At 38.6% G+C, this 144,179-nt stretch overlaps 5 protein-coding genes across 10 annotated transcripts; 2 read left to right on the top strand and 3 right to left on the bottom strand.

The window, feature by feature from the left end:
* Nucleotides 1-13,112: 13,112 nt before the first annotated feature.
* On the bottom strand, nt 13,113-23,548 carry LOC111908092 (trans-Golgi network-localized SYP41-interacting protein 1). Of its 6 annotated transcripts, none has more exons than XM_023903930.3 (10): nt 23,371-23,548; nt 23,144-23,267; nt 22,011-22,467; nt 15,827-21,891; nt 14,966-15,743; nt 14,237-14,886; nt 14,016-14,154; nt 13,847-13,928; nt 13,665-13,770; nt 13,113-13,585 (listed from the first exon to the last, which is right to left on the bottom strand). In XM_023903930.3, the coding sequence occupies exons 2-9, from the start codon at nt 23,192-23,194 to the stop codon at nt 13,668-13,670; spliced, it is 8,325 nt and encodes a 2,774-aa protein (XP_023759698.2). In that variant the 5' UTR covers nt 23,195-23,267; nt 23,371-23,548; the 3' UTR covers nt 13,113-13,585; nt 13,665-13,667. The 6 variants fall into 6 exon arrangements, with proteins under 6 accessions (XP_023759698.2, XP_023759699.2, XP_023759700.2 ...); XM_023903931.3 differs by having other exon boundaries at nt 15,827-21,880; nt 22,015-22,467; XM_023903932.3 differs by having other exon boundaries at nt 15,827-21,880; nt 22,024-22,467.
* A 52,394-nt stretch (nt 23,549-75,942) lies between these two features.
* Nucleotides 75,943-77,721, bottom strand: LOC111908091 (probable plastid-lipid-associated protein 8, chloroplastic). The gene is made up of 4 exons (XM_023903929.3): nt 77,348-77,721; nt 76,672-76,795; nt 76,406-76,585; nt 75,943-76,277 (listed from the first exon to the last, which is right to left on the bottom strand). The coding sequence occupies exons 1-4, from the start codon at nt 77,594-77,596 to the stop codon at nt 76,084-76,086; spliced, it is 747 nt and encodes a 248-aa protein (XP_023759697.2). The 5' UTR covers nt 77,597-77,721; the 3' UTR covers nt 75,943-76,083.
* A 2,535-nt stretch (nt 77,722-80,256) lies between these two features.
* Nucleotides 80,257-84,190, top strand: LOC111908089 (protein ACTIVITY OF BC1 COMPLEX KINASE 1, chloroplastic). Its single transcript, XM_023903928.3, has 14 exons — nt 80,257-80,871; nt 80,963-81,169; nt 81,245-81,334; nt 81,429-81,575; nt 81,658-81,822; nt 82,090-82,230; nt 82,339-82,518; nt 82,628-82,823; nt 82,900-83,027; nt 83,093-83,164; nt 83,247-83,359; nt 83,450-83,597; nt 83,688-83,757; nt 83,860-84,190. Exons 1-14 carry the CDS (start codon nt 80,542-80,544, stop codon nt 83,922-83,924), a joined length of 2,052 nt encoding a protein of 683 aa, XP_023759696.1. The 5' UTR covers nt 80,257-80,541; the 3' UTR covers nt 83,925-84,190.
* Nucleotides 84,191-85,327: 1,137 nt separating this feature from the next.
* On the bottom strand, nt 85,328-88,151 carry LOC111908088 (protein KAKU4). Its single transcript, XM_023903926.3, has 8 exons — nt 87,761-88,151; nt 87,348-87,412; nt 87,162-87,238; nt 86,976-87,049; nt 86,748-86,881; nt 86,435-86,654; nt 86,247-86,320; nt 85,328-85,898 (listed from the first exon to the last, which is right to left on the bottom strand). The coding sequence occupies exons 1-8, from the start codon at nt 88,023-88,025 to the stop codon at nt 85,722-85,724; spliced, it is 1,086 nt and encodes a 361-aa protein (XP_023759694.1). The 5' UTR covers nt 88,026-88,151; the 3' UTR covers nt 85,328-85,721.
* Nucleotides 88,152-111,506: 23,355 nt separating this feature from the next.
* On the top strand, nt 111,507-112,423 carry LOC111908076 (uncharacterized mitochondrial protein AtMg00810-like). The gene is made up of 2 exons (XM_023903913.1): nt 111,507-111,564; nt 111,633-112,423. Exons 1-2 carry the CDS (start codon nt 111,507-111,509, stop codon nt 112,421-112,423), a joined length of 849 nt encoding a protein of 282 aa, XP_023759681.1.
* The last annotated feature ends 31,756 nt before the right edge of the window (nt 112,424-144,179 follow it).

The following is a 144,179-nucleotide window of genomic DNA, read 5'->3' as shown; positions in this document are numbered from 1 at the left end:
GGGGGTTATTGACTCTCCATTAGAGGGTGTAGATTCCTTATTAGGGTGGTACGCGTCAGCTTCTGATGGAGTAGGCACATAAATTGAGATTCTCCATTCATCTCGGGGCAATGAAGATGTATATAGATCTTCATCCTGGGTATTGGTGGCTCTATATGAAGCGGGATGTAGCTTGGTATGTGGAGAGGTGCTTCACTTGCAGGAAAGTCAAGGCCGAGCATCAACGGCTTCATGGCAAGATGAAGACATTAGACATTCCTGTTTAGAAATGGGAGGAGATCACCATGGATTCCATTACGAAGTTACCTTGGATAGCACGCATAGTGGATTCGATTTGGGTCATCGTGGATCGATTGACCAAGGTGCATTTTATTCCGATTCAGGAGAGTATCTCTATGAGGAAATTGGACGACATAACATCAGGGAGGTTGTGGCACGACATGGGGTACTGGTTTTGTGGTTTTAGATAGGGACGTCCGTTTTACTTCCTGATTTTGGAAGAGGTTCCATGATGATTTGGGTACTCGTCTGCATTTCAGCATGGCCTTCCACCCGCAGACCGACGAACTGAGCAAGCGAACTATCCAAACCTTAGAGGATATGCTTTAGGTGTGTGTATTAGATTTCGATGGGAGTTGGGATATGTATCTTCTGTTAGTAAAATTTTTATATAACAACAGTTATCATGCCAGTATTGATCAACCTTCTTTTGAGATGCTCTACGGGAGGAAGTGCAGGACCTCGATATGTTGGGGTGGGGTTGGTTAGTGAGTTATGGGGAGTACTGGAGTGATAATCAACACTACCAAGTTGATTCAGCAGGTTCGGGGTAGACTCCATACATCTCAGATTCGGCATAAGAGCTATGTCGATAAGCGTAGGTCAGAGCTAGAGTTCCAGGTTGGGGATATGGTTCTCCTGAAGTTGTCACCTTGGAAAGGTGTCATTCGATTCAGGAAGAGGGGCAAGTTGGGCCCTAGGTACATCGGTCCTTTCAGGGTTTTGGTTGGGATGGATCGCGTTTCTTATCGCTTGTATCTTCCCGTGGAGCTTAGTCGGATCCATAGCACGTTTTACGTCTCTCGGTTGCGAAAATGTTTAGTGTATGATTTCACAGTGGTTCCATTGGAGGATATTCAGGTGGATGAACGCCTGAATTATATCGAGAGGATAGTGGTGATTCATGACAGAGAGATGAAAACCTTGAGGAACAAGGTTATTGAGTTGGTGAAAGTTCAGTAGGAGCACCGCAAGGGTTTAGAATCGACGTGGGAACCGGAGGACGAGATAAGGGAGCACTACCCAGAGTTATTTGGGACAGCGGACTTCAAGGGCGAAGTCTGACTCAAGTGGGGGGAATTGTAACATTCTAGATTTAGTGGTATGTTTTTTAACCCTTAATGTTAAATTTCTATCATTTTAGTCACTAACTAGTAGCGTACTAGTTGAATATGGTCCCCATTTATTCTAGTTGAATATGGTCTAAAGTCATTATCAACAAATACACTACGAATCTAACTTGGGATCCCATATGACTAAACCCATTGTTTTATGATTAAAGTACAATGTCATTACATGGGTAATATAATACCCCTAATAATTTCCATAAAAAGCAAATAAACAACTGCTAAGTATTACAACTTGTAAACAATTATGCCAAAGAAAACAATCCAACTTAGAAGTAAAGACATCTTCAGCTTCCAAATCTTTTCTTCAAGCTTCTTTTTTGACCTAGCCAAACCTGCAATCATAATTGCTTCAACACTCATATTCTTAGTGTCTGCTTTATCTACCCAACAAATAAAACCATTACGAGGTCCCTAACAAAATCAATTTTCGAGTAAGAAGTTGAGGATGAAACAAACAAATAATTAGGACTACTGGCTACAGGCGCCTAATAAACAAACTAACACAAACCTTAGTGGGACAAGCATAGAAGGGTCTTCCAGGGTTGGAGGGAGTGGAAGACATTCTTATTATGGCGACACATCCACAAGAGCATTTCACCATTTTCGCTTTGTTAATTCCGAGAGCTCTTTACTTCAGAATGCAAACAATCACAGGGAAAAAGAAAGCTACTGCGGAGTAAGGCAGTAAAGTACTTATAAAGAAGAAATGACGAAAATACCCTTTTTGTTTGACCTCAAGCACATCTGTCATAGTTGGTGCATCAAACACAATTAATTATCATTAAGTAAGGCAACCAAATGTCCAAATCATTACCCTTAATCAACAACAATAACCCATTCAATCTCTTTCATAAAGAAAATATCTAAACGCCTGTTACAGGTAAGCAGAACTTCAAAATACATCCACAAATTACCTTTACAACCACCACTTAAGTACCACTACCTACACAAACTAGATTACCACTAAGACAAACGAACACACATAATCCTAATAACATATATGACAATAAAAACCATTAAACCTAACAAAAGATTACGACCACTATAGTATCATACCACTACAAACCACTTCCATGAGATTCACTTGCTGATTATCAAGTGAATGATGAAAATCATTAGCAGGAGCATCACGACGACAAGACCCTCAACCAATAGTGCAATCACTTTAATCTGCTTCTCAACCTTCTCGAACCTTTGCTGCATGTTGAGGACATCAACCCTGGAATGAAGGTAATCGCGACCCATCTCCTCCTTTATACGCTCCACCTCACCTTTTTGCTCAGCTATCTTTTCACCACATTCACAGAAGACCATGTGCAAATCACTCAAGTTAAGCCCATCTATTGAGCTTATAAAGTTATTGGAGTTTATAGTATCTGGTGATGGTGGTGGGGTAGGCTCCATGGAAGACATTGAAAGGCAAAGTGGGTATTCTATTATCGGTTATCGGTTAGTGTTTGGCCGGAAGTGGTAACAAAATTTTAGGGTTTTGTCCAGCAGACCCTTCAATTATATAGTAGGGGACCACTGAACCCTTAGGGCCCAAGCAAGCCAACTCGGTGGGTGAGTCATTGACGTGTAAACCGAGTCGTGTGAGTTGACTCGCTAGCTTAGTTGGATGATAAGTAGGAAATGAAACCAGTTGAATTGGGTCAAAATCCTAAATTAGCCGGTTAAATGTTAATTCATGCCCTTATAAAGCCAAAAAATAACATGAGGGACCTTTTAAACCAAAACGTGTAAGTTCGTGGGGCTACAATGACATTTTCCCTTTATAAAAATCTACCAAACCCTCAGTTTGAGTTCATACATACCCAAGAGTATGCCCGAATCCCTCAAACCAAGGCTCTGATACAAACTTGTAACATTCCAAAATTTAAGACAAAAATTTCATTCTAATAATAATAAAATCATCATCCAAACATTTTCATAAAACTGTAACGGAAAATCATAGTAAGTCAATCAATCATCTCAATACATCAAAGTCATATAAAATGGAAGTCATGATGTGTGTGTGTGCAATGTGATCAACCCGATCTCTTCCCTTTTGATCCAGAAGTACCTGGAATATAAACTAATAACTATAAGCACGTAGCTTAGTGAGTTTCCCAAAACCTCATACCATACATATCAAACATACAATGGGTCATTCCCCGCAATATTGGGCTCCGCCTGGCATCGAGCCCCACTTGGAACAGATTTATCATACCATGAGATGGACCCCGCCCTACATTTATACAGACACATAAACACATGCAAGAATTACTAAGATAAATAGCATACAATACACCCACCAAGACACACTTGGCATCGGACCCCACCCGGTATACATATCATATACTACACAAGTAAGAGTCACACAAACAACTTGCATCCTAATCATAATAAATCATTGGCCGGCATTGGTGCCTTCAACCGATCAAGCACAGTGAGGAGACTCACCTCAAACCGCTGAAAATCAGATAAACGCTTGGATTGTTGATCCGGATAATCCCCGCGCTAATCAATCAAATAAAACCCCAATTAATAATTGGGCCATAAACCATAACTAGGAATCTGATTCATTTGTCCAACTCCCAGGGTAAAAGACCATTTTACCCTTTCCTCACTTGGCCCAATAACCAAAGCCCAACCCAATGGCTCCAAAATCCCAATATGGCCTAAATTCCGAAATGACACCAAAGCCCATTATGGGTCCAAATCCAAGAAGGCCCAAACCCTAATAATGACCCAAAGTCAAAAATACTAGTGGCCCAACAAGACCCAAAACCCTAGTAGTCCAAATATGGCCAAAACCTAAAAGTCAACAAAAGTCAATGGCAGTTGAGTATGCCCGCGTACTCAGACTTACGCCCAGCGTACGCCTTCTTTGTCCAGTACGCACAGCGTACGAGTGGGTACACCCAGCATACTCCACAGCCAACCCAAAACACCATTAAGTGCTTAATTGGTTAAGCCACTATGTCTAATTCTCATATTTGATCTTAAATGATGTCTTAACACGTAAAGTTGGCAACTTTACTCCTTTTCATGTCTTAATGGGACCCAATACTCAATAAAATCCATAATAAGCACCCAAACTCATGTATGGTCCAATATAACTCATCAATATTGCATTTGTATGAACAAGGGACCTCAAAAATGCTAAGATTTATCATCCTTATCTTCTGGAGTTGCTCATACTCTCATGCATGACATAAAGGACCATAAAAAGCACAAAAAAAGCCCTAAATAGATCTAACAAAATGAACCATCAAGTTAAGAGCTTTATGCCTCAAAGAGCTTTCCAAGTTGATGATGATTCTAGATCCACAAGCTCTAATCACACCAATGAAACTTCTAAGAGTTCCTCTTCCTTCAAAATTACCAAAAACACCCTCAAAGTTCACTTCTAAGCTCAAAACTCTCAAAGGAAAATTAGGGTTTCGTTCTTAGGGTTTGGAGAGGTGGAGGCTGGTCATAAGAGAGTCTACGAGCAACTTAAGGTGTTTAAATATGGCACAAACCCTAAAAATTAGGGTTTACCCCTGCTGGTCGTACGCCCCACATACCTACATGTACGCTCCATATATGTGGGTTTCCTCCACGACCAACTTCGACCCAGTACGCCCAGCGTACTCATAGAGTACGCCCTGCATACTCGGCTATGGACTAAAACCACCAATCTTCTAAAGGCCCTGACTTCTTCGTTCTAAGTTTGATTTCGACGTTCTTTATATCCACGGAAAGGTAATGAGAAGCTCTTGAATTCTATCAACTCTCCTTTGCCTTAAAACTTCCCGAGCTTAAATACAAATTTCCTAAAATTCCCGAACTATCACTTTACGATTATGCCCTTGGGCTCCAAAACACAAACTGAACTCTCGGATCACCTAATCTACATTACCCACATCCAACGGGTCTAAATCTCTCTTTCCACAACGCCAATAGCCTTATGATAACTGATCTTTGGGTCACAGCCCCGAATTAGGAAACGATTCGAAACATGGTGTTACATTATCATTATCATCAACATTAGTAGTACCATTACCATCAACATTAGCATTATCATTAGCATCAAGATTAGTTCCATTAACGGTTTGTTTTTCATTTTCTGGAAAATTTGGTGTTTGTTTTGTTATAAACTTATCTATAGATCCTGCTTGAGTTTTATTAAATTCTTCAACTTTTTGTTTCTTCTTACGTTTTTCATATCCAAGTTCATATATATTTTTTAATATAGAAGGAATCTTAAATTATAGAAAGGAATTAAATGACCTTATATACAATTTGTAGATTTCTTCTTGGTCCTGTAGGTTGAAACTCAAGAAATAAAGGGTATGAAAACTGTAAGAGAAAAAAAAAATTAAAACAAAACAAATAAAAAAACTAGAAATCAAATCAGATCGGATAAAAAACCACTTAGATATGATTCTAATAAAAAAAAATCAGAAAAGTATCTTCTAATTTTCGTCACTTCAAATCATCAAGAAAGAGTCAAAAATTGATTTCCTCAATGCTTGTTCTTATTAGAATCATAAATCAACAAGAAAGAGTACCAAAAATTAGCTAGAAAGAGTATCAACAATCAACAAAAGAGTACCAGAAGCGAACCAAATAAACTTATCAAGATTCTTAGTTGTTACAAAAATTGACTTCCTCAATTCCTCAATTTAAAAAAATCTGATTTGCTTGTACCTTCAAAATTCAGAAATCGATTTTCTCAATGTTTTGTTTTGATTTTCGAAACTGGTGTGCTCCACATTCCTCTGATTTTCAAACCTCAATTCCTTGTTCCTTCATAAATTAGAAATAAAAAAACTAAGCAGAAGAAAAAGAAGTAAGGAACCAGGAAAAAAAATGGAAATACCTTAATCCTTATCTTCTCCTTCTGATTTCGAAACCTCAGCATTAATTTGAAGCTTCTAAAATCTTATTTCCGAGAAGAAAGAAGTGAAGAACGTTTTCTGATTTTTGAGACAAATTGTAGGATGTTTGTTTTATAATTTCATGAAGAAAGAAGTAAGATTGCTAATTGCTTCATTTCCTCTAAAATCATTGATATTAAGCAAACAATATACATAACCAAAGAAGAAATAGAATCGTTTTTTGTATTTCCTCTGGCCAATTTTTGCATCAAAATTTCATATCTTTTAGGAGTTGTTTTTCGTCACACGCCTTCAGCTTTACCTCTCATGCCTTTTCTTTTTGTGGCCAATTTTTCTTTTTTAAGTGTCAAACGTTCGGTGAAATTAAAATTATATTGTTCAACGCTTATTATCATTTTTTGTATTTCCTCTGTTTCACTAAATCCGGATGCATTATTGTTATTTTCTGTATTTTTCGTTTTGTCCCTACCCATCGAGCGGACAATTTCTTCTAACTCGAGCTTGTCATTTTCATTTAAGTCTAACTCGACACGAACATCGGAAGAAGTTGTGTAACTGGTCGATGACGTTTTTTTCTTGCAGCGGCTTCAGCCTGTTTCTTTTGTATATCTTTCCATTTCGGAGTAAATGCTAAAACTTTCCACTAGTCATTATATTTAAGTGGTGTGCATTGTTTCCCTCGCAAAATAATTGATACGCCTCTTGGATAATTTCTTTATCACTTTCTTCATTTTTCCTTTGGCTTTTTAGGTTGTTATTCAACTCGTACATCTTTGTAACATTCTTGTTAATATCTCCAAAGTTTGTATTTAATTGGTGTTTATTACGGTTGTCACCATGCCCATTTCTTCAAGAAATCATTTGGTAATACATAGAAAAAAATGATCAATCGATTATGCATTTCCTTCATTTACATCCCCAGATATGTTGACCCATGCTTTGATATGTTGACCCATGCTTTCGTCAACACCAATTATTCCCAAGAAGTCCACCCTTAAGGGGCTTCCTTTACTATAGTAGTCATCGCTTCTTTCCTTTGCCGCATGGAGGGTTTGTTTTTCGAAGATGTCTTCAGATGAGGGGGTTGACTTTCCTGTATGGAGTCGTCATCCGACTCGTTGGGGGGGGGGGGGGGGGGGGGGGTTGTGTTTGTGGCTCATAGGGGGGTTAGTTATGTGGCGCGAGATGAGGTTAGGTTGGCGAGATATGGTCGGAAAAATCACGAAGTTGTTGATCATGTTTGGTGTAATATTTGGCATTAACATGAGATAATATGATTGACATTTTGATATTGAAATTGTAGGAATGGGTGAATAAGAGTGTCTAATAAGGGACAATAAATCAAAATCAACAATTCTAAAGGTAAAAAAATTTAGTCTATATGCTTGGACTAGAAGCACAAGATTTTTTTCAACTAGTTTTTAGGGCGGGGTTATTAGAATCCATTTTGTTGTAAAAACGATGGAAAAAGAGAAGATGCGTGAGATTGAAGGTTAAAAAAAATTGATATATATATATATATATATATATATATATATATATATATATATATATATATATATATATATATATATATATATATATATAGGGGAGAGAGAGAGAGAGAGACAGAGAGAGAGCTAGGTTCAAATGTTTTCAACAAGTTTTGTATGCCTCTAACAACCAATCAGAATTAAGCAAAAATAAAGGGAAATCTCCAATATAGTCCTAAAATTTTGGCCCGGTTTACGTTTTAGTCCTAAACTAATTTTTGTTTACGAAAAAGTCCTAAAAACTGGCAAAAACTTGCATTTTTACCCTTTTTGACCGGTTGGAACCGATAACAAATTAATTTGGGACTATTTCATAAACTAAACCAAAATATTGGGACTTCTCCGCAAAAAAAAAGAATAGGAATTTTCTGCAAACAAAAACTTTATTATTATTATTATTATATTAAAAATATAAACAAGTGTACTAATTTTTAAATTCGTTATTATTAATATTTTTAATAATACATATAAATACATTTAAAAAAATATTAAAGAAATTTTTTAAAGGTGAAAATGGTGGTGGTGGTAATGTTTTAAGAATTGAAATCATGAATATATGATTGTATGTTCTCATTTTGTATATAATCATTTGGCATTTTTTATTATTGTTTTCATTCAGAATATGAACACTTAACAATTTAAAAGAAGTTGTCTATTTGTAAAATTGTTTATAAATAGTTTAAGATAAAAGAATTTCTCACTTTGTATATAAAATTTTTTAAGGTAGAAAGATTTCTTTTCAAATCCAACAGATTCACTATAAATATTTACATTGGTTGTCAATATCAAATTTCAAAAGTATTAATTACAATATCTTATTTAATAAAAATTAATATGACTTGTTTTTCTTTATCACATTATATTTGCTATTTTTCCAATAAAACCACATGAATAAAATAATGAAAAAGAGCAACACACATGTTGGTAATTCAAATATTTACACATAAGACATACACGCATAGCACACGCTCACTATTTATTAACAATTTGAAAAATCGCTAACTTCTTTTAAATTGTTAAGGGTTAATATTTTGAATTAAAAACAATAATAACAAACGTGGAATGACCATATACAAAGTTAGAATATACAAACAAACATTCATGAATTCAATGTTTAAAGAATTATCATCCGCTCCACCTTCACCCTTAAACAATGTTTTTAATATTTGTTTTATTTAAATGTATTTATATATATTATTAACAATATTAATAATAACAAATTAAAAAAGTAGTATACTTATTTATATTTTTAATAAAATAATAATACTAATAATGATGATAATGATAATGATAATAATAATAATAATAATAATAATAATAATAATAATAATAATAATAATAATAAGGTTTTTGTTTGCAGAAAAACTCTAATAATAATAATAATAATAAAGTTTTTGTTTGTAAGAAAGTCCTAATATTTTGTTTTTTTGTAGAGAAGTCCAAATATTTTGGGTCAGTTTATGAAATAGTTCCAAATTAATTTTTTACTGGTTCCAACCGGTCAGAATGGGTCAAAATGAAAGCTTTTATTGGTTTTTAGGACTTTTTCGTAAACAAAAATTAGTTTAAGACTAAAACGTAAACCGAGCCAAAATTTTAGGATTTTATTGGAGATTTCCCCAAAAATAAATCCAATAATAAATTAGAAAAGGGTATAATAGTAATCTTGGGTACATTTAATTTTGGTAAATATTTAAAATATTTAATGTCCAGGGAAATTAGTTTGTTAACCCTAGAAAAACACTCACCATTCATCCTTAAATTGCTTCGTTAATCTTCACCAACGACTCCTTCATGATACCAGGAGAAGAAACCCGCCATGTCGACCATAATCACCTGACACACAATACAAACATGAACCCTAATGGTGCCCAATTCCAATTCACATTGAGCCCTAAACTCTCCACGGTTCGAGCCCTAAAATCTCCACTATCAATCATCAAGTTTCCAGAACCATTACCACGGATAAATTTCTTCTCCAACCAGCCTGTAAGTTTCTTTTTCTTCTAATGAACTTATTTTTTTATTTAATCGATCTTATGTATTTGGTTTTGGATAAATGATTTTGTGAACGTCATTTCTGAAAAATCGATGAGAAATCTGTTTGGATGTATTTCTTTGCATTTTATTTGAACGAAGTTGGTAAGTTCTTTCCAATTAAGATCTCCTATTTCTAAAAATTCACTAGTGGAATCGGATATACGCTCTCTTAATTCAAGTTTGGTATGGCTATATTTGATTTCTGATTATCTCAACATCTGTAATCGATTTCTATCAATTTTCCATGATATCATGAATCTTTCTCCTACTTTCAGTTCAATTTCTAGTGTTATGAAGGTGTTTGGTGTTTAATACAACTTGTTGAAGTTGTTTGACATTGTATTTCAAGGTAAAGTTAGGACAATTGAATAATGCACAGAAGGTGTTTGATAAAATGCATAAGAGATGTTTCAAGCCAAATTCTCAGTAATTGACTAATTCCATATTTAAAACATAGTTTCTAGTAATCTTAGACATGGATTTTGTTATATTCTATGTATTCTGCCATATTCTATGTATTTTATGTATTTTGTCAAAATATGTTCTATGTTCTATGTATTATGCCATATTTTGTGAGAATGTTTCTGTCATATAACATGTATTATGTCAGAATTACTAATAACATATATTTTATGTAATATGTATTCTGTCATATAACATGTATTTTGACATCTAAATGTTCGATGAAATGTCTATATATAAGACTCCATCTTTTTTCATTGCAGTTTTGGGATTACATGATTGTATTTCATATGTTATACGTATATTGGTTTTTACATTTTTTTTGATGATTTCTTTGTCTATTTATAAGGATCATGGTCTTTGTTGATACACACCTAGCACCCACATTATTATTCTAACTTCATTAATTGTTTTAGATGAATTTTGGTTTGTTTGATGATAATGCCTAACAAGTGTTTGTTAAAATGCCTGAAAGAGAATCTAACAAATTTAACATTGTGGTATGCATTCTGTCAGAATTACTAGCAACACATGTTTTATGTAATTGTTTAAAAAGGTAGTTAATTTGTTTGTGTATTATTTTGGTTCAATTTGTGATTTTGAATTCCAATTTCTATTATCCCTCGTTATTGTATATTAATATTAGCAGTAAATATGATACTTTTGAATGTATTTTTTGTATTCTGTCAGAATGTATTCAGCCAGAATAAAATCTATGTATTCTGTCAGAATGTATTCTATGTATTTTATCATATTATATGTATTCTACCAGAATATATAAAGTGATAGTAATTGCAAGTAACATGTTTTTAACCATTATTAGTTTTTGTTGTATTTGTGATAGGAATGGCTGGAAGAATGCGTTGAAAACTTAATAAGAATAACTTGAAGAATGAATAAAGTTTGATCATACTCACAATTTAAGATTGTTGTTATTTTATAAGAATTTTATTATTTTTGTTGATCTTCTTTTAGAATATGTATAATTATATTAAAATGTATAAGACATTTAGTCTGTAAGAATATGTATGAATTTGTATTTAACTTCGGATGTATAAGAATATATTAGAATGTTGTTATTTTTCAACCTCGAATTTAAGATTTTTGTTATTCTTCAATAATATTCTAATAGAATAAAATTTTGAAAGAACATCATTCTAACAAAAGAAAATATTTTGACATAATAAAATCGGTTATGTTTACAAATTACGTTAGAATTAAAATTGAATTAATTAAAAAAATTCAAAATTTTTAAATTAGGAGAATTAATTATCCCTAAAAATCCGAAAATTTCCTTTATAAATGTAGTTAATTGTCCAAAATACCATTTTGTTAAAAATTATGTGATTATAGGGTACATGTTATCCCATTGTAGTATCATACACTCTAAAATCATGTCAATTGATTAATTTCATCCGTTGGTCCAGATCTGTACATTCTGACACACAATAATTAGTAAAAACAAAATAACCTAAGCTTATATATATATATATATATATATATACACACACACTGGGTGTGAGACCCATATGTTATACGGGTTTGATAAATCAAAAAATTAAATATGAAAGTTTAAACAAAATTTTATTTAAATTTAAAATTTAAAATTTAAAAGGAAACATATTAAATACTATATGAGTACTGATATTGTAATTTATTGGTTATTTTCAATTAAGGCAATTGTTAATTGATGTGTAAATATGATGCGTTAATTAAAAAAATATAAAAAGAATTAGAAAATGACAAATGGAAAAAATAATTATTCAAAAATACCAAAAAATGACATTTGTTCAAGTTAATAAGAGAATGACATGTGTCAGAATTATTTTCATTTATTAGGGAGGATATATATATATATATATATATATATATATATATATATATATATATATATATATATATAATTTAATAATTATTTGAATATTATTATGTATTAATCAAAGTATTATTATTGTTATCTATGTTTAATAAAATTCAATCCTAATTTTCATACTTTTTTTAGCGCTGATAATACCGGTTACTTTCCAAAATCATTGTGAAACGAAACATTTTTTATGTTATTTGAACAATTTATTTGTATTAATGAATTAGGATTGTACTTTTGCCATAATTATGAAGCTTTATTTATGTTTTATAATTTAAGTGGTATAACTTTTAATTATATAATTACTTAATTGATTTTAAATGGGTTAACCCATTTATGTAATAGGTTGGGTCGAAAACTACAGGTCAATGCAGTGACAACCCATTTATCTAAAAAGTTAGATTCGGTTGAAATTTTGAACCCAATTATCAAATAGGTTGAACCCGAACTCAACCCAATTCGACCCATTGTCACATCTATTTATAAATAGTGTTTGCTCATGCAGTGGAACTAACAAATCACCCCACCCCACCGCACCGGTGTAGGTACACATTGCAGCCTAACTAATTAGATATCAATAATAGTTATATTAATGTTCAAATCTATTTCTTATTTATGAAATTAAAAGTACATTGCTACATAAATTATTTGACTTTGTGGAAAATGCATGTATTATGAAAATTATGCATAACATGTGAAAAATGCATAATACATTATTATTTGAAAAATGCATAATACATATGTATTAGTAAAGATTGATTTATTACAAATCACATGGAATAGCGGGTTGAAAGTTAAGATGATGTTTCTCTTTGACTTAAATAACCTCAACAAGAACATAACTTAATCCAGTAAACTATAAGTTAATATTTCTTTTTCATTACACGGTAAAAATAAAAAACTACTAGTAAAAGCCGAGAAATAAGGGGTATAAGTATAAAAAAACAAGTCAAAATCTGTGTTTCATTGCTTAAACAATCTTTGCAAACATTGATTATAAGTAAATGTAATGTAAAAGCCCAGAAATATGGGGTGGGGTATAACAAAACTACACATATATGCACTTGCCTTCCCTAAACAAACAATATATTTAAAAGGGCCATTCACCTCCACATGAGAGTGACAGAGATGAATTAGGGTTGTTGATTGTGAGGCAAAACTGTAAAACTTCAAATAGATGCCCAAATTATTGGTAAACTCTTTTGTATATCACTGAACAAGATATAAAGATATATATATATATATATATATATATATATATATATATATATATATATATATATATATATATATCTGTGATTTTCTGATAAAATATGGAGAAATCACAGCCACTTCACTTGTGCACATCTTCACCTAAATTGTGAAAACAACCGAATCTAGGTTTCTTTTCTTTCATCCACAAATCAGAAACTGCATATCACAAAGAAAATTATTAAACTGCATAATCATCTTCATAAGAAAAATAAAAATATCAAAGGAAGAATCTAACCACTCAAACTACAAAAGCTGCAAGAAGTGCATGCATCAAGGCCCAGTAAAGAATTAGACTCAATCGCAGAACAGGCTGTCTCTGTAATGCCCTATCACATGAAACCCTAAAAAACACCATTTTCATAAATCAGAAATCATAAATTTCATAGAAAAAATCACACACAGAATGAAAGAATATACCATAAGCCATCAATGAAGTTTGTAACAGGCCTAGTGAACTTTGGGACAAGTTTTGATGTTGTAAGAGACTTGAAACCATGAGCTGAAAGAACAAAAAACAATTAAAATAAAATAAGAATCTATATTAATTTCATAATAAAAGTAAAAGAAAAGAGGAAAAAGATAATACATTTATCATCATCTTCATCTTCTAACTTATCCTTTTCATCTGAGTCCACATCATCTATGGAAATGGCAAGTTGATCATTATTTACTTTTCGCAAGCTTCTAACTTGAGATGTTGTCCCTTTTGGTTGCCATGTATTAATCTTCATCAATTAAAAAAAACAAATAAACATTATTAGTAAATAAATGAAAGTACATTGCTATTAAAAAAAAGTTTAACTTTACCACAGGTTCAACTTCCACAATTTCTGATGTCATGGATGTTGCTCCTCTAGCAGATTCATCATTATCTTGATGCAAACTCAATCTTGATTCTTGTTCTCTCATGGAACTTTCAAGAATCTCTCTTTTACTCCTTTCAACATGCAATAGCTCATCTTTACTTTGTGCCACCTGGCGTAATTCTTTCAATTCAGAAACAATAGTTGTGATTTGGTTCTTGAGTGTTTCTTTATATTCATGAACTTGATTGGATTCGCCATTGTTGTCATCAAGATGCAGATCTTGTGTTTGTAACCAAGTTAAAATGTCTTGGATGGAATCCAATCCTTTTTTGTCAGATTCCAATGCTTGTAAGGAATCACCTGTGCATCTTGTGATTTCATCTCTCAAGAAAGAGATTTCAGAATCGCGTTCTTGAAGCTGGGATTGAAGGTTATCGATTTCAGAAACTAGGGTTTCTGAGAGATGATGAAGTTCATCGAATTTGTTGACTGTGATTGAAAGTTTCTTTAATGCTTTTCCACGTGCAGCTTCGGTGTTTTCCAAATCATGATCTTTTTGTTTCATAAGTTTTTCTAATTCTGTGATTTTGTTTGTTAAATCTTCCATTTGGGCTTCTTCTTCATCAAGCGCTTGTAATAAAGCTTCAGCTTCTGCAACAACAGAAAATCAAAACATGTTTAAAAAACTACTATCTTGATAAAGATTTTTATAAATTTAATAATCAGTCACCTTGTTCTTTTGATGTTAAAGCATGTGTAAGTGATTTTACTTTTTCTTCTTGACTTTCTTCTACCTCTTTTACCCTTTGTTGTAATGCTTTACACTCAGCATTCACAGCTTCCAATTGCCCTTTTAAGTCATTTACTTGAGTTTTGGAAGATTCGAGTTGTTGTAAGTTGCTCATGGCAGATGCTTCAGCTCGTTTGATCTGATTGACCAAGTCAACACAGATTCTATCCTTCTGAACATCTTTTTCAGTCAGCTCTTTCTGTAAACTAGAAATTCTTTCCTTCATTTCCTTTAGGTTCGCTTCCATATTTTCAGTCTGAAAACTGTGAAAATCCTTCACATGTGACAACAATCTGTTCACCATATTCATGATTTGTTCTTCAGAAACAGAAAGTGTGTCTCCTTCAATGAACAACAAGGATTCATCATCTGAAACCATTTGGCCTTTGACTTTTTCCATTTCAAAAACTGAATTCTTGCAAGCTTCATACAGCATTGAAATGTGTTTACATAGGGCTAAATTTTCTTTCTCTTTCTGTTTATTAATGGATTCAAGGGAGGATTTACTGGAAGTCATTTCCTTATGAAGAGTCGACACTGTCTCAGATAAAACAATAGCTTCTTCATGTAAGGATTTTGAATGGGCTTCCAGTTTTTCTTCAAAAAGACTGATGTTAGATATTAAATCCTCCATGTGGGTCCCAACAAATCTCCATAAATCAACGATTTCATCATCACTGTGTTCCTCTTCTCTTTTGGTGTCCAAGAAAAGGTTATCCTGAGAAGAGAATCTAATTAGAAACATAAAAGTGTATTTCTATAACATGTAATTTTACTGAAAATCAGTATTGATTAGTTTACCTTGGAATCCTTTCTGAGAGAGGTGTTTGAAGCATCACTTGATTCCAACAATGATTTAACACTGGATTCAAGATTGTATAAATGATCCAAATCTTTGGGCAAAACATCATTCACAAGATTGTAGATGTTTCTTAATTCTGGCTTTAATTGTTCAAAATCAGATTTCAAATTCATCAGTTCTTCAAACTGGCTACTTCTTTCATCCAAATGAAGAGCTGACAACTGTTCAAGATGTGAGAGAGAATCCCGCATGGCAGCCTCTGCTGAATCTTTTTCCCTTGATAGCTTTGAAATCTCATCAACAAGATCTTCATTTCTTTCCTGTACTTCATTCAGCTCTTCAAGAAGTAATTCAGCAGCCCTTTTTGATTTTCTTGAATCTTGTTCAGCAGACAAGATTCCATCATGCAAATCGCGACATTTTTTCTCAATTTGTTCAAGTTTTTCAATCGGGTCATTATTTTTCGATTCAACCCCAACATCAATCTTTCCCAAAGCACTTAAAATCTCTTCCACACGATTTTTCAAGAACCGGATTTCAGAATCTTTATTTTCCACCAAATCTTGGAGGGTAAACAAGTCTTTCATCTTTTCTTGATGTCCCAAAAGTGTATTTTCACGAACTTTAATCTCGGAAGTCAAACGTGCCACCTCAGCGGTCAACTCATTGATGGTTTTGAACGATTCCTTCATCTTTTCTTGATTGTCCGAAAGTGTGTTCTCGCGAACTCTGATCTCGGAAGTCAATCGTGCCACCTCAGCGGTCAACTCATTGATGTTTTGCTTCATGGTGTCTCGTTGTTGGACTAAAGATTTCCCTTTTCTAACTGCAACATTTAACTTCTCTCTAACTACACCAGTCTTCTGCTCTTCTTGAACAAGTAACTTCTGTAATTCTTGATTCTTTACCTCTAATGCTTCAACTTCATTGACCAAAGACTGACTTTTTTCCATGTGTTTATCCCTTTCATCCTTCACTTGCACTAAATCACCTTCAATCTCCTCTAGCTTTTTCTCCAAGACCTCTAACTGTTCAATGCTTCTTTCTCCCGAAGGGTATTTTGGATATTTTTCTTCTAGCTTCCCCAGCAAACCTTCGAGACACTGAATATCATTCATACTTGAATCAAAATCTTCCATTTCTGGATCTTGAAGCATGTTCTTCACTAAATCCTGCAACCGCTTTATTTCACCATTAACATGTTGTATCTGCTCTTCATCCACATGCTTCTCATCTAATTTTAATTGCAATGCATCGATTTCATTTTTTAATTTAACATTCTCGATTTCATACGATGAAACTTCCTCATTGATTTTATTATAATCTTGACTCTGAGCCTCAAAATGAGCTAAAATCTGGTCTCGTTCATCTGCAATTGACTTAAGATTTGCCTCAACATCAAGTAATCTTCTATTAGACTCTTCAAGATCAGCAGAAAGTGACCCACGAATCTCTTCCAAATCTTGCTGAAGAAGGGCACAACGGTCATTTGCCTCCGAAAGAACAACACATAACCAACCGATCTTATGTTCTAGCTCTGATGATTGCAATTGCGGGGGCATATTTGTCTTTTCCAAAACTTCTTCACAACGCTGCACAATCCTACTTTTCTCCATTAACGATTGTTCAAGGAGGGCACAACGGTCATTTGCCTCCGAATAAACATCACGTAACCAATCGATCTTATGTTCTAGGTCTGATGATTGCATATGCGGGGGCATATTTGTCTTTTCCAAAACTTCTTCACAACGCTGCACAAGACTGTTTCTCTCCATTAACGATTCTTCAAGGAGGGCACAAAGGTCATTTGCCTCCGAATGACCAACACGTAACCAATCGATCTTATGTTCTAGCTCTGATGATTGCAAATGCAGGGGCATATTTGTCTTTGCCAAAACTTCTTCACAACGCTGCACAAGACTATCTCTCTCCATTAACGATTCTTCAAGGTGGGCACAACGGTCATTTGCCTCAGCAAGAACAACACGTAACCAGTCGATTTTATCTTCTGGTTCCAATGATCTCAAATGCAAGGGCATATTTGTCTTTTCCAAAACTTCTTCACACCGCTGTACAAGATTATTTCTCTCCATTAATGATTGTTCCAGCATCTCATTTTGCTCAGCCAACTCATAAAACTTATTCTGAAGATCCTCATAGTTTCTTCTTAATTCATCTGAAACCGGTTCCAAATCTTCTTTCCATCCTTCTAAAGGACCAGAACCAGGATACGAATGAGCTCGCTCAATTACACCCGTTTGACTCGGTTCATGGGAAACCGATTTTGCTAACCAATCAATCTTGTCAATAATGTCTCTGTCATGGAAGTGTTCCGGAAGGTCCAAATCTTCTAGAATCTCTTCGATTCTCTGAAGAACAGAATCTTTTAACAGAAAAGATTCTCGTAATGCAGTAGCTGAATTCCGAATGTAGGAGAGCTCAGATTCAAGAGCTTCCATTCTCTCACCAGCTTCAGAGTATGATTTAAGCTTTGTTTCAAGCTCTTGAAGTGCAGCATCTTTCATTGTAAGATTCTGCTTCAGGGTGTCACGTTGTTGAATTAAACCTTTCCCTTTTGTAACAGCAATATGAAGCTTTTCTCTCAAAGCAGAAACACGATTCTCAGATTGATGAAGTTCTGTTTCTTTTATCTTTGTTTCAGATTGAATGACAGCAATCTGTTCAATTGCAGACCTCAAACTTTCCTTATAAATGGAGCTTTCGATTTCATATGGGATGATTGAAGAGGTTAACTGGTTTACTTTGGTCTGTAACTCCATCAATTTCAAATCCTTGGCTGGATTATTAAGCTTTCTGTTTGATTCTTCCAAATCTTTTATTCTTCTCAACAAATCCAAATTGTATTCTCTGTTTTTTGCTTCGAGTTGTGCACGTTCACGAAGAATCATTATTAATCGTTCGATGAACACATCATAGTTGCTGATTTCTAGATGATCCAGCTGTTCATTTCTTGTATCATCTTCACTTTCTTCTGTAGAACCATTCACAATTTTCTGAAGGTTATCAAAGACTTTATGTATTACATAGGCAGCAAGCTCATTCGTCTGTTCTAAATCTTTGATTTTTTCACTCATTTCTTTGTAAGAATCTGAAAGTGAGTTACGGGTTTTGAGAGAATCTTCAAGCTTTTCTTGCAAATCTTGGATTACTTCAATGGCTGCATCAACAGAAGTAGTTACACGAGCAAAGATATTGTCACCCACAATTGCTTCACTTGAATGAATGACGGAAATGCCCTCAATAGATGCATCAAGCTTTCTGTGAAGCAGCTCCAGCTGGTTACTAAAAGAAGCCATGTCATCCACTTGTAACTGCAATTCATGGATTCTTGATTCAGAGTTGTGAAGCTTTTCTGTAAGCTCTGAGTTTTGTGTTTTAGTGATGATCACTTCTTGCCTCAAGTCTTCACACAAATTTACAAGATCACCCTTTTTGGATTCAACCGTGTGCACATATTGCTTCATAACCTCATCCAAGATCACATTTTTCAAGAATATTTCCTCAAAACTATTACTCTGCTCTTTCATGGCTTCCATGAGCTCTTCTAGTTTCCCATGAGAGGCTCTTTCTTCAGACTTCATTTTCCAATCATCCAATTCTGTAACCTTAGCTTTGTACATGCCCAGATTACTAGTAAGAGTAACATTTTCCTCAGTGAGTTTTTCAAGCCTTAGGGCACTGTCTCTTGATTCATTCATGGACTCCTCATATTCCACCTGAAGATTCTTCAATAAAGTTTTGCAGCTTGTTAACTCTGTCAAACACTCCTCCTTTTCGAATCTTAAATGGTCCAAATCTTCTCCAAGTTTGGTTCTTTCCTTTGTTACCAGATCAAGATTCTCACTTAAGTTAGCAATTTCTGACTCTAAACTTTCCATTAACTTCTTGGATTCCAATAACTCCATGGAAACTTTGTTATTCTCCTGGATAAAGTGATCATTTGCTTCATTATTTTTACTTCTTTCCTCCCTCTCTGAAGCAAGAACCTCTTCTAATTTCTTCCAGTCACTTAGCAGTTTGTCCTTTTCAGAAACATACTTTTGTTTTGCCTCTTCCAGTTTCTTCATTTCATCCATTACAAGAGCAAGAGTTTCTTTAACATTGACTTTTTCAACATGTGCTGATTGCAGTAAAGATTTGCACTCCATCAAATCTTTACTCAACTTTTCATTCTCCAGAATCACATCTCCTTTCTCCTTCTCAAGTTTATCTTTCTCCTCTGTCAATGAAGCAACATTGACATTCAGGGTTTCATTTTTCACCTGCAAATCTGAAACCAAACCCTTACTATCAACCAACTCAGATGACACATTCAACAGTTCAGTTTCCAATTCCTGGATGCGAGAAGAAGACCAGTCTAATTCTGTTTTTGAGAAAGAAACACTCATATCAAGCTCCTCCATTTTGTTTGCAAATGTGTTCAGTTCAGATCTACATTCGGCAATCTCTTCAGAAAGGGTTCTGTTCTTGCCTTCAAGATCAGCAATGGAAGTAATAAAAGATGATTTCTCATTCTCCCATTGAAGATGGTGCTGTTCAAACTCCTTTCTTACATCCCTTTCTTCACATAGCTGCAAGTGAACCAATTCTTTTTCAAAATTGTTGATATATAACTGCTCTTTGAGTTTCTCTGGGAACTCAGCAGAGCCAGACTTCGTATGAATGTCTACCACTACATCTTCATTAGTATCACCGGAATCAGCGATTGCAACTTCATGATCAGAAGATGGAAGAAGCACAGAAGCAGAATGTACATCTGCATCAGTGTCACCGGAATCACCAATTGCAGGTCCAAGATCAGAATATAAGAGCCCAGAAAGAGAATGTTCATCTGCATTACTAACACCGGAATCACCAACTGTAACAGAATGTACATCTGCATTAGAATCACTGGAATCACCAATTGCAGGTCCATGATCAGAATATAGGAGACCAGAAAGAGAATGTTCATCTGCATTACTAACACCAGAATCACCAACTGTAACAGAATGTACATCTGCATTAGAATCACTGGAATCACCAATTGCAGGTCCCTGATCAGAATATAGGAGCCCAGAAAGAGAATGTTCATCTGCATTACTAACGCCAGAATCACCAACTGTAACAGAATGTACATCTGCATTAGAATCGTTGGAATCACCAACTGCAGGTCCCTGATCAGAATATAGGAGCCCAGAAAGAGAATGTCCATGTGCATTACTAACACCGGAATCACCAATTGTAAGTTCATGATCAGAAGATGGGAGCCCAGAAACAGAATGTACATCCACATTAGAAACACCGGAATCACCAATTACAGGTCCATGATCAGAATATAAGAGCCCAGAAAGAGAATGTTCATCTGCATTACTAACACCAGAATCACCAATTGTAAGTTCACGCTCAGAATATGGGAGCCCAGAAACAGAATATACATCCACATTAGTTTCACTGGAATCACCAATTGCAGGTCCATGATCAGAATATAGGAGCCCAGAAAGAGACTGTTCATCTGCATTACTAACACCGGAATCACCAATTGTAAGTTCACGATCAGAAGATGGCGGAAGCACAGAAGCAGAGTGTACATCTGCATTAGTATCACCGGAATCACCAATTGCAGGTCCATGATCAGAATATAAGAGCCCAGAAAGGGAATGTTCATCTGCATTACTAACACCGGAATCACCAATTGTAGGTTCATGATCAGAAGATGAGGGAAGCACAGAAGCATATTGTGCATCTGCATTAGTATCACCGGAATCATCAATTGCAGGTTCATGATCAGAAGAAGGGAGCGCAGAAGCAGAATGTACATCTGCACTAGCATCACCGGAATCACCAATTAAACGTTCTTGATCAGAAGACGAGGGAAGCCCAGAAGCAGAATTCACATCTGCATTAACAAATGCAGGAAATCCATCACGCTCTTCACTAGTTTGTTCTATTGCACTGCTTGTAGATTCTTCCATCTTAGCATCTTCTTCAACATCCCCCGAATTAACTTGATTCATGTCCCCTTCAACATCTATCAAACTGGTTCTATTATCTTCCTGCAATGTCCCTAACAAACAAACAAACAAAGAGATTTTGGTTATAAACCACAGAAATATGTTGATTTTAAAACCCCAATTATATGGTGGTAAGAAATTGTAATTGAGAACAAGAGAATACAGGCACAACCTACATCTGGTACCTGATCTTCCCCATGTGCAGCAATCATTTCACCTGCTTTATGAGCAAAACTATCATCAAGTACACCCTTCAAACCAACAGATAAACCACTTTCAAGTTTTCCTTCAATATTAACTATTTTTGGAGGAGAAAAAGTTGGTATCGCATCATCAAGATTAGAACTTTTCAGATCTTCATTTGAGACTGAATCATCAACTTTAGAAACTTCTATTGGTGCAACTGATGTGGAGGAACGATCAGGAGCTGCCACATCAGCATTAGTAGCTACAGAGGTATCTGTGGAGGCTTGTGGAGATAATTCAACAAGCTCAGTGGCTGAAACTTGTTCAGGTGATGATTTGGCAACAGATGATGAGTCACCAACAAACACATCACGTTCAGGTTTATTGGCCTTACCCGAGGATTTACTGCCTTTACCATCCTTCTTTTGCCGATACTGTTGAAGCTGATAAAGCATAACAAATAATGTCAAAACCAAATTTCAAACTCTTTTAAGTTTAGTCAAAAATTTATAATACTTTAAAGCTACTCTAGAGCACCAGTGCAAGTATACAGACTCTATGCTGACATAATAGCAGTGCCATTTGGATATTCACATTAGGTGGCAAGATGAAAGAGAGTGTAAACATAGAGATAATAATAAGGGGGTATTCAGATTTATGTTTTCAAAGTCCTTGAAGATTTAGAATCAAGGTAATGGGCTAAATCCGATTACTTTGACCCCAAATAATCAGATAATCAGTTTTTTCCAAGCAATGCACATCCAGACACATCCTAAGATTAAGCAAAAGTAAAATTTTGTTATGGAAGCCATGGCTAGTTTTCTATTGCAAAAAGAGCATCACAGCTGTTTCATATAAATGAGTTTTAGGGTTTAAGAAGCCTTGAGCATTGGTACAGGATTTTCCCCCTTTTACAATGTCAAAAATTGATAAAACCTAAGTGCTATACGAACGAGAACAATCAAATCTTCCTTCATTTCAGTAAGATACAACAGTAGAATCAATCAAAGCAGTTTATTTCCCAATATTTCTCTATTCAAGCAAACAGTAACTGTCGATTCGTAGTTCTAACTAACAAATCACAAGTTTAAATTACATTAAAATTTACCCAACACTAACCTTTTTACGGCCAGCAGCGAGCAGATCGGTCCTGTTTTTATTTTTGTCCATCAACACTAATTCTTTTAAATCCTCAAACCCAAATCATGATATGGCTCTCAACCCCCTTGTAGATGATTGAAACCTGCAAATGCAGCAATTCGACATTAGAACAACCACGTAGAAGCTAAAAGTCAGAGGATTAATCGATCCCAGATCACGAAAATGGAAAAAGGAATTGAAGTAACCTTCGAGCAGGTTAAGGGATGTGGATGGATCTTGTGGGCTGGGGGGGATTGAAAGCGTCTTTTGTTGAGATCTAAAGCAATCGATGGTTTTTTCTGCGTTTGGGTGACAAAAATGCCGCTGTTACGTCTTGGAAGGGTATATTTGAAGATTACGCTTGCCGTGTCTGTTCTACCATAATATAGGTAGCGCATTACGATTTGTTCTATCTTTTATTTTGTTATTAAAAGGGTGTTTGGCTAAATTTAAAGAGTTTAAGTAACTTTTAAATTTATTATTTATAATAGTATGGAATCGAAAATCGGTCATTTTTTGATAATTTATTATCTTTAATTTATCAAAAAAAAATTGTGACTTATATTTAAGTTATTATCCTTAACCCTAAAGTTTTTTTTTGAGTGTTGTGAGCCCTTTTTGAGTGTGTTTGAAGCTCTTGGAAGAATGAGAAGTTTGGTGCAAGGTGATGATTCAAGCAGAAGCCTTCAAATCTTGATTATTTGCATCATTTCTAGCATATTGTGGGTATAAAGTTCTATCCTTACTTAATATTTTATTAGATCTTTTTTTGAGTTAAGTTTTGATGTTTTTAGCCATGTTTGGGTGATTGGTGGGGTTGAAGGACGTCCCAAGTGTTATTCTTCCGGATCTATGGTTCTTTTGAGCTCTTTTGGCATAAAGGTGTCAACTTTATGGTCCTAAGGGCTTCATGCATTCATTAAGTCCTTCTTTTGGTCTCTTTTAAGCTTTTGAGCTTCTTCTAAGTATGAATAAGTGTAAAGTTAGAAACTTTACATGGCCATCTAGCCTCATATGGTCAGATCTGCATCTTGGAGTTGTGTCCTTGTGGAATAAGTGCTTAATGATTAAGTCCTTACCCTTCTAAGTTTAGGGTTTGGGTTTTGAACCCATTTTGGTGGTTCTTATGGGTATGGTTGGGAACTTTACCCATCTTAGGGTCATTTCAGTTAAGATCTAAGTGGGAGAAGTTGTTAGTTTTGAATATATCGGATTAATGAGTTAGGTTGTTTGGTCTCAGGTGAACTCGACGAATTGGACGGCCAACTCGATGAGTTGTTTTGGTTTTTCCCGTTTTGGAGTTGGTGTGGGTCCACTCGGCGAGTTGGATCGGGTTCTTCCTGACTTTGCAGTTGTCAGAGGACCTCGACGAGTTGAAAGACAACTCAGCGAGTTGGGTCAACTCAGGCAGTTGACCTTGACTTTTGACTTATGCCTTTGATCAAGTTTGTCCCACGGGGTCTTTGAAGCAATATGAATTGGAAATGTGGGCTTAGGATAAGGCCGGTATGGGATTGGGCCCAATTTGGAAAATTGGGCCATTAGTGGGCTTTCATGGATTTTGTGGTTTTGGATATTGTTGGTTTTGGGCTTGTGCGTTTGTTATGTATCTTATTAGGCCAGTCGTAAAATGGTCATTTTACCCCAAGTATGGATTTTGGATCATGGTTTGGATCCTAATTGCTAATTGGGTGATATTTCGGTATTGTTAGCTCGAGGAGTTGTCATGGCAGCAGTTACGGATTTCTTGCAGTGAGTTTCAGCATTCGAGTTGAGTTTCCTTACCAAGTTTAGTGGGTCGAAGGCCCCAATGTCGGCCCATGTTATGTTATGTTATGTTATGTTGATATAATGATAATTGTCTTCGTGATTCTTGCATGTACCTATGTTTATATGCTAGTGGACTAAGGTCTAATGTCGGGCGGAGCCCGATGATTATCTATATGTTATGTATATTATCTGTGTATGTGTTTATATGCTTTCCGATCTCAGCTCGATGATCGGGCGGGGCCCATTGAATGTTTACTGTATGTTTGGTATGTGGTATCTTGGGGAACTCACTAAACTTTGTGTTTACGGTTTTTAGTTTATGTTTTGGGTACTCTAATTTTCAAATGAAAGAGCTCGGGACGATCGCAGCGCATACACCCGTGTTTTCCTCAATATGTTATCTTTGGGAATGAGCTCTGATAAATGTTTTTATTTAAATGTTTTTTCAATGTTTGGACAAGTCATAATGGTGTTTTGTTTATAATAAAAATGAAAATTTTACTCTGGATTTTTGGGATGCTACAACTTTCATGTTTATATTTGAACAAGTAGACACGGTTATCGTTACAATAGTAAATAGTAAATGTAATTGAGGTCATTATTATTTCATACATGGTTCTACAAGGCCAACCCACATTAGTATGTATGTGTATTGGTCAATCTTTGGTAATTTCACTTGAACATTAAAAAAGACATAAGTCATATTTTACATAAAATATGATTTACATTACTCAAATTGTTGGGTTTCTATGCATCTAAACATACTATCATGTGCAGCGGAAACATAACAATAATCTTATGTGTTCATGCACCCTAAGGATTTAAGTTTCATATTATTACTGCTACTCCACTAACTATAAAACATAAAGAACGAAGAATAACATACATCTTATGTAGCCATTGATCTTCATGCTTGAGATCTTTTCCTCCTCAAAGTTGTTTGGATGAGAGGAACCAAACCAGAATCCATCTAATGGTATCACACCCAATGAATATCAAAAAGAGAATAAAAAGAACTAGGATAATGGTCAATTTCACAAACCCTAATAGGGTTAAAAATCATCCCTTATAGAGGGAGGAAGATAGTAGGCGAATTTGTCAAACCAAGGTGCCAGGAATTATATGACAACCCGAAATTTCTATCATGTACAATAGGTCAATTCAATCAAAGTTGGACTCGTTTTGCTATCTTTTAGCACTGTTTATGTAACGTCCAAAAATTTACAACCAATTTAAACTTTTAAAAAACAACCCATATTCATTAAGTTATCACAAAAAGGTTTTCAATTCATTTATTATCAGAGTATCCCAGAACATTAACATAAAACTGAGGAGCGGTACGATCACGCCTTCGCCTTACCACGATCTCCTGAAGTACCTGAAACAATACACTGAAACTATAAGCCCGAAAGCTTAGTGAGTTACTCCAAAAATACCAACCACAATACCATACACATATCATATCATATCATAAACAGAACAGCCATGCATATCGAGTCTAGAGTGTGACTGGTTCGCCTACACCAGGCCTTCAGTCCACCCGGTCCACTCTCTCTCCAAGTCTACAGTATGACTGGTCCGCCCGCACCAGGCCTTCAGTCCACCTGGTCCACTCTCCGAGCCTCGGCACGTCTGGTCCGCCCTCTTGGGGCCTTCAGCCTATCCAGACCGCTCGTCGGGCCTTCGGTCTAACCGGTCCGCCCTGGGTATGTTAGCCTACAGCACAAAGCAGGACCCGCCTCAACCCAACCCCAGTCCAACAACCATGTGCACATAAACATATAATCATATAGCAATTCACAACTAATCAACCAATCTAGCAGATCACATAACATAGCAACATCCTAACCAGGATATTGACCTAACCGGTCACTAACATAGCATCATCCTATATACCAGGATACCGACCTTAACCAGGTCTCTAACATGGAATCATCCTATATACCATGATACCGACCTTAACCAGGTCTCTAACATAGCATCATCCTATATACCGGGATGCAGACATAGCAAAGCAATAACATAACAACAACTACCCGGATTTCCATCCGATAAAGGGTCGGCCTTGGTGCCTTAGACCCTGTTGGTATAGTGAGGATAACTCACCTACTATAGCCGACTGAAGAGATAAGATCACGCTGCCTCGACCACCGACACGAACTCCACCACTGAACATTACCAAATAAACAAATCCAATAAATATCAATAATTACCAAAATACCCTTGGAAGTCAACTGGTCAACCCTTGGTCAAAGTCAAAGTCCTCAGTCAAAGTCAACCTTCCTGTTTGACCCTACTCGCCGAGTCAACCCGTCGACTAGTCGAGGTCCTTTACTCAGAAACTCCCATAATACGACTCAACTCGCCGAGTCGCCCCAAGACTCGTCGAGTCCGACAATCTCAGAGTCCCATCCTGCCTAACTCACCGAGTCGTCCCTCGACTCACCGATTCGAGGCTTAACCAGAAAAGGTTAGGGTTCCACGAACAGACTCGCTGAGTCCAAGGCAATCTTCAACAGACTCGCAGAGTTGTTCTTCCAACTCACCGAGTCCAATTGTGACATCTTCATTCAGACGATTTCAGGCCATTTCATTGCTTCCAATACATAGATCTAGACTCCTAGGGCCAGATTCACACGTAAATTTTCCAACTTTACGTGCATGCAAGGCTCAACAAGCTCCAATTAAGCTACAAGGAGGTTTTGGGACAAAGATACTCTCAACCAAGCCCATTGGCTGATGCTTTAAGCTTCCATGGCTCACTATTAACCTAGATCTGAAGTAGCAACTTCATATCTAAACTCTAAACCCGAAATAGGTTCCAATCAAGCTAAAATTCCCAAAAACAACAACCAAGAATGGATCTAGAAGGAGAAAACTCAAGGTAACGACTTGTTACCTCAGAAATGTGCCCAAGAAGGAGTAGATTTCGGATCTACAATGATCTCCCAATGCTAGCCTCTTGATCTTCTAACTTTCTCCTCTTAAATTCTTCTTCCAAGCTCAAACTTTAACAATGGAGGCTCACACACACTAATTAGGGTTTTTGGAACTCAAATGGGCAGTAAAGAGGCTGAGGGTGGCTATAATGTGCTTTATATAGGGCACAACTCCCGAAATTAGGGTTTTCTCCCTTAAGCACCAACTCGCCGAGTCCAACTGCCAACTCGTCGAGTTGATCACTTAACACGTGACCAGAACCGCGACTCGACTCGCCGAGTCGACCTTCCTAATTTACACGAAGAACCCTGAACTTGCACTTATGAACTCGGGGTGTTACAGTTTAGGGGCTATTTGAGTGTTCTAAACCTATTACAATCAAGGTAGGATCCTAGAAACGGGATAACACGATGCATATCAAGCAAACTCGGGCCAAACACTCCAACATATGGAGTATGCGGTCGCACACTTGAGTGTACGGCCACACACAAGTGTGTGCGGCCGCACACCCATTCCAGCCACACACTCCTACCTATAAATATGGCCCTTAATCATTTATGAACACTTTTCCACTTCTACAAGTCTAGAACTCGAAATCCTCTCAAGTATCATCCAACTTTTCACTCCAATCTTCAATTAAGTAAGTAATTCATCCTTTGATTAGCTAATACATGACCTTGACTAGCCTTCCCCTCTACTTTGATCCATGAAAGCACCTATTTGGTGTTAAATCTTCAAGAACACCAAGAACACACACTACCTTTTTGTTGGATTAATGTCTAAGTCCATAACTATAATTGGTAAGACTTGACCCGACCCGGCATGGTCCATTTGGGTTGCATGGCATCATGCACTTGGATAGACTAAATGAGAGAAATAAGACACTTATGGTTATTAATATATTATAAGTTCTAGTATATTAATAATAAGAATAATAAGATTATTTAATTAGTATTGATCAAGAATTAATCTAGGATTAATTAAGTGATCAAAAGAAGACTAATTAAATATATGGGTTGATTGTGTAAATCATCCATACTTATATAGTGGGCTAATACTCCATGGATTATCTAGTTGGGCTAAAACCCATATGATGCTCCATGGTGTTTTTGTATTGATATTTAATGGAAATGAAAGGCCATGTTAATTAGGGTTTACATGGTGTAACCCTAACTATATGTGCATCTTATTCTTGACCAAAATCGGCACTAGTGTGTGTAATAGAAGGGCTAGCCGATTTTCATGAAATGTAGAATTCTCTCAAGTTATTCCAAGTGTATTTGGTGTTGTGTGAACCATTTGAGGTGTCACACTTGAGGCACTTGGCACTCAAGCTTCATGAAGACATTCTACATCAAATAAGTATGTATTCTATCTTGTTATATTCATTGTTTTGTATGCTATACTAGGATAATACCTTGGAAGTTCATATTTGCATGTATAATAGAGAAAACATAGATCCAAGGTATTTAGGGTTGCATGTACACTTAGGAGTGTTAGAATGCTCAAAACCCAACTACTTTCTAAGTCTCATAGTGAGTTCCTTTGGGACTCCTATGAAACAAACTAAGACAAGACCCTTAATGATCTTATCCATTTCCTAAGATCAAATTCCTAAAACTTTATGGACATTGACAATGATAACATTGGATATCTAGTAAGGCTCTCTCTTCCCAATGGAGAGGGATCGGCCATAGTCAATTCAGGTGACCAAATGGTAAAGAGAAATGCTAAGTCTGTGATAATCCCATGTACCATTGTCAAAGAGTCCATATGTTTATATTGCCAAAGGAAGGGGCATTGGTTGCGAAGCTGCCAATTTACCTAAGGGTGTTAAAGTCAATAAGTTTGACTCTGCTTCAGGTAAAATTTCACTATCTAACTCTGCTAAGTTTCTATTATGAGATCCTTGATACATGATGTGACTGGGTCACATGTTGATGTTTTAAGAATCAAAGAAAAGTAAAGAAACTTAAAGAAAGAGTATGTTGAATCTGATCGCGTAGATGGATTTCTATCGCATAGTTTGAAGATCAGATTCTTGAGCTACTTTTTCCGCAAAGTTTTAAAATAAAAGAAAATTTTTGATTGTATTTATTTTAAAATATCCTTACAATGGAATTTGAGGAAAAATTGTTGCTTATATGATTCCATTAATATGAAATTGATTCTTTCATTTGTGGTAATGTCTAAATTTACCAAATAAGGAAAGATTCTCATCACCCAAGTTTCAATTGAACCGGAACTTGGAATCATGCAAGTTGTATAGCATGATGAATGATAACTTTCAAGTATTGGAAAATTAAGACTAATTACTTGTTCACATGGATGTGTGAGTCAAGTGAAGGACTAAGGGATCGAGTACACATTCTTGTGCACTGATTAAGTCCACCACAAAAGATCGATAAGACTATTCGTCATAGTTTACTAAAGCTCAGTAAATATGATTATACTTACAAGCTTAAGTGTAATTCTGAGACATTGGAAAAGGTTCCAATGTAAGGCAGAACGAATAAGAAGAATCAACTTAGGCAGAAAGATAAAAGTTTCTCAAATCTGAAAAGATGGGAGAGTACTTTAGTATCAATTTTAGGATCATCTTAATGATTAAGAAACCATAGCACAATTAGCTCTCTAAGGAAATCTTAGTGCATTCTTATGACTAAGAAGAGGAACTTGAATTGTTGAAATGGTTAAATCAAGAAGATGAGTCATACTTCGTTCCAATACAAGTCTTAGAGTCATACTCCAAGATTGTAATTTGAGTGACATATCTTAAAGAAGGTTTAAAACACGCGTCAAATGTAAGAGTAAAAGTTTTCTACCCTTTTACATTTGAAATTGGTAAGTTGTGATGTTTTGGATAAAACAAAGACCAACTTAGTCCAATTGTGTGAAGTGTTTGTCTTGATTAGAACCCACACTATCTCTTGAATATCTGACAAGAAAGTCTTATATGTCAAGAGGACAGTGGGAGTCTTAAAGGTCTTGAAAGTCTCAAGAACTAATCAAGAATAAAACCTGAAGCTCTTCACTAGCACACGACTTGAGGTTTATAACCTATCGTGTTGACATATTTTGTGCCCATTCCAATTAAAGTTGGCTTTGCATATGAGTTCTTAGAGTTCTTAATTTGTTGCACAACAACTTGGAAGCAATGGCAGACCCTTGAGCTGCCAGGTGGCAAGAAATTAAGATTGAGTTCAGTCCATATGAGTTTGGATTTGTCATTATCCTTGTCTTGTGACTATGGTTTTGACAATTCACATGGATAAGAACACATACACAAATAAATCTAAGTGTGATAAGGTTTCTCTCCGATTCATGAAAATGATGGTGAGGAAACACTTTCACTAAGTAGATTTTAGCTAGATAGCAATTGTAATATTTGCATTCTTAAAGTCGTTAGTGGAGCGTGTGTGGTTTACCGGCATACTAACCTGGACTTGTGAGAAGTGGCAAAAAGGTCTAACCATTATGATTACGGCATCCCTCTTCATAATTGTTTAGACACACAAGTGTGCTATCTAAAGGAAGGTGTATGATTTTGATAAAGTTTTATCAGAACAATCTAGTATTAGAAATCTGAACTTTGGTAAGAAAGTCAGCTGATTTCTGAGTACATGTCAAAGCTAGTGGGAGCATAAGTGTTATGCTAATAATCGTCATGTTAGTGGGAGCATGATAATTATGATAAGTATTGCAAGTTAGCAATGTTAATTATAGAAAACAAAAGGTTTCAATTGGGAAAAAGTTGTTTTGCTATAATTAAGGGAGAGGAAATTATACTTTATCTCAAATCTAAAAGCTTAGATAGAGGTTTTAATCGTATTTAGTCAAGAATATATATATGAATGTTATGTTGGAATGGCTCAACATAAGAAAATTCTATATATGGGTCCGTTATTTGCGTTCTAAAATTCGATTATGATTATGGCATCCCTTTTCATAATCTGAATTATGAGAACTTGGCAAATAGAAATGGAAATATTATAGCAAAAGATTGGGTTAGTCTTTATGTGAGACATCATTAATCGTGTCCCATATGCTTCGGATATAGGATCGATTACATGTGCTATATTCATCCTTTCTAAAAATTTCCAAATGCCTGGGGCATTAAGAAGGGAAAAGGTCTAGAATTGGATATGACTAAAAGGATTAAATAATTGTCGAGGACAATCTAAGGTTTACCAAAGATTGGTTACTCAAGGACAGTTGGAAGTATAGTGATAATTCTGGAAGGACCATATTGACATAATCTATAAGGAGGCAACTCTTGTTCAGAAGTGATAGTCAAAATGGAATCTAGAAATGTTTCAAAGTTAGAAATTATTCAATTTGTGTAAGATTAGGGAACTTAATTCAAAAAAAGGATGTTTCCAAGGAGTTGATCTCCTTTGGAATGCTCTGTAATGGTTGTAGTCAAGTCTTTCTGACTTTGTGCATAATCATTACAAGAAGATCAATGCATATAAGTTTAGAATCTAACAGATTTCAGTAAATGGCATGAATTTGGAATTCTTGCATTTGCAGTAAGGATTTGGGACTGTGAAAGAGGATCATTGGAGTTCTGTTCAATTGATCTAATTCACAAAGTGAAGATCATAGACAAACATAGTATGCATACTTGGTGTGCGGCATGACTAGTGTTTAGAAAACATAGTGTACATGCTTGGAGCATAGGACTACTATTGTTTTAAATTCAAGAATAAAGTTGATAGCTGAAACAATATACAATGAATAATGTGTAATCATATGGTGATAAATAAAAGGTGTTTTATTTATATTCATAGGTTTTGATACCATATTAGAGTCTATTATTATTGTGTTTCATTTTGCATGTTTTGACTTCCAAAATAACTAGGTTGTTCTTCCTGAATGACTAAGTTATTCAAACCATTCGCAGTCGGTCATATGTTGGAAGAAGATATGAATTAAGACTGTCATGGGTTGGCTTGTAGAGGTCTAAGATGTTAGACAAAGGGCTACAACACTCATGAGTGCTCATAAGTCTTGAGTATTGGATTCAACCCGCGCTCATTGGAATCACTTCATGGATTTTATCACGAGTGATCATGAGACGATAATATCTTATATTCTTCAAACCTAGAGATATGAGTTGTTACTATGAGTTGGTTATACATTGATTGCACGAAAACGCATACGGTAACTCGATGCTATAAAACGTGCCTTTGTGTATGATTCAATAAGTAGTAGAACAAGCCATATGAGTCGAAGTTTATCCATTCCTTTTACCTTCGGGACAAAAGCGATATCTGTGGGCCTCTCGATGATTTGATGATGACAAATAGAAGTGCTCGGCCGGGCCAGGACTGATTTGATTTGTTCAATTAGTCAGTCATCATGAATGGAAAATCGGGAAACAACAGATGGACAGAGAGAATGATTATAATCCATGTCTCAATCCATATGATATCTAGAATGGAGGAATATATGATCCCTTATCTAATGGACAAGTCATTGACAAAGGTCAGAGTTCATCTACAAGGTCAGAGTTCGACAGAAGCTTTTGAGAGCTACGATTGCTAGTCGGTTCTTGAAGTCATACGCAATAATAGTTTTAGACTTATCCAAGTGGGAGACTGTTGGATTAATGTCTAAGTCCATAACTATAATTGGTAAGACTTAACCCGACCCGGCATGGTCCATTTGGGCTGCATGGCATAATGCACTTGGATAGACTAAATGAGAGAAATAAGACACTTATGGTTATTAATATATTATAAGTTCTAGTATATTAATAATAAGAATAATAAGATTATTTAATTAGTATTGATCAAGAATTAATCTAGGATTAATTAAGTGATCAAAAGAATTAATCTAGGATTAATTAAGTTATGCATGAAAAACGCCATTTCATATGATCTTCAAGTGTGTACGGCCGCACACACCATGTGTAACCGCACACACCCTTTTAAGGGTCCAAAATGGAAACAAACTTCCATTTCGTCTAAGTAATGGTCAAAACACCTTCCCTAGAACACTCCTAAGGCTTAGAAACTCGTTTTGGGCACACTTCATAGTGAGTGTGCAACCTCACACACTTGGCCGCACACTCTGGCCACACACACATAAAACCCATGATTTTGTGGCCTTACACTCCAATATAGGGCGATACACTCCTTATGTGCAACCATAGGTGTTGGTAACACTTAATTCTAAGTGTTTTTATGTCCCTAAGGCGTGTCCCTATCACCATTTGTAGTTATATACATTAAATGTATTCATATATGTGTAATTATATGTTAAATAGGATTCGTTTGTGCTCAAGACTCCAATTGACACCCAACAATCCTATATCGATCTTTCGTTCGTATCACTCACTGCAGGTGAGTTCATACCCCTTAATCTATCTTTTAAATGATTTTAATTGCTTTATGGGGTGGGGGGATACAAGTTGAAACCTTATAGTTCTTATATCAATCACATGTGATTAATAACTACCAAACAAATGAATTTGCTATACTTTTAGTTGTTTTTACCAAACAAACTACTTCAAAATGTTTATCAAACTCTTTTACATGTTAAACTTTTATTAAACTTGTTCTTACATGACAAACCTTTTCCTTTCAATTCTTTAAACTTATATATTGTCAAAATCATGTCCAATACATATATAGTTATATAAGTAAGGTTTGAAGGACTTAGGACTGATAACTCGCTTTAGTTCATGTTTATTGTTTGGTTGTGGACTTAGAGTACCCTGTTGTTTGTCCGAGTGTTATGAAAAAGTTGTTCGCCTCAATCTTCCGTCTAACGAAACTCTTATTATCTACGACAACAAACCCAACACGAACCTTCGTATCATATCGAGTATTCAAGCCCAAAAATACTTGCGAAAGGAATGTCGCGCATTCCTTGCTCACGTTGTCAATACGAGCCAAGAAACCAAAAGACTTGAAGAACATCCCCGTAGTACGCAACTTTCCCGACATCTTTCCAGAAGAACTACCAGGATTACCTCCTCAACGACAAGTCGAGTTCATAATCGATTTAGTTCCAGAAGCTACCCCAGTAGTCAAATCGCCCTATCTTCTAGCACCAACTGAGATGCAGGAACTATCCGGTCAACTTAACGAACTGCTCGGAAAGGGCTTTATTAGACCGAGCTTTTCACCATGGGGAGCACCAGTCTTATTCGTAAAGAAGAAAGACGGATCGTTCCATATGTGCATCGACTACAGAGAACTCAACAAGCTAACGGTTAAAAATCGTTACCCTATGCCTCGCATAGACGATTTTTTGACTAGCTGCAAGGGGCGAATTACTTTTCAAAAGTTTATTTGAGATCCGGGTATCACCAATTGCGAGTGTTAGAGGAGGATGTTCCGAAGACAGCCTTCCGAACTTGTTACAGACACTACGAGTTCGTAGTGATGCCATTCGGATTGACCAATGCACCCGCAGTATTCATGGACTTAATGAATAGGGTATGTCGTCCTTACTTGGATCAGTTCGTCATCGTATTCATTGATGACATACTTATCTACTTTCGTAGTGAGGAGGAGCATAGTAAGCACCTGCGGCTGATCTTAGAAACACTACGGTCAGAGAAGCTCTACGCGAAGTTCTCTAAATGCGAATTTTGGATCCGAAGAGTCGAATTCTTAGGTTACGTGGTTAGCGAAGAGGGAATCCACGTGGACTCATCCAAAATCAAGGCCATTGAGAACTGGTTAGCACCGAAGAAGCCTACAAAAATTCGTCAATTTCTAGGCCTCGCTGGCTACAACCGCAAATTCATACAGAACTTCTCGTGAATAGAGAAGCCTCTCATGGCATTGACCCAGAAGGGCGTGGCCTTTGACTGGGAAGAGAAGCAAGAGAAAGCATTCCAAATGCTGAAACGATCCTTATGCACCACACCAATACTATCCCTCCCATAAGGAATAGAAGACTTCGTGGTCTACTGCGATGCATCCAATCAAGGGCTCGGTTGTGTTCTAATGCAACGAGGTAAGGTCATCGCCTATGCCTCGAGATAGCTGAAGACACACGAGGTCAACTACACCACTCATGATCTTGAGTTAGGAGTAGTTGTGTTTGATTTGAAGATCTGGAGACACTACCTGTATGGTACAAAAAGCTTTATTTTTACAAACCACAAAAGCCTACAACATATATTCAACCAAAAAGAGCTCAATATGAGACAACGAGTGTGGGTCGAACTACTCAATGACTACGAATGCGACATTCGTTATCATCCAGGTAAAGCCAACGTGGTAGCAGACGCCCTAAGTCGGAAAGAATATTTTGGTCGAAGAGTCAAGTCATTGACTATGACTATCCATTCGCATCTGTCCACACATATTAAGTAGGCTCAGCTCAAAGCCTTGAATCCTGAAAATGTGGCAGGTGAATCCCTGCGAGGAATGCATAAAAACTTGGAAGTCAAGGGTGACGGGGCCATATACCTCATGGACAGGATCTGGACACCGAAACACGGTGGCTTTAGAGACTTAGTCATAACCGAGGCACACAACACTCGATATTCCGTTCACCCAGGTTCAGATAAGATGTATCTGGATCTTAAAAAGGTGTATTGGTGGCCTAACATGAAAGCAGAGATTGCTACCTTCGTAAGTAAATGTCTTACTTGCGCCAAGGTCAAGGTTGAATACCAGAAACCATCAGGTCTACTTCAACAAACAGAGATACCTGAATGGAAGTAGGAGTGGATCACTATGGACTTCATAACCAAGTTACCCAAGACAACGGGTGGACTTGATACCATTTGGGTCATCGTCGACAGATTGGCCAAATCCGCACACTTCCTGCCCATCAAAGAGACTGACAAGATGGAAAACTCACAAGGACCTACATTCGGGAAATCGTACGACTGCATGGTGTTCCTATATCCATGATCTCCGATAGAGATAGTAGGTTCACTTCGAGGTTCTGGCAGTCGCTACAAAATTCCCTAGGAACGAGGCTAGACATGAGTATAGCCTACCATCCACAGACCGACGGACAAAGTGGGAGAACGATCCAAACCTTGGAGGATATGTTGCGAGCCTGTGTGATCGGCTTTGGGAAGGCATGGGATACTCACTTACCCCTTGTCGAATTTTCCTACAACAATAGTTATCACACGAGCATAAAGGTTGCTCCATTTGAAGCCCTCTATGGCCGGAAGTGCATATCCCCTTTATGTTGGGCTGAGGTGGGTGACACCCAGCTAGCTAAAGGATGAGTTCCTGAAAGCACTCTCACAGGTCCGGAGATCATTCGGGAAACGATATAGAAGATCATTTAGATTCGTGAACGATTGAAAGCCTCTAGAGACTGACAGAAAAGCTACGCAGACAAAAGAAGGAAAACTTTGGAATTCCAGGTGGGAGACCGAGTTCTTTTGAAAGTCTCACCCTAGAAGGGCTTGATACGCTTTGAAAAGCGCGGAAAGCTAAATCCAAGATATGTAGGGCCTTTCGATATTCTTGCTAGAATCGGCCTTGTAGCTTACAAACTCAACCTACCCCGCGAACTCAGTAACGTACATTCTACTTTCCACGTCTCGAACTTGAAAAAGTGTCTATCCGACGAGACTCTTGTAATCCCACTCGACGAGATCGAGATCAACGAGAGCCTTAACTTCGTGGAAGAACCTGTAGAGATCATGGACCGAGAGGTCAAGCAAACAAAGCAAAGCCGCATCCCAATAGTGAAGGTTCGCTGGAACTCCAAGCGAGGACCTAAATTCACTTGGGAGCGCGATGATCAAATGAAACTGATATATCCTCATCTTTTCGCTTAGTTATTTATAACTACTTAATTGCTTAAACTCTAATTTCAGGCTGAAATTCTCTTTAACCGGGGGGGGGGGGGGGATGATGTGACAACCCGAAATTTCTATCATGTACAATAGGTCAATTCAATCAAAGTTGGACTCATTTTGCTATCTTTTAGCACTGTTTAGGGTCTATTTGAGTGTTCTAAACCTAGTACAATCAAGGTAGGAGCCTAGAAACGGGATAACACGATTCAATACCTACTTCTAACGTATGACTGACTGTGGAGAGTGTGAATAAAATAATTATTCTGGAAGTCAAAACATGCAAAGTGAAACACAAGAATAATACTAATCCTATATGGCCCCAACACTTTGAGAGTAAATAAAAAACACCTTTTATCTAAGCACCATATTGATTACTCATTATTCATGTAATGTTTCGAATTATCAACTTAATACTTGAATTAAAACAATAGTCATGCCAGGCTCCAAGCATGCACACTATGTTTAACTATGGTCCTTGATTTTGCGAAATACATCAATTGAACACGATTCTAATGATGCTCATTTCATAATCCCAATCCCTTTTGTAAATGTAAGAATACCAAACTCTTGCCATTTACTGTAATCAGTTAGATTCTAAACTTATATGCAATGATTCTCTTGTAATGACTATGCACAAAAGTCACAAAGACTTGGCAACAGACATTACAAAGTATTCCAATGGAGATCAATTCCATGGAAACGAAGTCTCATATTCAAAGTACATTCCTTTAAACATCCTTCTTTGCATTAAGTTTTCTAATCTTACACAGATTCAGAGAATAACTTCCACCTATAGAAACAATTCCATATTACCATTGTGACTATCACTTCTAAAAAAGAGTTGCCTCTTTTCAGAATATGTCATTATGGTCCTTTCCAAAGTTTACATTGTACTTCCAATTGTCCACGAGTAACCAATATTTGGTAAACCTTAGATTATCCTCGACAATTGTTTAATCATATTAGTCATATCCGGTTCTATTCCTTTTTCCCTTTTTAATTCCCTAAGCATTTGGAAAATTTAGAATGGATGTAATCGATCCTATACCCGAAGCATATGGGACACGATTCATGCTATAAAATTTTTATTTGCCATGTTCTCACAATTCGAACTATGAAGAGGGATGTCGTAATCATAATCGAATTTTGAGAACGCAACATATATAGAATTTCCTTATGTTGAACCATTCCAACATAACATTCATATATATATATATCTTTGACTAAAGTTGATTAAAATCTCAATCTAAGCTTGTAGAATTGAAACTAAGTATAAAATCCTCTCCCTTAATTATAGCAAAACAACTTTTTAAAGCGAATTGAAACTTTTGTTTTCTATAATTAACATTGCTAACTTGCAAGACGTAACATAATAATCATGCTCCCACTAACATGATAATTTAACTAGCATAACACTTTATGCTCCCATTAGCTTTGACATGTACCCAGAAATCAGCCGGACTTCTAGAAATCAATACTTTGTTGACTTTCTGTGACAACCTGAAGTTCGTTCCGTCGTCGTAACCCGGTTCCGTCAATAAAGTCGTTACGTCCCAATTTTTCCGTTAACTTTGTTTTAAATTCTTTTAATTGCGACTTCTATTTAGGTTTCATAAGTGACGGGATACATTTTAAAACATTAAAATATGTTCTATTTTCATTTAGAAAATATTTAATTTCATCTAAGTCGTAATTACGGTAAATTAATCGGGTGTGACCAAAAGCCTCGTCTAACGTCAGTATCGGGTAGAATTCCACCGTGTCCCAAACTTTGAGCATATATAAAGTTGAGAGAGCCTCATTTGAAGCCTTTTCCACTCTCTCTACTCTCTCTCTACTTTCTCTCTCTAAAACTCGAAATCAAGCCAAAATCATCCAAATCAAGCTCCAAATCATCGAGGTAACTATCCTAGCTCCTAGTATAACACCTTTGGCCTTCAAATTCGTGAAATATATGAGGAATAGGACCATAAACATGTGTTTACGGTCCTGGAACCTCCTTAGGCCGTGAACACATGTAATAAGGGGTTTTGAGCCTTAAAACCCTTCCAAACCTCATTTGGAGCTTAGATATGACTAAGGGACTTATTTGCATGGACTTAGAACACCTTGAACTCATCATTTGGGGCATAAGCATGAGTTTACGGCCCAAGCACATGCTTGGACCGTAAACACCTATTCATGGAGAGTAAACTCATTTTAAGGTGTTAGTTTGCCCCTAAACACCTCCAACAAGCTTCCATGAGAGTATAGAACCTTATAATCCTTCAAGAAATGCACCAAAACTTACACAAAAGGGACAAGCTTGAGTTAATGGCCCAAGAACATTATTTGACCGTAAACTCATCTCCTTAGACCTTAAACTCATTTAATGGGTGTTAAAGTGCCCTTAACACCTTGTATGGCTTAGAAATGGGTCTAGAACTTAGTATGCTTAACTTCCAACCACCAAAACCCATGAATATTGGACAAACATGAGTTTACGGTTGTAAACTCATGTGTTTAAGGTAGTAAACTCCCAAGAACATCTTCATAGACCGTAAACTACTTTTCCAAGGTCAATACAAGTCCCAATCACTTCCTAAGCCATGGAATCCACCCTAGAACCTTCCTATGTGCATTGTAATGACCTAGGACCACCAAAACATCAAGGGATTGAGTGTGGGGGAGTTTACGGCTGTAAAATCCTAGTTTACTGCCGTAAACTCCATTAAATGGTCCATATGTGAGTTTAATCCATTCTTATGCCCTAGATTTGATCCTAGCTAATTTTCCCAAGTGATATAAGGCCATTTAGCATCATAGAACACCCCACCATGAGTTTACGGACGTAAACTCATGGGGAGTGGGTCATTAGGGCCGTAAACCCTCTTATGAGTTTACTCTTGAGGAGTAAACTCCATATCCAAGCCTTATACGTCCTTAAATGTCACCCGGGTCACTCCAAACACTTATTTTGAAGTGTTTTCATGTCTGGAGTGTATAATCTTATCTAATTAGTGATTCAAAGTCTAATTAGATACAATTGTGTATCATTTCATATTACATAGGAACCTCACACGTTATCAAGCTCGGATCTGACACTTAGCATCCTAGACGACACGTTCTTCGACTGGTGAGTTCATACCCCTACGCCTTTTTTTCCGTGTTTTTCAATGTTTTCAGGGGGGAATACAAGCAAACTATAAATGTTTTCAAAACCTAAAACTGATGTATTTCTATAAATATCTGGCCAACTTTTAGATATCTTTACCCCTTATGTATTATGCTGAGCATAAGGGATGTTTTATCGATTATAACTACATGGATTTCAATAAAGGAAACAATCAAATCAATCAAATTATTATGGGAATAATTTGGGACCTTTACTTATTTAACGAGCACAAATTTATGTAAAGTTATTAGATAAACTATGTCTGATTCAGTTTATCTCTGTTTAATTTAGAGTATTTTTCCAGATAATTCCATTGTATTTAACTGTTTTCACTGTATTATGTTTCAAAATGATTAGTATGTTTGATAACGTTTGAAAACACCGTGAGTAATTTAATACTAGCTTGTGAGATTCGTCATTACCCTTTGGGTTATCAGTAAATCCTCCCCGGAAGTGTAACCAGAGTCTCCAGGAGGGAGAGCGTGGAATTTGTGAATAGATCTATTCGGGACTGACAATCCCACACCTAAACTGCTAGCTACAGTTAGGCGGGCACACCTGGGGTGACAAGTTCTGGAAATCGTTCGACGTCTAACGAACATCAAGGAGGTCTCGGTGTCGTATCAGCATGGTTACCCGACTCACAATACGTATTAATATAAGTTTATTCACGGATTTGATTTTATATCAATCTTCAACCTATAGTATCTATATCTAGTACGGGATGTTAATCCCATGGTTTTGAATCTATATCTAGTACGGGATGTTAATCCCATGGTTTTGAATCTATATCTATTACGGGATGTTAATCCCATGGTTTTGAATCTATATCTAGTACGGGATGTTGATCCCATGGTTTTGAATCTATATCTTATCTAATCTATGGTCTTATTGGATGGTATTCCCAGTGATTTTAAATCTATATCTTCTCTAATCTATGGTTTTACTGGATGGTATTCCCAGTGATTTTAAATCTATATCTTCTATTAATCTATAGTTTTACTGGATGGTATTCCCAGTGGATTTTTCAAATATATATAGTTTTACGTATTAAACTATCTACTGTTGTATCGAATGGAAATATAGAACTTTAACTAAACTTTTCTTGTAGGAAAATAAGGGTTTTTCCTGGGATAACTGAACTGTTCTTAACTAGACCGTGTAACTAATGGATAACTAAACTACACTTATAAGAAAATATGGGATTTTCTTGGATAACAAACTTTTTCGGAGAACCAAAGGAAACTTGTACATTTTCAGAAAACAAACATCTTATGAACTCACCAGCTTTATGCTGATTTTCAAACTGCTTGTATTCTCAGGTCCACGTTAGACAGGTACCCAGCAATCCTTTTGGAGAAGACGGAGTGCGTAGAAGACACGTCTTTACTTTTGTTCATATGATATGTTTATGTATAACGCATGTAACTCTTTGTTTTCAGACAATGTAAATGAATCTATGTAATGTAAAGTTTTGTGTTTACTATACTTACTATGTACATTGGTTGCGATATTCATGACGTCCTCCGCCCCGGAATGTTTCTGCCATTGGTTTCGGGGTGTGACACTTTCTTACCAAAGTTCAGTTTTCTGATACGAGATGCTTTGATAAGACTTTATAAAAATCATACACCTTTCCTTAGATAGCTCACATGTGTGTCTAAACAATTTTAGAACTATGAAAAGGGATTCCGTAATCAGAGTCTCAATTGTTTAGACCTTTTCCATTTCTCACAAGTCTATGTTAGTGTGTCGGTAAACCACACGCGCTCCAATAACGACTTTGAGAATGCAAACATCACACTTGCTATCTACCTAAAATCTACTTGGTGAAAGCGTTTTCTCACCATCATTTTCATGAATCGGAGAGAAACCTTATGACACTTAGATTTTATGGTGTATGTGTTCCTATCCATGTGAATTTGTCATAACCATAATCATAAGACAAGGTTAGTGACAAATCCAAACTCATATGGACTGAACTTGCCCAATCTCGTTTTCTTGCCACCCGGCAGCACAAGTGCCTACCATTGCTTCTAGGTTGTTATGCAAACAATTAAGAACTCATAGAACTCACAAGCATAGTCAAATTTTAACTGGAATGTCACATAAATAAGAATATGTCAACATGATAGGTTACAAACCTCAAGTCGTGGGCTAGTGATTAACAATACTCTTGATCAGTCCTTGAAACTATCTCAAGATCTTTTAAGGCTCCCATTGACCTCTTGACATACAAGATTCTCTTGTCAAGTACCATTCCTTGACAAAACAAATATTCAAGAGTTAGTGTGGATTCTTATCAAGATAAACACTTCTTCCAATTGGTCTTAGCTGGTTTTTGTCTTATCCAAAACATCACAACTTACCAATCTCAAATGTACAAGAGTAAGAACCATGATACACTACATTTGATAAGTGTTATAAACCTTTCTTAAAATTATGTCACTCAAGTTATAATCTTAGAGTATGACTCTAAGACTTGTTTTGGAACGAAGTATGATTTGTTTTTGAATTGACCATTTCCACACTTCACGATTCCTCTCCTTAGCCAAACAAATGTACTAAGGATTTCTTAGAGTATCAATTGTGATATGGTTCCATAATCACTAAGATAATCATAAAACAAGATACTCAAGAACTCTCCCATCTCTTCATATTGGAGAAACTTTTATCTTTCTGCCTTATTTGATTCTTCTTATCCGTCCTGCCATACATTTAAACTTTTCCAATGTTTCATAATTACACTTAAACTTGTAAGCATAACCATATTTACTAAACTTTAGTAAATCATAACGAATAATCGTATTGACCTTTTTGGTGAACCGAATTAGCGCACAACCAAGTGTACCTAATCCTTTAGTCCTTCACTCGACTCACAAATACATGTGAACAAGGTCTTAGTCTTAATTTCCCAAAGACGAAAATTCTCATTCATCACACAGTACAACTTGCATGATTCCAAGTTTCTATCCAACTGAAACTTGGGTGATGAGAATCTTTTCTTATTTGGTAAATTATGACACTACCATAAATGAAAGAATAAAATTTATTTTCCAATATTGCTTTCAATGGAAACATATAAACAACAATTTTTCACAAATGCCATTGTAAGGATACTTAAAATAAATAAATCAAAGCTTTTTTTTAAACTTGCGGAAAAATCTTATCCTTACAATGCAAATAAATATGAAAACTATGTTGATATCTATTCCTAAGCAATTTATCGTAACTCTTAAGCAGTTGCTCAACATTTTGATCACCGAACCATTTTCGCGATCAGAATCAGCATACTCTTTCTTTAAGCTTCCTTTGATTTTCTAAAATATCAAAATGTAATTAGATTACATTATGTATTAAGAATCTCCAAAAGATACTTAATAGAGTTAGATAATGGACTTCACCTGAAGTAGAGTCAAACTTTTGACTTTACCAGATCTTTCAGGTAAATCTGGCAGCGTCACAACCAATGCCCCTTCTTTTGGCAAAAGAAACATATGGACTCTTTGGAAATGATACATGAGACTATCTCAGACTTATCCTTTCTCTTTACCATTAGGTCAAATGACTTGATCATGGACGATCCCTTTCCATTGGGAAGAGAAAGCTTTTCTGGACTTCTAATGTTACCATTATCAATGTCCCTGGAAGTTTGGGAAGTTGATCTTCCAATCAAATTTTGCTTTACCAGTGCCACAAATCATCGTTGATTTAGCAACATCAAGCAAATAGGTAAGATCATTAAGGGTCATGTCTTGATCTATCATCAGGGTGTGACTAAAGAACCAAATCAACAACCAGCTACCTCGAGATTTCGACACTCGACTCTCCCGGCTTGCCGATAGGGATTGAGCGACCTTGAACTTTTCAAGTATTTGTTCTTGTGGGATAGGGAGAATAATTGGAGGAGGTGGAGGAAGTGAAGTATGATTTCCAGTCCCATTAATGCGCAACAAATGGATTAATCTTTCACCTTGGTTGTCATTTAGGATATCATCTTCATTAGGAAAGCTCTATCCAAAAAGATGAGGAAGACCATAGTTGTCTGAACTAGACATCTATAATGGGATAAATTCAAGTTTAGTTGATTTAAAGCCCTTCATATAACACCCAATATGAAATATTAAGGCTAGGACCCAACAAACTATTTTACAACATGGAAGAGCGATGCCATAATCCAAGTTACAAAATATTTGAAGGTAGGTAAATGACGATTTACCAATTTCCACCATGAAAAACAAAATAAATTATTAAGTTTTAATTGGATTTGAAACTCGTAGATCTTTTGAGATTCATTGAATTTTCAATGGCATGTTTAAATCTTGATTGTGCCCTCTCAAGTTTGTGACTGGGATGCCAAGGATCACAAACAAGGTGTGAATAACCACACAAATTGACTTGGTACCCTTAATTTTATCACCCAATCGATGTGCCGGTTAACCACACGCGCTCCACCGATCTATGATAAAACTTAAGTCACCATTTGCCACACATTGTCAGTCCTATGTTAGTGTGTCGGTTAACCACACATGCTCCACTAACGACTTAACAAGGGTGCAAAGTGTAATTTAATGGGTTAGCACCAAATTCACATTTTCCTAAGTAACTAAGATTGGGAATTTATAAGTGTTTAGTTACTTAGTATTTATCATTATACTTTTAATGAAGGGAGAATTGTAGTCCTTTCCTACCCGTTCGGCTAACGACCCTCCACCAATCAAGGAAGCGGTGGGTGAGAGTGGACACCCATTAAACTGCCATTTTATAGGCATCAACCTTATACCCCCCTTAGAGACTGGCTTCGTGAATGAGGCCTACTAACGGTAAGATTGACTTTACTCTTATATATATATATATATATATATATATATATATATATATATATATATATATATATATATATATATATATATATATATATATATATATATATATATATAAGTATTAACTTTTAATATTATAATAGTATAAGGGTGTATTTTACACATTTAAAATACTTGGTGGTTTAATCTTATTAATTAAACTATACTCTTAATTTAATTAAACTTGAACCATGTCATTATGGAACTATTAACTCTTTTAATTAAACACTTTAATTAATTTAATGAAGTCCATAAAGTTTGAATTTTAACTTTTAAAATTCTAGAGTTTGGAATTAAAGCATTAATGTGTGTGAGACTTTACAAATTCGAAAACTTGAGAGCATGTTTTGAAACTATTCAAAACCTTTCATATTCATAACATATGAGTTTAATGTAGGTTTTTAAAACTTTTAATGAAGAGACTCTTGAACATCCATAACTTGAGGACAAGTTATGGAGTTCATAAAACTTTTAATGAAGAAAAGACTCTTCAAGTTTCTTAACCTATGGTTTTAATAACCTTTTTAATGAGACTTTTCATCTAACTTGAGGACAAGTTACAAAAACACATATTATGAATAACTTTTATCTTAATTTGGATTGAAAACAACTATCACAAACATGTCTAGCAATATTCATAATCTTGATTAAACTTATATGAACAAGACAATTCAAATCAAACAATTTTCATGTAATTAGCCTAATCATTAAACTATTACAAAACATGAAACTTTTGACAATTACCTTTTAAATTGGATTAGAATGATCATTATCACATCAAAACAAGTTTTATAAGTCCAAAACAGTTTAAGGTAATGATTATAGACCAATTCCAGCCTTAAAACTCGAAGATATGATGTTTGAGGGTCCAACTCATCGAGTGCATGAACCAAATCGACGAGTTGGGTGATTTTACACATGGACTCGGTGAGTCCACTGTCCAGAACAGCAAAAAATCGATTTTTTCAGCATTTTTCAGCAATTTGCATCAAGTATAATTGAAAACAAGCCTAGGCTCTGATATCGCTGTTGGGTTTTGAGCATTCTAACACTCCTAAGGTGTTCATGCAACCCTAAATACCTTGGATCTATGTTTTCACTAATTATACATGCAATGGTGTTTCCAAGGTATTAAACCTATAACTAGCATACAATTGTCATATACCACAAAAATCTTGTTAGGATAACATACCTTATGGAGGAGCTTGAAGTCTTGATGTATCTAGCCTTAAGAGCTTAGCCCCAATAGTGTGGAAGCCTCAAGTGGAATCACAACACATCATGGACAAAGAATGAACTTGAGAGAGAATCTCCATGCACCAAAAACTCCATGAACTCTAAGACTAGAGTAAGTCACAATTTTTGGGCTAGAAGCATCTATTTATATGTGTGAGGAATCCAAGAGTCATGGGATAACCCATAACCCAAATCCATACCCATGGGTTTAATGATCCATGGTTCATGTGGCTCAACTCTTTATGTATCCATACATAAACTTGGTCCAACATGGATCATAAGCCCAACACATATAAATATAACTAATTAACATAATTAGTCCCCATAGATTTAATTAGTCTCTTTTGATCACTAAATTAATTCAAAATAAATTCTTGATCAATACTAATTAAAACATATGATTTCATATTAATATATAATAACTTATAACATATTAATAAATCATATAAAACATCTTCTCTCAAAAGTCCATCCTAAAATGAGTAAGATATAATAAACGTTAAAAATGAGTTTTTTTTTATAATAATTGTAATACAAGCAGATTCGGGCTAGTCAATTAAGATATAATAAACGTTAAAAATGAGTTTTTTTTATAGAAGATTATTTAGGATAAATAATTTTAACCAAAGTTATAGTATGTCACAAGGATTCCGTACATATAAGGAACACTGAAATCCTACTTATAACGAAAAAGTTATGACACATTGAAGTTTCGTGATTAAATTGGCACGACTCTACGTATCGTAAAATGTAAATTTTTGATAAATTACGTTATATCCTAAGCGGTCTAAACGAAAGACATAGTAGTCTTCGCGAAGGTAAGCAGCTACGTGTTGCATACCCAGATTTATGCAGGGCGTACTCAACTAGTTGCCAAACTCCATTTTAAGCTTTTAATCCTTTAAGACTTAACGTCCAACATTCAAATCTAAACCTAATGAATGCCTAAATTCATAAAGCTTCTGAATATATGCCTTTGCATGGCTTAATAAAGCCCAAAACCAAACCCTAGCTTCTTAGCATCCTTTAAATGGCTTAAAAACTTGTATGGAAGAAAGGTGACAACCAATATCCCATTTTTATGACATAATAATCTCATAAACACTAAGGAATGACAATCTAAAGCTCTGGAGTAGCTTTTACTCACAAGAACCAAACCATGGGACCTAAAGTTATACAAAATAAGTCTCTAGCCTAGATCTAAACCACAAAACCACAAAGGTGAGAACTTTATACCTCCAGAAGTTGGGAAATGAAATGAAAACTCTAGATCTACAAGCTTCAAGCCCATCAATCACCAATGATGAACTTCTTCTTCTTCCACAAGGTACCAAGAACACTCTAAAGTTCCAAAACAAGATCTCAAGGATTAGGGTTTCGAAATGATAGAATGGGGGAGTGGAGGTTGAAGGTAAGGGAGGTGTAACAGCCCGGAATTCCAGGTATTGTTATAATTATGATTTTGGGTGTTTTAAGAGGGGACTCGGCGAGTTGGAGCTCAGACTCGCCGAGTAGGATCGCAGATCTGGTCGCGGGTTCGCGACTGGACTCGACGAGTCCACCCTGTTTAGCGAAGCCCTAACCGTCCAGGTTTGGGACATATTTCAGGGGCCTTATGGCCGTCATTGTTCACCCTAGTCCTTTGAGAGAAACCCTAATTTGATTGTGAGCATATGGAGCAAGGTAGAAGACCATTATTGATCTTGGAAGTGTTATTGTGCAAGGAGGAGGAGGCTTGGTTAAGAGAACAATAGGAGAAGCCATATTCTGAGGGTTGGGGACACAGAGCAACGTTATTCAGGTAATATTCCGAGTTGTTCCCTTCTATGTTGATGTGCATATGGATTTAGGGTTTATTGAACCCTTTTGTGGCTAGATTGAGTGTTTCCTTAGTCCCCCAAGCGATTGGAACACTATATTGGGACCCTTGGAAGTCCAGAATGTCCCATGCCTGAGCTTTTCGGGAATCAATGGAGGTTTTGGATTGGAATCCTTATGCCTTAGGTCAAAATGTGAATTATGAGTCATGGAGTGTATTATGAGCACCTAAATGAGGACTTTACGTGATGAACCAGTCTAGGAAGGCCAGACCTATGAATTGTCGGAGCAGATCTGACCTTAGAAAGCAGTTTGAGCGGTTGCATGGCATGGACTCGCCGAGTCCGATGAACAGACTCGGCGAGTAGCTTGAAGATTAACTGGGACTCGCCGAGTTGTTCTTCAGACTCGGCGAGTTGAGTTGGGGTGGCCCCGCGATTCTTCCAGGAGGAACTCGTCGAGTCAAGGGGATACTCGATGTGTAGAAAGGGAATCTTAAAGAATCGGTGAGTTGAGGGCGAGTGGACTCAGAGTTGTTGAACTCGGCGAGTCTCGGGGTGACTCGGCGAGTTAGATCGCGGATTGAGTGAAGTTCTGATTATGGGGACTCGGCGAGTCATAGGGTTGACTCGGCGAGTAGGGTCAGTCAGGGGTTGACTTTGACCTTGTCTTTGACCAAGGGTTGACCAGTGGTTCCAGGGGTATTTTGGTAATTGTTGTTTATTGTTTGAGTTCAGTGCATTGGTGGCTGTCCAGATGTAGAGATCGTATCAGTGATCGGAGCAGCTTGAGCTATCTGTTCAGTCGGCAGTTTCGAGGTGAGTTATCCTCACTATATCGCTAGGGTTTATGGCACCAAGGCCAACCTTTTATCGGATGGAAATTCGGGTGGTTGTCAGTTGTTAGGATATGGGCCGGAAGGCGTTATATGTTGCAGGCCGGAAGGCATTACATGTTGTGGGCCGGAAGGCATTGCTATGTGGACCGGAAGGTCATGGCCTGGAAAGGCGTATGTGTGCATTTAGTATGTTGACTGATTCGTAGGGTGATGTTATGCTAGTGACCGGCTAGGCCGGTATCTTGAATAGAGTAATGCTATGTTATGTGGTCTGTTGATCGATTGCTGACTGTGAATTGTTATATGATTATGTGTTATGCGTATGATTGCTAGACCTGGGGTGTGACCCGGTATGCAGGGTCGTTCTATGCCCTGTTAGGTTATGTATGCTTTTATGCTGATATGTATGCTTATTATGCTGTGGGCCGGAAGGCAATATGTTATGGGCCGGAAGGCATTGCATTATGGGCCGGAAGGCGATATGTTTTGGACCGGAAGGTCGTGGCCTGGAAAGGCGTATATGTGGTTGGTATTTTGGGGGTATCTCACTAAGCTTTCGGGCTTACAGTTGTGGTTTTATGTTTTCAGGTTCTCAGGAGTCTGTGACAAGGCAAAGGCGTGATCGTACCGTTCCTCGCGTTGATGTTTTATGATATGAACCTGGGAAAATACTCTGTTAAATAATGTATTGAAAACCTTTTTGTAACAACGTTATTAAAATGAGTGGTTTTTTGAAAAGTTTTAATTGTTTTGAAATTTTGGTCGTTACAGGAGGTCTTAAGGCTAAGGTCCTTTAAATAAGGTAAACCCTAAAAATTAGGGCTTGGAGTCACCACGAGTACGCCCTGCGTACTTATTATGTATGCCCAACGTACTCAAAGGAGTCCCCACTCCCTTTAATGAACTACGCCTAGCGTACCCATAGGGTACGCCCCGCGTAAGGACCAAAATTGAAAATATTTTATACATTAAGCCATAAATGAAAATACATGGGAACACGGGTGTTACAACTCCCCCCCCCCCCCCGCCCCTAAAAAAAACTTAAATCAGACTTCGTCATCAAAGTTCGTTGCTGTAAACAACCCTGGGTAATGCTCCTTCATCTCATCCTCAGGCTCCCACGTCTACTTAAAGCTCTCCCAGTGTTGCCATTGCACCTTCACCTGGTTCACCACTTTGTTGCGTAGATTCTTTGTCTTTTTATCGAGAATCGCAATCGGTCTCTCCACATAGTGTGTAGGTGATCATCGACCTGAATGTTATCCAAAGGAATCACTGCAGAATCTTCGACTAAACACTTTCGTAACTAAGAGACATGGAAAGTGTTATGGATCTGACTGAGCTCATTAGGAAAATCCAGCCAGTATGAAACCTTGCCCACCTGGGCGATAATCCTGAAGTGACCGATAAACTGGGGGGGAGGGGGGCTAGCTTGCCTCTCTTCCAAAACCAGATGACACCCTTCTAAGGTGACACCTTCAGAAGCACCAAATCCCCCACTGGAACTCGAGGTATGAACATTTTCGGTCAACATAACTCTTTTGTTGGCTTTGCATGATTCGTAACCTATCATGTACTTGCTGAATCAACTCAGTGGTCTTGATTATTGCCTTAATACTCCCCATGACCCGATGCCCGACCTCACCCTAACAAACCAGGTTCCTACACTTCCTTCCGTACAACATCTCGAAAGGTGGTCGATCAATACTGACATGATAGTTGTTTTTTGTAGGAGAACTCGACCAATGGAAGGTAAGTATCCTAACTCCCGCCAAAATCTAGCACACACACCCTAAGGATATCTTCGAGCGTCTGAATCGTCTGCTCACTCTGTCCATCAGTTTGGGGTGGTATGTTGTACTAAAATGCAGCTAAGTACCTAGTTCCTTATGAAACTTCCTCTAAAACTTGGAGGTGAAACGATCATTTCGATCTGAAACCACCAAAACTAGCACCCCATGTCGAACCACTACCTCCTGAATATAAATGTCAACCAGTTTCTCAGCAGATATACTCTCAACGATCTGTAAGAAATGAGCACTCTTGGTCAATATATCAACAATGACCCAGATAGAATCCACCCTACGCTCTGTCCTCTGCGACTTAGAGATAAATTCATGGTGATCTCTTCGTATTTCTACATAGGAATAGGCACCATTTGCATCTCACGGTGGGGTCTCTAATGTTCGGTCTTGACTTTTCCGGTAAGTCAAGCACCGCTCTACAAGCCTTGTTATCTCCCTCTTCATACAGAGTCACCAATAACTCAACTTTAGATCCATATACATCTTCATGGCCCCTAGGTGGATCGAAAACTTCAACTTATGAGCCTATTCTAGCACTGCCTGTCTAACCCCACCAGTAGTCGAGACCCAAACCCTACCACATTGGGTCAACAAGCCCCGACTATTTATGATGAACAATGGAATATGTTCCCTGATTCGCTATGCCTTCCAATTTTCCTTTTTTAAACCTTCCACATAAGCCTTCTTGATCATATCTAAAAGAGGAGAAATAATAACCGCCCTCATATATATATATATATATATATATATATATATATATATATATATATATATATATATATATCCAATAGGTGCACTCACTGCCATTCGGCTCAGGGCATCGGTCACAACATTGGACTTCCTGGGGTGATACATGATTTCACAATCACAATATTTCATCACATCCAACCATCTCCACTACCTCATGTTTAAATTCGACTGATCCATTAGGTATCTCAGGTTCTTGTGGTCGGTGTAGATAGTACACCTAACCCCATACAGATAGTGCCTCCAAATCTTGAGGGCAAAAATCACAACCCCTAATTCCAAATTGTATGTAGGGTAATTCGACTTATGAGACTTCAGCTGCCTCAAAGCGCAAGAAATAACATAACCTATGTGCATAAGTACAAACCCTAAACTTGAGATATATGCACCACAATAAACTACAAAATCATCCATGCCCTATGGAAAGTGTGAGAATACGAGCCTCACATAGTCTCTGTCTCAACGTCTCAAAAGTTGATTGTTAATCGGGCCCCCACCGAAAAGTAACATTCTTTTTCGTCAAGCGGGTTAATGACACAACAATCTTGGATAAATCTTAGATAAATCTATGATAATAACCCACGAGACCTAGAAAGCTCTGAAACTTCGATGGAGTTCTTGGAACATCACGACCTCAATCTTAGCCGGATCGACCAATAGGTGCATCACAGCCTTAATCTCCGATAGGTGTAATCAGGTGCCATTGGAAGGGAATACCAGTGACCCTCCTTAATCACCTTCAAGGTTCATTGGTCCACTGGGAAAGACAATGAATTAAGAAAAAAAAATCTTGACCCATGTAAAGCATGGGTCACCTTCTAGTTATAATTATAATGTGTTAATAAATAAATTAAAGCATCCTACCAGGACATGTGTAACATCCTGTTTCGAGAAGTTTCTTATTTAGAGATTGTGGACAATAAATCGATCAAGTAAATGCCTTAGGATTCAAGAGAATGGGGTTTAGACCTTATTGGATGATGATAATGTGGGATAAGTGATTAAAGCAATGGTTTGTGTCTTGGAGTCAAAGGGTAAAATGGAAAAAGTGATGTGTCATACTTTTTTCATGAATTAAGGATTTTAGTTTGGTGTGTTTTAAGTCAAAGTTAATGTGATAGGGTTGTGGGGCTTGTCAATACCTTTTCATGCATATAAATAATATCGAAAATGGAGTTTAAACAAAGAATTTATGATTGTTGATGTTAGTGAAATTAGTTGAAAGTTTGTCCTCACGAGGTGACAAAAATGTGTCACGACGTGAGAGTCCTCACAAGGTGAGAATATATTCTCACGACGTGAGAACTGTGCAACCCAAAGCCCATGGGATTTTTAGGGGTTTCAAGGTATTTACAGGTAAGGATTCATGTTTTAGGGTATTTTCTTAGCCTCAATCATATCTAAAACCTCTTGAGATAAACCCTAGCCTCCATTTTCAATATTTGAGCCTCCCCTCTCCTCTCTCATCCATTTTTGGAGTTTTTGGTGGTTTGGATAGATATTTTCATGCAAGGTTGATCCATGAATCTTGGCAATTGAAGATCTAAACTTTCATCTACCTTCTAGACCTTTGTAAGTTATAAAGTTCCAAGCTTTATTGCATTTCATCTTGGATCTAAGTGTATTTGGTGTTTTGATCCATTTTAATGAGTTTTGAGTGAGATTTGAGAATAAAGTTTTCAACTTTGTTACTCTCCTAGGTCCCAAGAACATTGTATGTTTTAGATCTGGACTCAAACACTTTTTGATCAGTTGAGAATGTTTTCTTGGACCTCGTGGATTAGGAAAGTTTTGATCTTTTGCCTTCCCTTTCAGCCATACAATTTATATTGGTCATTTAGGTCATTTTGGGTAATAAATTTTTAGATCTTGAAAGCTTGAGACATTATTATGTATAAAGTTGGATACTTTATGTAAAGCCCGCAGATTCAGGCTAGTCAATTTAGAGATAATAAACGTTAAAAATAACTTTTTGATAGAAGATTATTTAGGATAGATAATCTTAACCAAAGTTATAGTATATGTCATAATGATTCCTTCATATAAAGAACACTAAAATCTAACTTATAACGAAAGAGTTATGACCTGTTGAAGTTTCGCGATTTAGACCGGCACAACTCTGTGTAACGTAAAAAGTAACTTTTTAATAAAATACATTTTAACGTTAGTGATCTAAACAAAAGTCATAGTAGTCGTCCGACCGAGAGTGTGCATATAGAGAACGTCTAAATCCGACTTCATTAGAGGAACTTATGATTTAAAAAAAAAATAGTTTAACAATATACAACTCAGAAATCGAATTTTAGATCGGTCGATTTTTAGACAAGACAATCTAAACGAGAATTGAAGATCTCGTTAATAGGAGTTCAACGATAAAATGACAGTCGAAAACGGACATCGGATGACAAAGTTATGAATTTTTAACGGACTTTAACAGTCCATGCGTGTTAAAATATAACTATAACACCCTGTTCCGATTTGTTTCACAATTCGTGTCCATGGCCCGAAGATCAAGTATCATAAGGCTTCAGGTTTTGGAGAAAGCGAGATTTAGATCGAGTGGGAAGTGGGTAATGTGGATTTTGTGGTCCAAGAGTTTGGTTTTGTTTTGGATCCCAATGGTATAATGGTCAAAGTGATGCTTCAGGCTTTTATTTAAATTAAGGATTTTAGTTCGATTTGTTTAAGCCAAAATTAACTAGAAAGGGTTGTAGAGCTCATCAATTCCTTTCCATGGATATAAGGATTGTCGAAATCGGAGTTAGGATGAAGAAGTTATGGCCTTTAGAAGTTAAGAGTTTTTTTTGGCTAAGCCCAGTACACTGGGCGTATAGGGTGTTCGTCGGGCGTACTAGCTCGGGTTGATCGCGAAGGGTTGACCTAGTACACTAGGCGTACTAGGAGTACGCAAGGCATACGCACTCAAGTGTCAAACCCTAATTTGAGGGTTTTGAGCCCTATTTAAGCTCCTTAACTCACCCAAACCCTTTCCATTCTTAGCCTCCACCCCTTAAACGTCCTCCCTTGAAACCCTAACCCTAGTTGGAGCTTTGTGAGCAACAGAATGTGTTCTTGAGTGCCTTTAAAGGAAGGTGGTGATTGTGTTTAGAAGCTTGAAGTAACCTTGGATCTGGAAGTTCTCCTCCCTAATTCATCTCTAGAAGGTATAAACGTTGTACCTATATGCCTCCACTAATAGATCTAGCTTAATGGAAAAAGTTATTTCCTTTTGTCCCATGAATTGGTCCATTTGAGTATAGGTTGTTCCTGGCCTTGTGAGGTGCATTTCCAGGTGTATAAGAGGATGTTAAGTCATAAAAATATGATCTCGGCCTTGTTCTTCTATTCATGCACGTGTTATGGAGTTTAGAATATTATGATAAGTTAGGGTTTTGGATTTGGACCCTTTCTAGCCATGCAACTGTTGGATAAGGTGTCTAAGTCCATAACTATATTTGGTATGTACTTGATGCGACCCGACATGGTCCATTTGGGTTGCATGACATCATGCATTTAGATAGACTATATGAGAGAAATAACACTTGTGGTTTATTAATATATTATAAGTTCTAATATATTAATAGTATTATTTCATTAGTATTGATCAAGAATTAATTTGGAATTAATTAAGTGATCAAAAGATGACTAATTAAATATATGGGTTGATTATGTAAATCATCCATAACTTGTATAGTGGGCTAAAAGGCTCCATAGATTATCAAGTTGGGTTAAACCCATAGGATGCTCCATGGGAGTTACAAACCCATGGGTCATGGAAATGAAGAGTCATCCCACATTAGGGTTTACATGGTGTAACCCTAGATGTGACACACTATATAAGGAACATGATACTCACCAAAATAGGCTACACGAAGAACAAGAGAGGGCAAGCCGATTTTTACAAGTGTTATACATACTCTAAAGTTATTCCAAAGCATTTGGTGTTGTGTGAAGCATCTGAGGCATCACACTTGGGGTGCTAGGCTCTCAAGGTTTTCAAGGAATCAAATCAACTACAAGGTATGTAATTCTAGCCATCTTTTAGATTAAAAGTTCCCCATATATGCTAGATAGGATTATGAACCTTGGAAATCATATTTTGCATGTATTTTAGACAAACATAGATCCAAGGTTTCCTAGGGTTGCATGTACACTTACGGGTGTTAGAATGCTAAAAACCCATCAGTGGTACCATAGCCTAGGCTTGTTTGTTAATACTTGATGCAAAATAGTGTAAAAATTGAATTTTTGAGCTGTCTGCACAGGGGACTTGATGAGTCCAAGTGAAAATGCAACCAACTCGGCGAGTCAGTTCGTGCACTCGACGAGATGGCCAGGCAGGGTGCAGAATTTCGATTTTTGCTGCTGGAAATGGACTAGAAGCATTATCCTAAACTGTTTTGGTGTTGTAAAACTTGTTTTAGATGGTGTAATGGTTGTTCTAATCCATTTACAATGGCAAATATTAATTTTTCATGATTTTATGTGTTCATATGCTCTTGAAACTTTGATATGAATATTCATGTTCTTATGAGTTTTTGATAGATCATAGGAATTACTTGTTTAAATGTTTAATTCATGATCTTTATGTGTTTTAATGGATTCCATAACTTGTCCTCAAGTTATGGATAACCAAAAGTCTCTTTGTGTTAAAAACCATTAAAAGAACACATAAGTTATAAAATGAAGAGTCTTCATTTTAATAACTCATAAGTTATGAATTTGAAAGGTTTTGTAAAGTTACAAAATTTCCCCTCAAGTTTTGGAACATGTAAAGTCACTTAATAAACTTTAGTTCCAACCCCTAGATTTTTAAAAGTTAAAAATCAACCCTTATACTTTATAATATTATAAGTTAATAATATATATATGTATAAGAGCAAGTCGTCTTACCATTAGTAGGCCTCATTCACGAAGCCAGTCTATAAGGGGGGTATAAGGTTGCTACCTATAAAATTGCAGCTTAATGAGTGTCCACTCTCACCAACCGCTTCCGTGATCGGTGGAGGGTCGTTAGCCGAACGGGTAGGACAAGGACTTATAAATTCTCATTAAAAGTATGATGAATATTATAAAGTAACTAAATGTTTAATTAAATTCCCAATCTTAGTTACTTTAGGAAAATGTGAGCTAATCCATGAAATTACACTTTACACTTTGTTTAAGTCATTAGTGGAGCGTGTGTCGTTAACCGACACACTAACCTGGACTTAACAAGGTAGGTAAAGGGTGACTTAAAGTTTATTATAGGTCGGTGGAGCGCGTGTGGTTAACCGACACATCGATTGAGTGATAAACTTTAAGGGTACCAAGTAATTTGTATGGTTACTTCACACCTCGTTTTGTGATCCTCGATATCATAGTTACAAAACTTGGAGGGCACACTCGAGATTGAAACATGCCTTTGAAAAGTTCATTGAATCTCAAAAGAATCTAGGAATTTCTAAGAACCAATTAAAACCTAATTATTTATATTTCGGTTTTTGGTGGAAATTGGTGAATCGTCATCCACCTACCTTTCAAATATGTTATAGCTTAGATTACAACATACCTCTTCTAAGTTATGATATATTGTGATTGGATCCTAGCCTTAAAATTACATTTGGGTGTTTTATTAAGGACTATCTTTATATCTAAACTAAACTTGTTCTCTTCTTTTTTAGATGTCTTCCAACAACACTGCTTCTGGCTCAAACCCTACTAGCTCCTTTTCCCTCATGAACCTATGTGGGAGGGTCATCTTCAATGGTTCCAACTTTATGGATTGGATCCGGAACATCAGGATGGTGACTCGTTACGAGGACAAGGAATATGTCCTTGATAAGGAGCTAAAGGAGATTGATGAGTCCACTGCTACTCCCCAGGAGATCGTTGACTTCCGGACTCATGAAAGAGATGCCACCAAAGTGGCAATATCATGATGGCCACCATGACAGTTGAACTCCAGAAGTCCTATGAGGACTACTACCCTTTTGAGATGTACCATGATAGGATGAAAGATACCATCAGAGTGCTCGTCAAGTGCGGTATGAAATAATCTCCTCCATGATAACAACCAGGATGAAGGATGGAGAATCCGTCACGAGCTACATGCATAAAATGCAAAGGTATGTGGATCGTTTGCTGAAGCTTAATGTGAACTTCCCCGAGGTGCTTGCAATAGATATTATTTTGCACTCCTTACCCTCGTGTTATGATCAATTCCGCATGACATACCACATGAATACGGAAGAAGTTACACTCAACAAACTTCAAGGACTCCTAAAGACCGCATAAACAGGTCTTAAAGGTAAGTCGGTTGTTAACACTCCTACTCCTACTCCAAACTCCTCCCCTGTCCTGGCAATCGGGAAAGGTAGAGGGAAGAAGAGGAAGAGCTCTTCAAAGGGTACCAAGGGTAAGAACCTTGATGGATCTTCCTCAAGTGGAACCAAGAAAGGTTTCGTCACTCCTTCTTCTGACCCAAAAGAGGTTGAATGCTTCTATTGCCATGAAAAGTCGCATTAGAAGCGGAACTGCCCAAAGTACCAGCAAGATGTGAAGGATGGGAAAGTTAAACCCAACCATGCAGGTATTTACACTATTTTATCTAATAAATCACCCTATTCTAACTCTTGGGTCCTTGATACCGGTTGTGGTATTCATATTTGTTCTGATTTGAAGGGACTAAGAAGAAGTGAGAAGGTGGAGCATGGAAAGATAAACTTGATCATGGGGAATAGGAAAGCTTCAACTGTTACCAAGATTGGAGTTTATTCTTTGTTGCTAAGTAGTGGGTTAACTTTAGATTTGAATAAATGTTGTTATTCGCCAGAAATGGCAAGAAATATCATTTCCTTTCATGCTTTGTACAAACAAGGGTTTACTTTTTCTTTTGATAATGAAATTGGTGGAATAAATGCTTTCTTTAATAATGTTCTTTATTTTAAAGCATTACCTTGTGATGGTGTGTATGAAGTTGTATATGTTGTAGATAATCTAGGAAATAATGTGTTGCGTATTGATTCTTCTGATAATAATAACTTGGATAAGGCATCATTATGACATTGTCGTCTTGGACATGTGAGAAAGAAACGCATATGCCAACTCCAAAAGGATGGAGTCTTTGAGTCATTTGACCGAAAGTCAGATGATAGTTGTGAATCATGCTTACTTGGAAAAATGACAAAGTCACCCTTCACTAGTTCTTGTGCTAGGGGTGAAGGTAGTGCACACGGATATGTGTGGACCCTTCAAATCTGCCACAAGGGATGCTAATCGTTATTATTTGACTTTTACTGATGATTATAGTAGATATGGATATGTCTATTTAATCAAGCATAATTCAGAGACTTTTGAAAGGTTTAAAGAGTTTAAACAGGAAGTCGAGAATCAATTGGGCATGAACATTAAGATGCTTTGATCCGATCGTGGAGGTGAGTATCTTAGTACAGAGTTCCTCGACTATCTTAAGGAATGTGGGATTATCTCACAATTGACACCTCCCAGGACACCACAGCTTAATGGTGTGGCTGTGAGGAGCAATCGAACCTTGTTGGATATGGTTCGTTCAATGATGAGTCGAGCTTTGCTACCAATCTCATTTTGGGGGTATGCCTTAGAGACTGCCACCCATATCCTTAATCTGGTCCCTACAAAGAAAGTTGTAACGACCCGCTCCCGGTATGTTAATTTATTGGTAATCGTTGTAAGTTTTGCAAGAGGGACTCGGCGAGTTCATAGCCTGACTCGCCGAGTAGGGTCGTGCCTGTGAGCACGCGTGAGCCGGGGACTCGGCGAGTCCATATCCTGGACTCGGCGAGTCCATCCGTCTGGGTGAAACCCTAAATCCCCGGGTTGCCCACTATTTAAACCATCTTATAGCCCCATTCTCGCCTCCCTCACCCTGAGAACTCAGTGAGAAAACCCTAATCCTCCCTTGAGAGCTTATAAGTGTTTTGGTGCCATTTTGTGAAGGTGTGAAGAAGGAGAAGAAGAAAGAAGCAAGGAAAAGAGTTGTAGTGCAAAGATCCAAGGGCAAATCCGAGTTATTTGAGGTATTTTCGGAGTTCCCCTCTTGTTATATGCTTTAAACTTCCATTAGGGCTCTTCTAAGAGCTAGTTGATGCTTGTTCCAAGCCTTATGTTTGCATGAATGCCTTAATAAGTCGTGATATCTTTAGATCTGAATGATGGGGAGTTGTAGAGCCCAGATCTACTGTCTTTTTGGAGTTACTTTGCATATAAATCATAGATCTACCCATTTTATGTATCTTTTAGCCTTATTTCCCTTATTCATGAGGTTGTGCACGTAAAGTTGGAAACTTTACGTGGTAAATCAGCTTATTGGACTCAGATCTATCAATTGCATGTGTTGGATTCAAACAAAATCGAGTAAAAATCAGTTGCATGGTGGCAACTCGGCGAGTCGGGAACAACGACTCGGCGAGTTGGGCCGCGAGTTCCCGAGTCCTTCATTTTGATCAGTGTCGAGTGAATTCAGTGAGTTAGAGAGTGGACTCAGCGAGTTGAGGGTAGACTCAGTGATGGAGGGACTCGGCGAGTTGTTCATACGACTCGGCGAGTCCAAGGTAATCTTCTTGGGGATCAAGAACAACTCGTCGAGTCTGTTCATCCGACTCGGCGAGTCGGATGAAGATCATCTGAGTTCTTGGATCCAGAGGGTACTCGTCGAGTCGATGCCACACTCGACGAGTATCAGCGTGTAAGAGTTGAGCGGAGAGTCTAGGACTCGGCGAGTTGGGTATCCCGACTCGGCGAGTCAGCCCTGAGTAAGTTGACTTTGACCAAGGGTAAAAGAGTCATTTTACCCTGAGTGTAGTGTTAGTGATTGATCGAGTGTGTTTATGGATTTGTAGCCAAGGAGATTCAGGAGCAGCAGCCGTTAGCTTTCCGAGCCACACACTCATCCGCTAGCTTACGAGGTGAGTTTCCTCCCAGTAGGGACGGGTCTAAGGCCACAATGCCGGCCCGTTCAGTTAATAGTAGTTTCCGGACCTTGGTCCGATATAGTAGTTCGTATGTTTGATGCCTTCGTGGTTCAGACATGTTTTATGTGCTATGTGTATGTGTTTATGTTCCGGGCCACGGCCCGATGCAGTATGCAGTATAAATGGTTATGATATGCTATGCTATATGCAGTCAGTTCCGGACTTTGGTCCGATGCAGTTAGTTCCGGACTTCGGTCCGATGCAGGGGACAAGGTCCCAGTCAGTTCCGGACTTTGGTCCGATGCAGTTAGTTCCGGACTTCGGTCCGATGCAGGGGACAAGGTCCCAGTCAGTTCCGGACTTTGGTCCGATGCAGATAGTTCCGGACTTCGGTCCGATGCAGGGGACAAGGTCCCAGTCAGTTCCGGACTTTGGTCCGATGCAGTTTCCGGGCCTCGGCTCGATGCAGAGGGCAAGGCCCAATATGTGTTTATGTGTTATTGTATGGTATGTGGTAATTTGGGGGAGCTCACTAAGCTTCGTGCTTACAGTTTCAGTTTTGGTTTCAGGTAGTTCCGCAAGCAAAGGGAAGAGCTCTGGATGACGGCATCGCACACACCACCGCCTCAGATTTAGCCTGGGATTGATTTAGATGTTTGATCTGATGTAGTATGATATAGTTTTTCCGCACAGTATTTTATTATGTTTGGGAATACATCACGTATGGTTTTATTATATGATACTCTGATTGCAGTTTTGATTATATTAAAAACAAAATTTTTGGGTTGTATTTTTGGGTCGTTTCAAGTTGGTATCAGAGCCCTGGTTTGAGGGATTCGGATACACTCTCGGGTGTATCTGAACTCAAACTAAAGGGAAATGAAAGATTTTTAATAAAATGTTTTTACAAAAGAATTTTGAAAACACTTAGAAGGAAAAGAATTGTTTTAAGATAGAGGTGTGTGCATGCGGTCAACCGAGCTCAAGTAAGTACTCCCAAATTACCCATACGAGTTATTTGTTCAATTTCAGTTCAGTAGAACAGCATGCTAGAATAGGACTAAGGATCTAAGATAATGCCTTATGTGCCTGCTTTATGTGTTCAGTTTTATGAGAATTGCATGCTAGTATTGAGTAGACAGCAGTAGGATAGCCTGTTTAGGTTATGCCTGGTAGCACGAGCTTAGCATTGTATGCTAGTGTAGTTTCTCGTTATGAGAATAGTTTTGCCTGAGTATGTCTCCTTTATCCGAATGCTGCTTGCTTTGTGCTTTGTGGGACTCCGAGTAATGGGAGTTAGCCATTAGGTGGAGACGTCACACCACATGTAATCAGGTTTGAATAATCCCAGAGTGCTGGAACTGGCCCTACTGCGCAGCTCTTGTTTGAGTCCAACCGTTGTAGGGACGGATCTTTTACTTGAAGGATTATCCGACCCTCATCACATGTGATGGTGTTCAGGTAATGGCCAACTGGCAGTGCAAGGAGACCTACAGCAGCTGAGGACCAGTCGTATTGAGCTCGAGTTTTCTCTAGGGCAAGCCTAGGGTGAGAGTAGCAGAAAATAGCAGCGGTAGAAGTGACTTGGGGAAGTCGAGGCAGTTCTTGAGGAAAGTACGGATAGATGTGGAAGGTAGTAGGGGCCCATACTACTGGAAACAGAGGATCCGTACTCGAATCAAGGAAGGCCAAGATTAGACCAGGAAGCTAGTAGTCGTATTATGATCCCTTGAAAATATTTCAATGTTCTGATATTGTTATGATATGTGTCAGAATGGTAGTTTTGCGTCCGAGGCCAGCAGCCGGCAGTTCAGATGCCGGAGGAGGATCAGGATCGGGATCCGACCCGGGGGTCGGACAGATGGATGAGCAGACCAGAGAGTTCCTTTCCTCTGAGATTACTCGCATCATACTTGAGCAGACTCCTGTGATCTTCGGTTCGATCAAGGAGGGCATTTTGGAGATGATGGATGAGAGACTGAGTACTTTCCGTACTGAGATGGCGGCCGTGATGGGGTCGCGCACACTCACTTTCAGGGAGTTCAGGGCGTGCGGGGCTCCTGACTACCACGGGGCACGGGACCCCATAGCAAGTACCAGGTGGTTGGCGGATGTGGCCAACGCATTCCGCACTAGCAGATGTCCCGAGGGGAACAAGGTCAGATTGGCGTCCTGTCTCCTGAAGGACAGGGCACGTGACTGGTGGGAGGAGGTAGGACATACCATCGGGGATGATGCGGCATTGGATGCCATGACCTGGGCTGATTTTTCTACCAGGTTCAGAGCGGAGTTCGCACCGGTCGTTGAGGTGCAACAGTTAGCCAGGGAGTTCCAGGATCTTACCCAGACTACCGAGACAGTGGCGGAGATCACCGCCAAGTTCAGGGAGCGGGCCCTTCTTGTTCCTCAGTATGCAGCAGACGAGGAGATGAAGAAGGCCCGTTATCACGAGATGTTGCGGAACGACATTCGTATGTTTGTGAGCCGGTCCAGTTGCAAAACACTGGACGACATGATTGCTAGAGCCAGAGAGAGGGAGATTGATCTCGAGATGGAGAGGAAGAGGAAACCGGAGGCGGTTTCGGGTACAGGCAGTGTGGGCAAAAAGCCCAAGGTTTCAGATCACAGGTCCAGGGGTCAGCAGAGCCACGGTCGGTGTGGCAAGTGTGGGAGGTTGCACGAGGGGGCGTGCAAGGCAGGAAGTTCCGGCTGCTACAAGTGCGGTCGGACCGGGCATATGAGTAGGGATTGTACGGCCCCTGCCACTACGGTTACAGCATCGGATCTGATTTGCTTCCAGTGCAATCAGAGGGGACACAAAAGGTCCCAGTGTCCCAGTTTAGCTGCAGCAGGGAAGGTGCATGCACCCGCCCCTGCCACTTTGAGGATCACGGATGGCCGTCAGGGCCGAACTGATGCGCCAGTGGCGAAGAGCAGGGCATTTCAGATGACGGCAGAGGAGGCGCGAGCGACTCCTGATGTGGTGACGGGTATGTGTATTTCTTTCATCTTTTAAATATTAATATATCGATTGAGTATTATTTGATGGTACGTTTTATTTAGGGTCGTTCTCGGTGAACGGCATCCCTGCTTTAGTATTGTTTGACTCGGGGGCCACCCGATCATTTGTATCGCTTGCGCTAAGCAAGAGATTTAGCATAGCTCCAGGGGAGCTGGATTGTCCATTAGAGGTTGAGATAGCAGATGATAGGACCGTGAGGGTCGACAGAGTATGCAGAGGATGTTCCCTTCAGATATTTGAGGAGCAGTTTCCAGTGGATTTGGTTCCGATTCCCCTGCGCGGGAATAAAGTCATTATGGGCATGGATTGGTTGAGCCCCAATGGAGCAGTGATTGATTGTGAACTTCAGCTAGTGAGGGTTCGCACTCCCAGTGGGGGAGAGATAGTGATTCAGGGCGAGAGGCCCCAGCGAGGATTGACTTTCTGCTCTGCCGCTAGGGCGAGACGCTACGTTCAGCAGGGTTGCGCCGGTTACGTAGCCTACGTCTTGGATGCCCGGGATAAGGGCAAGACGACGATCGATGATGTTCCTATTGTTCGAGATTACCCGGATGTGTTTCCCGAGGATTTGCCGGGGATACCTCCTGAGAGGCAGGTTGAGTTCAGGATCGACCTGGTTCCTGGTGCGGCTCCGATAGCCAAAGCACCATATCGACTTGCTCCCCCTGAGATGCAGGAGTTGTCTACACAGCTTCAAGGGCTGTTAGACAAGGGTTTCATTCGACCGAGCAGTTCGCCTTGGGGAGCGCCGATCTTATTTGTGAGGAAGAAAGACGGGTCGCATCGGATGTGTATTGACTACCGGGAGTTGAACAAGGTAACGGTGAAGAACCGTTACCCACTTCCGAGGATAGATGACTTGTTTGATCAGCTCCAGGGAGCGTCTTGGTTCTCCAAGATCGACCTACGCTCCGGTTACCACCAGATGAGGGTCAGGGATGAGGATGTACAGAAGACTGCTTTCAGGACCCGGTATGGTCATTATGAGTTTGTGGTGATGCCATTTGGGCTCACCAATGCCCCAGCCGCGTTCATGGATCTCATGAACCGCGTGTGTAGACCGATGCTGGATCGGTCAGTGATAGTGTTCATCGATGACATCTTGGTGTATTCTAAGACGCAGGGTCAGCACGAGGAGCATCTGCGGGAAGTGTTGGAGACTTTGAGGAGGGAGAGACTGTTCGCTAAGTTCTCCAAGTGCGAGTTCTGGTTACGCGAGGTGCAGTTTCTTGGGCATCTCGTTAACCAGAAGGGTATTTTGGTTGACCCGGCCAAGATTGAGGCCGTGATGCAGTGGGAGGTCCCGAGGTCTCCATCTGAGATTCGGAGCTTCCTAGGATTGGCAGGGTATTATCGGAGGTTTATTCAGGATTTCTCCAAGATAGCAGTGCCGCTCACCCGACTAACCAAGAAGTCGGTAGTTTTTCGTTGGGGGCCTGAGCAGCAGGCGGCGTTCGAGACTCTCAGGCAGAGATTGTGCGAGGCTCCGATCCTTACCTTGCCAGAGGGCGTTGAGGATTTCGTGGTCTATTGTGATGCTTCGATCACAGGTATGGGAGCAGTGTTGATGCAGCGAGGCCATGTGGTGGCTTATGCTTCGAGACAGTTGAAGCCTCACGAGGCTAATTATCCTACCCACGATTTGGAGCTGGGGGCAGTTGTATTTGCCCTCAAGATTTGGAGGCATTACCTGTATGGGGTCCGCGGTACTATCTACACGGACCACAAGAGTTTACGATACCTTATGGATCAGCCGAGTTTGAATATGAGACAGAGGAGATGGTTGGACGTGCTGAAGGACTATGACTGTGAGATCCTGTATCATCCAGGGAAGGCCAACGTGGTGGCCGATGCCCTGAGCCGCAAGGTGTCGGCGGCCCCTATCAGGGATTTGTGTATGAGGATGACGGTAATCACTCCTTTGTTGGAGCGGATCAAGGAGGCTCAGATGGAGGGTCTCAAGGAGGAGAGGCAGAAGTGCGAGAGGATAGTGGGTCGAGTAGCTTCGTTCGACTACGACAGTCGGGGTTTGATGACGCTTCATGGTAGGGTGTGGGTACCGTACTGGGGTGGGGTACGGCAAGTATTGATGGACGAGGCTCATAAGTCTCGATTTTCTATCCATCCAGGGGCAACGAAGATGTATCGAGATCTTCGACCTGATTATTGGTGGCCCTGCATGAAGCGGGACGTCGCTTGGTACGTTGAGAGGTGCTTGACCTGCCGGAAGGTCAAGGCGGAGCACCAGAGACCTCACGGCAAGATGCAGCCGTTGGATATTCCCGTGTGGAAATGGGAGGACATCACCATGGATTTTATCACCAAGCTTCCCAGGACCGCACGTGGAGTAGATTCGATATGGGTAGTGGTGGATCGGCTGACGAAGAGTGCCCATTTTATTCCGATCCAGGAGAGTATATCGGCGGAAAGGTTAGCCGATATCTATGTGCGAGAGATTGTGGCACGTCATGGAGTGCCGGTATCGGTAGTGTCGGACCGAGATGTTCGCTTCACGTCCAGATTCTGGAAGCGGTTCCACGACGAGATGGGTACTCGTCTCCATTTCAGCACCGCTTTTCATCCTCAGACTGACGGGCAGAGCGAGAGGACGATCCAGACTCTCGAGGACATGCTTAGGGCATGTGTTCTGGATTTTGGGGGCTGTTGGGATACGTATCTTCCCTTAGCGGAATTCTCGTATAACAACAGCTATCATGCGAGCATTGATCGACCTCCTTTTGAGATGTTGTATGGCAGGAAGTGCAGGACCCCGATTTGTTGGGGCGAGGTCGGTCAGCGGGTCATGGGGAGCACCGAAGTGGTGCTCAAGACGACGGAACTGATCCAGCAGGTCCGTAGTAGACTGCAGACTGCGCAGAGTCGGCAGAAGAGCTACGCCGACAGGAGGCGTTCAGACTTGGAGTTCCAGGTGGGAGACATGGTTCTTCTGAAAGTCTCACCTTGGAAAGGTGTCATCAGGTTCCGGAAGAGGGGCAAATTGGGCCCCAGATTTATTGGTCCTTTCAGGGTTTTGGCCCGGGTGGGTCGGGTTGCTTATCGATTAGATCTCCCTGAAGAGCTTAGTCAGATCCACAACACTTTCCATGTGTCTCAGTTGAGGAAGTGTTTGGTGGATGAATCAGCAGTTGTTCCCCTAGAGGACATTCAGGTCAATAGTGGCCTAAATTATATCGAGATGCCGGTCGCGATTCTGGATCGGAAGATCAAGACCTTGAGGAACAAGGTAGTTCAGCTAGTGAAGGTGCAGTGGCAGCACCGGAAGGGGTCTGAATGGACGTGGGAGACTGAGGAGGAAATGAGAGCGCACTACCCGGAGTTATTTGCAGACCCAGCCGTAGCAGACTTCGAGGACGAAGTCTAAAACAAGTGGGGGAGAATTGTAACGACCCGCTCCCGGTATGTTAATTTATTGGTAATCGTTGTAAGTTTTGCAAGAGGGACTCGGCGAGTTCATAGCCTGACTCGCCGAGTAGGGTCGTGCCTGTGAGCACGCGTGAGCCGGGGACTCGGCGAGTCCATATCCTGGACTCGGCGAGTCCATCCGTCTGGGTGAAACCCTAAATCCCCGGGTTGCCCACTATTTAAACCATCTTATAGCCCCATTCTCGCCTCCCTCACCCTGAGAACTCAGTGAGAAAACCCTAATCCTCCCTTGAGAGCTTATAAGTGTTTTGGTGCCATTTTGTGAAGGTGTGAAGAAGGAGAAGAAGAAAGAAGCAAGGAAAAGAGTTGTAGTGCAAAGATCCAAGGGCAAATCCGAGTTATTTGAGGTATTTTCGGAGTTCCCCTCTTGTTATATGCTTTAAACTTCCATTAGGGCTCTTCTAAGAGCTAGTTGATGCTTGTTCCAAGCCTTATGTTTGCATGAATGCCTTAATAAGTCGTGATATCTTTAGATCTGAATGATGGGGAGTTGTAGAGCCCAGATCTACTGTCTTTTTGGAGTTACTTTGCATATAAATCATAGATCTACCCATTTTATGTATCTTTTAGCCTTATTTCCCTTATTCATGAGGTTGTGCACGTAAAGTTGGAAACTTTACGTGGTAAATCAGCTTATTGGACTCAGATCTATCAATTGCATGTGTTGGATTCAAACAAAATCGAGTAAAAATCAGTTGCATGGTGGCAACTCGGCGAGTCGGGAACAACGACTCGGCGAGTTGGGCCGCGAGTTCCCGAGTCCTTCATTTTGATCAGTGTCGAGTGAATTCAGTGAGTTAGAGAGTGGACTCAGCGAGTTGAGGGTAGACTCAGTGATGGAGGGACTCGGCGAGTTGTTCATACGACTCGGCGAGTCCAAGGTAATCTTCTTGGGGATCAAGAACAACTCGTCGAGTCTGTTCATCCGACTCGGCGAGTCGGATGAAGATCATCTGAGTTCTTGGATCCAGAGGGTACTCGTCGAGTCGATGCCACACTCGACGAGTATCAGCGTGTAAGAGTTGAGCGGAGAGTCTAGGACTCGGCGAGTTGGGTATCCCGACTCGGCGAGTCAGCCCTGAGTAAGTTGACTTTGACCAAGGGTAAAAGAGTCATTTTACCCTGAGTGTAGTGTTAGTGATTGATCGAGTGTGTTTATGGATTTGTAGCCAAGGAGATTCAGGAGCAGCAGCCGTTAGCTTTCCGAGCCACACACTCATCCGCTAGCTTACGAGGTGAGTTTCCTCCCAGTAGGGACGGGTCTAAGGCCACAATGCCGGCCCGTTCAGTTAATAGTAGTTTCCGGACCTTGGTCCGATATAGTAGTTCGTATGTTTGATGCCTTCGTGGTTCAGACATGTTTTATGTGCTATGTGTATGTGTTTATGTTCCGGGCCACGGCCCGATGCAGTATGCAGTATAAATGGTTATGATATGCTATGCTATATGCAGTCAGTTCCGGACTTTGGTCCGATGCAGTTAGTTCCGGACTTCGGTCCGATGCAGGGGACAAGGTCCCAGTCAGTTCCGGACTTTGGTCCGATGCAGTTAGTTCCGGACTTCGGTCCGATGCAGGGGACAAGGTCCCAGTCAGTTCCGGACTTTGGTCCGATGCAGATAGTTCCGGACTTCGGTCCGATGCAGGGGACAAGGTCCCAGTCAGTTCCGGACTTTGGTCCGATGCAGTTTCCGGGCCTCGGCTCGATGCAGAGGGCAAGGCCCAATATGTGTTTATGTGTTATTGTATGGTATGTGGTAATTTGGGGGAGCTCACTAAGCTTCGTGCTTACAGTTTCAGTTTTGGTTTCAGGTAGTTCCGCAAGCAAAGGGAAGAGCTCTGGATGACGGCATCGCACACACCACCGCCTCAGATTTAGCCTGGGATTGATTTAGATGTTTGATCTGATGTAGTATGATATAGTTTTTCCGCACAGTATTTTATTATGTTTGGGAATACATCACGTATGGTTTTATTATATGATACTCTGATTGCAGTTTTGATTATATTAAAAACAAAATTTTTGGGTTGTATTTTTGGGTCGTTTCAAAAGTTGCCAAAACTCCTCATGAGATGTGGACTGGTAAAGTTCCCAACTAGACCACATCAAGATTTGGGGTTGCGAGACTTTCGTGAGACGCGAGACTCATGATAAGCTCGAACCTCGAAGTGAGAGGTGTATTTTCATCGGCCGCCCACAAAAATCCTTTGGTTACCTCTTCTACAGACCTAGTGACAGTGTGGTCTTTGTAGCAAGGAGGGGTGTCTTTCGAGAAAGAGAGTTCATAAGCCAAGAAAACAGTGGGAGGCAAATTGACCTTGAAGAAATTCAAGAGTCAAGTGGTGAAGGAACTTCAAACCCTAGCACTCAACCTGAAAAGGAAACTCCTATTGAGCTAATTGACAAGTTTGTACCTCTAAGGCATTCCACAAGGGTTAGGACTGCACCTGAGCATTATTATGGTTTCCATATTACTGCTTAAGGTGAGACACTTATCAGTGATGAGACATTGGTAAGTTTGGATGAACCTAACAGTTACGCGGAAGCCATGGCAGGCCCCAAGTCTGCCAAATGGAAAGAGGAAATGGACAGCGAGATACAGTCCATGTATGACAATCAAGTTTGGAACTTGGTTGACAATGTACCAGGTCGTAAGACAGTTGGGTGCAAATGGATCTTCAAGAAGAAGACCGACATGGATGGTAATGTACACACATATAAGGCGTGACTGGTTGCAAAGGGCTTTTCTCAAACTTCGGGAGTTGATTATGATGAGACCTTTTCACTAATAGCAAAGATTAAGTTCATTAGGGTTCTGTTAGCCATCGCTGCATTTCATGATTATGAAATATGGCAAATGGATGTCAAAACTGCCTTCCTTAATGGAAGTTTGGCTGAGGACGTTTACATGAGTCAGCCAGAGGGTTTTGTCGGTACATAATACCCTAATAGAGTGTGTAAGCTCGAGAAATCCATTTATGGATTGAAACAGGCACCTCGGAGATGGAATCTTTGCTTTGATGAGAAAGTTAAAGAATTTGGCTTTTCAAGGAGTGAAGATGAATCTTGTGTCTATGTCAAGGCTATTGGGAGTATAGTCAGATTTTTGGTACTGTATGTGGATGACATACTACTCATAGGAAATGACATCCCAACCCTGCAGGAAGTAAAGTCCTGGCTTGGGAAGTATTTCTCTATGAAAGACCTAGGAGAAGCTGCCTATATTCTAGGTATACGGATTCTGAGAGACTGGAGTAAAATACTAATTTGACTTAGTTAGAATACCTACTTGGATAAGGTGCTGAAGAGGTTCAGCATGCAGGACTCCAAGAAAGGAGAATTACCCATCCAGAGTAATGCCAGACTGAGTAAAACTCAGAGCCCGAGTACTGAGGCCGAGTCAACAGAAATGATTCGAGTACCTTATGCTTCTGCAGTAGGCTCGATCATGTATGCTATGACCTGCACTCGTCCTGATGTGGCCTTTGCCTTGAGCATGGTCAGCAGATATCAAGGGAATCCTGACAAGGCTCACTGGACTGCGGTAAAGAACATCCTCAAGTACCTGCGAAAGACTAATGATTGGGTCCTTACCCTCGGTGGGAGTGATGACTTGAGAGTTGTAGGGTATAGTGATGATATCCTTCAGACTGATAGGGATAATTTCCGCTCTCAGTCAGGCTGGGTCTTTACCTTAAACGGAAGAGTAATTACTTGGAAGAGTTCCAAGCAAGAGACAGCGGTTGATTCAACTTGCGAATCAGAGTATATAGCAGAAAGTGAGGCAGCAAAGGAGGCGATATGGCTGAAGAACTTCATTGGAGACCTTGGAGTTGTACCAGCTATAAAGGAGCCAATGGAAATTTTCTGTGATAGTGAAAGTGCAGTTGCCTTAGCCAAGGAACCAAGGGATCACGGGAGATCTAGACACATCAACAAAAAATACCATTTCATCAGACATCGAATAGAAGAAGGACTCTTCGTGGCAAAGAGGGTATCATCGGATGAGAACCCAACAGATCCCCTCACGAAGGGACTGAGTCGGGTTAAGCATCTCCAGCATGCTCGGAGCATAGGGCTGAAGGATGATATTAGTTTTAGTAGTTAGATAATTTTTGAAATTTGTAAAGTGTAATTGACATTTGATGATGAATAAAAGTTGTGTTTATTTATGAGTAAAGTGTTGCTATCTTTTGTCAATCGTTTACTATATTTCTTTTGCATGTTTTGACTTCCAGAATAATTATGTTTGGCATATCATATTATTTGAATTCTTCACAGTCGGTCATATGTTGGAAGTAGGTACGAATCAAGACTGTCATGAGTTGGTTGCAGAGGTCTAAGTTGTTTGACATGGCTACAACGCTCATGAGTTCACATGAGTTCTGAGCATTGGATTCAACTCACGCTCACTGGTATCACTTCATGGAATTTATCTCGAGTGATCGTGAGACAGTAATATCATATAAGTCTTCAAACCTAGAGATATGACTTGTTTCCTATGAGTTGGTTATGCATTGATCGTATGAAACCGCATTGGTAACTCGATGTTATAAAACATACTTTTGTGTGTGATTCAACAAGTAGTAGAATAAACATATGAGTCGAAGTTTATCTGTTCCTTCTTGGATTAGAAGCGATATCCGGGCCCCTCGATGATTTTGTTTTGACCTATGTACCGGGCCCGGTCAGAACCAAATTGATGTATTCAATTTAGTTCTATGTCAAACAAATCGGAAATCGGGAAACAAACTGTTAGAAAATAAGTAAGACATTGTAGCATGTATTTGTCCGATTGATATCTAGAACAGAGGATTATATGATCACTTATCTTAAATGGCGTATCATCATCTTCTCAGTTCCGAGAGACCTTGAAAGAGCTACGATTGTTGATCGGTTCCTGAAGTCATACTTACAGATATAGTTATTAGACTTATCCAAGTGGGAGACTATTGGATAAGGTGTCTAAGTCCATAACTATATTTGGTATGTACTTGACCCGACCCGACATGGTCCATTTGGGTTGCATGGCATCATGCATTTGGATAGACTAAATGAGAGAAATAACACTTATGGTTTATTAATATATTATAAGTTCTAATATATTAATAGTTTTATTTAATTAGTATTGATCAAGAATTAATTTGGAATTAATTAAGTGATCAAAAGATGACTAATTAAATATATGGGTTGATTATGTAAATCATCCATAACTTGTATAGTGGGCTAAAAGGCTCCATGGATTATCAAGTTGGGTTAAACCCATAGGATGCTCCATGGCAGTTACAAACCCATGGGTCATGGAAATGAAGAGTCATGTCACATTAGGGTTTACATGGTGTAACCCTAGATGTGACACACTATATAAGGAACATGATACTCACCAAAATCGGCTACACTAAGAACAAGAGAGGGCAAGCCGATTTTTACAGGTGTTATACATACTCTAAAGTTATTCCAAAGCATTTGGTGTTGTGTGAAGCATTTGAGGCATCACACTTGGGGTGCTAGGCTCTCAAGGTTTTCAATGAATCAAATCAACTACAAGGTATGTAATTCTAGCCATCTTTTAGTTTAAAAGTTCCCCCATGTATGCTAGATAGGATTATGAACCTTGGAAATCATATTTTGCATGTATTTTAGACAAAAATAGAACCAAGGTTTTCTAGGGTTGCATGTACACTTAGGGGTGTTAGAATGCTCCAAACCCATCATAAAGGCGGTGCTCCATACTACCAAGTTAATCCAGCAGGTGTGCGGGAGGTTGTAGATCGCGCAGAGTCGACAGAAGAGTTATGCTGATAAGTTTTCATCAGATTTAGAGTTTCAGGTTGGAGACATGGTGCTCCTGAAGGTGTCACCTTGGAAAGGTGTCATCCGGTTCAGGAAGTGAGGCAAGCTGGGTCCCCGATATATTGGTACTTTCAGGTTATCACCTGGGTGGGTAGGGTAGCATATCATTTGGAGCTACCCGAGAAGCTCAGTCAGATTCACAACACTTTTCACGTCTCTCAACTGTGTTCGGTCGATGACTCCACAGTGGTGCCTTTGGAGGATATTTAGGTGGACAAGCACTATAATTACATAGAGAGCCCAGTTGTGATCCTTGACAAGAAGACCAAGGCCTTAAGACACAAGGCGGTGAACCTGGTGAAGGTGCAATGACAGAACCAGAAAGGCTCAGAGTGGACTTGGGAACCTGAGGAGGAGATGAAGGAGCACTATCCGGAGCTATTTGTAGCAACGGACTTCGAGGATGAAGTTTGATTCAAGTGCGGGAGAGTTGTAACATCTAGTTTTTGAGGTATATTTTTATTTAATTAAAGTTTGATTTTGGGAGTCGCCACGATGTAGGGAAAGATCGCCACAGCGTGGCAAGGCATTTTTGGTCGCGTGTCTCTTTTGACTCATCACGACGTGGTAACTAAAGGCCACGACATAGCCGTCGCTAACGTATTAAACCTAATTTTGCACCTTATTTAAAGGAATGAAGAGGCTATGGGTTGCTCACCCTCAGCCTCCACCACCCTCTTAAGCTCTAAAGAAACCCTAATTCCTTTTCCTCCATTTTGAATATTTCTTGAGTGCTTTTAGGAGATTTTGAAGGAAGAAGCAAGGAGGAGTAAGCCAAGGATCAAAGAAAGTCCCCATCTCCCTTCCTAACTCGATTCTAGACCCTTGTAAGTGTTCAAAGCTCTACCTTTTTTATAATAGGTTGCTATATCTTGAGTTTTGTCCCATATTCTTCTTGATCTTGTTAGTTGGGATGGTGATATTTCATAAAGGTTACAACTTTATGAATCTTTATATTATTTAGAGTAATTCATGGTTTGGATTTGAAGTTTGGTTGGTTGATTGATCCATGCATAAGATTTTGGTCATAATCCCCATTTTGACGTAATTTGAGTCCAAGACATGTATGTCTAAAAATCACCAACCTGTAAGTTGGTTTTAGTGTTATAAGCTCTCCTGGAGCAAATGGGTTTGAGACTTAAGGGATTAAGTGCTTCTTGGTTGAGCCCATGCCATGTTTGTGACTTTTTGGACCTAAGACTTGAGATCTAGAACTCTTGGAGAGTCTCAGGAGATAAAGTTGTAAATTTTATCCATCCAAACTATAATAACGAACCAATCTGAGCCTTGGAACCTTTGAAATCGAATGATTCGGCTTAACCCGTTAAGATGTTTTGAACCCAGTACCCATGGTGTGGCCCTAGGTTGCCACAACGTGGCGACTAGGGGAAATTGTGTATGTTTTGTCGTTTGAGGGCCACGACATGGCGAGTCAACTTTGATCATTGACTTTGACCATTGATTTTTGACTTGCGTTGACTTTTGGTTAAACCCCTAGTTTTGGAAGGTAAGTTAACGATGTACTTTGTATGGTTGTATAGGTGGTATATAGCATATGTTTTCATGGCAGTAGGAGCGACAGTAGTTGATCATCATTTGATAGGTGAGTATCCTCACTGTACTTGGGGGTCGAAGGCACCAATGTCGGCCCTTTGGATTATGTTGTAAGAGAATAATTGTCTTTGTGACACTTACTGATATGTCTGTATCTGCTCGTTGTGCTTGTGACTCTTGTTAGTATTACTGTATGCTTAGATGTAGGGGTGAAATAGACCCATATCGGTTGAAAGATACCGAAGGAGTCAGAAGGGACTTAGGGGTGAAATAGACCCGTTATAGCTTTAGGTTGATATGTACGTATGATATGTATGTATGATGTGTATGTATGGTATGTGGTATTTTGAATAACTCACTAAGCTTTGTGCTTACGATTTATGTTTAAATGTTTTTCAGGTACTTCTTGTTTAAAAGGGAAGAGTCCGACATGATTGCATCGTATCCGCCAATATTTAACATTTTATGATTTTGAGATTGTAGGGAAGAGCCCGACATGATTGCATCGCATCCGCCAATATTTAACATTTTATGATTTTGAGATTGTACTCTGATAAATATTTTTCCACATTGACATAGATTTGATGGTTTGAAATGAATGAATGATGGTTTGGTCGATTTAAAAATAAAAATTTTTACTTAGTATTTATGAGATGTTATTGATGCGATTTTTTGGTATCTTTAAAAGTTTAGACATAAAAGCAGGGAAAATAGGAGGGAACCAAAAACTTTGTAGCGTCACAAAAAATATGTGCAACTAAAGCACATACTATAGTGCCACAAAATTATACAAATACCCTCACAATGTTTTACTATTTTTGCATTATTTTTTGATAGAATTGAAACTGATCATCTTTTTTTTTTTGTTTTATAAATATGGTATTGTTTTTCAAATGTACGGATTGTCATATTTTGAGTGGATCTTTGTTTATACAAGAAATAAATCTTTGTAACATCCTAATTTTTGGGTTTCAAGTTGGTAAACTAGTAACAACTTGAAAATAAAGATATAATTAAACAAGATGAATGTTTACATTATTATTATTATATATTTATATACACATAAAATACAAGTATACACCATACAAAAATCATGCTAAAAATGGCATTGGTTCAATACAATAAAGCATGCTTAGACATGATTATGTTGTTTAGGAATTTCTCCTTTGGAAAACAAACAAAGAGCCTCGAGATCCCTTCCCTAACCTCAACTTATCATCAATATAAGTAATCTCGAGTTGCACTTCACTCTCACCTCCAAATTGAAACCCTAATGATCCTATCTTAAGTTCGGGTGGCTCAAACACCACCTTAATCCATTTCTCATCTAGAACTATCAATTTCCCTACATATTGCAAAAACATGAAAAACTAGTAAGTGAAATATTAAATAGAAACTTGTCTTCCTATTAATAATAATAAAAAAAAAACTTGCTTTATAATATCTTTCTATTTAAAAAAGATGGAATCATACCTTTCAAGGAGACTTCTCCATCAAGGAAACCAAGAGCCAAGAAAGATACTTTGTTTCTCACAATATCAGGAGCCTCAACAATTTGAATCATTTCATTTGTTTTAAAAACAAGGCGTCCCAATCCACTTCTAAATCCCCCACCAGGTGATGTAGGATTTGAACAATACACCACGTCCCAATCTGTATAAAATTTCATGAATCCGTAAAGATTTTACAAAAGACCTAAATGCCCTTCTCTTCATCCTCATCAACAAATAAAAGTGTACCTCCAAAAATCAAGGGGCATTTGACGGGTGAATCTACACAATATTTGCTCAATTCACCAGCCAATTCAGCTACTTGCAGGTGTTGTTCCCTTGTTAATGTAACTCCTCGATCTGTTTGCATAACCTAATTTAGATATATACATACAAATAAGGTCACCAAGTTCATGATATTTAAAGATTAAAACTAATAAACCAACATCAAAGTAGCTCAAAGTTGTGTATGTAGTTCATCAAATTTGGATCATGTTCTTATATATGTAAATGATCTTCGGAGATGTGCCATTGGAATGTTTGAATGTGATTTTTTTTACATTTGCAATAATAAGAACGTATGTAGAAATTCAATAGGTCGATTATGATTTGGAGTGTCATCACTGGCATATAATGTGATTTTGAAAGCTTTTTCACAAATTTATGGAAATCCATTTTTGAAGACTTGAGATTCTAATTCCTAATAGCATAACGATTGGGCACTGAACACTACAAATTATTATCAATCCTTGTTCAATCATAAGTAAGAGAGGATTAGCTAGAAGATTAAGAATCGCAACCTAAAGCTTCCCTGAAAATGGTGTCAGAAAGTTATTTACTTTATTGTTTCATATGTTAATTACGCGTTGATAAGCTGAAGCAAAACCCTAAATACGGTTGATTACACGAGAGAGTGAATTAAAACCTTCGAAAAAATGGAGGCTGCAAGTTCATCGGGCCGGCGCTGCGATGATGACGACGATACCTCTTGCGCCGGAAATGACACCGAAGCACTGATAACGCTGTTATTGCGACCTCGACGATGAAAAACTCTAAGGCATTGCCGTTTAGGGCTTAGTGGGACTAGATTTTGTCGACTTGAGAGTAGAATAAAAGAGGGTTCAGTGTTAACATGTGAGAAGGAAACCAACGAGAAAGAAGGAGAAGAAGCCATTGTTGATTCAGAAACAGATTATGGAGAAGAACAACAATGGCGCTGGATGTCGGGTTTGAGAGGATGTGGTGGTGGCCGTCCTGGTGGTGCCAAGGCCAACGTTGGCTTATCTGATATTCCGCCAATAAGCGGCCACAATGCCGCCATGTCATATCTTGATGAAAAGTTTCATTTCGACCCGAAAAGTTATGAAGAATTTCAAAATGGCCTGAAATATTATGGACGTTATGTTAAAGGCCCTTAAGCTTTTTTTTTTTTTTTTTTTTTTTTTTTTTTTTTTTTTTTTTTTTTTTAAATAACCCATGGATCTATTGCCCATGTTCTGTATTGGTCTTTATTTTTCTTTCATTGTAATTATTGAACTTTTTTTGGTCCGAACTTACTCCTTGTTACCATAGAACTTTTTTTGGTCCGAACTTACTCCTTGTTACCATAGATTTAAAAAAGAATCGAAGAATTATAGATGAATTTACAAAAATAATTTCATTTTGTAAATAGAAAACTTAACATTACTATTACACGAATTAAAAAGCCTTATAAAAACCTTAATATTCTTGCAGAATTTATAACGATACAACTAAAAAAATAGAATTTCTTTTTGCAAAACAATGAAAAGACTATATAATTAATTGTTCGTTTATAACTATTTTTTCTAATCTTTTATACATTTAAAGAGAGGTCACCTATCCCACCTCTTTCTTCCGATTAGATTTATTTTTGTCTCTCACCTCTCCTCAAATTATACATAATACTACAATAACTGTCTATGGTATACATGTTGTGTATACTTTTGCTCTCGTTTACTCTCTCACCTGCTCACTCACTCTAACACATACAATTACATTTAACCATATTTGTTGTAGGTCATTACTTTACTTTTTTCTTTAGACACTCTAAATGATATAAACCAATTCCTCAAAACTAGACATGCACTAGAATCCTTGTAGGACCCAAAACTAGTGTGAGATTGCGAACAAGAACAATGATTAGGGTGATAGTTATGTGGTTTTCAAGAATTCATGCCAAACAAAATCTTGATGGGTTTTTTTTTTTAATATTTATTTATGGATCTTTTCAAGAAAATGGTGGAAATTTGAGTGGCTCCTATTGCACCGGAACATGTACCTATTTTTTTTTCTTGTTGATGAATTAGTCATCTCAGATGCCAACAACAACCATGTTTAGTGCACCGACATTGCATGGAAATCGGGTTTTGGTGTGAACGTAACGGAATTTGGAAACATGGTGTTATTTAATTAAAAAAACGTAATTATTTGGGAATGCTTTGATCAACTGAATGACATGGAACCAAAAACATGATAGTTTTCTTTATGTGTCACCAATCAAGGGTTGTTTGCATCTATTATAAGTACTTGATCAATGACATATATAAATTCAGAAAGAGGTTATGTTGGGTTCTTAAATTATAGTTTTTCTTTGATCATTCATTCTTTGAGCCAAGTAACCTGACAATGTGATTATTGTATGACAAACATCATCTATCGGTAGAATAAACTAATTAATGCCTAGTGGGCATTTGAAAGTGTGGGAATGACAAGTGGAGTGAAAAGTGGTGGCTAATTTGTTTTGATTTCCTTGCATATCGAAATGGCATTACATAATCATCAAGGAAAAACAATAAAAAGACAAAGAATTAACATGGTTTAGTCAATGTGACCTACATCCATGGATATGAATCAGAGAACTCTTCTATTACTTGACTGCTTACAAAAGTGATAGATTTAAATCCCTTAGATGAACCCGTTCACAATACTTTTACATATGAAAATCTCACTATGTAATGGCTCTCACACTCGTAAAGATAACTACAAATGTATAGCAAGTTAATCCATATGATTAACTTGCTTAAGATAAAGATCGTACAAGAAACACTAATAACCACAAAGCATATTAGGGTTTCTAAAGCTATATCGCAGCTAGGTTTCAATGAGAGCAACATGGGATGAAGACGGTGCTCTAAAACAGCCACTTAAATATGTCGGACCAAACAAATAGATCCATGCGACCTGGTAGAAGGTCGTGATTCGTTCCATCTTTCCAAGAAAACGAGTCACAACCGACCAACTTTAAGCTTTTGTCCAATTAGCCCCTCTAACTTGCAACTCACCTGCTTAAACCACCAACTTCTAATAAGCTAGATAAAACTATTTGACTACTTACAAATTAACAAATTTTGCACAAAACTAAGGGGATGTTTGGATTAGCTTATTAGCTTATTTGTGGTGGGAATAAGCAATAAGCATGAGGAGAGATGCTTATTAAAATTAACTTATTTAGCTTAATAAGCTATATTTTATCCAAACACTCAAAATTAGCTTATTATGGGAATAAGTAATAAATACATATTTTTTTCCTATCCAAACACCCCCTAAATCGGTTAGGAAAAATAAAACAACACGGGAACTTATGTTCACCGACTTAACTTGTTTCAAGATAGTAACATTGAAAGGATTTAGACGACCCTAAATCAAATTATCAAGTGTCACAGCTGTTCGAGATATGTATGGAAGGTCGACAACTTGTTTCAAGATAGTAACATTGAAATAAATTATGACATGATATGATTGATTATAGCGAACATAATCAGCCTATCTTTAATTTGATTTCATTTCATTTCTGTCCTATTTTGTGATCGAACGAATAACTTTCTGAAAAGGTTTGTGGGCCAATTTTCCTGGAGTTTCCAGCCATTCTCACGTGTACACGTGGCTAATTAATGCTCTTCCATTGTTCGTTTAATCGTTTTTGTTATCCACCTTCAACCGCAGTCTTTCAGTTGAACACTCAATCCCCCAAATCATCATTTGCAATTTTGCATCATCAACATTCCCATAAAACTTCACAACCAGATTCCCCAATTTCGCATCCAGTTCATACTCCTAGGGATCTTTTTCCTCAATTTTAAATTCCTTGGATCACGATTCATGGAAATGAGTACCACTAGTTATCATATACCCAAACCATTTTTGAATTCCAGTTGTTACACGCCTGTTGGTGTGTCCGCAACTTGGATCACCCGTTTTCCTGTTGCTGTTATTCGTAATCGTCGCTCCAGTAATCGGAAAACGTTGAAGGTTGTTAAGGCGGTAGCGGCGGCATCCACTGCTCGTGGTCGTGCTGCCGTGAACGGAGGTAGCCGGAGTGAACAGGAATTGCAATCGTCGTCAAATGCCTCCATTAGTAGCAGTGCGTTAGAGCAATTAGATATCGAGCGTGGTGTTTGCATTCCGTTTCGAAAGTACACCCCTGATACTGTGAGTATACCTTGTTGTATGTATATGGATTTAACATACACCCTCTATGATCAATAATAATTGTTCATCTCGTTTTGAATTGTGTATGAAGGTTAGAAGTAAGGTGTTGGAGTCACAAGGTGCGATTTTATCACTGGTTGGAAGAGGAGTTGAGATTGTTTGGAAGTTGGGATTCTATTGGACAAGATTGGTGTATGATTATCTAGTTGGTCGTGATGAAGAAGTTGTTCCTTTTCGTGCTAGGCAGCTCAGGAATCTATTATGCGATTTGGGTCCTTCTTTCATCAAAGCTGGCCAGGTTTTCCACTCTTTAACAATTGTAGTTTGCTTTTATTTCTTTTGATGTATTGACTCTTTTGTAACTTGCTCACAGGTTCTTGCAAACAGACCTGATATTATTAGGGAAGACTACATGAATGAACTTTGCATTCTTCAAGATGATGTTCCTCCTTTTCCTAATCAGGTAATGACCTCATATATCCAGTCTATGCACCACAACATGTTCTTTACACCCTATATTTCCTTTAAGCTGTGAGTGGTTTAACAATGATATTTAGGTTGCTTTCAACATTATAGAAGAGGAGTTAGGTCAACCTCTTGAAGCTGTTTTCAGCAAAATTTCATCAGAGACCATAGCAGCTGCAAGTTTAGGTCAAGTTTACAGGGCTACTCTACGTGCTTCAGGCGAGGATGTTGCTATTAAGGTCAAAAACATCATTCTAACTTTCCAACATTGTGTGATTTATTAAATCACTATTTTGTTTAACTTTTCTGCTACTTTTTCAGGTCCAAAGGCCTGAAATAGAGCCTATAATATACAGGGACCTATTCCTATTCCGGACACTTGCTTCATTCCTGAATGGAATCAGTTTACAGAAGTTGGGTTGCAATGCAGAGCTTATAGTTGATGAATTTGGTGAGAAGCTTCTGGAGGAGCTTGATTATACATTGGTAGTATTCAGATTATAATCTCATGCTTTGAGGCTGCGTTTGTTACACTGGACTGGACAAGCTTTCTAGGGCTAGTTTTGATGATCAGGGTAAAAAGGGCATTCTTGTCTTTTACACACCCTCCCACCTTTATCACAGTACAACCTGTCATGTCTTGTCCTAACCTGTGTAACAAACAGAGCCTGATGGAACCATCAAGGTAGCTCATTTTACTTATGGGTATTATCTTTTTAACAATTGGAATTTTTTGATTTTTGAAATGATTAGGAAGCACGTAACATTGAAGATTTTCTTGAAAACTTCAAAGGAGATCCAACTGTGAAAATTCCAAGGGCATACAGACAGCTTTCTGGTTCACGTGTTCTAGTGATGGAATGGATTGATGGAATCCGGTGTACTGATCCACAGGTTTGAATGCTAAACATGTAAAAATGTTTTTGGAAAGAAGATATCACAAACAATATCTGATGATGTATTATAACATGTTTACTTTTTTTTTTTTTTTTTGGTTGTCAGGCCATTAAGGAGGCTGGGATTGATGTGAATGGATTTTTGACTGTTGGTGTTAGTGCTGCTTTGAGACAGTTGCTTGAGTTTGGTTTGTTTCATGGTGATCCTCACCCTGGAAATATCTTTGCCATGCGGGATGGACGTATTGCTTATGTGGACTTTGGGAATGTTGCTCAGTTAAGCCAGGTATTGTTTATTCGTTTGTTATAACATCTTACTTTCATTTATTTGTATTAGAGCTTTGTAGTTTGAAAAATCAACCTTTTGTTTTGTTTTTGTTTTTGTTTTTGTTCAGCAAAATAAACAGATTTTAATCGATGCTGTTGTCCATGCTGTGAATGAAGATTATGCTGAGATGGCATATGATTTCACAAGACTTGGATTTCTTGCTAAAGGAACAGATGTCTCCCCCATTATTCCAGCTTTGGAATCTATTTGGCAGAATTCTGCAGGAAAAGGATTAGCTGATTTTAATTTTAGAAGTGTTACAGGTAATAATACTAATTACTAACTAATAATGTATTCATGATTATGTTTACCACTTGTGTATTGTATTTGTATCAATAGGGAAATTCAATCAACTTGTGTATCAATACCCTATTCGGATTCCAGAAAGATTTTCTCTTGTCATTCGTTCTTTATTGACTCAAGAAGGCATCTGTTTCACACTAAAACCAGATTTTAAGTTTCTTGAGGTAAATTTCCTTTTATTATTATTACTATTATTTGTCTACATATTAATAACCAAAACACTTCACAGGTTGCATATCCATACATTGCAAAACGTCTTTTAACAGATCCAAATCCCGCTCTTCGTGAACGCCTTGTTCAGGTCAGATTTACAAGCCCTTCATTTTTTTTTTTTTTTTTATAAAAAATCTTTAATTACTTATTTCTTCCTTTTATGTTATTAGGTTTTGTTCAAAGATGGTCTTTTCCAATGGAAGAGGCTCGAAAACTTAATTGTGTTGGCAAAAGAGAATGTAACAAAAATGAGCAGCAATCCTGCATACCAAGGAAACAGCACGTAAGATCTTATCTTATCTCCAGGTGGGAATTTACCGTTTTACCCTTCACCACATTGAAGTAATATTTTTTTCTTTTTTGTTTGGATCAGGGAAAGTTCGAGAGGGCTGCAGGTTCAAAGAAAGTTGGATCTAACGGACACGATTAAAGATGGGGCTCGGCTTTTCTTGATTGATGAAGGAATACGTAGGCAACTTCTTCTTGCATTAACAGAGGATTCTAAGCTTCATATTGAAGAGGTATTGTATAACCCGATGGGTATTTTGGTCTTTTGTGTAGTGTAGTGTAGGTTTGAACTCATGTTATTGTGTGTTTTTACTTTTTTGTAGCTTGTGGATGTGTATAGGCTTGTTGAAGATCAAATAGACATTCCCTCAGTTGCTTTGGAGGTTGTCAGAGGTATGATTTATAAAAAAAATATATATATATTTTTATTATTATCTTGTCTTTTTTCCTTTTTTGGATAATTTGACTTTATGAATAATTTGATTTTTTTTGCAGACTTACCTTCAGCTGCTCGTGATTTCATGCTTTCATGGAGTGCTTCTGTATTATCCGATAAATGATTCGGGTTTTTTTTGACACACATGTTCATAGAGGTATAAAAAAAGTTATAGTTACATAATTTGTATAGAATTAAGCCATCAAATATTTTTTTTGGCTAAACAAATTTATAGGTAAAAAAAAAGGAAAAGAAATTTGTTAAGTTGATGTACAATAATTAGTCTTTTATATCGGAACTAATACAAACACATACCCGTTGATGGCCTGGATGTTAGAGGTGATGTATTGTATATAAAACTAAAATGACACTACTCGGAGCTTTCTGCAACTAGTTTTAGTGAACTTTACTTGAGTAATGCTTTGACATTCTTGATTTTTTTTTTTTTTTTTTTTTTTTTTTTTTTTTTTTTTTTTTTTTTTTTTGTTGTGATAAAAAATGAAAGGACAAATAGTGAGTAATGGTGTTATTGGTTTATTTAATCTTGAAATTTCAACACATTTTGAACGTAAAATTGTTTAAAGTTTATACGTAGAGAACCAAAACAACTTGGTGATAGTCTTGATTAATCATATCATTCATCCAAATATATTAATTCCATGTTTACATATAGGGTTAAGTGCTTATTTTCATTGTGTAGTTTATAGAGCTTGTTCAATTTTCGTATAAATTCCATGTTTACATATAGGGTTAAGTGCTTATTTTAGTTGTGTAGTTTATAGAGCTTGTTCAATTTTCGTATAAAGGGGTTTTACATTAATTATACAACGAATTTTCATTCAAGATATTACATGTCGGGGAATATTGTGTTATCAAATACCTGATTATCTTTAAACTTGTTTAAAATTTTGGACGATCTCTGTTTAGGTTATTCTATATTAAAAAACCATGTACTTTCAAAATATGAAACGTCTTCGATTATAAACTTTTTTGATGTATGTAAATTTATTTTAAAGCTAAAGTAATTTTAAGGTTAGTAGTAGATGTGACAATTTTAGAAGTCAAATTCAAAGACTAATTTCTCAAGAAAAAATTTAAGAATGGTGGTTATATTCTATTTCCCACATAATATCCTCCTACTTGTAAGAATACAACATTTTTTTAATATTGTGTACAAATCATCATCCTACCTATATATGTATATTTCTTTATAATGTGTTGTGAGATTGATGCGATTGATAAAAATGAACGTCGACCAAGTGATTAGTTTATCTTAAATTAGTTTTTTTCTAAAAACATTACAATATATTATTTTTTACAAATTCATTTTTTCCAACTTATGTAAAAAATTTAGAAAGAACATACACAAATTTGGTTTTACAAGTTTTGGCTAAGTGATAGGGTAGCCAATATGCTATATCAAGTCCCAGTAACCTATTTTGAACAACCTATTTTGAACAACTTTCGTAACTGGTTACCTCTATAAAGATTAAAATGCTAAAAAAAGTATATTTTTAACAAGTTGGCTATAAAAATAACTTTATTTCAATCATTAAACATCTATGAAACTACAACAACACACATTTAAGTTGCATTACATTATAGTGCATAGTACATACCACAACTCCTCTTCACAATACCCTACCAAATTACACATCACATCACATCACATCATACAAATAGACTAAATTAGTTTAAACACACAACTAGTTTTTCAAACCTACATAAACCCACCCTAACCCTAACCCTAACCCTAACCCTTGGCTAAAAGTTAACATCTACTAATGATACAACAAACCCCCCTAAAGTTTACATCCATTGACACAATAAACCCTAAAACTTGTACCAACATTTGTCTTGTGTTGTCTTGTCTTGTCTAGTCAGTAGCAGCTACTTACAATCACAATCACAATCCAACCAATCATTTGTCCTTTTGGTTTTGATTGTATCTCCTGTTTCTTGCCATTGCCCGTGTCACCGGGCTATTTGTTGTTCTAATAAAGCCAGACGGATCATTTGTGTTTGAGCTTCCTTGTGAACCATTCACATCATGATTCCTTTCCACTTCTGATTTCACATCATCTTCATCCTCTTTTTCCTATATTATTATTATTATCAAGGGAATCATTAATTAATTGTATTCTTATATTATGTTAACACTTAACATACCCGTTTCTTACATGCTTTCTAGGGCTATTTTTCATAATCAGGTCGACAAGGGCATTCTCGTCTTTTGCATATCTTGTTCCACCTTTTCGGTTGGGACAAAAAGTTACAATTTTTGTCTCATTCACATCAGTCTCAGTGTGTGTGGTGTCTTGGACTGACACTGAGAGACAAAAAGATGGGACTTGATTTCTGGTTTATGCAAAAGACAAGAATGCCCTTATTATAAAAAATAGCCTTAGAAAGCTCGTTTTCACATATGGAATTGGCAAAATTTTACCTGGTTTTGTTCCTCGATGGTTGGCAGGGATGAAAAGGCTTCGGTGGGCCCATGATCTTGAGTGGTTGTCAAATCTGAAATTAAGAAAAAAAGGAATAAAGGAAAGGCGAGAGATTTATGTAAATAAAATTATACTAATTGTTTAATCTGTATAGAATCATCTGGAGATATTAGGCAAAGATACCAACCTGAGAGGCCTAAACCTAAAGTACCCCCCTCTGAAGCCAAATTTACAATTTCATCCTCTGGTTGTGGTTCCATAGTTGGTTTAACATTAACATTAACAACCTCCAAAATCTTGTCAAGTTTCGGTGATTCATGGCGAATTAACAGATCTTCTGTTGCCTTTGATCGCAACCGTTGTATTTCATCCTGAATGTTCCATGATCCACTAGAAACATAATCCTTCTGTTGCATGCATTAAATCATACCAAATGTAATAATAAGTAGAAGGTGTTGATCAAATCAGAAAAACATAAGCTGCAAAATGGTAGTACTAACATTTGGTGTTGTTGTAACAGATTTGGAGCCATGAATGTGATTTTCCATGTCTGACTTTGAACTTGATCCAACCATGTTTTTTGTAATCACTTTTCTTGCTTCCATGATTACTTGGTTGTGAGTATCTGGACTCTCTGTTAACAAAATACAACATCATATTCATATATCCAAATTCAAGAAAGAAAGCAACAGTAATATTAGAGACTTTCATATTCCTCATAATCTTACTTGTTCCAACATCTCCCATGGTGTAATCTACAACTCGTGAATTGATAATCTCTATTACTCTATCACATTCTTCCCTGTTAAAAAATTGTAAAATATGTACATAAGTAGAAAACAAAAGACAAAACATTTACAATATAATTGTTATGAAATGAAACCACAAAATGGGAGAGGAAAAGAGTATCTTACCTTGAATAGCGTTCGAGCATAAGTAGTTGTTCAACTAAATATAAAATCTCACTCTTTCCAGATGAACTGCCTTCATTCTGGTATAATAAAAGTGGATACTACTTAGACATGTATATACATTTAGGCTCATTAAGTGTGGCCATAAAGCTAGGGTTCCATGATACAAAAGAAGAACTTTGAAATTACCTGGTTCAATTCAACACCCCCATCAGAAAGATTTCCATTATCTTCAGATTCATCTTCTATAGCACCTTCGTGAAAACATGTGAGAACAAATTTAAATTATTGATAACCAAATCAATAAACAAGAAATTTAAACGCCAGATGTTACAGGGTGTATGGTCTTTATGACTAACAGTCAAACATTTTACTTAAATTTGTGCGAAATCAAACCAATTTTTTTTCCGGATTGTCATAATTATATCGTACATATGTAACTAGCCCTAATTCGTATATATCCCTTTTTAGCACAATAAGAATCCAAAAATCACAAAGGTTAAACTATGTGTCATTGTGATTTCTGCCAATTTAACACTCAACAAGTCCTCATATTTGACCAATTACTGCATAACTATAAAAAAAGTTCGGATATTCTATACCTGAATCAGAATCGCTGTCTGAAGAAGACGAATGCGAGGCCCAACTCTTGGGGTTCCAAATTGACGAAAAAAGTTTACTAGCACCACCAGCAACAAATTTGGCAGGGAAAACAAGTCCATTTAACCAATTAGGGCTTTCTGGTTGGGGAGGCGCAGTGGGGCGGTCATATGGAGTCTTTCTGGTAGCGCTTCGCCGCCGTTTATAGACTTTTCCACTGGATCTGCCGCCACCGCCGTCTACGGCAGACTGAGGACCGGAATCCATGGTGAGAGAATGGGTTAGTAGGGGAGAAGTAGGAGGAATGGCAACGGTGTTGTTAGTTTGTGGGGGGAAATCGAGCAAATCATCAAATGAGAGAAATCGGAGTTCGGCAGTTATCGGGGGAGTTGATAAAATGTTTCATTTTGTTTAATGTAACTTACATAAATAGTCCCTGAACATATAAATTTTATACGGATAATACCTTTTAATAAAAAACAAATTCAGTTTTCATCATTAAACGGTTTTTTCTCATTCTTGATTCTTCTTCATACTGATATCAGTTGTCTTTCACTACAAAATATGATCATTCAGGAATTCGAATGCCATTTTATTGGGGACATTTTTCTCTAAAATATAAACATAGTTAGTTGATCATCTTTGGTTTTTATTAAAAAAATTGTTTTTATATGTAAGTATGAACAACTCATCGTCTTTTGGTTGTTGGGGGTCTAAACTGTTTTTTACTTGTGTTTCTTGGGTTGATATGGTGTAGAATGCTAGTTGTGTGTGGTTGTTAATTGGTGGGTCGTGTCGGGGTGGTGGTGAGTGTGTGGAGGTGGCAATTAATGACGATGTTAGACGAAAACAAACTTTTTTGGTTAAAAGAAAATTGTATTTAAGCAGATTGTATGCATTGCATGTGACGATTTTAAAATATATAGATATCTTTGAAAAAGACAACATGTATTTTATGTGATATTCTTATTTTTGGTTGTTTGGATACAGAAGTATCAGGCCGCTAAACATATATATATATATATATATATATATATATATATATATATATATATATATATATATATATATATATATATATATATATATATATATATATATATATATATATATATATATATATATATATATATATATATATATATATATATGGAAGGGTTATATGGAAAATAAATAATTAGGGCAACACATGTTAGAACCAATGAAAGCATGACAACACATCACTTTGGAATAACTACATAAATAACTTCCATAATACATTGCTTATGAATGAAGAAATAGACACGTGTCACTTGATCATTGGTTCCAGCATATGTTGCCCTAATTGTTCGTTTTCCATTGAACCTACTTTTATATATATATATATATATATATATATATATATATATATATATATATATATATATATATATATATATATATATATATATATATATATATATATATACTTTTTAAAAAAAATAAATATATGCTTTAATGTTTGTGGGTGTCATACCATATTCATTATATTTTTTTAACATAATATCATTTTTTACGGCACCCTATAAAATTGACCACGTCTTACCATACTTTTTTTAATTGAATAAAATGTAATAAATTAAAAAGTATTTTTGTTTTTTTTTTCTTTTTTAGTTGAATAACATGTCATTAACTAAAATAAACTTCATTGATTTAGTTGAAACGATTACATTCCTAAAAATGATAAAAAAAAAACATAAAGACGATTACGATCCTAAAAAGAAACAATTACATTCTTAAAACCGACAAAAAAGTTACTACTTGTAATATTTTTTCATTATTTCCGCTCTAGCCCTCAAAACCATATCGAGCTCGTCTCCGATGAGGTGATCGTAAGGTTTTCTTAAAAATTCCATATCTCGACTTTTTTGCTCGTCCTCTCGAGCATGTTGCTTTTCCTCTCTCGATCTCTTTTTCTCCTCCAACTTCTCCTTTTCAAAACTCAAACAACTCTGAAAATTCAAATTATAAACTTCCAAACTAGTAGCAACTCTATGTATTTCATCACCTCTTTCCGTTCCCGGTGTATTCGACGGCGATCCTCCTTTTTTTGCCCTATCTCGACCCATCGGTCAAACCACTTCTTCCAACTCAAGCTTGTCCACTTAGTTCAAATCAACCCCAAAAATGGGCATCCAATGAAGTAGTGTAAGACGTCTCGGAAATTTTGGTTCTTTTCGAACCACCTTCTTCGCTACCATATTCTTTTATCCATTTCGGGGACGTAACATCCCAAAAATCCATAGAAAAATTTTATTTTTAACATGAGTTGTTCCAAAACCAGTCAGAATAGATATATTATTTAAACATCAAAGTAAAAAACATAAACAACCATGCAGAATAAAACTTTGGGGGATGTTATGTAGTCATGCCAAACCTTTCCCTATCGAACTGGTAGTACTGAAACCATAACCATAAAACTGTAAGCACAAAGCTTAGTGAGTCCCCCAAAATACCACATACCATACATACAATGGGCCTCGCCTGACATCCATCGGGCCACGCCTCGTACAGATTTGACCGTAACATGCCATGGGCCCTGCCTAACACATTCATCAGGCTCGCCTGGCATCGGGCCCCGCCCGATATACATACAAACATATACAATACATGCAAGAGTCACAAAATAGCTAACATTATGTTGGAATAGTGTCTAAGGCTATAACTATATTAGGCAAGTATTTGACCCGGTTGAGCATGGTCCTTTTGGGTTGCCTTCACCATAACAACTTGACAGGATGGTTTATAATGAGAGAAGGAATATTATTAAGGAATAGTAATATTGTTATTTGATTAATATAAGTCATAAATTAATTTGGAATTAATTTGGTGACTTAAAGAGATTAATTAAATAAAAGGGTATAAACTGTCAATTGTTTGATAGTTGCACTTTAGGCTAAATATCCTTTATGGATAAGGGGTGGACGATTTCTAGGGCTAAAGATAGCCATAAAATCGTCCAAGGCTTATCATGGAAAGGATTTGGATTGCTTAGGGCTTAAGTTATCCAATTAGGGTTTAAGGGTGAAACCCTAGGAGCCTTACTAGTATAAATAGACCCTATGGGTTGAGGGAATTCGACACACTTGTCTCTAAGGAAACCCTAGCCGAATTCTTCCTCCCCTCTCCTCTCTCCTAAATCATCTTCTTGCTAGTTGGTGTTTGTAAGCCATTAGAGGAGTGACAATTATGACTCTAAAGCCTCAAGGACAACAAGATCAAGCAAGTGATTCAAGGTAAACTTCTATTCTCTGATTTCATATTGTTATTATTGTATATTAGCCATTAGAAGTCTTGGATTCAATGTATATTCAATTAGAGAAACCTAGATCCAAGCATTAGGGTTGCATGTGCACATAGGGATGTTCATATGGCTAAAACCCATCAGTGGTATCAGAGCCTAGATTGGTTTCTATTGAATTCATACTTTGATTGCTTGTTTGTTGCTGAAAAAATCGTTTTTTTGTCCTCTGGATGAAGAACTCGGCGAGTCCCATGGTGGTACTCGATGAGTAGGCTCAACTCGGCGAGTCCATCTGGGTACTCGGCGAGTTCGAGCGTCAGAAGGAGGAAACTTCGGGATTTCTTGTTGTTTATCTTTGAGATACTTGCCTTAATCATATTAGATCAATATAAATCCGATTTTATGATATATATATATATGAGTATATTCTTGACCTAATTGAAGATATTTATCAATTAATTAAATATTTGTTTCCTTATGTGATAATTGATTAATTATTTTAATTAAATTGGTAAATTGTTTTGCAAAAAATCATTAAATAAATCAAATATGAATAATTATGGAATTAAATTGTTAATTAAGATTATTTGTTATTTGATCCTCTATGTTTTAAAAGTTTAAAACTTGCCCTCAAGTTTTGAAATTTATGTTTTGTGATTAAAAGTTTAATTTAGACAATTTAAATTTCAAACCCTAGAATTTTACAAGTTTAAAATCCAACCCTATACTAATATAATATTACAAGATTAATATATATATATATATATATATATATATATATATATATATATATATGTGTGTGTGTGTGTGTGTGTGTGTGTAATTAAAATGCTAGTCTTACCGTTAGTAGGCCTCATTCACGAAGCCGGTCTATAAGGTGGGTATAAGGTTGCTGCCTATAAAATGGCGCTTAATGGGTGTACACTCACACCCACCGCTTGCTTGATCGGTGGAGGGTCGTTAGCCGAACGGGTAGGATAGGGCAACCTCATCTCTTCATTAAAAGTATAATATGAAATACAAAGTAACTACATGTTTTTCAAAATTTCCCAATCTTAGTTACTTTAGGTAAAAGTGAATTGATGCGATCCCATGAAATTACACTTTGCACCCTTGCTAAGAAGTTAGTGGAGCGCGTGTGGTTTACCGGCACACTAATTGGTTCTAAGCAAAGGTGGCAAAGGGTGATTCATTGTTTATCATAGTTCGATGGAGCGTGTGTGGTTTACCGGCACATCGAATAGGTGATCGTTACAATGAAGGCACCATGTAAATTTGCATGGTAATTCACACCCACTTTGTGATCCTCGGTATCCCAGTCACAAACGAGAGGGGCATATCGAGATTTAAACATGCCATTGAAAAGTTTCAATGAATCTCATCTAAACCTAGAAATTCTCAATACATTTAGAACTTAAAGTTATGTTTTGTGGTGGAGAATTAGTGAATCGTCATTCACTTACCTTCAAATTGTTTGCATGTTAGATTACGGCATCCCTTTTATAATATGTAGATATTGTTGTTGGATCCTAGCCCTAATTTTTTTTATTGGGTGATAATTAGGGATTCATATTCTAATCTATCTTTGTCCTTTCTATTTGTAGATGTCGAATGCAAACAACGCTGCTGCTAGTTCATTCACATTGATGAGCCTTTATCAAAAGGTCACTTCGATGGGACAAACTTTAGCGAATGGATAAGATACATTCGCACAATTGATCGCTATGAGGACAAGGAGTATGTCCTAGATGAGAAGCTCGAGAAAATCAACCCAGAAATCGCTACTCCGGCTGAAATGACCGCTTTTGAAACTCACGAGCATGATGCAACAAAGGTACATTGCATCATGATAGCCACCATGAATGCCGAATTCCAAAAGTCCTATGAGGACATGTATCCGTATGAAATGCACCAAGACTTGTTGGAGAGATACCACCAGAACGCGAGGCAAGAGCGTTACGAGATTTTCACTAACATGATTTCCACTAAAATGGGTCATGGAGAATCTCTTATTGTGCACCTGCAAAAGATGCAAAGGTATGTCGATCGTCTTCGCAAGTTGAATGTTGACTTTGGGGAAGACTTGGCGATTGACATGGTGCTTCACTCTTTTCCTCCGTGTTACAATCAATTTAGGATAACCTACCACATGAACAAGGAAGAGGTCACCCTAAGCAAGCTCCAAGGTCTCCTTAGGGTTGCTGAAAGCAACCTAAAGGCCAAGTCTGTTGCAACCACTCCCAATCCACCCGTTGCTCCTGTTTTGGCTATTGGGCAAGGAAGAGGCAAGAAGAGGAAGGCTTTGTCTAAGGGTCACCGCAAGGGAAAGTCCCGAGATGGTTCCTCTTCTAGTGGGACCAAAGTTGATCCTGCTAAACCCTATCCTAACCCTAAGGAGGCAGAGTGCCATCATTGCCATAAAATAGGGCATTGGAAGAGAAGCTGCCCGGACTACCTGCAAGCCATAAGGGAAGGAAAGATCAAACCGTCTTTCGTAGGTATATATACAATTAAATCTAATGATTCATCTCATACTATTTCTTGGGTCCTTGATACTGGTTTTGGTTACCATATTTGTTATGAATTGCAGGGACTAAGAAGAAATAGGGATGTGGAGCATGGAAGAATAAATCTAATCATGGGGAACAGAAGATCGTCACCTGTGACCAAGATTGGAGTATATTCTTTAGTGCTTAGGAATGGTTTATCTTTAGATTTGAACAATTGTTGCTATTCGCCAGAAATGGCTAGAAACATCATTTCATTTCATGGTTTATTTAGACAAGGTTTTAGATTTTCTTTTAATAATGAGAATGGTTATATTCTTGCTTATCTAAATGGTGTCTTATATTTTGAAGCTATACCATGTAATGGAATTTATGACATTGTTATGATTGTAGATAACTTAGGAAATGATGTTTTATGCATGGATTCTTCCAATGGTATGGATAGAGCATCCTTGTGGCATTGTCGTCTTGGACATGTCAACAAGAAGCACATAGCCCAACTCCAAAAGGATGGAGTGGTGGAGTCATTCGACCTTAGGGAAGATGACACATGCGAGTCTTGCTTGCTTGGAAAGATGACTAAGTCACCCTTCACAAGTACGTGTGAAAGGGGTGAAGGTCTATTGGACCTAATACATACCGATGTATGTGGACCATTTAGATCAACCATAAAGGATGGGAACCGCTTCTATGTGACTTTTACCAATGACTATAGTAGATATGGGTATATCTACTTAATCAAGCAAAAGTCAGAAACATTTGAAAAGTTCAAAGAGTTCAAGAATGAAGTGGATAATCAATTGGGCAGGAAAATCAAGATGCTTCAATCCGATCGAGGAGGAGAGTACCTAAGTCTTGAATTCCACGATTATCTCAAGGAGTGTGGAATAATTTCACAATTGACGCCACCTAGGACACCACAGTTGAATGGTGTGGCAGAAAGGCGTAATCGAACCTTGTTAGACATGGTTTGCTCTATGATGAGTCGTGCTTCACTACCTATCTCTTTTTGGGGGTATGCCTTAGAGACGACCGCCCATATCCTTAACCGAGTCCCTACTAAGAAGGTTGCCAAAACACCTCACGAGATGTGGACAGGGAAAGCTCCCTCGTTGGCACATATCAAGGTTTGGGGTTGCGAGGCTTTCGTAAGACGAGATACTCACGACAAGCTCGAACCTCGTAGTGAGCGATGTATTTTCATTGGCTACCCGCAGAAATCCTTTGGATATCTCTTCTATAGACCGAAGGACAATGTTGTCTTTGTTGCGAGGAGAGGAGTTTTCCAAGAGCGAGAACTCATAAGCCAAGGAGACAGTGGGAGGCAAATCAAGGTTGAAGAGATTCAAGAGTCAATAGATGAAGGAACCTCTACCGCTGGCACTCAACCCGAGGAGGAAACTCCGGTTGAACCGATTGACGAGTCCTTACCTCTTAGACGTTCCGAAAGAGTTAGAGTTCAACCCCAGTTTTATGGTTTTCATATTACTACCGAAGGGGACACGTATATTAGTGATGGTACACTAATAAATCTAGATGAACCTAATAGCTATACGGAAGCCATGGCAGGCCCGGAGTCTGTAAAATGGAAAGAGGCGATGGATAGCGAGATCCAGTCCATGTATGACAACCAAGTTTGGAATTTGGTTGATAATGTGCCCGGACGTAAGACCGTTGGGTGCAAATGGATCTTCAAGAAGACGACCGACGTGGATGGAAACGTACACACATACAAAGCGCGATTGGTTGCAAAGGGCTTCACTTAAACTCCTGGAGTTGACTATGATGAGACCTTCTCACCAGTTGCGAAGATAAAATCTATTAGAGTGATGCTAGCTATTGCCGCATTTCATGATTATGAGATTTGGCAAATGGATGTCAAAACCGCTTTCCTTAATGGAAAGTTGCCCGAGGATGTTTACATGGCTCAGCCAGAGGGTTTTGTCGATTCGAAGCATCCGAATAGAGTGTGTAAGCTTGAGAAGTCCATTTATGGACTTAAGCAAGCGTCTCATAGATGGAATCTTTGCTTCGATGAGAAAGTCAAAAAGTTTGGATTTGTACGAAGTGAAGATGAATTGTGTGTATATGTCAAAGCCAGTGGGAGTATAGTAAGCTTCCTCATTCTGTATGTCGATGACATACTGCTCATAGGAAACGACGTCCCGACTCTGCAGGAGGTTAAGTCCTGGCTCGGGAAGTGCTTCGCTATGAAGGACCTCGGAGAGGCTTCCTATATTTTGGGAATAAGGATAGTGAGAGAGCGAAGTAAGAGACTAATAGGACTTAGTCAGAACACTTACTTAGATAAGGTACTAAAATGTTTTAGTATGGAAAACTCGAAGAAGGGAGAATTACCGATACAAAGTAATGCCAAGTTGAGTAAGACTCAAAGTCCGAGTACCGAAGCTGAAATAGCAGAAATGAGTCGAGTACCATACGCTTCCGCAGTTGGCTCAATCATGTATGCTATGACTTGTACTCGCCCTGATGTAGCCTTTGCTTTGAGCATGGTTAGCAGATATCAAGGGAATCTTAGCAGAGCCCATTGGATTGCGGTTAAGAATATCCTTAAGTACCTTCGGAGGACGAAGGAATGGTTCTTGGTCCTCGGAGGGAGTGATGACTTGAAGGTGCGAGGGTATAGTGACGCCAGCTTTCAGACCGACGGGGACAACTACCGTTCGTAGTCGGGCTGGGTCTTTACCCTGAATGGAGGAGCAGTGACTTGGAAAAGTTCCAAGCAGGAAACCGTAGCTGATTCAATGTGTGAATCAGAGTACATTGCCGCGAGCGAAGCGTCAAAGGAGGCAATATGGTTAAAGAACTTCATCAGTGATCTTGGAGTTGTACCTGCCATAAAGGAGCCCATGGAGATTTTCTGTGATACTGAAGGAGCGGTTGCCTTGACCAAGGAACCGAGGGATCATGGTAGATCTCGACATAACGACAGAAAATATCACTTTATTAGACATCGTGTAGAAGAAGGACAACTCGTAGTGAAGAGGATATCATCAGAAGATAACCCATCAGATCCGCTTACGAAGGGACTGAGCAGGGTTAAGCACTTGCAGCATGCTAGGAGTATTGGGCTGAAGGATGATATTAGTATAGATTAGATAGTAGTAGAAATGTGTAATAGATAAATGTAATTAACATTTGATGATTAAATAAAAGAGTATTATTTATGAGTAATGTTACTGTCTTATGTTAATTGTTTAACTATTGTTTCATTTGCATGTTTTGACTTCCAGAATAATTGAGTTTATTAAGAATAATCGAATTGTTCAAATTGTCCACAATCGTTCATATGTTGGAAGTAGATATGAATGAAGATTGTCATGAATTGGTGTGTAGATTGTCTAAATGGTATTGGACATAGCTAAAGTTTGCTGCAACATTCATGAGTGCTTATGAACTAGTTTTGAGCATTGGAACAAACCCACGCTTGTTGGGATCACCTTATGGAATGTGATAAAAAAAGGGTGATCGCAAGACGATAATATCATATAGTCTTGAAACCAAGATATATGGTTTGTTATTTGTTAATTGGTTATACATTGATAATGCGAAACCACATCAGTAACTTGATGTTATAAAACGCATTATTGTGTATAGTTGATTAATGAATAAGTAAATGCATATAAGTCGAAGTTTATCTATTACTTTTATCCTAAGAGGGTAAAAGCGATATCTCGGCCGCTCGATGATTTGATTTGACTTATGTGCCGGGCCCGGTCAGAACTGAATTGATGTGTTCGATTAAGTTCTATGCCGAATAAATCGGAGACCGAGAAACCAAATGCTAGACAAATTGTTCCATAGAATTGTCAGCATGATATCTAAACAGAGGACTGTACGATCCCTTATCTAAAGGACAAGATTGATTAGATCAGAGTTTGATAACGTCTTTGAAAGCTACGATTGCTAATTGGAATATACTTGTATATATAGTTACTAGACTTATCCAAGTGGGAGACTGTTGGAATAGTGTCTAAGGCTATAACTATATTAGACAAGTAACCCGGTTGAGCATGGTCCTTTTGGGTTGCCTTCACAATAGCAACTTGACATGATGGTTTATAGTGAGAGAAGGAATATTATTAAGGAATAGTAATATTGTTATTTGATTAATATAAGTCATAAATTAATTTGGAATTAATTTGGTGACTTAAAGAGATTAATTAAATAAAGGGGTATAAACTGTCAATTGTTTGATAGTTGCACTTTGGGCTAAATATCCTTTATGGATAAGGGGTGGACGATTTCTAGGGCTAAAGATAGCCATAAAATCGTCCAAGGCTTATCATGGAAAGGATTTGGATTACTTAGGGCTTAAGTTATCCAATTAGGGTTTAAGGGTGAAACCCTAGGAGCCTTACTAATATAAATAAACCCTATGGGTTGAGGGAATTCGACACACTTGTCTCTAAGGAAACCCTGGCCGAATTCTTCCTCCCCTCTCCTCTCTCCTAAATCATCTTCTTGCTAGTTGGTGTTTGTAAGCCATTAGAGGAGTGACAATTGTGACTCTAAAGCCTCAAGGACAACAAGATCAAGCAAGTGATTCAAGGTAAACTTCTAATCTCTGATTTCATATTGTTATTATTGTATATTAGCCATTAGAAGTCTTGGATTCAATGTATATTCAATTAGAGAAACCTAGATCCAAGCATTAGGGTTGCATGTGCACATAGGGATGTTCATATGGCTAAAACCCATCACATTATACATATCACATTCTAGTGGGTTGACATTGGTGCCTTCTAGGGTTGTGCATAGGTCGGTTTTGGACCTAAACCCAACCCATAAATGGTCGGTTTCTGGTTTTCAGAACCCAATAGGATCGGTTTCTGGTCAGTTCGGTTTCTTGGGTTCTGAGGTCGGTTTGGGCGTTTTTTTGGTTTCTTGGGTTCAACTCATACACTCACGAGTTATGGGTTTAAGCCCATGGGTTTTGGGTTTTATCCCATTTTCCATAAATGAAGCAACAAGTTAAACACTTCAAAAAACTCCAAATTTAAGTTAAATACTTCAAAAACACGAGTCTTACAACAAATAGTCTATTACAAGCTACAACCAAAGCCCGAAATAGTCTATTACAACCAAAACACCATCAAGTATGGTTCGGTTTCTCGGGTTGGATGGATCGGTTTTTTGGGATGGTTTGTCGGTTTTAAATATGGGTCAGCTTCTCGGGTTGGATGGGTTGGTTTCTGGGAAAAAACCAAAACCGAATGTTGTTTTTCGGTTTTTAAAAAATTCAAACCCTAACTGTCGGTTTTGCTTCGGTTTCGGTTTCGTTGGTTTTAGTCGGTTTCTTGATTTCTTGGTTTGAGTTTGTTCACCCCTACTGCCTTCGACCCACAAGTATAGTGAGGAGACTCACCTTAATCTAGTGATAACCAAATCACACACATGTTGCTGTTACCGGGCCCTTCACACTAAACATATCCAAAATCATCCCTAATCAATAATTAAGGCAATCAGCCATAATCCAAGGTCCAATGATATTCCATCATGTTAAGGGATAAAATACCATTTTACCCTTCCCAAACTTGGCCCCACAAATCATGGCCCAAACCCAAAATGATCTAAAGACCAAAATGGCTTCTGGTGAGTACACCTCTCATACCACCATTGTATGCCGAACGTACAATGTGACCAGATAGAGGGTTAATGGGTTGAACCCGTTACGCGCATCGTACCAGGAGGGTACACCCAGCGTAACTCATTGCAGCCCAAACTCAATTTTAATCCTCTTAAAACCTTAAGACTTTACGCCTAACACCCAGATCTGATCCTAAGGGACGTCTTAAGTCATAAATTTCATGACTTTATGACTTTGCATGGCTTAATGGCGCCCAAACCAAAGCCCTGGATTCATAACTTCACCAAAAGACCACTAACTCATGTATGGAAGAGGTATACCCATCAAGATTCGATTTTCTGACTTATTGACCTCAACAATGATCATAAATGAGGCTCAAAGGTTCCGGAGTAACTTCTAATCACAAGATTCAAGCCATGAGACCAAAACGTGCTCATAACATAACCCAAAGCTAGATCTACATAAAAGAACCATCAAGATTAAAGATTTATACCTCAAGAAGAAAGATCAAGGTGAACAAGGTCTGGATCTACAAGCTCCAAGACAACCAACACTTCTCCAATGAGCTCCTTCTTCTCCAATATGCACCAAGAACACTCCAAAACACTCAAAATCTCAAGGATCTCATAAATGGGGCTAGGGTTTCGATTTTAGGGTTAGAGATGATGGAAGCTGAAGGTAAGAGGGGTTTTCAATAAGTTAAGGTCTTTAAATAGTGTCCAAGACCCAAATATTAGGGGTTGAGTCTGCTTTGCATATGCCCGGTGTACTCCAGGTACGCCCATCATACGAGAGTGAATCTTCACGATCATTTAAGCCTAGTACGCCCAGCGTGCTAGCCTAAACCCAAATCGTTCCTAACTTCTAATGGCCATAACTCCCGCGTCCCAAATCCGTTTTCGGTGATCTTTATATGCTCGAAAAAGGTAACGACAAAACCCTCCAATGTCATCTAATCTCCTTCAGCTTAAAACCCTCCGAACTTGAATCCTTAACTCAAGAAGAGGTCTGAAGCATCACTTTAACCATTATACCCTTGGACTCCAAGCACCAACCGAGAGCTTAGGTCACACGAGCTATATGATCCACACTAAAATAGGTCTAAAACCCAAACCCTTAAAGTATAGGGCCATATCTTGATCCACTAATTCCCATAATTCCCGAAATAGGAAGCTTCTCGAAACCGGACGTTACAATTCTCCCCCACTTAAATTGGATTTCGTCCTTGAAATCACTCATTGCTGCCTTCCAAGCATATTGATGATCCAACCAATTCTTCTTGAATCCTATTTCGGATAAATGTTGACTCATACACACAGTGACCTTCCAATGCTAGCATCAAAACCAACCTTAACAGGACTCACATGCCCTGATGGAGGATGAATCATTGGCCCCACTAACTTAAGCAATGCAGAATAACCATTACTTCTCTGTCAGAAATCTGGACACCCAATACTTTACCTGACCTCCACATAGACAGAACCATTCTAAAACACAATCAATATAAGCTCACTTTGCGATCTGAACAGAACGAAATCCTCCTGGCTCTAAATTATCTAGCTGATACCCATGGCAAACAGAATCCTTGACCATGCATTACTATTGAATATACCTTTCATATAAACAAAGGTGAATCCTAACACGAGTCTCATCCCTTTGTCCTAACCTGAAACTTAACTCTCAACCCAAAATCTAAAGATTAACACTTGCATTCTAACTGAATTCTTCTGATTCCATGGCGACCTTCTACTAAACTAAGATATATAACCCCCAATCATCCGAAAACATCAAGCACGGTCACTCCATGAGACTCTGCCCAAGATTCTAACTGTTACTGGTATCCTAAGCCCAAACACCACATAGATGTCATCCATGACCATAGAGTCATTCTACTCTAAACGTGATCCAAAGCCTTACCCAAACCACTTTCTACCGGGTCTCACCCGTACAGCTATAACTAAACAAGCCTTGCCCACATGTTTCACCCAATCTATACAATCGAACAGACCTTGTCCATGGGTCTCACCCACTCGAGTGCTATACAGGCCCAACATCACCTCAAATCCAATGATTCTCATTCCAAAAAAGGAGTGGTCTACCGACATTACTGTCTGCCTCGACCCAGGTATGTGTTGATCCTCCCTCAGCTCAAAAACCACTCCTTTAATGACCTATCTCATCCTAGTAAATGCTACGACTCCATCTCAGACTTTCAACACTTCCCTGACAGCCTATCATCCTTATGTATGCTACGACTACCTCGTGGTCTTACAACACTCCTATATCAGCCATGAGACTGACTCATGGTCTTGCTCTTCATATACCATACCAACCCACAATTAACACACGAGTCAAAACCACATCGGATGTATCCCAATCAGGTGTTTGGGTCATGCTTCGAACCTCAAAGCCTTCATCAGACAAGAACAAGTAGATAGGCTCTAACACAACCCTCAGCGTGGATCCAATCACATATTTTCCATGCATTACTATGAATGCGTCACCCTATCGACGCAAGGTTTTGAATCCCCAACCTTGTGTAACATCTATCCGAACCACCACTTAAACTAGCTCTCCATTTGACTAAGGGTTTGGAACTCCTCCTTGTTCCGCACTTGAAACTATTCTAACAAATCCAAACGGTTCTACCCCACTTGGATTTAACTACACCATGCTAACCTCACTAAAGACAACGAATGATGAACCCCTTTACCGGAACTGATGGATCGCTAACCTAACAACCCACTTGCCGAAGGATACAATTTGAAATTTCTTTGACAAACCTAGCGTCTAAACAAACCAATGCGACCAAAATCATCACCCACTCATTACCACTCTTACCTTAATAATGGTAGTAATCAGATCAAAGAGTCCATTAACAATCAATTTCCATCCATGCTGAGCGACACAAGTACTTCTAAACTTTGACTTCGTTGTCCTAGGAAGGGACAACCGACTTCCGACGAGATCTTTTCCTCAAATCTTATGATATAAGGACCACCCTCATAAACTAAGAACATCAATATGATGACAACTTTCTTGCACTCGAATTCTGACCAATCCTTTACACCCCAAAACTATCTTGAATTCCAACAATCAAACGAACTTGCACTAGAACTTCCTCTGCCCTATTATGCTGAACTAACATGTCGATCCAACTATTGATCCTCAGAGCAGTACCCCTAATTCGCTTTCCCCAAGGGCCCACACTAAAAATGGCTGGAAACCTAAATCTAGCCCAACAAGATGTGCCCCACTCATGACTCCCGACATGCAAAATGGCATATAACGACCCTTGATAATACTAACCAGGCAGTTACAGGGAAAGCAAACCCAAGATAATGTTTTACACATACAAATACATGATCCAAAAGTAGTTAGTTGACATTAGTGGGAGTTCTTTAGCAGCTGATCGCAGGGTGAGGTCGGAACTTAGGAGATCTTAGGAAGTGTTTTAGTGGGTTCGACTATGCTGGTTAGCATGTACTTGGAGTACCAATTTGAGAAGGTGACTTAGAGGATTCGGGATAACTCTTGAGGAAAGTATTGATAGGTGTGGAAGGTAGTATTGGGCCCATTCTACTGAAAGCACAAGATCCATACTTGAATCAAGGGAGTCATAGAGAATCTAGGAAGCCTATGGGTTGAGGATTCTTGGGTATGTTCTGATCATTCGTATGATTGTTTTTTCAGAATGGTGATAAGCAATCATAGCGGAGGATCTGGTCCAGGTTCATGTGTTGGCACTGATCTGATTGATGAAGGGATGTGTGAGTTCATCTTGTCGGAGATCACCAGTGATATCTTGGATCGGGCTCCTGTGATCTTCAATTCGGTCAAAGAACGGATCATGGAGACTTTGGATGAGAAATTTGGGGCTTTCGGTCCGAGGTTGTGGTAGGAAAGTTGGGAGTGCTGACTCCCTTATTTCGGAAGTTCAAGTCTTGTGGAGCTCCAGAGTTCTTTGGGGCTAAGAACCTTATCGCTAGCCGTCGATGGATCGTTGACATGGAGAATGCTCAACGGATGAGTTTCTTCCTTAAGGGGGGAAAGGTTGGAATTGCATCTTGTATTTTGAGGGACCGAGCTCGTAACTAGTGGGAGGAAGTCGGTTGGGCATTGGGTATTCCAACCCGATGGTCGAATGGACCCATAGTATGTTGGCATTCCAACTCGATGGTTGAGGGGCCTGGGGTATTCCAACCTGATGGTTGATTAGACCCATAGTATGTTGTTTTTTGTATATGTTATATATTGTGTTATGTTACTTTGGGGGAAACTCACTAAGCTTTGTGCTTACAGTTTTTGGGTTTATGGTTTCAGGTGTTTCAGAGTTTCGTGGAAAGGCGAAGGTGTGGTCGTACACATCCTGACTTTATGTCATTGATCTTGGGAGGCACTGATTTTCAATTAATGTTTTGAGAACACAATTTTGTGAACATTTTATTAGTAAAAGGATCTTTTTGAAAAGTTTAAAATTGTTGAAAATTTTGGTATGTTACACTTAGTTTTCCTAGGACCCATTCTCCTATCTTTAAGTTATTTACCCGCACCCGTTTGTTGTAAAATTTTTCTACACAGGCTATATAGACCGCTTGTCGTAGTTGAGCGGCTTTGTGTTTCTCTTCAAGCATGTCCAGGTCTTGTCTTCGTTCTGCCTCGTTTGAGTCTGCGTCGAAACCGATTACCTGCAAGGACTCGAACAGACTATCGAGTAGGAGCATCGCCGTCGTGCTGTATGTCAGGCTGAAGGGTGTTTCTCCTATTCTTGACCTTGCGGTGGTACGGTACGACCACAACACTGTTGGCATTTCTTCCGTCCAGGCTCCCTTTGTTTTCATCAGGCATTTCTTAAGCCCATTCACGATGGTTTTGTTTGATATTTTGGTATGGCCATTTGCCTGGGGTGCGCGACAGAGGTAAAGAGACGGTGGATTCGTTTCTCCTCGCACCATTCTTTGAAGGGACTTCCCTCAAATTGGGTTTCGTTTTCTCTTATTAGGACTTTAGGAGTGTCGAACCAGGTCAGGATGTTCTTCCACATAAACTGGATCATCTGCTTGCCTGTGATTGTAGCTAAGGGCTCCGCTTCAATCTATTTCGTGAAGTAATTAACTGCAACCATTAGGAACTTCAGTCCTCCCGCGGCGGCCGAGAATGGTGCTACGATGTCAATGCCCCATTGGTGAAAGGGCCATGGGCTGCTAATGCTGGTAAGGATTGTCGCTTGATGGTTCTAGAATGGGCCGAATGCCTAGCATTCCGGGCATTTCTTGGTAAATCTAGTCACGTCTTTGTATACGTAGGACAATATATGCCTAGACGAAGTATTTTTCCCGTGATTGCCCGTGCCCCTTCGTGTGCTCCCACTTCCCCTAAGTGCCTTTCCTCCAAGAGGGATTGTCCTTCACTATGCAATATGCATATGATCCATGGCACTAGATATCCTCTTTTGTACAGTTACATGCCTTTTACTGCAAACTGGGGGGGGGGGGCTTTGATCTTTACATGCCTGGCTTCTTCCAGGTCGTCCGGGAGGATCCCGTCATGCAGGTAGTCTAGGTACAATTTTTTCCAGTCCGGTGGTTCTGCGATGGCATTGACTTGCTTGTTTTCGATGCTCCTTTCCCCAAGGACTTCTACCAATACTTTCTTAGTTAGGTGGTCGAAGGATGTCGAGGCTAACTTGCTGAGAGCATCAACTCTTGTATTTCCCACCTGGGTATTTGTCTAATTTCATAGCTTTTGAATGAGTGTGCCAGTTTCTATGTTGTTTCCAGGTATTTTTGCATCCTTTGGTCTTTGGCTTCATATGTGTCATTGACTTGATTGGTCACTAGCAGCGAGTGGCTAAAGGCCCAAAGAAGTTTTGCTCCAACTGCTTGTGCCAATCTGAGGCCCGCAAGGAGTGCTTCTAACTTGGCCTCATTATTTGAAACCTGGAAACCAAACATTAAAGCATATGTTATTTCATCCCCCTTGGATTTTTTAGGATTAGGCCCACGCCTGACCCTTCCTTGTTGGCTGCATCGTCGGTGTGTAGCTCCCATACATCTTTACTCGCCTCAGGCTCCAATGGATCTGCCGATACGACCTTTGTTATTTCTCTAAGTGTGTATGGTATCTCTGCTAAGAAGTCTACTAAGGTCTGAGCCTTAATGCCGATCAGCGGATGGTAGTTTATGTCATGCTCCCCCATCTCTATTGCCCATTTTGCCAGTCGCTCTGACTTTTCGGGTCTTAACATAATATGTTTTATTGGAAGGCTGGTTAGTACTTTGGTTTTGTGCGCTTGAAAGTAGTGCCGAAGGCGTCAAACTATATAGATTAGAGCCAGTACTAATTTCTCCATACTTGGGTAGTTGATTTTCGGGCCTTGCAATGTCCTACTTACGAAATGTATAGGTAACTACTTCTTGTTTCTTTCTACCATTAATACCGATGAGATGGCTTCATCGACCGTTACAAGGTATACTTGTAGAGTTTCTCCTGGCAGGGGACTTGCCATTGTTAGTAGTTGACGGAGAGCCTCTTTTAGGCATTAGAGGGCCATATCAACCTCTTTTTCCATTTAAAGTGGTTTTTTGTCGACACACCCTTTCATGGTATGGAAAAGTGGTAGGGCCTTTTCGTCGATCTGACTATAAATTAGCCTAGCATTATCAACGTTTCGTTGATTTCTTGGACCCCTTTTATGTTGTGTGGGGTCCTGGAGTCGAGAAATTCCTGGATCTTGGCCTGGTTTGGTGCAATCCCCTCTTTGGTTATCTGGTAGCCCGGGAACTGGCCCTCTTCCACCCTGAAAGTGCATTTTCTCGGGTTGAGTTTCATTTGTGCCTTCGCCAAGGTTTGGAGGGTCTCCTCGATGTCTTGGAGCAACGTTGTTTCGTTGCTGCTTTTAATAACCATGTCATAAATGTAGACCTCCACATTTTTCCTAATCTTTTCTGCGAAGACTTTGTCTATTATGTGCTGGTATGTCGCACCAACATTTTTAAGGCCGAATGGCATTTTCTGGTAACAAAACGTGCCCCAGTTGGTGTGGAAAGCTATCTTTTCCTCATCTTCCCGGCACATATGGACTTGGTGATAGCCTTTGTAGGCGTCAAGGAAACATTTAAGTTGGAAGCCTTCCAAGGATTCGACCTTCTGGTCTATCTCCGGGAAGGGATAGTGGTCTTTTGGGCATGCGTTGTTTAGATCGGAATAGTCGATGCACATTCTCCATGAGCATTCGTGTTTCTTTACCATTATCGGGTTTGCTATCCATATCGGGAATATTGCTTCTCGAAGGATGCCCGTGTCTATGAGCTTTGCAACCTCGTAATTAATTTCCTTGTTTCTATCTCCTGTTTGCCCCCTCTTCTTTTGCTTTATTGGGACGCTACCTGGTATAATGTTTAGACTGTACTCGATGATCTTTCAGTCCATTCCAGTCATATCTGCAGGCTGCCATGTGAACATCCTGGAGAATAGTGTTAGGAGTGCAACCAATTGGGCTTTGGTTTCCGCCGAGTGATCGGCCCCGATCTTTATTGCTTGTTCGGGGTGGCGTTATGCATTACATGCTTTTCTGATGGATGGTTTGCTTTGGATTTCTTAAGGGAAGATCTGATGTCGTGACGATCTGGTGGCACGTCTGCCTCAACGGGGTGCTGGCGATGATAGTTGTCGATCCTGACTGCATGCTAAATTTGACTATGCCATGGATTGTCGACGACACAACTTACAGCTCGAAGAGTGTCAGACGTCCTAACGATATGTTCTATTCTGCTGGTGGGATATTACGGAGAATTCGATGGTTTGTGTCCTGCTCTCTCCTCCGTCATGGCTGACTAACGTGAGTTGGAGGTGTATTATTCCAAGAGGCCACAAGTTGTATCCTGTGAAACCTACCAAGGGTCCGCCTGTTAGGGGCTTCAACTCCTCCTTCCAGGAATCCGGTAATTGTCGGAAGCACTGTTCATATAGAATGTGCGTGCTGTTGCCGTTGTGTATGTAGAATTAGTGGATTTTTTTGTGATGTATACAAGCGGTTATAAGAAGTGGGTCTTTGGGATTCTAGTCTTGAGGTCTCGGGTCTTCCGATGAGAAGCTGATGTTTTGGATTTTCAGGTCAACACTATTACATCGTGCTTTTCCTGGTGTTGTTCATGCTTCTTGCATGGTCTGTTGATCATTAGCACTTTTTTCTGTTGTTGTTGCTTTTCTAACATGACCATGTTGTTGTATGTAATGGAAAACGACGAGTGCCATGTACTCGATGCAAATTTTGTGAAAATATTGGTCTTCCCCGTGCTTGACGCCTAGCGGCCAAGTTTGCTCGTTGATAGCGTTTCTCTTGCGGAGCTGGTGTTGTCATTTTATGACGAGACAGGTCTTGTGTTCACCATCACAGACACGTAACATCGTATATTGGATTGTGTAGCACTCGCCTAGGTGGAGTTTGGGAATGAGTATTTGAGGGCTTTTGGGTGATGGCTTGGGCCTGACACTCGCCTAGGTGGCATTCCTTGATCAGTTTTCTATCTGGTTGACACTTCTGTTACCCTTCGATGTATTCTTCTTGAGATACATCAACATGCGGCAAGACACATGATGAAGCTTTCAGGGGTGGTGGTTGTTTAGGCTGCTTTAAGTGCGACAAGATTTGGCATTTTAGTCGGATTGCACAGCCACTACCTAGAGATCAAGCCTGACTTGCTTCCATTGCAATCAGAGGGGACATAAAAAAGGCCGATTGTCTGAGTCTAGCAGCGGCAGGACCAGTTGCAAATCCCACTCTGACAACTTTGAGGATCACTAATGGCCACCATGTCAAGGCGGATGCGCCTGTTGTGAGGAGTATGGCTTTTCAGCTGAGATCCGAGGAGGCTCATGCAACACCTGATGTGGTGACAGATATGTATCTTCTCATTATCTATTTATATATGTTGAATTTTTCTCCTTATATTTGTGTGTTTTATTTTAGGATTGTTCCTCGTGAATGGTATCTTTGCCTTGGTATTGTTTGATTTAGGGGCTACCCGATCTTTTGTATCTCTTGCGCTTAGCTTGATTTTGTTGGTGCTCTCGGGGAACTGGATTTTCCATTAGAGGTTGAGATTACGGATGATCAATCTGTCCAGGCATTGAGGGTTCATCAGGGTTGTATTCTAGAGATGTTCAGCGAGCAGTATCCGATTGATTTGGTTCATATTCCTTTGCGTGAGAACAAGATTATTGTAGGGATGGATTAGTCGATCCCTAATGGGGCAGTGATTGATTGCAAGCATTAGATGGTATGCATTCGGACCCCAAGTGGGGGAGAGTTAGTGGTTCATGGAAAGAGTGCTCAGCGTGGGCCGATTCTATGTTCAACAGCTAGGGTCAGACACTATCTTCAGCATGGTTGTTCTAGATATGTTGCCTATCTTATGGATACCTGGGAGAAAGGTAAGGTGACTGTGGATGATGTGCCAGTTTTTTCAGGAATACCCAGATGTGTTCCCGGAGGACTTGCCTGGAGTGCCTCCGGAGAGGCAGGTGGTGTTTAGGATTGACTTGGTTCCTGGTGGTGCTCTAAAAGCCAAAGCACCATATCGGTTAGCTCCTCTAGAGATGCATGATTTGTTAGACAAGGGGTTCATTCGACCGAGCAGTTCACTATGGGAAGCACCGACCGTGTTTGTGAAGAAGAAGGATGGGTCGCATCGGATGTGTATTTTACTATTGGGAGCTGAATAAGCTAACGGTGAAGAACCGTTATCCGTTTCCAAGGATTGATGATTTTTTTGACAAGCTTCAGGGTGTATCCTAGTTTCCAAGATTGGTCTACGTTTGGGTTTGTTGGATTAGATGTCTAAGCCCATAACATTTATTGGTATGTACTCGAGCCGAGAGTAGCATGGTCCATTTAGGTTGCACTTCACCGAAACAATTTATATGGATAGTCTTTTGAGAATAGTATGTCTATGGTTTATTAATATATTCTAAGTTATAATATATTAATATGAAATCATATTATTTAATTAGTATTGATCAATAATAAATTTAGAATTAATTTAGTGATAAAAAAGGAACTAATTAAATATGGACTCTTATATATATATAATGGGCCAAGTTGAAGGAGTGCAGGGAATTGAAGTAGGTGCAGCGGTGGTGGAGGATATTGATGTCGAGTAGGGAAACTCTTCTTCATTGAAGACCACATGTCGGGCAATGTAAATGCGAGATGTGGGCTGGTGATAACAGAGGTATCCTTTGTGGGAGGCACTGTAGCTAATAAACACACAAGGTTTGGAATGGAAATCCATCTTATGAGTATTATAGGGACGAAGGAATGGAAAACAGAGACAACCGAATGTTTTTAGAAAACCATAATGAGGAATCTGTTTGTAAAGTTGCTGATATGGGGAGTGATAGTTAAGGATTGGTGTAATGGTGCGATTGTGGACATATGTAGCGGTTTTGAATGCGTGTTCCCAGAAAGGATTTGGGAGGGAAGAGTGAGCAAGGAGGCTGAGACCTTTTTCAACAATGATGCGATTTCGGCGTTCCACAGCACCGTTTTGTTCTTGGGTATACGGGTATGAGACCCGATGACCGATGCCATGAGCGCGAAGATAGGGGGAGAATGGACGGTATTCACCACCCCAATCAAATTGTATCTGTTTAATATTAGTGGAGAATTGAGTTTTGACCATGTTATGAAATTGAACAAATGTAGAGAAAGCTTGAGATTTTTGAGATAAGAAATATATCCAAACAAATTTTGTGCAATCATCAATAAATAATAAGAAATAACGATTTCCATTCATCGAAAGAAGAGGTGCTGGACCCCAAACATCTGAATATATTAAATCAAATGGTTGCTTTGAAGTTACATGAGAAACAGGAAGGGGGAGTCTATGACTTTTCCCAAGCTGACAAGCATTACAAATAGTTGGAAAATTATTTGATGACAAAGGAAGGTTGAAAGAAGAAACTAAACGTCTTAATAGTGGAGCATGTGGATGAGCCAGGAGATTATGCCAGCCATGAAGGGAGGTGCGAGTGCCAACAAGAGATACTGCAGGAGAAGAAGAGGGGCTCAATTTATTTGAGGAGAGAGGTAGACGGTACAACCCGTTATGAACGTCTCCGTTGAGGAGGGTTCGGCCCTGCAATGACTTAACAACACACCGATTAGACCATAATTCCAAGTAGACATTGTTGTCTTTTCTTAGTTTGGAAGCACTGATCAAGCGTTTAGTGATGTGAGGAACAATTAAAACAGAAGGCAATTTTAGATTGTGAAGAGATGTAGAAGCAATGTGAGAAATTTGGAGATTCATACCATTACCAACTTGGAGCTTGTCGTTGCCTTGATATTCTTCTGCGATGTTCATGCGTTGAAGATCGGGTGCAATATGATCAGTCGCACCGGAATCGACATACCAAGATGGATCAGTCATGACCGATGGGTTGTGGTATTGAGACAGGTGGGCCTAGCGGGCTTGTGTATCACGTGGATTGGGCTTGCGATTAGGATAATCAATAAGATTGGTTCTTTGCCAGCAATTAATAGCCTCGTGCCCTGGTTTTTGGCACAATTGACATTGGGGTCGTCGGCGTCGATTATCAGAAGGGCGAGTTCCAGAGGAGTGAGATGTGGATGAGCCAGAAGAATGAGATTGAAATCAGGATTGTCGATTGACAGTTAACGCCACCGGAGGGGTAGGAGAGGAATCAGCAACCGCGGTTGATTGGCGAAGATGTTCATATTCTAGACGAGCTTCTTCTTAGAGGAGAAGCCCTACAAGATCATCAACGGAGATGGGATCATCCTTTATCATGATGGCAGAGGTGAATGGACCATAGGAGGAGTCGAGACCCTGAAGGATGTAGACAATTTGATCTTCTGTGGAAATCAGAGTTTGGTTCTCGGCTAAGGAATCAGCAATTGCATGTTTCTTCTCGATATATTCAACCATAGATAGAGAGCCTTTGGATAAGGTTTGAAGTTGGGTTTTCATAGCCATACGGGTAGCTCTTGTTTGGGCCTGGAATGTTTTTTCGAGTGACTGCCAGGCAAGGCGAGAAGAGGTACAGCGCACAACAATGGCAAGGGCTCTTTCAGCAAGTGTGGATTTCAACCAGAGAAGAACATAACAATCACGTCGCTTCCACAAGGTGTACTCTGGCTTGGGAGCAACAGTAGGAGGAGCACCTTCACGTTCAGTGGTGATGGTTTCTGGTGGTGGCTGAGGGTCAAGAATGAATGATTCAAGATCAAAGGTTTCCAGAGTAGATATAATGTTTGTACACCAAAGATAGAAGTTGGAGGTCTCAAGTTTGATGCTCATGGAAGGGATTTGAAAAGAGGAGCCAGTAGCGAACCCCAAAATATGTTGGTTGTTGTGAGCCATGAAAAAGAAAAAATCAAGACTGCTCTGATACCATACTGTTTGTGCATAAATCTAACAAAGCTACAATATATGTGTTTGTTTATGTTGATGATTTGATTATAATAGGTACAGATGCCACCCTAATACATAATTTCATTAAGCAATTACACAAGGTGTTTTCTCTCAAAGACTTGGGTGATCTACATTATTTTCTTGGGATACAAATTACTCATCAAGCATCTGCTGTTACACTCAGTCAAACAAATTACATTAAAGAAATACTACATAAAACCAAGATGCAAGATGCAGCTTCCGTTTCTACTCCCGCTGATTGTCAAACCAAACTAACTCTGGAAGGAGAAGCATTTTCTGAAGCAAAACTGTATCGACAGGTTGTTGGATCTTTGCAATATGCCACGATTACACGTCCCGACATAGCTTATGTTGTAAATCGCGTTTGCCAATATATGCACAATCCCACTGTCAAGCATTGGCAAGCAGTGAAGCGAATTATTAGGTATCTCAATGGTACACTTCATCACTACCTTCACTTCTCCCCAACAAGATCCACCTCATTGCTAGCTTACTCTGATTCTGGTTGGATATCTGATTCGGATGATAGTCGAAGTCAATATGGTTTTGCAATTTATCATGGGTCAAACTTAATCAGTTGGACTTCACGCAAACAAAGAATGGTAGCTCGATCAAGCACTGAGGCGGAATATCGATCTCTTGCATATACAACTGCTGAACTTCTATGGATTAAACACTTGCTTTCTGATCTTGTAGTTCCCTTCACCAAGCCTCCTCTTCTTCTCTGTCACAATGTTGGTGTTGTATTCATGACCAAGAACCCTGTCATTCGCACCCGTCAAAACATATTGCTTTGGATGTTCACTTCATACGTGAACAAGTAGAGTCTGGGGATCTTATAGTTCAGGGAATTTCATCAGTTGATCAAGTCGCAGACATCTTCACAAAAGCTCTATCCAAAGATCGACTACTTACTCTCAGAAACAAGCTTTAAGTTCGACCCTCCTTTCAGCTTGCAGGGGGGGGGGGTAATAACGGTCATATTTTCAACATCTCTGCAACGTGTATTAGACTAATTCAGAGTCAAATTGTATTCCATATATTTAGGAGTTTTCAGTTGTATTTCTGTATATAAATACCTGGTGTATATTGTTGCATGGATAGTCCATGGAGTTTTTAACCCATGGATCCTATGGAAATGAAAGTCATGGGTATTAGGGTTTACATGAATGTAACCCTAATCCTCCATACTATATAAAGATGTCTTTGGCTCATGAAATGGCACTAGTGTGTGAGTGAATAAGAGTGGGCCGATGTCTAGTGTGATTACTATTCTCTCAAGTTTTTCCAAGGTGTTTTGGTGATTTGTGATTCCACTTGAGGCATCCACATTATTGGTGCTAGGATCTTGAAGCTTGAAGGAATCAACCACAACAAAAACGTATGGCATCCCACTAAGTTTTTTATTACAAGTACGCCATAGTATGTTAGTTAGGATGAGAACCTTGGAAAAATCATATTTGCATGTATAATAGAGAAAACATAGATCCAAGGTTTCTAGGGTTGCATATACACCATAGGAGTGTTAGAATGCTCATAACCCATCAATGGTATCAAAGCCTAGGCTTGTTTTCAATTATACTTGATGCTACATGTTTTTTCCAAAGTTGAAATTCTGCCATTTTTTGCATATGACTGCTCACCACGACGTGGCGGTGTTTACCACGACATGGTGATGCCCATGTATGCAGAATTTCGGGATTTTACTTGGTATTGGATGAGGATCATTACCGTAAACTATTTTTGAACCTAGAAACCTGTTTTTCAAGAGGGTAATGTTCTTGCTTGTCTAATTGAAAGATGATTGTCAAAATTTCATACTTTGTTTTAGTTTATATGGTTAATCTAAATTACATGGAATTTGTTTGATTTGAATTACCTGAATCATATGATTATGATTTAGAACTTGAAAATTCTTGTTAGTTGAATTGTTGTTCTTGATGATTTTAATGGACTCCATAACTTGTCCTCAAGTTATGGAATTCCAAAAGTTTTCTTTTAAATGGATCATTAAAAGTCATAAGTTATAAAAATGAAGAGTCTCATTTTCAAGAACCATTAAACTCATATGTTATGAAGTTGAAAAGTTTTTGAATAGTTTCAAAAATTGCCCTCAAGTTTTAGAATTTGTAAAGTCTCTCACACACACTTTAATTTGAAGCCCTAGAGTTCTAAAAGTTAAAATTCAACCCTTATACTTCATAGTATTATAAGTTAATAATATATATATATATATATATATATATATATATATATATATATATATATATATATATATATGTATAAGATCAAGTCAGTATTACCATTAGTAGGCCTCATTCACGAAGCCGGTCTGTAAGGGGGGTATAAGGTTGTTGCATATAAAATGGCAGCTTAATGGGTGTCCATTCTCACCCACCGCTTCCTTGACTAGTGGAGGGTCGTTAGCCAAACGGGTAGGACACGAACTATAATTCTCATTATAAGTATAATGATAAATATAAAGTAACTAAACCTTTTATAAATTCCCAATCTTAGTTACTTTAGGAAAATGTGAAGTTGGTGCTAAGACATGAAATTACACTTTGTACCTTACCAAGTCATTGGTGGAGCGTGTGTGGGTAACCGGCACACTAACATGGACTAGTAAGAGTGGCAAAGATGAATTAATGTTTATCATAGATCGATGGAGCGTGTGTGGGTAACCGACACATCGATTAGGTGATAAAATTAAGGGTACTAAGTTAATTTACATGGTTATTCACACCTTGTTTATGATCCTCGACATCCCACTCACAAACTTGGGAGGGCACAATCGAGATTTAAACATGCCATTGAAAAGTTCAATGAGTCTCAAAAGATCTAGGAGTTTCAATCCAATTAAAACCTAATACCTATTTCGTTTTTCATGGTGGAAATTGGCGAATCGTCATTGGCCTACCTTCAAATATTTTGTAGCTTGGATTACAACATCCCTCTTCCAAGTTATAAAATATTGTGTTGGTTCCTAGCCTTAATATTTCTAATTGGGTGTTCTATTAAGGACTTAATCAAACTAACTTGAATTTCTCCCATTGTAGATTTCTGGTTCAGACAATTATGGTCTTCCCAAATCCCTTGGAACAAGCTTTCCTTATGAAGATGATGTCCCACGATTGGATCATGGAAATCATACTTCTCTTCCTCCACATCCTCAGATTATTCTCCCTGACCCACAAGCTCAAAGACTTGAAAAATTCAAGGTCACTCAAGCCCTACTTACAATGAAACATGAAGATGGAAGGCCTGTGTGTTCTCACGTCTTGGAGATGAAGTCACACATCGACAGGCTTAGAGTGTTGGGTGTCGAAGTCTCAAGGAATTTTGCTGTTGACTGGGTTCTTCAATCACTTCCTAAGTTGTATAGTGAGTTCATTAAGAACTACTATGTGACAGACCACAACATGACCCTTATTGATCTTACTTATTTGCTTGTTGCTGCTAATTTAGAAATGTTTTGGCGCACTGGAAAAGTAAATTTGGGTGGAAGATCTACTTCTCAAACTTCCATAGACATTGACAATGGTAACATTGGAAGTCCAGAAAAGCTTTCTCGTGTACCATTCCCAAAGAGTCTATATGTTTTTATTGTCAAGAGAAGGGGCATTGGTTGCGAAGCTGCCATGACTACCTGAAAGATATGAGAGAAGGAATAATCAAAAAGTTTGACTCTGCTTCAGGTAAGTACACTATCCAATCTGTTAAGCTTCTAATTGTTGATTCTTAATACATGATGTGACTAGGTTTCATTTTGATGTTTAGCATGATCAAGCAAAGGGAAAGAAACTTAAAGGAATAGTATGTTGAATATGATCGCGAAGATGGATTTCAATCGCATGGTTCGAAGATCGGATTTTTTAGCTACTGCTTAGGAGTTATGATATATTGGTAGGAAATATGTAATAGCATAGTTTTCATTTAAAGTTGCATTGTAAGGAAAAGTTTTTTCCACATGTTATAAATAAATAAAATTTTGTTTTATTTTATTATATCTCCTTGCAATGCCATTTATGAAAAATTGATGTTTGTATGTTTCTATCAATATTGGAAATATGAATTGGATTCTTTCTTTTGTGGTAGTGTCTAAATTTACCAAATAAGGAAATATTCTAATCTCCCAAGTTTCAATTGGACAGAAACTTGGAATCAATGCAAGTTGTATTATATGATGAACGAGAATTTTCATCTTTGAAAAATTAAGACTGATTCCTTGTTCACATGTATATGTGAGTCAGGTGAAGAACTAAGGGATCGAGTACACATTCTTGTGCACTGGTCAAGTCCACCACAAAGATCAATAAGACTATTCGTCATGATTTACTAAAGTTTAAGTAAATATGGTTATACTTACAGGTTTAAGTATAATTCTGAAACGTTGGAAAAGTTTCAATGTATGGCAGAACGAATGAGAAGAATCAAATTAGGCAGAAAGATAAAAGTTTCTCAAATCTGAAAAGATGGGAGAGTACTTTAGTATCATGTTTTATGATCATCTTAATGATTAAGAAACCATATCACAATTGATCCTCTAAGGACATCTTAGTGCATTCCTATGGCTAAGAAAAGGAATCATGAATTGTTGAAATGGTTAAATCAAGAAGATAAGTCATACTTCATTCCAAAACAATTCTTAGAGTCATACTCCAAGATTATAACTTGAGTGAAATATCTTAAAGAAGGTTTATAACACTTGTCAAATGTAGAGTAAAAGGTTTTCTACTCTTGTACATTTGAAATTGGTAAGTTGTATTGGATAAAACAAAGACAAACTAAGGCCAATTGTGTAAAGTGTTTGTCTTGATAAAGAATTCGCACTATCTCTTGAATATTTGGCTGTCAAGGAATGGTTATTGGCAAAAGAGTCTTATATGTCAAGAGGATAGTAGGAGTCTTAAAGATCCTGAAAGAGTTTCAAGAACTAATCAAGAATAAAACTTGTAGTTTATCACTAGCACACGACTTGAGGTTTATAGCCTATCATTTTTGTACCCATTCCAGTTAAAGTTGGCTTTGCATATGAGTTCTGAAAGTTATCAATTGGTTGCATAACAACCTGGAAGCAATGGTAGGCCCTTGTGCTGCCAGGTGGCAAAAAATTAAGAAGAAACAAGCTCAGTCCATATGAGTTTGGATTTGTCACTAACCTTGACTTGTGATTATGGTTATGACAAAATTACATGGATAGGAACACATACACCATAGATTTCTAAGTGTCATAAGGTTTCTCTTCGATTCATGAAAATGATGGTGATGAAACACTTTCACTAAGTAGATTTTAAGTAGATACCAATTGTGATATTTGCATTCTCAAAGTTGTTAGTGGAGCGTGTGTGGTTAACCGACACACTAACATGGACTCTTGAGAAATGGCAAAGGTCGAAACAATTGAGACTATGATTAAGACATCCCTTTTCATAATTCTAAAATTATTTAGATACACATCTGAGCTATCTAAGGAAAGGTGTATAATTTTGATAAAGTTTTATCAAAGCATCTCATATAAGAAATCTGACCTTTGGTAAGAAAGTCAATAAAGTATTGATTTTTAGAAGTCTAGTTGATTTCTAAGTACATGTCAAAGCTAGTGGGGGCATAATTGTTATGCTAGTAATTATTATGCTATTGGGGGCATAATTAATTATGATGAGTGTTGCGAGTTAGCATTGTTAATTATAGAAAACAAAACTTTCAATTGGGAAAAAGTAGTTTTGCTATAATTAAGGGAGAGGAAATTATACTTCATTTCAATTCTAAAAGCTTAGATTGAGATTTTAATCATCTTTAGTCGAGGATATATATGTGAATTTTATGTTGGAATTGTTGGTGATTTTATCACCAAATATATTTTAGTGTAATGGACTTAACAAGTGTTTCAAGAATAATGTTTTTTGTTATAATACAAGTTAGGAGGTGCGGGAGTGCACACTTATATTTACTAAACATTAAGAACAATACAAGGACTAAATTGTCATTCTTGAAAAGATTAAAACCGTTTTTCATTTATCCGTTGTTTGGATAAGTCAGGGAAACGACATGTAGATTGAAACACAGAGAAAAACAACGGACGCTTCTTCTTCTTCTTCTTCTTCTTCTTCTTCTTCTTCTTCTCTTCAAAATTGATTCTGATTTTGTGCCTAAAATCAGAATTGTTGCTTCAGGATTTATCCCAGTTTGGATTTCGTGATACCCAAGGCATATAGGGTCGAAATATCAAACAAGGAAAGTGTTTACACGATTCCTGTTTGTGATCCAGATTTTCTATAATCCTATTTCGAATTCCTCAACATGAATGGTTCAACATAAGGAAATTTTATATATATTGTGTTCTCAAAATTTGATTATGATTACGGCATCCTCTTCATAGTTGAAATTATGAAAACATGGAAAATAAAAATTATTGTAGCAAAAGGCTGGTCTAGGATCATGTCTTTTTGTGAGACATCATGAATCGTGTCCCATATGCTTCGGGTATAGGATCAATTACATGTGCTATAATATTCATCTGTTCTAAATTTTCCAAATGCCTAGGGCATTAAGAGGGAAAAAGGACTAGAACTGGATATGACTAAAATGATTAAGCAATTGTCGAGGACAATCTGAGGTTTACCAAAGAGTGGTTGCTCATAGACAATTGGAAGTATAGTGTTAATTTTGAAAGGACCATATTGACATATTCTGAAAAGAGGCAACTATTGTTCAGAAGTGATAGTCAAAATGGGAATGTGGAAATGTTTCCATAGGTGGAAGGTATTCATTAAATTTGTGTAAGATTAGAAAAACTTAATACAAGAAGGACGTTCAAAGGAATGTATTTTGAATTTGAGACTTCGTTTCCACGGAATTGATCTCTATTGGAATTCTCTGTAAATGTCTGTTGCCAAGTCTTTGTGACTTTTGTGCATAATCATTACAAGAGAATCAATGCATATAAGTTTAGAATCTAACAGATTTCAGTAAATGACATAGAATCTTGTATTCTTACATTTGCGGTAAGGATTTGGGATTGTGAAATGAGCATCATTGGAATCATGTTCAATTGGTCTATTTCACAAAGTAAGGATCATAGATAAACATAGTGTGCATACTTGGAGTATGGCATAACTATTGTTTGGACTAACATAGTGTGCATGCTTAGAGCATGACATGACTATTGTTTCAGTTCAAGTATTAAGTTGATTATTCGAAACATTATATAATGAATAATGTGTAATCAATATGATGATAAATAAAAGGTGTTTTATTTATATTCATAAGTTCTGAGACCATATTGGATTCGATTATTCTTGTGTTTAACTTTGCATGTTTTGACTTCCCGAATAACTAGTTTATTCAAACTCTCCACACTAAATCATACTTTGGAAGTAGGTATGAATCAAGACTGTCATGAATTGGGCTTGTAGATGTCTAAAGTGTTTAGACATAGAAAAAGTTGTTGAAACATTCATGAATCATGAGTGCTCCTAGAATGAGATTTGAGTATTGGATTAAACCCATGCTCATTTGACACACTTCATGGATTTTATCATGAGTGATCATGAGATGATAATATTTTATATTCTTCAAACGGATACATGTGAGTTGTAATTGCACGTCAGTTGCTCACTAACATATGTAAACGCAGCCAATGACTTGGTTGTTATAAATCATATCGTTGTGTGTAATTTGATGAGTAAGTACAAGCAAACATTTGGGTCGAAGTTTATCCATTCCTTTTACCCTTGGAGGGATAAAAGCGATATATGTGGGCCCCTCGATGATTTAGTGATGACACCCCTAAGTTCTTGGCCAAGCCTAGACTAATTTGATTTGTTCAATTAGTCAGTCGTCATAAATCAGAAATTGGGAAACAACAAATGGACAGAGAGAATGATTACAATCCATGTGTCGGTCCATATGTGTCACACCCCAAAACCATGAACGGCGGAAACGTTCTGGGGCGGAGGACGTCATGTACAGTATCACAACAATGAAAAGTAGTAAACAAGCAACAACATCATCCATTGCATTAATAATATAATTTTAATACAAGTGAGTTCTGTCAAATTATGATAAACACTAAAGCATAAATCAAAATGAAAGATGCGTCTTGAACGAGCACCATCTTCCCTGAACCTTGCATCGGTACCTGTCTATGGTTGACCTGAGGATACAAGTTATTTTGAAAGAGAGTATCAGCTTTAAAGCTGGTGAGATCATAAGTATTTTAGTGTCTTAATTTATATGTAAGTATTTGTATGTATATGAACTTTAAGTATTGAAAATGTTTTGAATGATCCTAGGAAGCCCTATGTTTCCTACTAATCGTATCCTTCTACCAAGGCATCTAGTGTCTGTGTGTGTGTCTCTTGTAAGAGTGTGTATTTTCCCAAATCTGACCATCATTAACCAAAAATATAGTTTCTACATTACCGTGCTTCATGTGAATGTTCACGAAGTGAATGTAATGGGGAAATGAGATAGTACCATGGTGTAGTGTCGAACTATAACCGTACTAATTACCTTAAGTCTAGGGTAATTCTTATAAGTACTATAGTATTTGTAATAAGTGACTACCTATGTACTCCTATTGACTTATTTGAGGGATAAGAAATAATGTGATGGCTAGATCCCAGGCTAGACGCTCCCCTGTCAAAGGGGTTTTGGGACCTTTACACGACCCCTGCATATTTGCACGCCGTGAACATCCACATTACTATGATCCTGTATACCGAATATAACTATCACAATGTGTTGCGATTCATTAGTATAGTTAGATCCTGAACTCGTTCCATGCTATAGCACCTAGTGATGTCTGTCCTACTATCGTATATGTAAGCGCACTCATGTAAACGTATCTATGTATACGTACTCATGTAAGCGTAATCATGTAAAAGTATATGAACGTATGCCTTTGCTACCCAAATGTACTGAACTGACTGAAAGGAACTATTATGTCCATATATGTATACATGATATATAACTAATGTTTAAACGACCTTCAGACGGGTACCCGATATCCCACCAGACCACATCTCAAGCGCGAATATGAAATAGGGTGGATAGCCTTCCTAAGTCCTTTAAACGTTACTTATATAACTATACATATATAGGCATGCTTATAACAGGATCTCTATGTAAACGTACTCATGTAATTGTTTAGTAATGTACTGTAATGTTCTGCGTGTGCTAGCTGTAATGTGTGTTCTCTCTCTATCTAGCATGTATAATAATGTATTGTGTGTGCTAGCTGTAATGTATGTTCTCTCTATCTAGCAAGTATTGACTCATGAATGAACTGACTCATTGTATGATATCTCGTTCTAGTAATGGTTCTAATATCTCCCTAAACTACCCATATGGTAGCTTACTAGTAATATAACTGGTACGTATGAACATGGATGTATACCCTTGCTACCCAAGGGTATTGAATGAACTGGAAGAAAATTTATGACTATATATGTACACATGATATATAACTAATATTTAAACGACCTTCGGACGGGTACCCAATATCCCACCAGACCACATCTCAAGCGCTAACAGGAAATAGGGTGGATAGCCTTCCTAAGTCCTTTCAGCATTTCTTATATAACTATACATATATAGGCATGCAATTTACAATATAAAAGCATAAAATAAGTTTTGTAAAACCTTTTGAACATGATTTCTATCTAAGAAAAGATCGACTTGATGTCAATCCATAAAACGGGTTGAAAGCATGTGTTTGATAAAACAGTTTAAGTATATAGAAACATTTGTTTGAAACATAATTATAAATGAGTTTGAAATGAAACATACAGTGTATAATGAATAGTTTAATAAGGAGTTTTAAACATATAAAACGTTTATGAAAATCATGTGAAGAAAACTGTTTGGTAAAACGGCTAATGAGTAGCAAATCATTTAAATGTTGCTTATTAATCACATGTGATTGATATAATAACTAGCATGATTCTACTTGTATCCCCCCATAAAACATTTAAAAACATTTAAAACATTGATTAAGGGGTATGAACTCACCTGTTGTGAGTGGTACGGATGAACTGAAGAGGTAGGATGGCTAGGTGTCAAGCGAAGTCTTGTACACACTCTATGATCCTAGTTAACATATAATATCACATATATGTACCAAATTAGTCTATAAACAACTAATAACTAATCAAGACACCCTAGGACATGCTAAACACCTTTATCAAGTGTTATTAGCCTCTAGGAGTGCATCTAAGTGTTTGTAGGGAAAGCTATTATGTGTAGGGCTCAAGGAAAACTCCACCATGAGGTTCACGGCTCTAATGACACTACCAAAGGAGTTTACGGTCGTAAACTCATGAGTTTACGACCGTAAGCTCACACTTATATGCCCATTTTGTGTTTGATGCTCTACAAGACCCTAAGAAGCATTCCTACTTAATGGCTTGGTCTATGGAAGAGTTTAGGGCATTATATAACTCCTTTTAGGAGTTTACGGCCCTGGGACCATATCCCTTGGAGATTACGGTCGTAATCTCCCTTGGGAGGGTGTTTGTGGTGTTTTCAAGTCCCTAATTTAACTAGGAACTAAACTATGCTAGTGTACAAGGCTTTAGAAGAGTTTATAGCACCATATGACACTATTGTTTGGAGTTCACGGCCCTGGAACTTCATGGGCCGTGAACACCTTACTCTTGGTGTTCTTATGGTGTTTGCTAGTCCTAAACTCATTAGGGTACATGTATAAACTAGTCTCATGGCTTAGGGAAGGCTTTTAGGGTGTTTTGGCACCTAAAAATGGAGTTCACGGCCCAAGAACATCCTTGGCCGTGAACTCACTTCTAGACTTTGTTTCTTAATGCTTTTTGTGGTCTAAACATGTCATGGTAGTTTCTAGGTAGAGTTCCAAGTCTTGGAGGGACATTGGGCACACTTTGGCCCTTATAAAAAAGTTTACTCCCCAAGGTGTTCTTGGGCGGTAAACTCTCGGATCTTAGTGTTTTCCTATGATTTCTAGTGTATTAAGCATATAAGAAGCTTTAAAACAACACTAGATAGTACTCACTTTCTGGAACGAAAGTCCGAAGATCCTTGAGAGAGAATTTGGCTTTTCTCTAGTTGGAAATTTAACTAATGAATAAATATGGTTCAGAATCCTACATATAGTCCTGGGATTTTTGGCAGAAAATATTTTATTCACGAAATGAACTCTAATATCATAGGGTTTTGAAATAACAGAGTTGCACAAAACCCTAGTGCATCCACTCTCCTGATATCTCCTTAAGTGTAAATCCTGAAATACTCAAACTTATACCCAAAAGTCTGGAATTTCACTGTAACTGTTTTTAACCTCTATTGACTTGATATGGTTTGTACGGAATGGAAATTTCGGGTTGTCAAAATATGATATCTAGAATGGAGGAATATATGATCCCTTATCTAATGGACACGTCATTTGACTAGGTTAGAGTTCGACAACGGCTTTAAGAGCTACGATTGCTAGTCGGGATCTTGGATTCATACTTGAATAATAGTTTTAGACTTATCCAAGTGGGAGACTGTTGGATTAGATGTTTAAGCCCATAACTATTATTGGTATGTACTCGACCCGAGAGTAGCATGATCCATTTGGGTTGCACTTCACCAGAACAATTTGTATGGATAGTCTTTTGAGAATAGTATGTCTATGGTTTATTAATATATTATAAGTTATAATATATTAATATGAAATCATATTATTTAATTAGTATTGATCAAGAATTAATTTAGTGATAAAAAAGGAACTAATTAAATATGGACTCTTATATATATATATATATATATATATATATATATATATATATATATATATATATATATACACACACACACACACACACACACACACATATATATATATATATATATATATATATATATATATATATATATATATATATATATATATATATATATATATATATATATATATATATATATAGAATGTGCGAAGTTCACTTAGGATGGGCTAAGCTTGCATGGATAGTCCATGAAGTTTTTAACCCATGGATCCTATGGAAATGAAAGGTCATGGGTATTAGGGTTTACATGAATGTAACCCTAATCCTCCATACTATATAAAGAGGTCTTCGGCACAAGAAATGACTTAAGTGTGTGAGTGAATAAGAGTGGGCCAATTTCTAGTGTGATTACTCTTCTCTCAAATTTTTCCAAGGTGTTTTGGTGATTTGTGATTCCACTTGAGGCATCCACATTATCGGTGCTAGGCTCTTGAAGCTCCAAAGAATCAACCACAAGAAAAAGGTTTGTCATCCTACTAATTTTTATATTACAAGTACCCTATAATATGTTAGTTAGGATGAGAACCTTAGAAAAATCACATTTGCATGTGTAATAGAGAAAGCATAGATCCAAGGTTTCTAGGGTTGCATGTACACCATATGAGTGTTAGAATGCTCAAAACCCATCATGGTTATCATCAGATGAGGGTCAGAGAGGATGATGTGCAGAAGACGGCCTTTCAGACTCGTTATGGTCATTACGAGTTCATGGTGATGCCCTTTGGGGCTCACCAGTTCTTTTACCGTGTTCATGGACGTCATGAACCGCGTATGCAAGCCGACGATCGATCGATCGGTGATTGTGTTTATAAATGATATCTTGGTCTATTCTAAGACTCGGGAGCTGCATGAGGAGCATATGAGGGAGTTATTGGAGACCTTGAGTAGGGAGAGATTTTGTATGTGAAATTCTCCAAGTGTGAGTTCTAGTTACGCGAGGTGCAGTTTCTGGGGCACCTTGTCAACCAGAACGATATTCTGGTCGATCCAACCAAGGTCGAGGTTGTAATGAGTTAGGAGGTGCTGAGGTCTCCATTTGAGATTCGGAGTTTCCTTGGGTTCATAGGTTACTACTGGAGGTTCATTGAGGATTTCTCCAAGATATCGGTTCCTCTAACTCGGTTGATGAAGAATATTGTCACTTTTTGTGAGGTCCGATTCTGACCCTCTCGGAGGGTGTTGAGAATTTTGTGGTTTATTGTGATGCGTCGATCTCGAGTTTGGGTGTATTTCTGATGTAGAGGGGCCGCATTATTTCTTACACTTTGAGGTAGCTGAAGCCTCATGAGACGAACTATCGCATGATATGGATCTGGGGACTATAGTGTTCTCCCTCAAGATTTGGCGACATTACCTCTATGGGGTCCGTTTTACTATTTACACGGATCACAAGAGCTTGAGGTATTTGATGGATCAGCCGAATATGAACATGAGGCAGCGTAGGTGGTTGGATGTGGTGAAGGATTACGATTATGAGATCCTTTGCCATCTGGGGAAGGCCTATGTGGTTGCCGATGCTCTTAGCAGCAAGGTGATCGCGACTCCAATAAGGGATATTTGTATGAGGATGATAGTGATTAATCCACTTTTGGAACAGATTTGAGAGGCTTAGGTTGAGCATATGAAGCCACCGGAAGAGTGAGCGCATAGTGGGTCAGGTGGCTTCCTTTGATTATGATAGTCGTGGGTTATTGACTATCCATCAGAGGGTGTGGGTTCCTTACTGGGGTGGTGTACGACAGGTTTTCATGGAGGATATGCACAAGTCGAGATTCTCTATTCATCCCGGAGCAACAAAGATGTATAAAGATCTCCGTCCCAATTATTGGTGACCATGTATGAAGTGGGACGTAGCTTGGTATATGGAGAGGTGCCTGACTTGAAGGAAAATCAAGGTCAAGCATCAACGACCTCACGACAAGATGGATCCGTTAAATATTCATGTCTGGAAATGGGAAGAGATTACGATGTATTTTAGCATCAAATTACCTCGGATGGATCATGGGGTGGATTCATTATGGGTCATCGTGGATCGATTGACCAAGAGCTGATATTGCAATCCTATTCAGGAGATTATCTCTGTGGAAAAGTTGGCCGACATCTACATCAGGGAGGTTGTAGCACGGCATGGGGTGCCAATTTTCGTGGTTACAGACATGGATTTCCACTTCACCTCCAAATTTTAGAAGAAATTTCACGAGGAGTTAGGTACTCATCTGCACTTCAGAACGACCTTTCACCCACAAACAAATAGTCAAAGTGAGTGGACCATACAGACATTGGAGGACATGTTGTGGGCATGCGTTCTGGATTTCAGCGGGAGTTGGGATACATATCTTCTGTTAGCGGAATTTTCATATAACAGTTATCATGCCAGCATCAACTGAGTTTGTTCACTTTACTCTAGGACACTAGGATATGTTATGTTCTTGTAGTCTCTGCGACTCCTGTTGTATGTGTTATATACCTTTGTGCCTTTTGCTATATGTATGTGGCGTGAAATAGACCCGGTACAGCCTTATGCTGACATATGAGTTGAACTAGACTAGGGGGTGAAATAGACCCGATACGGCTTGGGCCGACACATGAGTTGCAATAAACTCGGGGGTGAAATAGACCCGTCACAACCTTGAGCTGACAAATATTACGGTATGCGGTATTTTGGGAACTCACTAAGCTTCGTGCTTATGGTTTTCAGTTTATGTTTCAGGTACTTCTGGATCCATAGGCAAGAGCGCGGGATGATCGCATCGCACACACCACATTGTTCCACATTTTATTTGACTATGATGTATTTGGATGTTTTGGTTATACTTTGATCCTATGATGGTTTTAGGAACATGTTTTGAAAAATGGTTTTATTAATCAAAAAAATAAAAAAAATTTGTCTTGATTTTTGGGACATTACACGTTTCCTCCGACGACTTCTGCCACCTCCGGCTCCCTTCTCCCCTATCGCTACCCTACCACCAACGAAAATACATATATGATGAAAACAATGTTGAACAACCTTATTCGTCATCTTCATCACAACCAAACCTTTACCATCACCAGTGATGTCGCCCTGTTACCACCTCCGTATCTGCCATTTCTGTCGAACCTGACTAAATCATCGACCATAGGACCGATGTTCTGCCACCGTCTTAGACCGTTATTTCCTCCATCGTTACTACATATCATTGTTGTCTCCAGTGATTTGAAACGTCGATGACAGATGTGATGATATAATTGTAAGAGGAAGATGGAGGTCAAATGTGTGCTTATATGCAAGTACTTGCCAAGATCAAGATGACCTCCACTCTACTAGTTTCATATTTGGATCGTTAGATAGATTTCGGAGAACATGTCCAACAAATCTGATTAAGGGTGTAGAGATAAGGAAAAGTAGATCCATATTTGTAGTTGTTGATATAATCTTCATTGAATGTCAAGGAACAACAAGAGAAAGGATTTGATGGAGATAAATCTGGTGGTGTTTTCTGATAGAGTAACAAAGTTCCGATTTTGAGTTCCAGACCTAAAAAGTTCAAACGAGCTTCTCCGGTGATGTTATGGAGATTCTAAAAAAATTGAAAGGTATATCTAAGTTAATCATTTTTTTTTCCTTTGAGTGAATGTCATTTTTTTCATTTGTTGGGATTGACATTTGTTCAAGAGTTTTCTTATTGCGTTCTGTCAAATAACTCTTTTACATTTTTTGAGTCTACATATTTACATTTATTCAATATGCTTAATAAGATATTCCATATAGCTCCTTTACATTTATTGAGTCTATATATGTACATATTGGATAGCATGGTTGATGTGTGATTTACTACAAGTTTTATTATTTATAATTAATATCAAACCTTAAATAGTTTAAAACACAAATAAGCAAAGTACATAGTCGCAAAATTATATAGTTAAATAAGAAATATACATGGTCGCAAAATAATATAGTTAAAGGTAAGAAAGGGCGTCGAACAATAGGGGAAAGAGTATGATTTCAATAAAAACTACTTCTACTAATTAAACCAAGGAAATACTATAAATTGGGGGGGGGGGGGGGGGGTTTGTTTTTACAAGTTCAGAAACTTAAATAATCAATTAAAAGCAATTAATTAACTACGATTACTTAAGCTAAATACAAGCAAAACAGATAACGATTTTGAATCAAGATTAAAGAGTACTTTCATTTAGCTTCGAATCACGTATTCCCTGTGATTGATTTCTTTAATGCAATGGAATATTTAGTTGGTTACTGAATTCTAATGTTACAACTTATCTTGTTCAGCTTTCCTAGCATTAACAATTAATGAGCGACCATTACGATGATCATGCAACAAGAGAACACTAAATTGATTATATCTATATATATATATATATATATATATATATATATATATATATATATATATATATATATATATATATATTCGGAAAATGAATGATATAATCTAATGATTTTTTATCTATGATCTAGACAATTAATTGTTGTGACATGCTCTTCAAGGGGTTTGTGTAACGCTCTAAAAATTCCAACCAATTTAATATTTTTAAAAACAACCCAATATCATCAAGTTATTACAAAAAGGTTTTCAATACATTTATTATCAGAGTATTCCCAGAACCATATCATAAAACAAAAACATGAGGAGCGGTACGATCACGCCTTTGCCTTGCCACGGTCTCCTGAAGTAACTGAAACGTTAAACCACAACTGTAAGCCCGAAAGCTTAGTGAGATACCCCCAAAATACCAACCACATATACCATACACATAACATGTCATATCATAACAGAACAGCCATGCACTTCGGGTCTACTGTGTGACTGGTCCGCCGCACCGGGGCTTCAGTCCACCTGGTCCACCCTCCGAGTCTAGCCATATATATCGAGTCTGCAGTGTGGTTGGTCCGCCCGCATCGAGCCTTCAACCCACCTGGTCCACTCTCTAAGTCTTCAGTATGACTGGTCCGCCCGCACCGGGCCTTCAGTCAGCCTGGTCCACTCTCCGAGCCTCGGCACGTCTGATCCACCCTTGTGGGGAATACGTCCTATCCGGACCGCTCGCTGGGCCTTCAGAATATCCGATCCGCCCTGGGTATGTTGGCCTACAGCACAAAGCAGGACCCACCTCAACCCAACCCCAGTCAACCAGCCATGTGCACTTAAACATATAATCATATAACAATTCATCACTAACCAACCGATCTAGTAGATCACATACATAGCATACTCTAACTAGGATATCGACCTAACCAGTCACTAACATAATATCATCCTATATACCAGGATTCTGACCTTAACCAGGTCTCTCACATACACCATCCTAACTACCAGGATGCAAACACATAGCAAAGCAATAACGTAACAACTACCCGAATTTCCATCCGATAAAAGGGATGGCCTTGGTGCCATAGACCCTGTTGATATAGTGAGGATAACTCACCTCGCAACTGCTGACTGAAAAGATAAGATCACGCTGCTCCAACCTCTGACACGAACTCCACCATTGATCAATACCAAAAGACTAAACTCAATAAATACCAATAATTACCAAAATACCCCTGGAAGTCTACTGGTCAACTTTTGGTCAAAGTCAAAGTCCTCAGTCAAAGTCAACCTTCCTGACTGACTCTACTCGCCGAGTCAACCCGCTAACTCGTCGAGTCCCTATACTCAGAAACTCCCAATCCACGACTCAAATCCATAGATCTATCCTTCTTCAAGCTATCCCTCACATAAAGTTGCAAACTTTACGTGATATCAAGGAGATATAAACTCAAAACACACTAGGGCTTGGGTTTTAGACAAAAGGGGCTTCACCAATCATCCAAGGACTGAAACTTTATGAACTTAGGACTCCAAAGAGGTTCAGATCTGAAGTTTCAGCTTCAGATCTAGCTTTTTTAACATTTCCCTTAAGCAAGGAGAACCCTAGCCTCCACATATGAATGATTCTAGAAGAAAAGGTCAAGGTAACAGCTTAATACCTCACAAATGTGTCCCAAACTGGAGTGGGTTCTGGATCCACACGAAATCCTTGATGGTTGCCTCTTGCTCTTCAAGTCTCCTCCACCAAACTCACTTCTCAAAGCTCCAAACACTCTCCAATCTCTCACTCACGGCTATTAGGGTTTTTGGGACTCAAAGGGAATGTAGAGAGGCTGAAGAGAGGGTATTATGTTCTTTATATATGGCACAAACTCCGAATTAGGGTTTTTCTCATTCCAGCACCAACTCGCCGAGTCCAGCCTCCGACTCGCCGAGTTGGTCACTTAACGCGTGACCAGAATCGCGACTCGACTCGCTGAGTCTATCCATCGACTCGCCGAGTCTATCCATCGACTCGCCGAGTCTATCCATCGACTCGCCGAGTCGGCCTTCCTCATTTACACTAAGAACCATGAACTTGCACTTCTGAACTCGGGGTGTTACAATTCTCCCCCACTTAGATTAGGCTTCGTCCTCAAAGCCTACTACAGCACACAATTCCCGATAATACTCCCACAATGCACCTCCTGGTATCGACCGACCCAGGTTCCTCCGATCGCTGCTATCGAACCTCTATAAAGTCCAACTCTTCTCTCCTAGAGTTTCGACAACTGATTCAAGTCGGCCACCGACTTCTTTCTCTGATAACAACCCTCATTAACCAATGATCGCCCGATGATACTTCCATTGCCCCAAATCACAACAATCACTTGACCCTTACAAAGCTAGACATCACCCTGGACCACCGGGTCCTGACCCGGTACCAAGCTGCTACCCCTTTCCTTGACTGGCATATCTTTTATCGAATTCACTTTTGGGACTCATCCCGCTTTCCTTTCCGAAACCAACTCGTTTCTTTCCGAGCTGACAGGATGGAACATCCTTCAGCTCCTAAGCAACTCCCATGAGCTTTCCCTTGCAGACACATACGCATGCCGAACCTGCTCTAACATCCTCGTGCTGGAAACCCGACACACTGACGATACCTTCACACATCCCCATGAAGAATTACCGCTACATACATAACTTCCTGATCACAACCATATTGGAAAATCCAAGGCTCCATCCTTGCATCCCCTCCGAACTCTTCTGGTTCTACACTACCGGAAATCCTTCCGTAACCTCAATAGACACCCAACCCGGATGTGTTCCCATACCACTGGTACTATTGCAGTACTTACTACCAATAGCTGAAGTACTGCCGATAATCCACTTACCCCACTTCCTCCTCTTTTGGAGTACCCATGCTCCTTATGGAGCTACATGACTTTCCTTTCCAGGAAATCCACTCAACAACCCTTACTGCACCTGCACGTGCCACTGAGCTAAACTTCATTCTACATTATCCATGTAGATCAACTGCTATTCTCGAACTTCCATAAACTCTGAATCTGCTTGCAAGGAATCTCGGGTCCATGCACTACCTTCCACTAACATGATCAATACTTGGGGCCAGACCATATCAATTATCATCCCATGGTGACGCCTTTTCTCACTCCTCGAACCGATCCACTAACACATACAGAGTCTTCAGCATGGCTGGACCGCCTTACCAGGCCTTCAGCCTATCTGGAACACTCTCGGAACCTTCAGCATGTCTGGACCGCCCTCCTGGGCCTTCAGCCTGTCTGGACCGTTCCCCGAGCCTTCGGCCTGACTGGTACGCCCACAGGCCTTCAGTCTGTCCGGACCGCTCAAAACTGTCTTACGTCACCCTGAACCATTCCTTCCGGAAATCTCTCCCGTACATACTATTCTAGCCCACTTGGGGGTTCCGAACTCTAATTCCATTCCTTATACTCGAATCCTGGCCTATCCCTAGGCCCATCCTTGGTATGTAACCCGCCCCACTCATCTGCCACTTACTCATACCAGCCCACACTCTTTGCTAACTGAAACACTGTTGAATCCCAAACAGCTAATCAACCTCAAATACTTGTCGATCCTCCTGAGAATTTTCTAATTCTCCCCACTTAGAGCACTGACTACCAACCACCGGTGACCCAACTGACATCACTTACTCAACAAATTCCCTTATACTTGAACTGATTCTAAACGAGCAACCTCCACAAAACCACGTTCCGGCATCACGCATCTCGAAATCTAAGGTAGTTCGACTCCCCGCTGAACACTTCTCAAAACACAATTGCTATACCCGACAACAAAACCATACAACCAAATTCTGACCATCAATTCCTTGGTTGCTAACTGTTTTCAATCCCCTAACTACCGACCCCTCAATACTACCATAAACCCGAAAGATCGAACGAATACAATACCATGAATTAAGCGATCGAGACTAGCAGATATAATACTCCATAACAACCATAAGATAAGAAGACATCAAGAAGGAAACATACCCGCAGCTGTATTCGGCTCAGCCCTGACCTCATCTGCTATAAGCTGGAAAGCACGCTCCTGAGCCCTCGGGGGCTCTGCTCCACCCTGACCTCCACCCGCAATCCTCAAAGTAGCCGGTGCTGGAGCCTGCACCGGTCCTGCAGCAAGATGTGGACAGTTGGCCCTCATGTGACCAACCTGATGACACTGGTAACAAGTCCTCATATCTTGAACCGTGGCTGACTGGCGGCAATCCCTTGCGTAATGCCCCTCTCTTCTACACTTGCGGCACGCACCAACGGATCTACAAACTCCGGTGTGACCCTTCCCACACTTCCCACACGTCTGTTTGATACTGTAAAGAAGGCTCCCGCTGCTGGCCCGAAGAAGAAGTAGTCTCGCTCCAATTTGACGCAAAGGGGGAGATTGTTGGGTCGTGTTTTGTATTAAGTGTTGCGTCTATTGGGCTCGTTAGCTAGTCCATTTTTGTATCTCCGGTATGGGCCTGTCCATCCGTGAGTTTAGTAGGGTTGAATATAAATATAGGTGCTTGCATGCATCTTAGGTTAACGATAGAATAGAACAATCAGAGCATTATTCAGAAGTTTATTATTATCGTTCTTGTAACCCTAAATCCTCTACAGTGGAAGTTCTTAGTCGAGCTCTGCTGAGGATTGTTTGATCTAATCATTCGACATATTTTGATCCACTCTTGTTTTATTCATTTTTTTGAGTTCATCGTAATACCTGTTTCATAGATCTAATCGATCTTCACGTTTGTTATTTTAACCTATCAATGTCGATGTTATCATCTTTGGCTCAACGAATCCTAGCTTAACAGCTGAATTCAGAAAGCTGATGGAGACTAAATTTGAAATGAGCTCAATGGGTCCAATTAACTTTTTCCTTGGTTTAAACATTAGACAGGGACCTGAAGGCATCTTTATTAATCAGGAAGCTTACACGAAGACTCTCCTCGCAAAATTTGGCATGATGGGAGATTCAAAGGTTAAAGTTCTAATGGCGTTCGGCACCAAGCTTACTCCATCATTGGATAAGCCGGCAGTTGATATTACGCTATATCGCCAGATGATCGGTTCACTGATGTATCTTACTGCTAGCAGGCCTGATATAATGTTCTCTATTTGTTACTATGCTAGATTTCAGGCGAATCCACGTGAACCTCATATGCTTGCAGTGAAGAACATACTCCGTTATATCAAGCGAACTACCTCTTTAGGCCTATGGTATCCATCCAACTCAGGCTTCTTCGTTCAAGCATACTTAGATGCAGACCTTGGAGGTTGTGGACTAGACAGGAAAAGCACCACGGGAGGCTGCCAATTCCTAGACGGGAAGTTGGTTAGTTGGCAATCAAAGAAACAAACATGTGTATCTCTATCTACCGCTGAAGCAGAATACATCGCAGCTGCCTCCTGTACTTCTCAAGTGATTTGGATCCCAAGTCAACTCCGGGATTATGGACTCAATATGAAAAAGATCCCACTATATTGCGAGTCAGAGAGTGCAATTAGGATATGTCATAACCCAGTGCAACACTCAAAGACTAAGCACATAGCACTGAGGTATCACTTCATTAAGGATCATGTGGAAGATGGGAACGTCGAAATTCATTTTGTTCGAACCACTGATCAACTGGCTGACATCTTCACCAAAGCTCTTCCTGAAGCATCGTTCAACAAAATTCTACAAGGGCTAGGTATGATGGAATCGGAGTCAGTACCAAACATTACCTCTCAAACTCAAAAGTAAGAAGCGAAATAGACCGAACGTTCGGGTTCGGGTCTTGTACTTATGTACCGAAATCAACCGAACACTCGGGTTCGGTTGAATAATCTGCTTTTCGCTCATCAATCAAAGGTAGTTTTCTTGGTTGTAGATCTTATGTATAATTGTTCCAAATGCATTTATCTTATTGTCAAAGTTATTCTCTTTGTTAAACCTATTTTCTTTGGCAACCGAAATATACCGAACGTTCGGGTGCGGTTCCAAAATTTTTCTCACCCGAAATAGACCGAACGCTCGGGTTCGGTTCCAAAGTTTTTCACAACCGAAATAAACCGAACGCTCGGGTTCGGTTCCAATATTTTTTTTCTCTTTCTCTGTTTTTTTTTATTTATTTCACTTTTATTTTTTTATTTTTATTTTTATTAAAAATTCCAAAAATATTTTTTTAAATTCAAAAACTCCAAAAATACTTTGTTCTTTATTTTCTTTTAGGCTTTAATTTTTTTGGGTGTGTTTGTTTATGGGGAAATTATTGAATTAGCTAAGTGTCCCTAGAAGCATGCTGCTGTATGTGTCCAAAGCCTCACCTGATTCTGAATAATAGGCCTTACTGACTTGGTATAAACAAACCTTGTCTTCCCAATTAGGCTTTCTTATTTATTCTAATCATGAGCTACCTAAATCTCTTCTCACATGGGATAAGAGTTTTCTGCTTGGTCATATTTTTCACAGCAGAGGTACTTTGATTTCTTACGCCATCTAAATTGCATTTCTTCATCACATCTGTTTCACAAACGTAACCCTTGAGACTCTCAGAAATTACCACTGAGGTTTATGGTTACACAATTACTGTGTTCATGATCTTAGTTTCGTGCCATGACGATCTAAGTTAAACCCAAAATTCAATACCAATACGAATTGATGGTGAACAATTAATTTGCTCTAGTTTTCACTAATGCATTGACGGACGTATCTCCTTGAAATCTCAAAATTTTCTTTTGTGTGATTCCTATGAAATTGTTAACACCAATAACATTTCTTCCCTTGGGATCCAGTTTTAATTTTTTTTTGAGATTTTATATATATATATATATATATATATATATATATATATATATATATATATATATATATATATATATATATATATATATATATATTTCCTAGCTAAATTAAATTATCTCCAACCTACTTGTTCAATAGACTACACCGGTCTCACAAGTACTTCGTTCGCTTTCTATCTTATATCAAGATTAGGAAGTTTGAATCGGAGCGAAAGCCACCCTAATAAGCCTAGTTAAAAGAAGCCTTTTAACACTTCTTAATAAGTGCTTGATCGTTATTCAATGGGAAACCACACAAACACTTTAAGGTCTCTCTTGACTTTGAAGGAAGAGATTCGTGCCCGGGATCATTTGTTTCGTGTCTTAATTGACATCACATATTTTCCCAAAAATATTGCTTTATTTCTTTTCTTTTACACCCTAAGCATGAAAATCTTTGATTTTCCTAAATTCAGGTTCTATTAATCACAAGGCATTTTACTTGGATTGGCAGTTGATTAAAGGCTGTGCTTGATTTTAATCCACGTGTGGGCATTTTTCAAAAGATGCCGTTACAATTTAAAGGGATAAGATGAAGACATGCTGACTCAGGCGGGAGTCTAATCGATTTGATTTCAAACGGCGCTAAAAGGGAAAGCGTGCGAATCGGAACCGTTTAATCTCCAAACGACGCAAGAGGGGCGCGTGTAAATCTAAATCGTCTCGTCTCCAAACGGCGCCTGATGGGAAGGCGTGTTATTAGGGACCTAACATTCTCTCTCATGCGTGATCATCGGCAACCCCAACTGTCACGCATCATTTAACTCTGGAAAAACCCTTCGTTTTTCAATAGAAGATTTGGGAAGATTTTTCTCTCTCCTTACACCACAGTATAAAAGGCAACATCCTCCACCGTTTACCTCTTTACTGAAATTCAAATTCCTAGAGCGCAAGAAATACCTACACCTTCACTGTTCATCATCTTCTCTACTTTCTCCAAGCAATGGCAGATTCATCTTCTGTTCACGCAACATCCCACATTTTGCCCATTCGCCCACAACAAAGCCTAATCATCGATTTAACCCCTCATGCTTACGACGCCTTCATGTTCCCCATTATCGAGTGTTTGAAGTTTTCCCCGATTGCTCCTGCACTTACAAGAGCTGAATCTGTTCCAATGGAGTTCTTGTCACAGATCTTTGCGACCGCTCACTATGACAAGGTCGTTGACAGAATCTTCTTTGATATCTTTCAACACAAGGCATCAATTTCCAAGCAAAGGTTTTGCTCGCTGTTAGGGTTTGAACCTGATTCTACGAGGGTTAACCCTGAAACGATTCCAATGGGGCACTTGTTCAACATGTTTTATAACATGGGTTATACGGAGGTGCTTACTACGGTTACGAAGTTCAAGAAGTCGTGCCTACCTCCACAGTGGAACGGAATGTTCACTGTTATATTCAAAGGGTTATCTGAAAGAAGTGCTGGATCTGATGGTGCCAGTCAGTTATTTCTGTCCATAATGTATGGTATCTACAATGGCATCAACATGGATTATGGGTCTGTTCTATGGCAACAACTCATCCAGAGTCTCTCCTCTACCTCCAAACATTCTGAGATTTCATACGCTAGGTTCTGGACTCTGATCACGAAATGGGTGATGGACAAGTACCACGTCCCCATTGTCGCTGGTGCTCCAATGTCTTCGATTGGTACCTTCCATACCACGAAGATCATTGTCTCGGACGCTTCCAAGTTTCCGTTCAACGGTTCAATTCCGGAAACTATGTATGGAGATGTTCCTGCTGATAGCCAGATTATCTGAACATATAAGGAATTCAAGCATTCTGGTCCGAGGGATCTTACTCCGGAGATGTTGAAGTCCATTCATGACGCCGACAAGCCTGCTCCAAGAGGCAAGAAGGCTGATAAGGGGAAACAAGTGGCTAAAGGAGCGAAAGGCCCGTCTCCAAAGAAGAGGAAACCAACCAAGGCTGCTCAGTCTCCGCAGCAAAAGAGACGAAAAACTCTGCCGAAGCGAAAGCTGATCATCGCTTCCTCCTCAAGCGAGTCTGAGGGTGAGAGTTCGGATTCTGACGACTCTCCACGAGGCAACACTCCACCCAGATCTCCCACCCCAGATCTCCCACCCTAGAAGTTCATGCCTCTACTTCTCCCATTAACTCTCCACCTAAAACCATTCCTATTTCTATTCCCTCCATAACTTCCACTACTTCAATACCACCCACTTCCATCCCAATAAGTACACTAATATTCACCGACGCAACCACAACATCCACTACAGATGTTGGAGCCAACGTATCTGATACGGGGGTTCATACTGATGCACCCGAAACCACTCCAGCACCCGAAACCACAAAAGCACCCGAACCTACACCTATACCCGAAACAACCCAACCCGAACCTATCCATACTACTACACCACCAGCTTCACCACCACCACCTTCTCTTGGTCATGCTTCAGAGGGAGATGAACCATTCCTTTGCGGGGAAGATATGACGTTTGACTCGGTCTACTATAGTCCGTTTCAAATACAAAGTGATGACGATGACGACGCTCCTGTCACAAAACGACATCTCAAGGAGCTCCATGACAAGATTGACTTGCTCATCGCCTCCTCTTCCACTTCTCAGTCATCCCTTTCTGAAGATGCAGTTCAGAAGATTGTTGACGCCTTCTCTAAAGCTCAGCAAGATTCTATTACTTCTGCAACCTCCGCCATATATGCCTCAACAAAAGCCTGTCAGGCTGCGACCAAAAAAGTCAATAAACTATTTTCTGATGCCTCTTCCCTGTTAAAGTCTTTACAGGAGAGTGCAAATGTTGCTAAGACTACGTTGGAACCAGTTGTTTAATAGCTAGCAACGTCAGTCTCCACTGAGTTGAAGTCCTTCGCTTCTTTTCGTCAAATGCTTTCAGACGACAACTCCGCCTTTCGCACTACCATTAACTAGCGTCTCTCGAAGCTACAAGAAGATTTGGCTGCCGAGAACTCTCTTATGGATGTTCTTGCCAAGAAGACCACTGCTCTGAAGGTCAAGAGTGTTCAACTCTCCCACTCTCAACAGGAGATTTACTCTCTTCGGTCCGAAAGGGAGGTGATAAAGTCGTGTGTTTCGGATGTCCACTCTGCCATCTCCAACATCCTCAAAGCACATGATCCTATCCTTAACTATACTGTGAGGCGTGACCTTGCAGAGAAGTTGTCTCCCGCCCTTTCTCTGCTCAGCAAACTCGAAGGGCTCCTTGATTTCGTGTCCATTCCGAAACAAGGGGGAGAGAAGGAAACAATGTCTCAACCACCTCCTACTTCCACAACTACTCACACTATCAAACCTCCTCCAGTAGGCCAAGCCTCCGGTTCTGGTGTGAAAGACAAAGGCAAAAATATTGCTGAGGAAGAAGAAGAAGACAAAGAAACAATCGTCGACTTGTTGAAGCGTAGAAGTCGACGCAATGAGGCTGATATCAGTGCTTGTGTGGCAAGAGAGGCTGAAGAAGCCGAACGTAAACAGAAGGAAGCCCACGACCTTCTTGAGAGTAGGAAAAATCTTTTTCCTGCCTGGACTCTCGAGAGGATGATAAAAGAAGCCATTGACACACCGAGTATCTTGTGGCTGGAACCTATAATCTCTCTTGATTGTTCCAACACTGTCGACTCTCAGTTTGACATGCCACTGACCCGAAAGGCGTTCATCTTTCATGCCTTTTCCAACATTGCAGAGTTCCCTCATCCTCATCCACAGGTTGATCGGGACTTAATCAATTTCTATCTGAAGGCTGCTCAACCTCAGTATCAGACTTGGAGCACTCAGAAAATTATCAACGTTCGGGTCTTGAAGCCGTATAGTGAAGGGAACTTCATCAACATTCGGTTCAAGGTACTTCGGGGATCTGCCAAAACCGAACATGCTATTTCCCTTGCAGATCTTCCAAACCTTAATCCCCATGATTGGATTATCTTGCACAACATCCTTCTCACCAACGAAGCTGAATACAGTCCGATCATCGACCATATCAAGAGGATGCTCGTGTGCTACATCATGGAAGTTGCACTGATGGATCAGGAGATTGCAAGCATATTTAAGAAGAAACCAAAAATATCTCCTGTTGGCTCTGCCAGTGATATCAACCAAATGCAGATGGGTAAAATTGACTCGAGAAGGAATTTGGTCATGTTCACCAGGAACGAAGGACAGAAATGTCTTTTCGCTTTGGCTGACAAACACCTCTACACCACTACTTGCTTAGAGCACGTTTTGGGGATCATCCACAGATGCAAGCAGAACTCAGCGGATGATGTCAAGTACTTCGATGACATGATACAATGGTACATTCGGTTCAGACAGACTATTCTCGCTCTTATCACACGTTTGTTTGATACTGTTAAGATGGCTCCCGCTGCTGGCCCGAAGAAGAAGTAGTCTCGCTCCAATTTGACGCAAAGGGGGAGATTGTTGGGTCGTGTTTTGTATTAAGTGTTGCGTCTATTGGGCTCGTTAGCTAGTCCATTTTTGTATCTCCGGTATGGGCCTGTCCATCCATGAGTTTAGTAGGGTTGAATATAAATATAGGTGCTTGCATGCATCTTAGGTTAACAATAGAATAGAACGATCAGAGCATTATTCAGAAGTTTATTATTATCATTCTTGTAACCCTAAATCCTCTACAGTGGAAGTTCTTAGTCAAGCGCTGCTGAGGATTGTTTGATCTAATCATTCGACATATTTTGATCCACTCTTGTTTTATTCATTGTTTTGAGTTCATCGTAATACCTGTTTCATAGATCTAATCGATCTTCACGTTTGTTATTTTAACCTATCAAAACCGCAGCCCACTGTGTATCCGAATAGGACCCCGTAGTCAACCTCCACCAATCCTTCGCCCCGAGCCTCAACAGGTTCATAGCACACCTCACCCTATGATCAGCAGGGCATGAACATGTGAAGAAACATCCCTCCACATCTGACAACCATCACATAGCAACAATCGGATCCTGAACTTCATCGAAAGTAGGGGCTTCGTATTATCGAAATCCCGATACTGAAAACCTCTACTGGCTCCTCCCCCTGCCGCTGCTACAACCGCTATAGCCGCCGCGGCAGCTGTCTCTGTAAGAGCTGCATAGCGCTCATCAAAATACTCGACCATGGCGGTCTTGATCGAACCAAACAGTTCTGGTAACTCGGCCCGGAAAATAGCAATAACCTCATCATGTAGGATCTCATGAATCCTAGTATCCAACTTGTCTGTGCTCATCTGACCGATAACCTCGGGTGGTGCTGATCCACCCTGATCGACCCCTCCTGCTCCCGATCCTGACCCGGATCCGCTCCCAGCATGCCTCGTAACCACCATACTGAAATTGCTGCAAAACATCAGATGCTTCGCACTAACCCGGGAACTAACTCCCAACCCATCCCTAGGGGTTGTGACTTCCTTGATACGCGTATGGGTCCTGTGCTTTCAGTAGTACGGGCCCATACTACCTTCCACACCTACCCATATTTATATCAAGTATCACCATAACACCCTAGTGATGAACATGCATAACAAGCACTCAACCCTCGCTCCTAGAGGAACACTGGAAATCTCATACAGAAAGAAACCCTAGGCTAGCAGACATCAGAAATCAGGCAACTCTATTATGCAATTCCTGAAGATCCCTAGCCTAGTACTAGCATGCTGATCTATCATATCTCATAAACAAATAACTTGTATGGTATTTTGCGGTTACTTACTGGCTCCTGCTGATCGTACCTCCGCGTCCTCCTTTACTCATTTTTGAAAACCATTTTAAATTCTCTTTTGAAAACTCTCCTTGTTTTGAGATTGGATTCACATGAATGTTCCTCCAATTCACTCAAACCAAGGCTCTAAAAATTCCAACCAATTTAAACTTTTTAAAAACAACCCAATATCATCAAGTTATTACAAAAAGGTTTTCAATACATTTATTATCAGAGTATTCCCAGAACCATATCATAAAACAAAAACATGAGGAGCGGTACGATCACGCCTTTGCCTTGCCACGGTCTCCTAAAGTACCTGAAACGTTAAACCACAAATGTAAGCCCGAAAGTTTAGTGAGATACCCCCAAAATACCAACCACATATACCATACACATAACATGTCATATCATAACAGAACAGCCATGCACTTCGGGTCTATTGTGTGACTGGTCCGCCGCACCAGGCCTTCAGTCCACCTGGTCCACCCTCCGAGTCTAGCCATATACATCGAGTATGCTAGATCTAGGGTTTAATGTCTTCGATGAATTGCATGTACAATAGAGAAACCTAGATCCAAGCATTAGGGTTGCATGAGCACATAGGATGTTCTTATGGCTAAAACCTATTAGTGGTATCAGAGCCCGGGTTGGTTTCTATTGTATTGATGCCTTGGTTATTTGTTCAAGCTTCAAAAATCGATATTTTTGGTCCCATGTCTGATGAACTCGACGAGTTCGAGCATCAGAAGGAGGTAGTTTCGGGATTTCTTGCTGTTTTACTTGAGGATTCTTGCCTTAACTGATTTGGGTCAGTAAAATCCGATTTTAAACATATATTTGAGTATATCCTTGACCAAACAAAAGATAATTACCAATTGATTAGATAATAACTTTCTTATATGATTAAAGATTGATTATTTATATTAATTGGGTAACTTATCTTGCAAGAAATTGAAATTAGGTCAAATATAGATAATGACCAAATTAATTGTTTAATTTCTATTATTTGTTATTTGATCTTTATGTTGTGAAAAAGTTTCAATTATCTACCGTTTTAGGTTTTATAGTTTAAATTTGAACTTAAAGGTTTTGTTTTGAAATTTAAATAGTTAAAACCCTAATGTTTTGAAATGTTTCAAAACTTGCCCTCAATTTTTGGAATTTAAAAGTTAATTAAAAGTTTAATTTAGAAATGTTAAATTCTAAAACCCTAGTATTATTTTGAAAAGGTTCAAATCACACCCTTATGGTTTTATTAATTAATTAAAGTGTATAATTAAAAGAGATTTAATAAACCCATATAATTTTTGGTTTACATTTAATTAAATTAAAAGTATAATTTATTAAATTAGAACACCTAGTATTTTAAAAGTGTAAAATACACCCTATACTATATATAACATTAAAAGTCTAGTATTATATATGTATGAGTAAACAGTCAGTCTTACCATTAGTAGGCCTCATTCACGAAGCTGGTCTATAAGGGGTGTTTAAGGAAATTGCCTATAAAATGGCGATTGAATGGGTATCCACTCTTACCCACCGCACTCTTGACTAGTGGAGGGTTGTTAGCCGAACGGGTAGGATAGGACAGAAACCTTCCATTATAAGTATAATGAAGTACAAAAAGTAACTAAATGCTTTTACAAATTCCCAATCTTAGTTACTTTAGGCAAAAGTGAATTGATGCAATTCCATGAAATTACACTTTGTGCCCTTGCGAAGACGTTAGTGGAGCGTGTGTGGTTAACCGACACACTAAATTAAAAGTATAATTTATTCATGGTGGAAATTAGTGAATCGTCATTCACTTACCTTCAAATATTCTGCAACTAGATTACGACATCCCTTTTCTAGGTTGTAGAGTATTGTGTTGGGTCCTATCCTTAATATCTCATTTGGTTGATTTATAAGGACTCAATCTATCAACTAACTTTAATTTAATTTTTCTCCCGTTTTATAGATGTCAAAGTATGACAACTATGGTCTTCCCAAATCCCGTGGAACAAGTTTTTCACATGAAGATGATATTCCACGATTCGATCGAGGAACACGAGATCATGCTTCACTTCCTCCACCTCCTCCTATTACTCTCCTAACCCACAAGTTCAAACTCACTCAAGCCCTTTTGGCAAGTAAACATGTAGAAGGAAAGTTAGTATGTGCACACGTCCTAGAGATGAAGTCACACATTGATAGATTAAGAATGTTAGGATCTATTTTCTGTGAGGAGCTGGCTGTTGACTGGGTTCTTCAGTCACTTCCTGACTCATATAGTGAGTTCGTAAGAGAGTAGTATATGATGAACCACGACGTAACCCTCATTAATCTCACCTATATGCTTATTGCTACTGAATCAACAATGATTTGGCGCACTAGAAAAGCAAAGTTGATTGGTGGATCTGCCTTCCGGACCTCTATGGATATAGGCAATGGCAACGAAAGGCATGCCATGATCGAAAAGTTTGATCATAAGAGAAAGGCAAAGTCAGAAGTAGTTCCGTGTGTTGTTCCAAAGAAGTCAATTTGCTTTTATTGCCAAGGGAAGGGGCATTGGAGACGAAGCTGTCCTATTTACCTAAGAGATCTAAGAGATGGGAGAGTCAAAACGAATGGCTCTACTTTAGGTAAAATCCATTAACTAGCTCTTTTAAGTTCCTATTCTAGATTCTTAATACATGATGTGATAAGATTACATTTCGATGTCTTGTAGGATCGAAGAAAAGAGAGGAAGCTTAAGGGAAGAAGTGAGCGGAATCTAATCGTGAAGAAATGGATTTCGATCGCATTACTTTAAGATTAGAATCTTGAGCTACTACTTGGAGTTAGAATAAGATTGCTAAGAAATATGTATTAACATAGTTTTTCAATTAAATTGCATTGTAAGGACAAATTTTTTCCACAATAAAATAAATTTTGATTTTATATTATTTATTTATCCTTGCAATGGCGTGCATGAAAAATTGATGTTTGTAAGTTTCTATTATTAGCAATATTGGATTTGATTTTTAATTATGTTATTTGTGGAAAGATCAAGAATTTACCAAATGGGAAAGTTTCTCATCGCCCAAGTTTCAATTGGACAGAAACTTGGAATCATACAACTTGGTTGCATGACGAATGAGAAATTTCATATTTGGAAATTAGGCTAATTCGTTGACAAAGTGTCAAGTGAAGGACTAGGAGATCAAGCACACAAGGTTGTGTGTTGATCAAGTCCACCACAAGAGTAACAAAGATATTCGTCATGATTTACTAAGGTTAAGTAAATATGATTATACTTATGAGATTAAGTATAATTCTCAGTTGATTGAAAGAGTTTCAATCAATAGCAGAACGAATAAAGAAGAATCAAGTAGGTAGAAAGATAAAAGTTTCTCTATTCTAAGAAGAAGGGAGAATACCTTTTATTATTTTTTATGATAGGTCTTAATGATTAAGAACCATATCTCAATTGATCCTCTAAATAAGTCTTAGTACAATTGTATGTTTGAAAAGAGGAATCAAGAATTGAAGAAATGGTTAAATCAAGAAGTCAATCATACTTCATTCCAAAAACAAGTCTTAGAGTTAAGATTGTGACATTGAGTGACAAGTCTTAATAAGGTTTATAACATTCATCAAATGTGGAAAGTTGTGATGTCCTGGATAAGACAAAGACCAACTAGGACCAATTTTGTGAAGTGTTTTGTCTTGATAAAAGCTACGCTAACTCTTGAATATTTGTTTGTCAAGAAATGTTTATTGACAAAAGAATCTTATATGTCAAGGAGTCAGTGGGAGTCTCAATGGTATTGAATGGTTTCAAGAACAAATCAAGAATAAACCTTATCGATAATCCCTAGCACACGACTTGAGGTTTACAACCTATCGTGTTGACATTATCTTGTTTCTGTGCGGTTCCAGTTGAGT

The sequence above is a fragment of the Lactuca sativa genome, chromosome 5 (genome assembly GCF_002870075.4).
Source record: "Lactuca sativa cultivar Salinas chromosome 5, Lsat_Salinas_v11, whole genome shotgun sequence".
Taxonomy (NCBI): Eukaryota; Viridiplantae; Streptophyta; class Magnoliopsida; order Asterales; family Asteraceae; genus Lactuca; species Lactuca sativa.
Note: the sequence above shows the minus strand (reverse complement) of the source record. Positions and strands in the feature narration are given on the sequence as shown.

What these genes read in the sequence shown, in the direction of transcription:
- LOC111908076 (XM_023903913.1), top strand. Translation starts at nt 111,507, where the DNA reads ATGTTGGTTGTTGTGAGCCATGAAAAAGAAAAAATCAAGACTGCTCTG. An exon ending in GACTGCTCTGATACCATACT is followed by an intron (nt 111,565 to 111,632) that starts GTTTGTGCATAA and finishes TGATTATAATAG; the next exon opens with GTACAGATGCCACCCTAATA.
- LOC111908089 (XM_023903928.3), top strand. Translation starts at nt 80,542, where the DNA reads ATGGAAATGAGTACCACTAGTTATCATATACCCAAACCATTTTTGAAT. An exon ending in TAATTTTAGAAGTGTTACAG is followed by an intron (nt 82,824 to 82,899) that starts GTAATAATACTA and finishes TTGTATCAATAG; the next exon opens with GGAAATTCAATCAACTTGTG. An exon ending in TGCTTTGGAGGTTGTCAGAG is followed by an intron (nt 83,758 to 83,859) that starts GTATGATTTATA and finishes TTTTTTTTGCAG; the next exon opens with ACTTACCTTCAGCTGCTCGT.
- LOC111908091 (XM_023903929.3), bottom strand. Translation starts at nt 77,596, where the DNA reads ATGGCTTCTTCTCCTTCTTTCTCGTTGGTTTCCTTCTCACATGTTAAC. An exon ending in CAGCCTCCATTTTTTCGAAG is followed by an intron (nt 76,796 to 77,347) that starts GTTTTAATTCAC and finishes TATCTAAATTAG; the next exon opens with GTTATGCAAACAGATCGAGG. An exon ending in ATGCCCCTTGATTTTTGGAG is followed by an intron (nt 76,586 to 76,671) that starts GTACACTTTTAT and finishes AATTTTATACAG; the next exon opens with ATTGGGACGTGGTGTATTGT.
- LOC111908092 (XM_023903930.3), bottom strand. Translation starts at nt 23,194, where the DNA reads ATGGACAAAAATAAAAACAGGACCGATCTGCTCGCTGCTGGCCGTAAA. An exon ending in CTCTCAGAAAGGATTCCAAG is followed by an intron (nt 15,744 to 15,826) that starts GTAAACTAATCA and finishes TTCTCTTCTCAG; the next exon opens with GATAACCTTTTCTTGGACAC. An exon ending in TTTAACATCAAAAGAACAAG is followed by an intron (nt 14,887 to 14,965) that starts GTGACTGATTAT and finishes CTGTTGTTGCAG; the next exon opens with AAGCTGAAGCTTTATTACAA.
- LOC111908088 (XM_023903926.3), bottom strand. Translation starts at nt 88,025, where the DNA reads ATGGATTCCGGTCCTCAGTCTGCCGTAGACGGCGGTGGCGGCAGATCC. An exon ending in CTGTTACAACAACACCAAAT is followed by an intron (nt 86,655 to 86,747) that starts GTTAGTACTACC and finishes TGCATGCAACAG; the next exon opens with AAGGATTATGTTTCTAGTGG. An exon ending in CCATCGAGGAACAAAACCAG is followed by an intron (nt 85,899 to 86,246) that starts GTAAAATTTTGC and finishes ATAATAATATAG; the next exon opens with GAAAAAGAGGATGAAGATGA.